Below are 141,721 nucleotides of genomic sequence, written 5' to 3' on the forward strand. Positions count from 1 at the left end.
CTATGAAAACTTCAGCTCCCTATAAACACAGAGATCACTGAAGGACAATTTCTGCCTTTTGGGACCAAAGGAGGGGGAAAACTACAGCTTAGCACTTATACTACAATAGAGAGTTCATTGCCCTGTTCCTGTAGCAGGAACACAGGCTGAGCAAATCTTAGTGTAGAAAAGTAACTGCTAACCTTTCCATTTGCACAGCCACTACTTTGCCCATCTGCAGCTCCTACTTACCTAGATGCTGTGTGGGGAGGGGGGTTCATGCAGAACTGAAGGGCAGAACTGGGCCCTAAGTACTCCCCTTCCCCCCCAAACATTTTGCATCCTGGTTTTCCTTCAAGCAGCCAAGTTACATATGTTGGAGCTCCAAGCCCAGCTCACTCCAAGCTGAGCCAGGCTGATCCCCATGGAACAGTTCAGGATCACACTCGATTGGGATCCCTGAGTGAGCTCCGACGGGGTGAAACCACTTGACATTTCTCAGTTCAAATATGAAGACATAATTTATTCAGCTCCCCCTTCACCCTCAGCCTGACTCCCATTGCCTGACACTCTCCTGAGGAACACTGAATCAAAGCCCCTTAATCCCGGTTTCTCTACCTTTGGTTTTGTTTTTCAATCTCTCTCTGTCACACACACCAAATTTCTGCCTCTTGTTAATTTACCTTTTGCGCTGTGTTGCCTCCAGAAGCAGTAACTGGCCAGGGGAATGAGAACAGCCAGGAGAGCCAGGATCACACCCAGAGCCACCAGCCAGGGATTGACTCGTGGGAAAAACAGCTCTGGAAGAGAAAGTGCCATTGACTTGGGTACAAACATGCGCAGAATGAAGGCAGGACACTGTGACAATGGTGACTCTGACTAGTTAAAAGAATCTCTTGGTGAGATGTGGCTCTTTTGTGCTTTATTATTCAGCTAATGAAAGTCCGAGCTTTAGACTGGTTACTGAACATGGTTAATTAATCGGGGGGGGGAGGGGTTGTAGGTAGGGTGCAGCTCTACTATGCTACACCTGTGATGTGTTATTCCATATTATTTATGAAAATATGCTTATGAATATGACATAACTGAGATATACTTTATGCAAGATGGCTCATGTGAGATGTCATTGGAAAGGTTATGATTTACGGAATGTGATTATCCAATTTGTGTGCCTGTATCATTTCTGTATCTGAAGTTGGGAATATTAACTATGTATCTGTATTTCAACTATGCTACTTTGGGTGCCTCCCACTGCTAACACTTCAGGTACGATAATGAAAAAGCCCGACAATGCTGATGACCCATCAGCAAGAGTCAATGGACTGTAAAAGAGCTTAATCTTCCTGTGAACCTGTGGGTCAGCCTGTGAAGAATGGCTACAGGGGCCCTACAGAGGCATGTGACCATGTCACCTGATACTGGAACCCATCTTGAATTCTGCACTTTTCCACGAGAAGCTGGGGGCGGGGGGGGGGTGTCAAACTAGGAAACAAAGAACTCCCGCCCTATGCAAATCCTATTTAAGGGGGGGGAGTGAGGTAATCTAGGTCCTCAGTTCTCCCCTGTGATGACTGCTGGAAACAACTAAGACCGAACAGGGGGAAAGAACTGGACCCAGGCTGGAAGGGCGTCTGGCCAGTGAAGAAGATTATTAGAACCACATTTAGGGTGAGAACTTACATGTAACCAGTTTCTTTAGTATATTAAGATTAGTTTGCGTGTTTGATTTCATTTGATTAGTAATCTGCTTTGTTCTGGTTGTTATCCCTTTTACCACGGAAAATCTGCCTTTTATAGTTGATAAAATTTGTTTTGTTTATTATTAAACTCGGTTTCTGTAATTTCTAACTGGGGGAAGCAAGAAGTGTGCACACCTCTCTCCACATTGAGGGAGGGGACGAATTTCATAATATATCTTTGGGTCTGCACTCCAAGGGAGGTGGACATCTGAGTACTGAAGCAAGTCCCTTAAACTGAGTCTTCCCAGCACTGATCTGGAGGTTTTAAGAGCCTGGCTTAGCAAGACAGGTTAAAGGGGGCCCGTGCTAGCAGAACAGGTAGACTCAGTTTTATCTCAGCACATCAGGTGGCTTCCCAAGGGGACCAACCCATCAGAACACCTATTTCCCACTGGCATAAATTCAAGCAGTCCCTAGGCTCTCTAACTGACCCCAAGGCTGCAACCAATGCAGACTGATGTTCAAAATTAGAGAATTGTAACCAGTTTCCTGACACACACACCCTCCCCCCGACTCTACTGTGCTCACTGAGGCTCAGCCACATGAGAGGATCTGACTCAAAATATTTTAATGAAGGATTTTAATAAAATCAAAACTTGAGCCTGGTGAGTCAAAGTAAATATTTCTTCCAGAGTCCTCTTCTCTGGGTCCTGGAGCAATGGCTGACCTCAGGGTACTTCCTAAGTGATTAGTGTGGTGTATTGAAAACTATAAAAATCACCAGCTGTCACTTTAAATCTTGAGAGATTTCCTTGTCCTGCTTGCAGGCTAGGGGTCTCTGTAGGGTGCATCCTATGCATTCAGCTTGCAAAGAGCCAGCATAGAGGAAAGTGAGTTGAGTTCTATCTTTTTACCTTAGGGAGCAGCCTGCTTTGTCACTCTCTGTATTTAGCTGTTGTGTGTTAAGAGTTCTGGGTTCTCAGAAATAAAGCAGTGTTACATTGCAGCCTTACAGGAAGAGTATTTACGTTTTGTTTCTAACTCTCTGTGTGTGCTGTCAACATAACAATCACGTAATACTGAGGCTAATTAGCAGTGCAGCACTTTGAGATCTCAAGTGAATAATGCTTGACAAATGCAACATCCTTACTATTATAGTGATGAAATATTCATTCTGTATTAACCAAGTTATTTGGTAGATAATAATACATAAAAATCTGAACTTTTTGTCTAAAAATTAAGATGCTCTTAGACAAGATTTTGTTTCTGCATATATTGAAGATGGTTAATTAATGGGAAAGGGTGTGTTGGGGGTAGGGTGGAGCTCTGCTATGCTACACCTATTCCCCCATTGGCATAAGGTCAAGCATTCCCTGGGCTTCTCTAATTGATCCCAAAGCTGTGGCCAGTGCAGACTGACCCTCAAAATCAGAGAGTTGTGACCAGTTTCCTGATACCCCCAGTTTGCCTAAGCTCAGAGTGGCTCAGCTACTTGAGAGAGTCTGGCCCAAAATATGTTAATGAAGGATTTTAATAAAAACAAAACTCAAGTCTGGAAATTCAAAGTAAAAAGTCCTCCAGATTCCTGCTGCCTGCACCTAGAGCAATGGATGACTAGAGTGCCCTTGTTAAGTGTTTACTGTGGTATATTGAAAACTATATAACAATTACAAGCTGCCACTTTAAATCCTGAGGGGTTTCTTAGTGCTGTTTGCAGGCTAGGGGGCTCTGTAGGGAGCATGTAATCTGAGGCCTTGGCAGTCAGTCTTCAAAGAGCCAGCCTACAGCAAGGAAGGCAAAGATCTGCCTTAGGGAGCAGCCTGCTTTCTCTCTCTCTGTATTTGGCTGCTGTGTGTTAGAGTGCTGGATTCTTAGCAATAAAGCAGGGTTACATTGCAGCCTTTCAGGATGAGTATTTATATTTTGTTTCCAACTCTCCACGTGTATGCCATGAATATACGAATCAAGTAATACTGGACATACAATAAGCTGGTCAGCAGTGCAGCACTTTGAGATCTCAAATGAATAGTGCTTTACAAATGCAACCATCTTATTATTATAGAGATGAAATAGTCATTCCTATTAACAAAGTTATCTGATAATTTTTAGAAAAAAAATCAGATTTTATGTATTATTAAGCTGCTCTTAGGTCAAATTTTGCTTCTGAATATTTTGGCTCTGATCCTTTATTGCCAGCACTCCCAAAGCTCCTGTCGACTTGGTTATGCAGGGAAGGAAGGATCAGGCCCACTGTGTGATTGTGAAATGAAAAACCAAAACATACATTCACAGGGCGAGCCGGGTTACCCTAGCTGTGGAGCTCTGTGTTTATGGCCTTTTGTGCAACTGATTACAAGTTACAGCCTGATCCTCAGTTCTGACATGGGCAAAACTCTCATTTAAGGTGATGGGATTTTTGCCAGAGTCTGAAGTGCAGGATGGCGCCCACAGTGCAGCTGTTACACTGATGTGGTAGTTTCAGATATAATCGGAGTAGCGATGCTCAGCCCATATCCAGGGCTTGCTTGTGCTAGTCAGGAAAAATGACTTCATTAGCCAGATTTTCATAAGTACTCAGCACTCACAGCTCTCACTGAGAACAAAGGAGAATTCCCTCCCCCCACTGCACTGAGAACTATGATGGTCACAGCACACACAGAAGTTAGACACAAACATAAATACTCTTGCTGGAAGGTTGCAGCGTAACATGACTTTATGTCTTAGAATCCAGAACCTTAAGACACAAGAACCACAACAGAGGTGGGGGGGGGGGGGGAGGGCTGCTCCCTAAGGCAGTGGGCACAAATCACCCCAGCTTGCTTTATGTTGCCTTGTCTATATAGGAACAGTTAGTGCAACTATAAATCCACCTTGCACTAGCCTGCTGTGCACTAACTGGCTGTGTGCACTCTGCAGACATGCACTAAAAGTTCCCTGGTGCACGTTGCTCTGTTCTGGTTTCAAAGCAGAGTAGATTGAAGCGCACTATGGAATTGTTAGTGCATGTAGCAGGGTCCACACAGATAGATAGTGCGCAGCAAGCTAGTGAGAGGCAGATTTACACCCCACCTTGCCATGAACTAGCTGTTCCTGTAGACAAGTCCTGATTCTGCTCACACGCTTTCCTACAGAGCCCTCTAGCCTGCAAACAGGACCTGGAAACTCCCACTCTTAGGCTTGGTCTACACTGGGGGGGTAGGGGGAGGAGAGAATCGATCTAAGTTACGCAACTTCAGCTACGTGAATAACGTAGCTGAAGTCGACGTACTTAGATCGAACTACCATGGTGTCTTCACCGCGCTGAGTCAACTGCTGCTGCTCCCCCGTCGACTCTGCCTGCACCTCTCGTGGCACAGAAGTATAGGAGTCTATGGGAGAACACTTGGGGATCGATTTATCGCGTCTAGACTAGACGCGATAAATCGATCCTCGCTGGATCGATCGCTGCCCGCCAATCCAGCGGGTAGTGAAGACATACCCTTAAAGTGATAGCTTGCAATTCCAACACAGTCCTCACTATACCACAACAACAAAGGAGCATTCCCTCCCGCAGCCCCACTGGGAAGGATGATGATTGCTGGGTCCTGAGCTGTTATGAAAAACTGGCCAATGGCACCTCAGCCTGCAAGGTGCTAAACACCCTCCACTCCTACTGGAGTCGACGGGTACGTCTACACTGTAATTAGTACCTGCAGCTGGCCCGTGCCAACTGACTCAGCCCCACTCAGCTCAGACTAAGCGCCTGTTTAATTGCAGTGGAGACTTTCCGGCTCAGGCTGAAGCTCAGGCTCTGGGATCTTTCTACCTTGCAGGGACCTAGAGCCTGGTCTCCAGGCCAAGCCCAAACATCTATACCAAAATGTAACAGTACCTTAGCCCGAGTCAGCTGGCACAGGCCAACCACAGGTTTTGAATTGCAGTGTAGATATATTCAAAGAGAACTGAGGTTGCTCAGGACTTTCCAAGAAGTGCTCAGCATCTTGAAGGTCCAGGCCAATGAACCGGAGACACAATGATGAATACTCTCTGCCCATGTCTGCAGCGTCTCAGTCTATCCATGTGCGGTACGGACGGGCACTGACCTGCTATGGAAATTGCTGACTCTCTCTCCTGGTTGAGTCGGGGGTTCCTGACACAGCAGGACACTTTCTGGTTGGACTCTTCTGTTATAACAATGGCAATCTCTGTTTGAAACAGGCCATTGGCCTCTTGGGATATTTTTTCAGAGTCTGATGGTAAGAGCTGCCCCTGGAGATCTCTCCACTGAGCCTTGGGCTCTGGGTACCATCCGGCTGATCGACACACAACCCAGATCCCTCTGTCCTTCACAGAGATGGCAGGAGCAGAGCCCAAACCTACAGAAGAAATAAATGAACCTGTGATAATCCTACAGAGTCCAGTAATGAGACAAAAGTTTTATTACACCGTTTTCAAAAGCCGTTTCCCATTAAATTAATAATCAAATGTGAGTCCACAAGTGCGGCTGATCAGTTAATCTGGTCAGATTCTTATTTAATATACAGCAAGTAAAGTTAATGTTAATGTCAGGGCTTTTCCATGCACAAATTTGCTCCACTTTAGCTAAAATTATTGAGTTAATCTAAGAGCAAATCCCTGTGTGGACACTCTGAAATCAGAAAGGAATTGACTCAAGATGAATCAGTATAAGCCATTTCCAAACTCATTTAAGAGTGTCCACACAGATGTTTGCACTTGTGCATTGAAATCAGTGCACATGTATGTGTAGACAAGCCTTACGTTAATTCAAAAATAAAAAAACTTATTATAGGGGAGTTCGGGTTGCTTTGGCAGTGCCCTGTACCCTTCAGGAATGCAGAAGTGGGTAGCAGAAAAAGGACAGTTACCTGTTCCGTAACTGGCATTCTTTGAGATGTGTTGCTCGGGTGTATTCTATCATAGGTGTGCGTGCTCACCATGTGCACTGGTGCCGGAAGTTTTTCCCTTAGCAGTACCCTTATGGGGGGAGCACCGCTGCGACCCCTGGAGTGGCGCCTCTATAACACGGTATAAGGGGAGCTACGTACTCCCCCCCCCCCCCCCCCGCCCTCAGTTCCTTCTTGCTGAACAACTCCGACAGAGGGGAAGGAGGGCGGGATGTGGAATACACCTGAGCAACACATCTCGAAGAATGCCAGTTACGGAACAGGTAACTGTCCTTTCTTCTTTGAGTGATTGCTCATGTTTATTCCACAGTAGGTGACTCCAAGCTATATCTGTTGGAGGTGGGTAGGAGTTTACGAGTTGCCGGGACACAGTACCGCCCTGCCGAACCCAGCGTCATCCCTGGTTTGGGAGACGATCGCATAATGTGAAGTAAACGTGTGGGCTGAGGCCCAAGTGGCAGCCCTGCAGATGTCTTGGATAGGGACATGGGCTACATAGGCAGTCAACGAGGCCTGAGCCCTCATTGAGTGCGCCCTGACGATCGGGTGCAGGGGAACCCCTGTCAGATCATAGCACGTGCGTATGCACAAGTTGATCCAGCAAGAAAGGCGCTAGGTGGAAGTAGGTTGCCCCTTCATACACTCGGCCGAGGCAACGAAAAGTTGCGAGGATTTCTGGAACGGCTTGGTCCGATCCAGATAGAAAGCAAGCGCTCTACGCACATCGAGCATGTGAAGGCAGCGTTCCTCGTTGGAGGAATAGTGCTTAGGACAGAGCACGGGAAGAAAGATGTCCTGTTCCATATGGAAGGCAGAGACCACCTTCGGGAGGAACGCCAGATGTGGGCGAAGCTGGACTTTATCCCTGTGGAAGACCCTATATGGGGGTTCCGAGGTCAAGGCCCTGAGCTCTGAGACACGTCGGGCCGATGTGATTGCTACAAGGAATGCTACCTTCCATGAGAGGTGAAACCAGGAACACATGGCCAGGGGTTCAAAGGGAGATCCCGTGAGGTGGGACAACACCAGGTTTAGGTCCCAGTGCGGTACGGGGGATCTGGCATACGGGAATGAACGGTCAAGGTCTCGCAGGAAGCGGGAGGTCATAGTATGGGAAAAGACCGCGTGTCCTTGCACCGGCAGGTGGAAGGCCGATATGGCTGCCAAGTGTACCCTGACAGAGACGGGTGCCAGCCCTTGGGTCCTAAGGGACAGGAAGTACTCAACGATGAGCTGGAGCGATGCGGACAATGGGGAGGCTCCCTGCTCCCCTGCCCACCTGGAGAATCTGGACCACTTTGCCAGGTACGTCCGGCATGTGGATGGTTTCCTACTTTCAAGCAGGACCCGCCTGACTTCCTCCGAACACCTCCCCTCCTCCTCATCTAGCCACTGAGCAACCATGCTGTCAGGTGGAGCACGGTGAGATTGGGATGGAGGAGGCGGCCCCTGTCCTGGGAGAGGAGGTCTGGGCAAAGCGGCAACCTCCTTGGGGGGGCGCTAAGAGGTGCAGGATGGTCCTGTACCAGTGTTGGCAGGCCCATGCTGGGGATATAAGGATGACACACATCTTGTCTGTCTTTACTTTTTGCGGGACTTTGCCGATGAGGGGAAACGGTGGGAAAGCATAGAAAAGCTGGCCCGACCACTGCAGAAGGAAGGCATCCGAGATCGTGCCCCTTTCCACTCCCCCCCGGAGCAGAACTGGGGGCAATGCCGGTTCTGGCGGGTTGCGAACAGGTCTACATGGGGAATTCCCCACTCTCGGAAGAGCTGGTGAGTGACCTCCGAGTGGAGCGACCACTCGTACTGGGGGGAGAAAATCCTGCTGAGGCGATCAGCTCGCGCATTGCGGATGCCTGGCAGGTGAAAAACCCTCAGGGAGATATCATGGGCTATACAGAACTCCCATAGGCTCAGGGCTTCCTGGCAGAGGGCCGAGTAATGTGTTCCACCTTGCCTGTTGATGTAGTACATCGCAGCGGTGCTGTCCGTGAGGACTCTGACCACCTTGCCGTGAAGGTGTGTGCTGAAAGCAACACACACCAACCGTATCGCCCTGAGCTCCCTGACATTTATATGGAGGGACAAATCTGAGGTCAACCACCTTCCCTGGATTTGCATGTTCCCTGTGTGAGCTCCCCAGCCCAAGTCCGACGCATCGGACACCAGTCTAATGACGGGGTCACCTCCCGAAAAGGAACCCCGTGCAGCATATTGTTCGGGGAAGATCACCATTCTAGGGAGGCAAGTATCAGGGATGGGACCATGAGAACCTTGTCTAGCCCGTCCCGGGCCTGGGAGACTAGCCAGAGTTGGAGGGGCCTCATTCGGAGCCTGGCATGGCAGACCACATAAGTGCATGCTGCCATGTGTCCCAGGATCCAAAGGCATGCCCTCGCTGTTGTCACCGGGAAAACCGTGACCGAGGTGATGAGATCTCTTAGGGCCTCGAGCCTGCCCACTCGGAGAGATGCTGTGGCCCTGGAGGAGTCCAGCAGTGCCCCAATGAACTCTATGCACTGCACCGGAACTAACGTAGACTTGGTCTCATTCACCACTAGGCCGAGATTGGCTCATGTGGACTGGAGCAGCTCCACATGGGCCCTTACCTGGGCCCGAGAGTTGCCCTTGAGAAGCCAATCGTCCAGGTATGGAAAAATCTGTACCCCCTCCCGTCTGAGGTAGGCAGCCACCACTGACATGCACTTTGTGAACACCCTGGGCGCTGTGGATAGGGCAAACGGAAGGACCATGAACTGGTAGTGGTCTAGCCCCACTAGGAAGCGCCTGTATCCCTTGAAAATATGAATGTGAAAATACGCGTCCTGAAGGTCCAGGCCCGCATACCAATTCCCGGGGTCCAGGGAGGGGATAAGAGAGGCTAGGGACACCATGCGGAACTTGGAGCAGACCAGAACGTGGTTGAGATCCCGCAGGTCCAGGATGAACCTGAGACCCCCTTTTGCCTTTGGGATCAGGAAATATCAGGAGTAGAAGCCCCTTCCCTGGAATTCTATTGGTACTCTTTCCACCGCCCCCAGGTGCAATAGTCGTTCCACCTCCTGCCCTAGGAGGTGGGCATGCTCCGGGTCCCCCGGGGCCTATCAGGGAGGGGGGGTGGTTGGGCGGGGGTGAGATGAACTGCAACATGTAGCCCCTGGAAATGGTGTTGAGGACCCATTGGTCCGATGTTATACGGGACCATGCCATGTGAAAGGCAGACAATCACTTGCAGAACACCAATTTTATTAATAGGGGGGTCTCCCTGGCAACTGCCCTGGTGCACCCCTGCAAATAGTCAAAACCACCTCTTTCCCTGCCTCTTGCCCTTAAAGGGCCCGGGCTGCGGGGCACAGCGGGACTGATGCTGAGACCGGCGCTTCTGATCTCTCGGCCTCTTATACGGGGGCTCGTATCTGCTCTGCGCAGGTAGAGCCGACGTTTGCGGCTTGTCCTTGTCCTTAGCCGGAGGGACGTAGAGGCCCAGGGTTTGCAGGGAGGTACGGGAATCTTTCATCCTGTGCAGTCTGACATCCGTCTGATCTGCAAACAGTGCTTTCCCATCAAACGGCAGGTCCTGCATGAGGGACTGGGCCTCTGTCGAGGAGGAGCCACAACGCCCTGCGCATAGATATCGCGGAAGCCATCAAACGGGCTGCCGTATTGGCCGCATCCGATGCTGCCTGAAGGGTCGCTTTGGCCACCGCCACCTCTTCATCCACTAGAGCCTTAAAGTTTTTTCTGTCCGACTCCGGGACGAGTGGTTCGAAGTTTGGCAGGGACTCCCAAAGGTTAAAGTCATATCGGCTCAGCAAGGTCTGAGGGTTGGCCACCCTGAACTGGAAACTTGCAGAGGAATAAACTTTCCTACCAAAGGAGTCCAGTCTCCTGGCATCTTTGTTCTTGGGGGTGGGTGCGGGCTGGCCCTGTCGTTCCCGGTGGTTTACCAATTCCACCACCAGAGAGTTAGGTGCCGGGTGGGAATAGAGGTATTCGTGGTCTTTGGCCGGCACAAAGTACTTCCTCTCAGCCTTTTTGGAAATTGGGTCTAAGGAGGTGGGAGTTTGCCACAAGGTATTGGAAATGTTGGCTACTCCCTGGTGGAGGGGTAGGGCCACGCGGCCCGGTGCCGAGGAGGACAGCACATTAAAGAGTGAGTCGAACGGGCCCTCCATCTCCTCAGCCTGCAGCTTGTGGAAGTAGAGCAAGAACTGACAGGGATTTGAAGGGGATTTCAATGCAAACAGTCTCTGTGAGCAAGAGTCAGGCTAGCTGTTAGCCTAATAACGCAAGATTTGTAGAAGCGAGGATTGTGAGAGGTGACTGGAAAAGAACTGTGTGAGAAGTTGTTGCGACCGTGTGTAAATAAATATGGAATGTAGACAAGAGTCTAAAAAGATGTGAAAAACAAGATATCAGAATGACCTATGTATAAACAAAATGCAGCTGTTGCTCATTATTGTATGTAACAAAAGGTATAAATGCTTGCTGTAATTGTTTACCTGTAGAGAGACCTATTTAGCTCTCTCCCTCCATGCAATTGCTAGAGATAATAAAGTATCTGATTTGCTGCACCCAACCTAAGAGTGAGAACTCTGATTTTCTCCGACAAGCTGGAGCTTGGACGCCAACCGCTTTAGCAGGTCTTGATGCGCCTTGAAATCCTCCTGTGGGATAGATGGCAGCGGTGCCGTTATGGCGTCATCCGGTGCTGGAGAGAAGGCTGACCTGGCGCCGTGGGCCTCAGGCGGTACTGGGGGATCGACCCCCAGGTCGGAGTCCGGGCGTGGAGCAGTTGACTCATGCCCTGCCGACTTGTCCTTCGGCAGGGATGGGGAGGCCGATGGAGCCTGGGACGCCCCGGCCACCGAGCGAGTTCCCATCTGGGCGGGCATCAGCGGCCACGGTCCCCATTGGCACCCCTGCCACCGGGCCCCTTGCCACTGTCCAAGATGGGGGCCTGGTGGTGCTAGCTGGTCCGGCTGAGCAGCGCAACCCGGTGATGGGCGGCTGGGTGCCGAGGCTGAGGTCACCGTCGAGCGCACGGTCCCATAGGAGCGGCGGGAGCGACGGTGCCTGCGACGCCGTCTTCCGCGGGACCGGGACCTCGACGTCAAGGACCGGTACCCATCAGAAGTGCTGCTCCGGTAGTCGCCTCGGCACCTGAAGCTACGGTGCTCCGGCGCTGGTGAATTGCGAGAAGAGTCCCGTGTGCGCCGTCTGGCAGAGCGGGAACTTGAGCGGGAGCGTCGACATCAATGGTGTAGAGACCGGCTACGGAAACTGTGACGCGAGGAGGAGCATCTCCAGCGCCTGTCACGGAGCCTGCGCCCGCTACCACGCAGCATGGAAGAACCTCGAGACTCCTGTCCGGGTGGCGAACTGGTTAGCCTGGCTGGCGTTAGGGTGACCAGATGTCCCGATTTTATAGGGACAGTCCTGACTTTAGGGTCTTTTTCTTGTATAGGCTCCTATTACCCCCAACCCCAGTCCCGATTTTTCACATTTGCTGTCTGGTCACCCTAGCTGGTGTTGAGGGCGGGCGCAAGCTATGAGATGACCGGCCACTGCGTGTCGAACGAGGCAGGGAGCAGTCCTCGGAGTGGGAACTGTGCTGCACTGGGGAGGTCTGATGAAAACCCAGCGGCGGCTTGCCGTGGGACTGAGGGCCCATCACCGGCGGCGCCCCAGGTACCGGCAAGCTCAGATGTCTCGTGCGGCCTGTAGAGCCTCTGGTGTCAATGGCATCCTGACTGCAGGAGACGCGTGTGCGGACGATGCTGGACTGCTCCGCTCAGCATGAGTCGGAGGCTTTGGGCCTGCGGGGGGAGATCTAGGGCTGCCCAATGCGGGACCAGCCTCTCCCCTTTCCTTCTCTCGGTGCCGCTGCGAGGTGGAGGACTTCCCCTGCTTCTTGGAGGGAGAGCGGTGCCGGCTGGTGGAGGGGACTTTGCTGTGTACCGATGATGCGGTGCCGGGCGCCGAGTCTGCTCGGCGTGCCGGAGTTGGGGCCAGCGCCAATTCCATAAGGAGAGCGCGAAGCCTGATGTCCCTCTCCTTCTTAGTCCGCTGCTTGAATGACCTGCAGATCTTGCAGCGTTCACTCACGTGAGTTTCACTCAAGCAGCGGAGACACTCAGCATGCGGATCACTCCTTGGCATGGAACGGCGACAGGAGTCGCACGACTTAAAGCTTGGGGCACGGGGCATGCCCAAGCCCACTTTAACAACTAAAAACTACTTCTACGAACTATTAACACTAGCTAATGGTACTACAAAGTCAACTGGAAAGGCTGCAGCAGAGCTGGAGCAAGAAGTTCCGACTACCTTCACTGGCAGCAAGAAGGAACCAAGGGTGGGGGGAGTGCGCAGCTCCCCTTATAGCGCGTTATAGAGGAGCTACTCCAGGGGTCGCAGCTGTGCTCCCCCCGTACGGGTACTGCTAAGTGAAAAACTTCCGGCACCGGTGCACATGGCGAGTACGCAGACGTACTGTGGAATACACCTGAGCAATCACTCGAAGAAGAACTGGTACTTCCATAGGTGCTGGAACTGGGGGTGCTGCTACACCCCATGGCTTGAAGTGTTTTCCATCATATACAGTGTTCACAGTTTGGTTCAAAGGATCTCAGCACCCCCACTATACAAATTGTTCCAGCGACCCTGGGTACCTCTGAAAGCCAGGAAATACACTCAGCAAAGCAACAAGGAGTCTGGTGGCACCTTAAAGACTAACAGATTTATTTGGGCATAAGCTTTCGTGGGTAAAAACCTCACTTCTTCAGATGAATGAAAGCAGAAACACAAACACTAGATAACAATGAAGTGCAGGGTTAAGGTCATGCCTCCCACACCAGATCACACGTGGGTTTTTTATTACTGATGAGCTAAACTGAAATAAAAAAATCGAAACAAGAGTCTTGTACCATAACCAAAGGTGTGAATTCAAACTGATTTCATTATTGCGGGGTCAGTCTGTGTGCAGACAGGCCCTTAGGGTATTTGGAAATTTCACGCAGAGAGAAACAACCAACAAGGAGAGACAGAGGGACGGGTGCCTGGAGCCTCCCGCTTGGATTCTTGCCCAGAAGAGCACAGGCCCAGGAGTCCTCTCCCAGAAGGGACGTGACTCACAAGGTTTTGGTCTGACAGACTCATGGGAAATGCCCAAGAGCTACAGACAAGAACTGAGGTTAATGGGCCTACGGTGAAAATTATATGTAACCTCCCCCGAGTGCCTTTGCTCCTGTTCCTTTTAAACAGTAGTAGCCAATATTGGTTTTGTTCCTGCCAGAAGAGTGGAGCCGCTGTCCCCTGACTCCATCTAGCTGGGACTAGTAGATAAACAAAGGAAAAGTTTTTGAGCCCTTGCAGCATGCTCGGTAGGGCATCTCCAAGGGTGGGGCCAATTCCACTCCCAGGTATAAAGAAAAAAGGCGCCAAACTCTGCAGTTAGGGCTGGTCTACACTAGCAGCACTACAACGGCACAGCTGCGCTGATGCAGCTGCACCACTGTAGTGCATCAGGTGAAGACACTCTATGCCAATAGGAGAGAGCTCTCCCGTCCACATAACTCCACCTCCATGAGAGGCTGTAGCTATGTCAGCAGGAGAAGCTCTCCCACTGATATGGTGCTGTCTTACACCGACATAAGTGCTGGGGTACTTATGTCACTCAGGGGTGTGGGTTATTCACCCCCATAAGTTACACCAAAGTAAGTGATAGTGTAGACAAGCCCGTAGTTCAGCCAGATCCAGAGGGCGACAGCCACACCACAGGGGAGGTGAAGATCTTTGCCCTGAGCCTTGATATACTCAGGCCTACTTTTACTCATTGCAGCAAGAAGATAACCACAAGGAGGATACCAGCCTATTCAAAGAGCTGGGTGCTTGCTGCTGGTTCAGCTCAGGGCGGGGTGGTCACATTAATGCCAAATCTGCAGTGTATGTTTTAAATTCAGAGGGTGTGTGGCCTGTGAACCATTTGGCACTGAAGAAATCTATATGTTTGATACTAATTTTGTTGCTGCTGTTTGCGAAGTATTTGCTGTGTGGATGTCATGATAAGATTGTTTTCAGATTTGAGGAGTCTCAGTTAACCCTCAGCTTGTCCTCTTATGAACCTAAAGACTGTTTTAGTTTGAGCAGCTTTATTACACTGTGGAGTCTTTATTCCAAACAACTCAGGGGACGGGCACCCACGACTGTCCAAATGTGCATATTTATCTCATGTTTTTATCCATGGGTGGGAGTTCTACTGTCAAACCAGACTGAACCCGCTAACTTTTCCTGCAGTTATAACAACATGTAATTATAGTGGGTACTTGTGTAACCAAAGTTTGGTAACTTTACAAAAGGGAATGATCTTGTTGGGGTTATAAAGTGAACTCTGTGTAATACCCAGTCTTGGCCTATATTCAGTGCACTACTCCTGCACCCCAATCTGAGTCTATGCCGATTATGTGATATGTATGTATCTCTTCACCCTTGCAACCGATAACTGTAATCCCTCATAACCCAAGCCCAGATGTACAGTACTTTCCCTCTTAACTCATGTATATTTAATTTTAAACATTCACTTTAATACAATTTTTAATTCTGGTGTGTGCGTTTACGACAGAGGATTTCAAACAGGTGCCCCTGGGGCTGGGATAACTCATGCCTGCTGACAGTGGGGCCGGGGGGGGGGGGGGCAGAGTGAGGGCAGCTGGCTCCAGCAGTGTTACTAAGCATGCTCAGTACAAGCCAGGCAGCAAATCTGAGTGAGTACATGACCCCGCATACTCCCCTGACGCATCACCTGTGCCCTGGGTTGGAAGGGAGTTACCGTACTGTGCTCCAGTATGCGCCTGTTCCTGGCTGAAGCCGCTCCGCAGAGCAGACTCCATCTTGACCACAGGGACTCTATAGTTACATATTAGCTCCCAACAAATACAGTAACTCCTCACTTAAAGTCGTCCCGGTTAACGTTGTTTTGTTATGTTGCTGATCAACTAGGGAATGTGCTCATTTAAAGTTGTGCAATGCTCCCTTCTAATGTCATTTGGCCGCTGCCTGCTTTGTCCACTGCTTGCAGGAAGAGCAGCCCGTTGCAGGTAGCTGATGGGGGGGGGGAGGGGCTTAGAACCAGGGTGGACCAGCAGCCCCCCTATCAGCTCCCCACTCCCCTAAGTTCCCTGTGCTGCAGCCGCACAGCAGGCTAGCAATCGGCAGTTCAGCTGTCCCTCCCCCCACTGCCATGTGCTGCTTCTGCCCTCTACCTTGGAGCTGCTCCCAGAGACTCTTGCTTGCTGTGCAGGGGGGACCGGGGGGGGGGGGGGGGGCTAATGTCAGGGTGTCCCCCTCCCCCTACTCCTGCACCCCGCTTACCCCTTCTCCATATAGATCAGGGAGGGAGAGAGACAGAGCGTTTGGGGCAGCAGCTGCTATCTCAACTTCCTGATCCACTTAAAAAGACAATGCACTTAAGAGTGGGTCAGCTTACTTAAAGGGGCAGTGTGCATCTCTCTCTCTCCCACACACAAGGTGTGTGTCTCTCTGTCTGCTATGCTGTCTCCCCTCCTGTGTTCCTGCTGCCTTGTGTGAGAGGCTACATTAACAACAATGTGTTAACCCTTGAGGGCTCCGCCGAGTGCTAGTTCATCATTCAGCTCTCTTCCACCCTCTGCCTTCATCACCTCAACCAAGCTTCACAATCATCATAGCTGTGAACAGTATTAAATTGTTTGTTTAAAATGTATATTGTGTGTATATCTATATAATATATAGGTTTTTTTTGTCTGGTGAAAATTTTTTTTCCTGGAACCTAACCCCCCCATTTACATTAATTCTTATGGGGAAATTGGATTTGCTTAACATCGTTTTGCTTAAAGTAGCATTTTTCAGGAACATAACTACAAGGTTAAGCGAGGAGTTACTGTACTCGTTAATGCAGAATAACGGTTGCCCAGCAGAGCCTTGTGCCTTTCCCAAATGCAGAGAACAGTTAACTTAAATTTCTGAAACCCAAGAGATGCAAAGTAATGGCACACAGCACCCCAGCTCTGCAACCTTAACTCTGCCTCCTGGCTAGCAATAGGCACTGGGAATGGTGCAGTGAGGGTGGTGCCATAATAAACAGGCATGAGAGAGGGCTATGAGAAGGTGCCATTGCTTGTGTTTCTTGGATTTGTTTTCCAGCATCTCTCTGCCTTCCCTGTGTTCGGAGTCACCGTAGTGACTGGTAGAGGGATTAATTTGAGCAGGCTGGCAGATCTGTCACTGCAATGTGGGGAGAGGGATCACTTTTGCCTCATTTCAGTGCTAAGTGTTGTAGGCTGTGTCAGTAGACATGCACAGAGGTGCCTTATTGCCATGGGGATTGTCAGCAGTCTGGTGTTTGCTGCACCTGACCTAAACCTCATGTCATGGTTACAGAACTAGCTACACCTGTTCCCTTCTGGTCTGTCTGGCAGCACCTTCAGACATCAGGCCTCCTGCCTTCCCCTGTCCTGGGGGGAATTCCTCAACGCTCCCACTCTTAGACAAGATGCAGGGCTACTGGACCCTGTGCATTGAGCACTGTTACCCTGTGGGTGCCAGACACCAGCCAAAATCAATCCCAACTGGTGGCATCAGAGGATCAGCCATTGTTTGGCCCCAGGTGTGCACAAAAAAGTTGTAGTAATCACAACATGTTAATATAATCTGGCTTTTCAGGGGTGTTTGTGTATCTCATTAACCCCTGGCTCTAATGACCTCAAATATAGCTCACTAACCCCACCCCAGAGTCCAATGAGTCATAGAAATTTTCAAGAGAATCCAAGTGTGTGTGTGGATTTTTGAACACTCAGGAAAAAAACAGTTGTTAAACAGTAAACTAGAATCAACCTTAACCAGAGTAGAGCTATCCCCCACCATAATGAGAAAAATCAAGAGTCCTCTCACAATGAACCCTGTGACTCCACTTATTACCCTGTTGAAGACATCAAAGTATCAGAACAAGTCACTGACCTGCCACCTGCAGTTCCAAAAAAGCATCTTTAGAAGAGACACTGGACTGAAAAACACATTTGTACTGCCCATCGTCTGAGGGTCGGATATCACGTATTCTCAGGGAAACACTCCCATTCTTGATGTCACCTTTCAAGAGCTCAGTTCTTCCTTGATATTCCGGCATCTGATGTCCATACTGATCCTGCCCATCACGGTACAGGTGCACGACTACAGCGAACTCGGATCGGAACCATCTCAGCTCCATGTTCTCAGCGCTCATCCTGGGGGAGAGGTGGCAGGGCAAGATGGCCTCCCCACCTAGGGGAGCAGTAATTGGACGGTCAGGTCCAGTCACTGTAAACTGTGCTGTGAAATGTGCAAAGAAAAATTGAAGTTAAATTGGCAAGGGGCTGGTAGTGGCATTAACTCAGCAGTAAGACACACAGTAAGAGAGCCCCCTGCATTAAAAGTGAACACTACATACCCAGGCAGTGCCCTAGACATGTCTGAGTGCAGAGAGTCACAGGCTTGGGGTAACTGCACCTCTGACCCACTCTGTGGTCTGCTCAAGGAACGTCCCCTTAGATCTTAGGCCTCCAGCTGTCACCTCTCCCTGGGCAGGGACCCACGTCCTTCTCCCTCCACACTGGGGTTTTAGGCTTCCAGCCCCCTTCAATTAACTGGTTTTCCCAGCATGCCTAACCAAAGACCAGCACCTGTGCTTTGCTTTCACTCCCAGGGCTCTGAACAGTGTGTGCCAGTGGCTACCAGTAACCAAACAGCTCTTCCAAAGCAGAGAACATTGAAGGATAAAAGCCTGACAGAAAACTTACAATAAACCAATTGAAGGTCTGAACATGTTACAAATGAGAAGCCTTTGGTATATGGAACAAACTGTTAGGGTCCAAAATCTTCCAAAACTTTCTCTAAGGGTTTGTTCTTTTGGTTAACAAGTCACGTCAGTTTGTAGCCCAAGATCCCAGGCCTTTGACCAGTTTAAATTGAGGGTTTATACCAAAATTTTTTGTTCTCTTGGGCTTCTGGGACCTGCCCTGAACTAGTTTAAGCAACTTTCCCTGGGGGTGGTACTTCTCTGGAGGTGTTATCTGTCCCAGAAGTAATTACCCCAGATGGTTTGTAGATACTGGAGGAGATGGGGTAACCCTCCCCCATGGAGTAGATTACAATCCAGAGCCCACAAAGATACGTATAGCACAGGGGTTCTCAAACTTCATTGCAACACAACCCGCTTCTGACAACAAAAATTATTACACGATCCCAGGACGGGGGAACCAAATTCTGAGCCCGAGCCCACCATCCTGGCTTGGCGGGGGGAAAGCAAAAGCCCAAGAGCTTCAGCTCCTGTCAGAGGGGCCTGTAACCAGAGCCCCGCCACTTAGGGCTGAAGCCATTGGGCTTTGGCTTTAGCCTCAGGCAGTGGGGCTCGAGCTTTGGCTTTGGACCCAGGTGATGGGGCTCAGGGTTTGGCCCTTATTGGTGGGGCTCGGGCTTTGGCCCTCAGCAAGTCTAATGCCAGCCCTGGCGACCCATTAAAACAGGGTCGTGACCAACTTTAGGGTCCCAACCCACAGTTTGAGAACCGCTGATATAGCACATATAGATACTATTTATAAAAGGGATACAAAGACACACAGAATATTCATAGTCCCCAAAATACCATGTGTGGTTGCAATATCTGTCACACAGAGTACACAAGTAAATGTTATACATTGTCCATATTTTCTCTGAATAGGGCTCTGACTTCTCATGGGCACCTTGGGTATAATGGATATTGGGCGGGGGAGGGTCTGGTTCACTGATACATAAGGATCTTTCATGATGCTGAAGAGCAGGGGCCTCTGCAAACTAGTTTAGGGATGGTGTGAGGGTCTGTAAGGTGTAAAGATATGAAAATAGCTCATCACTATGCAGGCAAAGTTAGAGGTCAGATAACGGAGAGAGGGGAGGAGGCAGATAGAAAAGAGCAGGGGCAGAGAACCAGCCGTTGTGGAACTGCACAGAAAGGGGGCATCTCAGGGCAGAGACTCAGCATCAGGAGAGACAGAGTTGGTTAAATTAGCAGGATGGAAACCACAGCAGGAGGGAACCAAAATGCCGGAGTAGCTGTGCAGGTAGTCACGGGGGTGGAGTGGGTCACTATAAGGCCTTCACCAATGGCACAGAATAAAGAAGACAGCAAAGATCCTCACTGAGACATGAGGTTTACCTCTCAGCCTTAGTCAGATGTCCCCAATGCAGTACGAATGGCTTGTGTGTTTTCAATTCATAACCAGAGAGTTGGGGATTCATGATTCTTTGGGGCTGAAGAGTCTGATCTGTGTAGTGTAAAGGAATTGGGTAGTGTCCCTTTAAATAGTTTGTGAGCCCCATAGTGATGCTCACCATGTTCTATGTCTTAGAAGCCTCCAGTCAGAGCAGCAGTATGTGTGTAGCTAGGCCTGACAAGATTGCATATAAGTAGCAAACATGGTTACTAGGGATCCAGCTGTGCCCTGTGGTTTCTCCACATTGCTGGTTGTAGGCAGGTTGAGCAGATGTGGTTTACAAGACAAGGCAGTGATGTGGGATGTACAGTGATGACCAGCAACAGCAGCAAACCCAGCGAGGAGGCCAGAGCTCCTACCTGACTCCAGCCTGTGAACCTGTAGAGCGAGGCAGAGAGCGACGTAGCCGGGCAGAGCAGAGCTGACTGTGGAGCCAGGGGAGAACAAGGGAATCTTCCCTGTCATCGTAGCTTAGTCTGGGGAACAGGAGAAATAACAAACCAGATGGCGAGTGAGTGTGATGCAGTGACAGGACAGTGCCATGTGGCAGTGCAGAGGCTGTGACAAGCCTCACTGCTGCCTACCATGCACCAGAAGGGAAAGGATTTCCCCCCAGTCCTCCTCTGCCCTGGCTCTGAGCAGGGTTAGATGTCACTGTGCCAGCAACCGGTCCATACCATGCTCACACCATGGCTGGCACCCATGGAGCTGTCTGGTCTTATTGAGATTTTAATACACTTTCAATAGCAGGGATGGTCCCTCACTACTGGTGTGTATGGTGCCTGGCACAATCAGGTACCCCTCTTGCTTGGGGCATTTAGAGATTCCTGTAGAATGGGACATATTAAGGAAAACAAGTCAGTGCAGGCAGGGCCATTGACTGTGCTATGAATGGCCACTGATTGCTGTGGGGAAAAGTGGCTCCATCTCCCAACCACACCTGTCCCGGCTGAGGGCCCTCTGGGGATCTCCCAAAGAGCAGATCAGTCCCTGGCCCTGATGATTTTGCATGTCAGTGACCCACTCTCATTGCCTTCAGCATTGGTGCAATGTCAGGAATGAATTCTGAGCAGGGTCACCAAGTCTCTGTGCCCCCGGGATCTGTAACATTTAAACCACCCTAAGGATCCGTCTCCATTGCAGCTGGGAGTGAGCTTCCCAGTGGGGAAGACAGACATGTGCTGGCTCTGCTGGAACTAGCACACTGAACACAGCAGTGTAGCTTTGGTAGCCCAGGCAGCAGCTCGGGTTACGTGCTAGGATCACTGTTGGCATGTACTTGGGCAGCTAGCTGGAACGGCTACCCATGCTACACTGCTGTTTTTATTGCACTATCTTGAGCATAAAGAACTAGGAGTATTTGTGGCATAAGCTTTTGTGGGCTAAACCCCACTTCATCAGATTCATGCAGTGGAAAATACAGTAGGAAGCATGCATACATCCACTGCATGCATCTGATGAAGTGGGCTTTAGCCCACGAAAGCTTATGCTCAAATGTATTTGTTAGTCTCTAAGGTGCTACAATTACTCCTGTTCTTCTTGCTGATGCAGACTAACACGGCTACCATTCTGAAATCTATCTTGAGCATGTGTCTGTCTGTTTATGGTGGGAATTGCACCACCCAGCTGCAGTGTAGATGTACCCTTAGAGACAAAGAGCTTTAGGCTCGCGCTGCACTGAGCCATGCAACCCCTGCCAGGCTGTGCGGTGGTGTAAAATCCTGCCAGGAACCAGAAGGTGCCTGTAACTTCCCCTACAGCCACCAGGGCCAGTGTTGCCCACAGAGCGGCCAACATTGGACTGGAAGGGAATGTGACCAGGACTCCAGGTCACTGACTCATGGACTTCCCTACTAACCGTGCTGCCCCCCCCCCACACACACACACACTCCCCCTGGCAGAGCTCTGGGAGGAGGTGAAGCACTCCCTGCCCTGGCAGGCACCCATAGGGTGGGCGGCAATGGTAACAGCACCTGCCTTCAGGGCAATGGCCCTGCAGACCCAGGTGGAGCTGGGAGGGATTCACTGAATGTGGACCAAGGGTTTTCTCTTCACCCCCTGCCTCTGGAACTTCAGTTTAGGGAGTTAATAGCAAAGTGGGGGGGGGGGAGAGAAACACAAATACACACACACCTGTCACAAAGGGAGCCCAGCTCTGTGCCAGCCTCCCAGTCTGTGTTCAGATGCAGAGAAATTTCTGAATTTGCAGGGACATTCCCACAGCCAGGTTTACATTCAGAGTCAGGAGGTGCCGGTTTCTCCTGAGAATCCCTTCAGTGAGGCCCATTGGTGCTAACAGCCCATCTGAAGGGACCTCAGCACCGCGTGTCCGGAGATCTCAGACCGAGCTGTGCAGCTGGGGAGCCAGAGCCTGGAACTCCCCTCCCTGCTGAATCTGGGAAAGAAGATTTGAACCAGAAAGTCTGGAAAGTTCCACAAAATTCTACAAAGTTCTAGAACATTCTAGGAGGTTAATGACAAATGAGCCATATAAGGAAATCCTGAAACATTTTACTTCAAACATTCGATTTTTCCTTTTATCGCTAACAACAAAAACAGCCCCCGAGCCCAGCGCCCCCCAGCCTGGCACCCCAGGTAATCGCCTCGGTTACGTGCCCCTAAATCCGGCCCTGGTCCCCATGTCACTCACCGAGGCTGCAGCACCAGTTACATTTGTTACATTTGTAGCTGAACTGAGGGGGCCGAGCCCCCTCCCCGCCTGGGCCTTCACTGCGCTTCAAAACTGAAAGTACCAGAGTAGCGGGAAGTTGAAGTCACGGTCCATGTCCCGGGCTGGGGGCGGAGCAAATTCCTCTTAAAGTAACAGCCCCCCCGCAGGGCCCGGAGCTGGGGGGAGGGGTCTGGGAGGGGCAGTTTGCCGGGGGAGCCAGTGTAGGGGTGTCAATGCCCCCCCCCGCTGCTGTTCCTGCTCCCCGGGGATCGCTGGGTTCAGTAATTCCCCCGCCCAGCACCGCCCGCCACAGCTCGGTCCGGCTGGGGACATAAAGCAGCAGCAGCAAAAAGCACCAGCCAGTTCTCACCCCACCCCCGCTTCCGTAGGTGAAGGCAGAATGAGGCAGAACAATGAAGAGTCTTTGTGGCACTTTAAAGACTAAGACGTTTAGTGATGAAGTGGGTTTTAGCTCATGCCCAAATACATGTTAGTCTCTGAGTCTAGGTGCCACAGGGACTCCCCCTTGTTTTTGCTGATGCAGAGTAACAGGGCTTCCCCTCTGAAACCCGGCAGAATGAGGACGGTGGAGGAGGGAGGGATGCTGGGGGGAGTTGAAATCCGGAGTGACTGAGTGGGAACCGGGGCGGGAAGCAACAGCTGATCAATGGGGGGATCAGAACGGACTGACTGGGACTCAGGCACTGCCCGGCTGTAGCTGGCTCGGCTCCTGCAGGCGCTCAGGGGAGGGGAGCAGACCGGGGCGGGGGCGGGCAGCAGCTCTGGGACTCGCAGACCCCCCGGGAGCAGAGCTGGGGCGAGGAGGGGCCGTTGGTGCAGAGTCACTTTCCTGCCCGGCCCCCGCCCTTCCCCCGGGTCTCTCCCCTCAGCCGCAGGCTCCGGAGCTGGTGTCTGCAGAGCCCGGGGCTGGCTCCCGCCCCCGGAGAAATCCCCGTCCCCCCGGAGTGCAATGACCAGGTCTGAGTGCCGGTGAAAGCTCCGGGGGGCTCAGGGCTGGGGCTAGAGGAGGACCCTGCGGGGAAGCGGCGGGTCCCGTCACTGTTACGCTGGAACCAGCAGCCCGGAGAGGAGGGGTCCGTGGGGCTCCCTGGGCTGGATTCTTGTGAATCACCTGAGTTCCCCTCCCCCAGCCCCGCTCCTTCCAAAACAGGGAACAGGAGCAGGCGGGGGAGCAGAGCCCAGATCTGGTGCCCTGTCCCTGCTGCTCCGCACAGATGCTCCCACCCACCGAAGTCCCTTAGGTGCCTGTTTCTGCCGCTAGCCATGTGCACTGTTGCCTCCCACTAGGCACCCCCATGCCTATCTCCTGCCCAATCCCTAGCACGAACCATGAACCTGGGGAATACAGGTGCTCCTCTGCTTATCTCACTTGCAGGGTCTGATCCAGCAGGTCTGCTCAGAGGACAAGCATCAGTTACAGTCTCAGACAAAGTCTGTCCAGAGGAGGTTTTTACTCACGAAAGCTTATGCCCAAATAAACCTGTTAGTCTTTAAGGTGCCACCAGACTCCTTGTTGTTTTTGTAGATACAGACTAACACGGCTACCCCCTGATACTTGGCCAGAGGAGGATGTGCCATCCCGATAGTTAGAGCACTCACCTGCAGTATGAAGAGACCCACGTTCACTTCCCCTCTGTGTGAGGGAGAGAAAGGACTTGAACTGGGGTCTCCCACACCTCTTAGGGGAGCTCTCTAATAATTTGTTCTAGTGTGTTTCCAGGTACTGAAGTTAGACTGAGTGGTCTATAATTCCCTGGGTCGTTTCTATTCCCCTTTTTAAAGATAGGTACAATGTGCCTATCTCCAGTCCTCTGGGACCTCACCTGTCCTCCATGAGGTCTCAAAAATAATTATGAACAGTTCTGAGATTACTTCAGGGAGTTCTTTATGTGCCCTAGGGTGAATTTCATCAGGCTCTGACAACTCCAACACATCTAACTTGTCAAAATATACTTTAACCTGTTCTTTCCCTATTTTCACTGGCATTCCTTCCCCCTTGCAGTTAATATTAATTGTGTGGAGTATCTGGTCACAATTTTAGTGAATACTGAACTAAAATAGACATTAAACATCTCAGTGTCTGTGGCCAGGATATGAGTGATCATGCCTGGTGGTCAGAGCAAGAGTCATTGATGCCAGACCCAGGGATTAGAGCTGATGTCAGAGGTCAGGAATTGGAGCCGAGGGCCAGAACCGGGTTACTTGGAATGAGGCAAGAGAAGGGCAAATTTTGGGCCGAGTTAGGAGCAGGGCTAGAACAAGGCAGGAACAAAACTGGTGCAGGAGCTGTCACAGCCCAGCCATGGGATAATGGCTTGAGCTGCCACTGAACCACTGTTGCTGGTGGACTTAAGAGCTGGTCTGCTGACTCTTCCAAGGAAATCAGGCAGTGTAGCCAATCAGGCAGCTTACTACAGGCCAGCTGAACTGGTTAGGTTGGCAAGAGACTGGCAGGCCCTGATTCCTGACAGTAGACCCTGACCCGATGGCAACTCATAGGGGCCTCATGGCCCCGTTTCTTGGGGTACTTCCCATGCAGCTCTCGCAATAGATCCTGGGTATGTATGTTCTCTGCTGGGTCCCATGACCACATGTCTGGACTGTAGACTTTCCAGTCCACCAGGTACTGGAGCCTTCCTCTAATTTGCCAAGAGTTGTGGATTCAGTGGACCAAGTACTCCTCCTGTCCCTGGACTGTTATGGGTGGTGGAGGTGAGTTAGAGCAGTTAGGGTCTGGTTCTTGGTCTGGAGTTTTCAAAGTGAGATGTGAAAGACGGGGTGGATCTTCAGGGACTCAGGCACCGTAACTGGAAAGGCAGTGGGTTTAACCATTCTGTAATCTTGAAGGGGCCCAGGTATTGGTAGTCTAGTTTGATGGATGGGAAACTCTATTTAAGGTTGAGGGCAGAGAGCCACATCTTGTCCCCTATGGCCAGACTAGGAAGAGCCTGACAGTCTTGGTCTGAATGGTGTTTATAGGCATCTTTGGAGGACTGCAAATGTTCCTTGAGCTCCTGCTGCACCCAGTGTAACTAGGAAGTTAAATTTGCAGGAACTGATACTGGGGAACTCACAGGAAAGTCCGGGTGGCAGCAGGGGTGAAAGCCATGGCTTGTAAGAAACGGGCTATGTTGGGTTGAGGTGTGGCTTGGATTGTTATATGCAAACTCAGCATAGCACAGCAGGGGGTGCCATTCATCCTGGTGGTAACTCAAAAGGCAGCAAAACTACTGCTCCAAGATTTGATTGACCCTCTCTGTTTGCACATTAGTCTGGTGGAAATAGGTGGATGAGGTGAGGAACTCGATGCCAAGGAGTCTAGAAATATACACCAGATTTGGGAGATGCACTGGGGGCATGGTCCAATATAATGCCTATTGTTAACCCATGTGTCAAGGCTGCTTCCCCACTCTGAACTTTAGGGTACAAATGTGGGGGCCTGCATGAAAACTTCTAAGCTTAACTACCAGCTTAGGTCTGGTCCGCTGCCACCATCCCAAAGCTAATTCCCTTCCCTGGGTAGCCTTGAGAGACCTTCACCAATTCCCTGGTGAATACAGATCCAAACCCCTTGGATCTTAAAACAAGGAGAAATTAACCATTCCCCTCCTTCCTCCCACCAACTCCTGGTGGATCAAGATCCAAACCCCTTGGATCTTAAAACAAGGAGAAATTAACCATTCCCCTCCTTCCTCCCACCAATTCCTGGTGGATCAAGATCCAAACCCCTTGGATCTTAAAACAAGGAGAAATTAACCATTCCCCTCCTTCCTCCCACCAACTCCTGGTGGATCAAGATCCAAACCCCTTGGATCTTAAAACAAGGAGAAATTAACCATTCCCCTCCTTCCTCCCACCAACTCCTGGTGGATCAAGATCCAAACCCCTTGGATCTTAAAACAAGGAAAAATCAATCAGGTTCTTAAAAAGAAGGCTTTTAATTAAAGAAAAAAAGGTAAAAATCATCTCTGTAAAATCAGTATGGAAAATAACTTTACAGGGTAATCAAACTTAAAGAGCTCAGAGGACCTCCCTCTAGCCTCAGGTTCAAAGTATAGCAAACAAAGATAAACACTCTAGTAAAAGGTACATTTACAAGTTGAGAAAACAAAGGAAAACTAACACGCCTTGCCTGGCTATTTACTTACAAGTTTGAAATATGAGAGACTTGTTTAGAAAGATGTGGAGAACCTGGATTGATGTCTGGTCCCTCTCAGTCCCAAGAGCGAACGACTTCCCAAACAAAGAACACAAACAAAAGCCTTCCTCCCCCCCCCCCCCCAAATTTGAAAGTATCTTGTCCCCTTATTGGTCCTTTGGGTCAGATGTCAGCCAGGTTACCTGAGCTTCTTAACCCTTTACAGGGAAAAGGATTTTGGAGTCTCTGGCCAGGAGGGATTTTATAGTACTGTACACAGGACAGCTGTTACCGTTCCCTTTATAGTTATGACACCATGGTTAGCAGAAGACATTTTTCAGGAAGAGCCATGCCATCTCCTGTGCAGTAGGAACAATACCAAATGGGATGAAGTGCACCTGCTTTGTTAGGAGGTCAACAACAACCAGGATTCCCGAGTTTTCCCTGAGAGCATGGCAGTTCTATGACTAAGTCCATTTATATAATAGACCAAGGCTACAGAGGTCTTGAATTGACCAAAATGGCCCTGAAGCAGTGAATTGTGGCATAGTTTCAATTCCTGAAGCCTCGGCTGTTGCTGGAACTTGAATACAACCCTTGTCATAGAGGAGGCCATTCTATAGTCAGAATTTAGAACTTGGTCAGGTACCCACATCAGTCAGGATCTGGTGGGTTTGGGTAGCAAACGGATCATTGGAGAACCTGGGGTGGATGGAGGATATCACTCAGACTGCTGTCTATTGTCCCGTTGACAAAGTTGGAAACCTTGAGCATGGTGGTAGAGGGTTTGTTGCCAGGTTCATGATAGTCATTTTTTTTTCCAGGAAAAGGCATCCACCTTCCCATTTATTGTCTTTGGGCAATAGGTTACCACAAAATTGAAGCAATCAAAGAAGAGGGACGAGTGGATCTAGTATTGGTTAAGGCAGCTAGCAGTCCATAGGCTCTTCAAGTTCTTGTGCTCTATCAGGACTTGGACCAGGAATTGGATTCCTCCTAGAAGAAGCACCACCCTCAAAAGCTGCCTTGATAGTCAGTGACTCCTTGTCACAAATATTGTAATTTTTCCCCACTAGGGTTAGCTTCTGAGAATAGAAAGTGCAGGGGTGTACTTGGTTGTGGGTGCCCACATGTTAAGATAATACTGTACCTATGGCAAAGTTTGAGGTTTAGAACTCAATTGTAAAACGTTTGGTGGGATGTGGTTGAATCAGTACGGGTAATGAGGTGAATGCCTTCTTCAGTCGATCAAAGGCCAAATAAGCCTCAGTGGACAAGCGAACTGGACCCCCTTTTTCAGGAGCACCAGTATGGGTGCAACCAGGTGGAAGAATCCTTTAATAAACCTCATGTAGAAATTGGTGAACTCCAGAAATCGCTGCACTCGATGTACATCCTTGGGTGAGACCCAGTCGGATATTGCAGCCACCTTACGTGGTTCCATGGTGAATCCCTCAGGCAAGTCAAAACATCCCAAGAATTCCACTGTGTCCTTATCAAACTTGCATTTCTTAAGCTTCATGTAGAGGTGGTGTTGGTGGAGTGTCTCCAAGACAGTGCATACATGATGATTGTGGAGGTCCTGACTTTTAGAGAAAATAAGGATGTTGTCCATGTAAATGACTACAAATTGGTCCAGCCTGTCTGTAAAGATGTCATTTTTGAAATGGTGGAAGTTTGCTGGGGCGTTGCACAATACAAACAGCATGATCAAATGTTCAAAGTGGCTATACCAGATATGAAAGGCGGACTTCCATTTGTTTCCTTCCCAGATCCTCACCAAGCTATAAAATTCATAGAGGTCCAACTTTGTGAAGACTTCGGCAGAGCAGAGTCTTTCAAACAGTTCATTAATTAGCAGTAAGGGGCAGGGGCGGCTCTATGTATTTTGCTGCCCCAAGCACAGGAGTCTGCGGGAGGTCCTCTGATAATGCGGATTCGGCGACATGCCTGCGTGAGGTCCGCCAGTCCTGCGCCTTCGGCGTACCCGCCGCCGAACTGCTGCCGAAGCAGTGGGACCAGCAGACCTCCCTCCCACAGGCAAGCCGCCAAAGGTTGCCTGACTGCCGCCCTCATGGCGACCGCCCTCCCCGCAGCTTGCTGCCCCAGGCATGTGCTTGGAGTGCTGGTGCCTGGAGCCGCCCCTGGTAAGGGGTACTGGTTTCAGATTATAAACTTGTTCAGAGCTTGGTATTCCACAGAAGGATGGAGGGAGCTGACTTTCTTTGAAACAAAGAAGATCGGGGCCTCCACTGGGGACATGCAGGGACAAATGAACTCCTTCTGCAGGATTTCCTCAAGATAGCTCCAGAGTGCCTGTAGTTTGGGTTTGGAGAGGGAGTCAATGCACCTGTAGGGAACCTCTGCTCTAAGCTGGTGGTTGATGAGGCAGTCATAGCTCTGATTAGGCAGTCGGGTGTCAGTTTTCTTTTTGTCAGACACTTCGGCATAGTGTTGATATTTAACAAGATCCTCTCTTCACATCTCTGAATTCTTTAGAGGACCAAGTAAACCACAAAGGGTGGCTGGTCCCAGGTTGGCTCTTGGGAAACAGGTTTGTTGGCAAGATAGGTCAAAGGGTCAAAGGATACCATCCCTGACTGCCAGCATCTGCGTGGGTTGTGGACAGGAAGCCAGGGAGTGGCAAGGACAACTGATAGATGTGGTGAATGAATTATCCCAAACTGGAGGAATAACTTAGTACCCAGCACCAGGGTTAAAGCCCCTGCATTACTTTCAGCTGTAGATCCCTTGTTGGTGCTGTCTTCTCTCAGCTCAAATATGACGGGTTTGTGACAAAGACCCCCTGGGGATGCAGGTCCTCTGATGCTGGCAGGCACATCTGCAGTATACTGTGACTATGCATCCAATCTTATCTGGGATCTCCACCAGTCCATCAAAATTGTTACCTGGAATGTTGCAACTCTTCACAGGCATGGTCATCAGATCGCAGTCTCATGCGAAATGAACGGTCTTGGCATATCAATCGCAGGCCTAACAGAAACAAGGCTGATAGACCACGGACATCACGAGTTGGAAGATTCTTTATTTCTGTATTCTGGTGGCCCCAACTACTTACATGGGATAGCACTACTACTGCGAGGTGAGGCCAAGTTCTCCTTGATAATCTGGACACCTGTGTTGTTACCTCTCAACTCTGTGTTCTTGGGAAACCAGGGTGCCGTACCCAGCCTGTCTGACTCACAAAAGACCTTCCCCTCCACCCCCAGCCTCTGCTTGAACCAAATCTGCATCAGAAGAAAGACTTACAAAAAGCAATGAAAAGGCAGTTGGAGAGACATCTAAACCCCAGGAATAAGGATGACAGGATTAAGGAAACTCCCCTAGCCTCATTTGCGCCGAAGATGGGAGAAGGAGGCATCTCCAGTAGCATACAGAATAGAGAACAGAGATTCCAAGGCAAGAACCACACAGAACTCTGGGACCAGAAAAGCAGGGAAGCACAGCGTGATGGGGGAATCTCTGCTCCAGAGGTTAATGAACCCACGCCTGCACACATCCAGCTCAGTAGTTATCAGACCAATTCTAGTAATAAATCCTTTATTGGTATCCAAAATAGTGAAGCTACCTAATTGCATTGTGAGCTTCCTCCAAGGAACACTGCCCAAAGCCAGGAATGATCAGCTCCCATGGTCTAGCCTGAACAAAACAACTTTGGTATTCTCCCTTGTTTACACATAAACAAATCTAGTGTTCTCTCTTGAATCATTGTGGTTTCTCTACAAAAACCCCTACCTATGCTCAAGTAAGTGTTCTGATGCCTGGATCCAAAATCTGTATCAGTTCCATTGGGACTTCATCTTCTCCTGACTGATCATGCTGGGGGCTCTGCCTGTCTCCAGCACTCCAGACCCTCAGCTACCACCATCATCTGGGAGCCCCCGATTGATTCAAGTTTAATGGAGTGGTGAGAACCCATCTCTCTCTCTCTCTAGGTATAGACTTCTGACCCTGACTTGTGTGATCAGGTATAGTTTTATAAACCTGACATTTATGATCAAATTTAAGTTAAATTTAATATAACTGTTTTATTTGTTTGGCTCCCCTATGGTTATTACCTGACAATAAATAACTTTCATGATTAAGCTGGTTGCTTCTCTCTCTCTCTCTCTCTCGCCCTCATGGGTGTTTTTTGGTTTCTTTATTCGCTCTGCAGCAACGCTCCTCGTACCTAAGCTAAGAGATTCCTGCAGAGCCCTAAAACCCTGTGGGGTCTGCTCATCAAGTGGGTTACTACCAGAACAATTGTAACGTGAAAGTGGGGATAGTGACATGCTGAACCTGGGACATTTGAGGGTGGCAGCTTGGAAGTGCTGCTTGACCCAGCCTACTGAGTCCAGGGACATATAAGGGGTCATCTTGGGAGTGCTGATTAACCCGATCCTCTCAGACGCACTCTGTAACTGTGTGTGTGTCTATTCATCTGATTCTGGGGCTGGAAGAACTGAGCCCTGGGGAACCTAGGTCCTGCAGGATAGCTCTATTGGGAGGTAACTTGTAGAAGGGAGAAGTAGAGCTCTGTATGAGAACACAAGTGACATAAGCAGTACATTGATAGAAGTACAGAACACCTCCCCCCCAGAAGAGTAACCCTAATAAATGAGCATACCCCAAAGTAACGGGCAAAGCTGGTAACAGTGTCTTCTTGTTTACTTATTGCATAACTTAAACATCAGCACAGTTACCTCATTGTCATAGTAGTCTATGCACCGACAGAGGAATCTGTTGGTGGAAATTATCTTTAACTCAATCATCAATTGGAATCTCTAGTATGCACAGTTCCTCCACATGATAATCTCGTGATCCTGGGCGACCTAAATGCAGTTACTGGCTCCCTGCAAACTGGGTTTGAACAGGTCATTGTTCAATATGGTTCAGGCATATTCAATTAATACTTTTGCTGCTTGTTCACATTCTGCACCTCCCAGAATCTTTCCATTCTTGGGTCATGGTTCAAGCAGCAACACATACACCAGATGTCATGGATCTCTCATGATGGCATTACTCAGAAGGAGTTGGACCACATCATCACACATGACAGTCAACTCTTCGCCTCCTGTAGAGTATATCTTGGTGCGGAATGTACGGCGAACACAGATCACCACTTAGTGGTTGCCCGTATGGTGTTGACACTCCAATGAGCAGGTAAGGCTTCTTCAACTATGAAGTAGTTTGACATTGACGCACTTCATGTGCCAGGTTTAGCCAAAAGGTTTTGTATCGTCATCAGCAATAGATTATTGGCTCTAGCCAACCTGCCTGAGGACATGGAGGTTGCCTGGTCCTTTTCACTTCTACTCTCAACCAACCCACTGAGCAGATGATTGGCTATAGGAACCCAGCACGCTGACTATGGCTATCGGAGGAGGCCTTCCAAATAATTAAATTGAAAGCTGCAGCCACCAGCGTGCTGATAAGATAATCAGCTGAAGCGAAAATGTAACACCCTAACAGTCCACGATTGCAAGGCATATTATAACCAAGAGGCAGATGATGTTGAATTTGGCTTAGCCAGGGGTGACTCAAAGACAGCATTCCATGTGATCCGCAACCTCAGCGATCAAGAGGTCGTCACTACAAACAGCATCCTGAACGACAGCCAAGGCCATCCATGTAAATCAGATGATGACGGGGGGGAACATTATCATAGTGCCGTGAACCAAGCTACAGCTGCTGCTTGCTCAGAGCTGGACGATCTGGCAGCCACTGCAGTTCTGGACCCAGACATTTGTACTGATGCACCAACATTGGATGAAGTGAAGCACGCCATCTGCAACCTGAAAACGGACATCTGGCCGGTGCTGATGGCATCCCCCCAGAGCTGCTAAAATGTGCTATTGACCCTCTGTGATAAATGAGGGGGGGTAGCTCCCTTTTATGGACACCCAGCCAGTCAGTAGCTATAGAATCCTCCTTAACAGCTGTACCCTAATTGCCTTATCTGTAAAGGATTAAGAGAAGCTTAACCTGAGTTGGCACCTGACCAGGGGAACCAATAGGGAGTTTGTACCCGTTCAAATTGGAAAAACTGCTGGGTGTGTGTGGGTGGGTGGGAGGGATTGTTTGTCTCTCGGGCTGGAGAGAGGGGAAGTCAGCAACAAGCTGTAAGCTTTAAGCCAGGTATGGGAAATCATCAGCATCATACCTAGAAACTCCTCATTTGGAACCCCAGATATGTAAGTAGCACAGGAAAAGTTAAGACAGATGCAATTAGGAACCGTTTTGGTTTGTGGATTCCTCTGTGCTAACCCCAGGTGCTTTTGTTTTGCTTGTAACCTTTAAGCTGAACCCCAAGAAAGTTATTTTTGGTGTTTAATCCCTAAAGCCTGAGTTTTCAGATGTTTCTTTTTTAATAAAATTTACCTTTTTTTAAAGAATCCTTTGATTCCAAAGTCCTTCGAAAAGGGGTTGGTCTGTGCTCACGTTGCTAAGGCAGCTGGTTGGTATTTTATTCTTGAGCCTCCCCAGGAAAGGGGGTATAGAGGTTTGGGGGGATATTTTGAGGGGATACGGATTCCAAGTGACCCTTCCCTGAATATTTGTGTAAGTCACTTGGTGGTGGTAGCAAAATCTGTCCAAGGCAGAATATTGTGCATTTCAAGAGTTTTAACCTAAGGTGGTAGAAGATAAGCTTAGGGGGTCTTTTAGAGTTCAGATTTGGGGGGGGGTATATCCCGACACCCTCCAACTCACACATGGAGGTGCTCCATCAGATTTGAATCAGCATCTGCCATGAGTCGTTTACAACAAAGATGGAACCAACATCATCTCAGCATGACAACCAAGTTCAGGATGTATTTAAGCTGCATCCTCCCCATATTGTTGTACGGCTGTGAAACATGGACACTACGCCGCTCAGACTGGGGAAAGCTGGAGGCTTTCCACACCAAATGCCAACATCGTATACTGGGCATAAAGTAGAATGACTTCATGTATAATGAAGATTTTTACGGTTGCTCTGGTCTACAGACTACTGGGGCCATTGTCTGCAGATGGCACCTTACACTTTTCAGACATGTCGCAAGAATGCCACAAGACCTTCCGGGAAACTCCGTTATCTGGGTGGCTTGAAATATCCTGGATAAAATTCCATCAACTGAGGGGTGGAGGCAGCCCAAAGGCAGCCCCCCATTACATTGGTTCATCAAGTCTGTTCCCATGTTGGATTCTCAGGCCATCAAGCCCTTCCAGCTGCACAGGAATGGACCAAATGGGGAACGATCATGAGGACCAACTGTTTGGCTAAGCATTGAAGAAGAAACTGGAGGACTTCTTGGTGGCCTTGAAGAGTAGTTACTTCTAAGGGAGCCATCTGGTAGGGGACCAATCCTGACAAAAGGAGTGATCCATCTGTGGACTCGACTAACTCAGGGAGTCGTTGCACTGGGAGGGGATCTTGTGCAGTTTAGACAAACTCCAGATCCATGAAATTGCCTGAGGCACCCGAGTCGACCAGCACCTCTAGGTTGATATTGGACATCACACGGTGCTGGAGCTGAAGAGGGAGTTGGAGATGTATTGAACACTGATTTCCCTCAACAAGGAATTGGCTGACAAGTGTTGGTGGGGGCTGCTGGGGAGAGGGGAAGGATGCCAGGAGGGCAGAGGGTATGAGGAGAGGGGTGGGTTTTGTAGGCCAGAGGTGGGGTGAGTGGAAGGGCAGATGCCAGGAAGGCAGAAGGGGGTGAAAGGACTGGTGGATGCTACAAGAACAGAGGTTGCTGGGGGAGGGGCAGGTGTCGTGGGCCAGAGGCAGGGTGAGCAAAGGGATACGTGTACAGAAGTGCAGAGGGGGGTGAGGGGTGGAGCAGGTGCTAGGGGCAGAGGGGAGGAGATGAGGGGTGGGAACCCAGAGGCAGAGGGAAGGGGAGGAGAGGGAGGGGTGGTAAGAAGGCTGGGGATGGTAAGGTGAAGGGCAATTTCTGGGTTGCTTTGGGGAAGAGGGGGTGAGGTGAGGGGTGGGCACCAAGAGGTCAAAGGGGGGGTGGGGAGGGGCAGGTGCCAGGAGCATGGGGGGAGAGGGCGAGGGGATAGGCAGGCGTCAGGGGACAGAGGCTGTGCAAGGGGAGGGGCATGTGCCAGGAGGGCAGAGTGGGGTGAGGAGACAGGCAGGCACTGGCTTTGTCTTGCATTGTCTGTGCTGGGGTTGCTGAGGCCATGGCAGCCAGACTCTCTGCATTTCTGTTCTCTTCCCTTGCTCCGCTCTGTGCGGGCTTGTGCTGGCAGCGGGAGGTGTCTGCTGCGGGTATCAGCTATTCTCACTCCCAGGAATGAAGACTGAGGAGGTGCCAGGAGTGGGAGGAGGAGAAACAAGAAGGAAAGAGAGAGTGGGAAATGAATGGGAGATCGTCAAGGAGGAGGAGTGGAAAAGCAGAGAAGGACCAGAGGAGAGGGGCTGGGAGCACAAACAGACTGAGTGAGCAGCCTCTGAGTATCCTTATTTGTTATGCTCTGTAGAGCTTGTTAGAGGCTTGCTGAGAAAAATCACCCAGCATCCCCTGCACCGGACAGTGTTCCCCTGCACACCCCACAGTCCCGCCGGGACACAGACAGAATGGAGGCACGTCCTCCTCCTCAATTAGGGTTACCATTCGTCCGGATTCCCCCGGACATGTCCGGCTTTTTTCAGTTAAAAATAGCGTCCGGGGGGAATTTGTCAATGTCCGGATTTCCCCCCATGCAGAGCACGCACGGCTTACAGGGCAGCCAGCCGGATCGTGCCACTCGCATGGGGCTCTGGCAGCCTGAGCCCCTCCTCCACTACCCCCTCCTCTCTCCTGCAATTTGACACCACTCCCCTCCTCTCTCTCCCCCTCCCTCCCTGCATTGGCAGATCACGGCCTCCGGCAGTCTGGAGCTCCGACCCTGCTCCCCTCCCCTGCTGTCGAGCGCGCCGCTCTGCAGCACAGTAAGGGGGCCAGGGGGTCAGAGAAGCGGCAGGGAGGTTTGGGGGGGGTAGTCAAGAGACAGGGAGCAGGGGGGAGGGTTGGATGGGTCAGGAGTTCGGGGGGTGCTGTCTGGGGGTGGGGGGTGTAAGGTTTTGGGCAGAGTACAGGTGGGGGGGGTCTCAGGAGGGGGCAGTCAGGGGACAAGGAGCGGGGGGGTGTTTGGGAGTTCTGGGGGGGGCTGTCAGGTGGCAGGGGTGGGGAGAGGGATCGGAGCAGTCAGGGGACAGGGAGCAGAGGGGTTTAGATGGGTCAGGAGTTCTGGGGGGGGGGCTGTCAGGGGGTGGGGGTGTGGATAAGGGTTGGGGCAGTCAGGGGACAGGTAGGGGGGTAGGGTCCTAGGGGGCCAGTTAGGATGTGGGGGAAGGTCTCAGGAGGGGGCAGTCAGGGGACAAGGAGCAGGGAGGCTTAGGTAGGGGGTGGAGTCCTGTGGGGCAGTTAGGGGCAGAGGTCCCAGGAGGGGGCAGTCAGGGGACAAGGCGTGGGGGGGAGGGTTGAGGGTTCTGAGGGGGCAGGAAGTGGGAGGGAGTGGAAGGGGCAGGGGCGGGGCTAGGGCAGGACAGGGGCGGGGCTCCTCCCGTCCTCTTTTTTGATTGTTGAAATATGGTAACCCTAGTTTAGATGGGTTGGGAGTTCTGGGGGTGGGGAGTGGTTGGATGGGGCGTGGGAGTCCCAGGGGTCTGTCTGGGGGTGGGGGTGTGGATAAGGGTTGGGGCAGTCAGGGGACAAGAGGCAAGGAGGCTTAGATAGGGAGTGGAGTCCTGGGGGGCAGTTAGGGGCAGGGGTCCCAGGAGGGGGCAGTCAGGGGACAAGGAACGGGGGGAGGGTTGGGGGTTCTGGGGGGCGGGAAGTGGGAGGGGCAGGGGCGGGGCTAGGGTGGGGCTCCTCCCGTCCTCTTTTTTGCTTGTTGAAATATGGTAACCCTAGATTTTTCCTTTTATTGCTAACAAAAACAGCCCCACGAGCCCCGCGCCCCCCCAGCCTGGCACCTCAGGTAATCGCCTCGGTTAGGTGCCCCTAAATCCGGCCCTGGTCCCCATGTCACTTACCGAGGCTGCAGCACCAGTTCCGCACATGGGGTCACGAAGCTGGAGGGTTTGAGACTCAACCTGTCATCGTTATTTTTGTTACATTTGTAGCTGAATTGACAGGGCCGAGCCCCACGCCTGGGCCTTCCACATGCTTCAAAACTGAAAGTACAGAAGTAAGAGGAAGTGAACGTAACGGTCTGGTCCGTGTCCCTGGCTGGTTGGGGCGGAGCAAATTCCTCTTAAAGTACCAGTCCCCCCCCCTCCAGGGCCCGGAGCTGGCAGAGGTGTACCTGGTAGGGGCAGTTCCCCAGGTGAGCCAGTGTAGGGGTGTCAATGCCCCCCAGCTGCTGTTCCTGCTCCCCAGGGATCGCTGGGTTCTGCCCAGCACCGCCCGCCACAGCTCTGTCCGGCTGAGGTGTGACGTTATTGACATAAACTGGGACCATATAGATCATTGTTGCAACCAAGGTCCTGTAGTGGCACCCAAATCTTGTATAAAGGGGGTCAAATGGGGTGTCTAGGACAAGGTTATGGTTTACTGGTTATGATTATGCTGTCTATATGTATGTATCAGTTTTGTAGTCGAAGTTATGAATATTGGCTCTATACTGTCTGTATGGCAAACTTATGCTATGCTTCTGGGTGACATCCCAGACAAGCTGAGATTAGCTCTGCCTAGCCTGCTTGATGGCCCATTAAGGACCATCAGCTATACAATGGACCTATTGAGAGAAGGCAGATACGCCTTGTAACTCAGCAAAGTATGCAGGGACTGGCCCATGTGACTCCAGACTCCATGTTGCTGTAACTTTCCACAGTAAGAACAAAGAGGTATTCTTACACCTGGAAAAGACTATATAAGGCTGATGCCTCATCTCCATCTTGTCTTCAATCCTGCTTCTTACCTCTGGAGGGACTTTGCTACAAACTGAAGCTCTGAACAAAGGACTGAGGACCCATCCCAGCGGGGGATGTATTCCAGAGACTTGATTTGAACCTGCAGTTTATTCTATCGCTGCTGCAAGCCTGAACCAAGAACTTTGCCATTACTGTATGTAATTGATTCCATTTAACCAATTCTAACTCTCATCTCTATCTTTTTCCTTTTATGAATAAACCTTTAGATTTTAGATTCTAAAGGATTGGCAGTAGCGTGATTTGTGGGTAAGGTCTGACTTGTACATTGACCTGGGTCTGGGGCTTGGTCCTTTGGGATCGGGAGAACCGTTTTCTTTTACTGGGGTATTGGTATTTATAACCATTTGTCCCCATAACGTGTGGCACTGGTGGTAATACTGGGTAACTGGAGTGTCTAAGGAGATTGCTTGTGAGACTTGCGGTTAGCCAGTGGGGTGAGATCGAAGTCTTAGTCTGGCTGGTTTGGTTTGCCTTAGAGGTGGAAAAACCCCAGCCTTGGGCTGTAACTGCCCTATTTGAGCAATTTGTCCTGAGTTGGCACTCTCAGTTGGGTTCCGCCAGAACCGCATCGTCACATGAGGAAAAAAAGCAGCAGCAGCAAAAAGCACCAGCCAGTTCTCACCCACCCCCCCGACCCCCACTGCCCTGCCCTGGGTGGAGGCAGAATGAGGAAGGGGGGGGATGCTGTAGGGGGAGGGGATCTGAAATCCGGAGTGACTGAGTGGGGATGGGTGGGAAGCAACAGCTGATCAATGGGGAGGGGAGGAGAGATCAGAACGGACTGAATGTGACTCGGGAACTGCCCGGCTGTAGCTGGCTCCGCACCTGCAGGCGCTCAGGAGAGCAGAGCCGGGGGGGGGTCAGGGAGGGCAGCAGCTCTGGGACTCGCAGACCACTGCCCCCCCCTCCCCAGGCGCAGAGCTGGGACAAGCAGGGGCCCTTGGTGCAGAGTCACTTTCCTGCCTGGCCCCGGCCCTTTCCTCTGGGTCTCTCCCTGCAGGTTTGGATAATTTTTGGTGGTGCCCAGAATGGGTCCAAGACCCCGCCCCCTCCTCCTGCCTAAGGCTCTGGGAGGGACTTTGGGTGCGGGAGGGGGTTCGGGCTCTGGGAGGGACTTTGGGTGCGGGAGGGGGTTCGGGCTCTGGGAGGGATTTTAGGTGCAGGCTCTGGGATGGGGCAGGGGGTTAGGGTGCAGGAGGAGTCAGTGGGTCGGCGCTTAAATCGGGCAGCGCCAGCTCCTGAAAGCGACCCGCACACCCCTCTGGCAGCGGCTCGGTGCTCAGGGTGGGGGCAACGTGGCGCCCCCCCAAGGCCGCAGGGATGTGCCGGCCGCTTCCCAGAGAAGCACAGAGCAGGCAGGCAGGAAGCCACGTTAGGCTGTGTCTACCCTGCCACTTTCAACTCTAAAACTTTAGTCGTTCAGGGGAGTGAAAAAACACACCCCTGAGCGACAAAAGTTTTAGCGCTGAAAAGCGCCAGTATAGGCAGCGCTTTATCACCAGGAGCCGCACTCCCAGTGATAACCATTCCGGGTGGTTATTTTTTATCTCCAGGAGAGCTCTGTAACATGGGCAGTCCCACTGTGCTGCCGGTGGTGGTGGCAGCGGCAGCTGGGGGCCCCCAGGCCCTTTAAAGTCACCCTGGGGCAGCAGGAGGGGCTGGGAGGCATGCAGAGATGGCAGGTGGAGCCGGAGGAGACATTGGTGGAGCCAGGCCCACGGGCCCGGAATATTCATGAGCCCGGGCACCACGGGCCCATACAACTCGCCGCCCCTGCTCCCCTCAGCTGCAGGCTCAGGAGCTGGTATCAGCAGAGCCTGGGGCTGGTTCCAGCCACCCGAGAAAGTCCCCCCACCCCCGACCTCAGAGGGAGTTTTAATGGCCAAATCTGAATTTCAGTAACGTCTCTGGGGGGCTCAAGGCTGGTGCTGAAGGCAGCTCCTGGGGGGAGGCAGCAGGGTCCCGTCACTGCTGTAATCAGCAGGAAGCCAGAGAGGAAGAGTCCCCGGGCATTGAGCCAAAGGGCTGGATCCTTGTGAATCACATGAGTTCTCCTCCCCCCAGCCCCGCTCCTTCCAAAACAGGGAACAGGAGCAGGTGGGGGAACATCGCCCAGATCAGGTGCCGTGTCCCTGCTGCTCAGCACAGATGCTCCCAGCCACCGACACCCCCTGCAACTCCCCAACTCCCCAGCCACTTCCCCAGCAGTCCTTAGTCACAGCCATAGGCGCCAACTTTCTCTGGTGCCGGTAGGTGCCCACGCCCCCTGGCCCCGCTCTGACTCCACCCTTTCCCCACCCCGGCTCCGCCCCCATTCCAACCCCATCCCCAAAGTCCTTGCCCTAACTCTACCCCCTCCCTGCCCCTATTGGATCCCTTCCCCAAGTCCCTGCCCCGGCCCCACCTCTTTCCCCAGCGCGCTGCATTCCCCCTCCTGCCCCATGAATCAGCTGGTTCGCGGTGCAAGCATTGTGAGGGAGGAGAAGCAGGACGCCACGGCACGCTCACAGAGGAGGTGGAGGTAAGCTGGAGCAGGGGAGGTGAGAGGGTAGAGGAGCTGCCGATGGGTGCTCAGCACCCACCAACTTTTTTCTGTGGGTGCTCCAGCCCCAGAGCACCCATGGAGTTGGTGCCTATGGTCACAGCAGCACCCCCTGAGACCAACGTGATGTGTGAAATGGGAGGGTTTGCAGGATCAGGCCCTTGTTGTCGCTCTCGTGTATTATTGCTCCATATTTCATACAGGGCAAGGCAGGATTCATGACAGGGAGTCTGAGCGAGAGAGAAGGGGGAACTCCAGCACTGGAGCACAGGTTGAGAAGGGGCTGAGCTCCAGGCAGGTGAAGCTGGTCATCCTGTCAGGAACTGCTTCCCATCCGAATCTGCTACTAGTAGCAAAAACCTAAACTCACTTGGAGTCTAAGTTTCAGAGTAGCAGCCGTGTTAGTCTGTATCCGCAAAAAGAACAGGAGTACTTGTGGCACCATAGAGACTAACAAATTTATTTGAGCATAAGCTTTCATGGGCTACAGCCCTCTTCATCGGAGGCATAGAATGGAACATATATTGAGGAGATATATATACACATACAGAGAGCATGAAAAGGTGGGAGTTGTCTTACCACCTCTGAGAGGCCAATTAAGTAAGAGAAAAAACTTTTGAAGTGATAATCAAGCTAGCCCAGTACAGACAGTTTGATAAGAAGTGTGAGAATACTTACATGGGGAAATAGATTCAATGTTTGTAATGGCAATTTTGCAACAGAAAAGCTTCAAAAACAGACTCCAACGAGAAACTACTGAAATTGAATTGATTTGCAAACTAGATACAATCAACTTAGGCTTGAATAGAGACTGGAAATGGCTGCGCCATTACACACATTGAATCTATTTCCCCATGTTAAGTATCCTCACACCTTCTTGTCAAACTGTCTGATATGGGCTCTTGATTATCACTACAAGTTTTTTCTCTCCTGCTGATAATTGCTCATCTTAATTAATTAGCCTCTTAGAGTTGGTAGGGCAAGTCCCACCTTTTCATGTTCTCTGTATGTGTATATATCTCCTTACTATATGTTCCATTCACTGCATCCGAAGAAGTGGGTTGTAGCCTATGAAAGCTTATGCTCAAATAAATTTGTTAGTCTCTAAGGTGCCACAAGTTCTCCTGTTCTTTTTGCGGATACAGACTAACACGGCTGCTACTCTGAAAGCTGCGCGAAGAGCAGCACTTCCCTCAGCTGAGCTGCAACGTCTATTAACCACATTGAAACTGCTGCAACACTGACCTGGATAACTAACTGCATCCGCAGCAGCGTCTCTGCACAGCACGGCTCCCCCACCACAGCTGAATTCCCTCTCTTTGTCCCCAATGGCGGCTTCCCAGACTGCCCCAGGCCGCCTCAGTCTGTCCCCACATCCCCTCCTGCAGTTGCAATGGGCAAGTGGCCTGAGAGGTCTCTGTGTATCCCACACCATGTACCCTGCAGCCCCTGGTGCGAGCTCCCCACACACCCGCTGCCCTCGGCCATTGGGCCCCAGCCCTCACCTGCAGTCCCTGGTCTCTCTGCTGGGACTGACAAACAAGGAGGAAATGGGTGCAGGCCTTGCCGGGTGTGGTTGTGTTACAGGGTCACCTGCCCCACTAGGGCCCAGGCTGAGATCCCAGCACATCCCACAGGCCCCTGAGCTGCCATCAGCTGGACTTTCAGCCTCGGTCCCTGTGGTGGTGGGGGAGGCACTGGGTTACTGTTGGGGTGCCGCTGGGGGAGGGAGATTTACCTGCTTACAGACAATTTTAACCGCATTATATCCAAATTTGTTTTATATCCGGTGGCGTTATATCAAGGTAGCGGTGCAGTTCTGGTCTGACCAAAATATTGTCTGATTCCCCCCCCATCATTTCCCACAACTGTGAAAATTTAAATTGGAATGAAATGCTTAAAACCCAGATTGTTGTGCAACTGTGAAAGTTTAAATCAATAAATATAAAAATTGCTTAAAATAAACATTATCTGTCAAAATTAGATTATAAAAAAAATTCTGCCAAGCCTGACTATCACTCCTTAGACACACAGCTCCTGCTCCTCCAGGCTTATCCTCACAGGGGGCTGCCTCAGTGACCCTCCACCACCAGCACAGGGGCTGATTGCAGGACCAGAGCCCTAGTGGTACATTTTTTTACCAAAGCCTCCAGGGCTAAAATTGGTTGGGTTTTTCCTGCTCAGCAAACAGCATGAGTCATTTTCAGGAAAGGAAACACCCCCTTATTGCTGCAGGCGGGGCATAGTGTGAACTCAGGAAATTGAAACTAACCCTGTTACACTGCCCAGAGGGAGCCATGGCTGCAGAGAACCCCGTGGAAAGTCTCCAGGAGGAAGCTACATGTCCCGTCTGTCTGGAGTATTTCACAGAACCTGTCACTCTGGAGTGTGGGCACAATTTCTGCCGAGCCTGCATCAGCCAGTGCTGGGAGGGATCCGATACAGCCGCCTCCTGCCCTCAGTGCAGAGAAACTGTGCACCAGAGAAACCTCAGGCCCAACAGGCAGCTGGCAAACATGGTAGAAATCGCCAAACGGCTGAGTTTACAGGCAGCAAAGGGAGCAGGAGGGGAAGGGGTGTGTGGGGATCACCAGGAGGCTCTGAAACTGTTCTGTGAAGAGGATCAAACCCCCATCTGTGTGATCTGCAGAGAGTCCCGGGCTCACCGGGCTCACACGGTGGTTCCCATACAGGAAGCTGCCCAGGAGTACAAGGTACCGAGTTGCTGTCCAGTCTAATGGGTAATAACTCTGGATGTTAATTACGGCTTAATGGTGTAACTGTGTCATTCAGCTGTGTGTAGCCTTCATTGCATGAAAGCTGATAGGGGAGTTACAAGCTGTGGCTGGTATTACTGGTTGTATCCCAGTGTTTATTGTTGTTTGCATCCCCTACAGACCCCAGATGAAATCTGACCTCGATTGTGGGGGGGCCTTGCACAAAATCCAGTGAGGGCCAATCCCTGCCCCGAGCCATTTACAGTCTAATTGGACATGACAGACAAAGGGTGGGAGGGGAAACTGAGGGGCAGTGACTTGTCCAAGGTGACTCAGCAGATCAGTGGCAGAGCTGGATATAAAAACCTGGTTTTCCAAGGCCCAGTTCAGTGCCCCAACCACTAGGCTACTCTGCCCCTTTCAGCAGCACTGAGCAGAGATGAAGTGCAGACAATAGGAGGAAAAGACTCCTTGATACAGGTCCTAGGCCCAGCAGGGAGATGAGGTTTCCCACTGGGATTGTGAATTCCTGTGTTGCTTCATGAGGGGTTAAACTCAGATGCTGCTGGCCTGCACTAGAGGAGATCACTGGGCTGAACACTGTGTGGGACCCCGAGCACCTTGAGTCCACACCCACAAGGGCTCCAGACAGCGCAGCTCCATGCCACATGCCACTGGGATTAGACTTATCTTCAGCAAAACTAACCCCATGGCAGTGTGGACCTGTGTCAGTCTGACCTGTTCTAGGGTGTTCATGGGCAAGGACCAGCCAACGCGGTTCCATTAGTCCCACAAGGCAGCCTTTTGAAATCTGCCAGAATCCACTGCTTCTGGGGTCTTTGCTAGGGACTTTAGGGTAGCTACCCAGAGGCCATTGCCACAGAAAGGGGCTAGGACAGCACTAGGGCTTACCCCAGCTGTTCCTAACACAGATCAACACATCTAATGGGGTTTGCCCTAGGCCTTGAATTAGTGTCCAACCAGTCTAATCCCCAGGGGTACAGGGCTGAAAGTCAATGGAGTTGGATTCCTTTGAGCATCCCAGCCTATATGGCTGCCCTGGAGGCTTCTGGGATTGATATGACTGTTTCTGAAATCTGCTCAAAAACAGCTTTATAAATTCACCACCATGTGACACCAGTTTCCTGCCGGTTTAAATTGATGGGGAAAGTGGACGTAATAACTCAACTCTGAATATAAAACACTCCCAGTTTCCATAAATAAGGTTTCATTTCCTTGGTGTCTCTGATGTCCTACCTCTAGAAAGACCCACTGTTGTACACAGAATTGTTGTAACTGTGTTGGTCCCGGGCTATTAGAGAGACAAGGGAGGTGAAGTAATATCTGCTCATGGCCGGCTTCTGTGGGTGAACGACAAGCTTTCAAGCTTACACTGAGCTCTTCTTTAGGCCTAGGAAAGAGTATGTTCCCCAGAGCTGAGTTGTGTGTAACTCTCTAACCAACAGGAGCTGGGCCAGCAGAAGATGTTGCCTTACCCACCTGACCTAGTCTATCTAGGAAGACTGGCTGTTATCTTGACTTTTGGGTGGAAAAACACCTCAACCACCCGCTACAACCCTCAAAATAAACCCACCAAATCATTTCTGTTTGTCAGGAAAAAATACAAGCCCATTTGAAGACTCTGAAGGAAGAGAGAGAAAAGCTGCTGGGATTTAAAGTGACTGGAGAGAAGAGAAGCCAGGAGTATCTGGTAGGTGCCTATTGTTCTTTGCCTGCTGGGACATGGAGGTGGGAGGGATGTTTATTGGTAGATTTGTGTGTGTTTCTCCATGATCATGGGATACTGTGTGTGTGTGTGTGTGTGTGTACAGGTGTGCATATCACAAATGTTCTCTCCCTGGAGAAGGACAACAGCATCTTCTGCAGGATCTACGATGCATTTTAATTAATGAGTGAATTACTACCCCTGGTGGCTTTCACAACATTTCTCCCAAACTGCACTGATTATATCCCAGTAGACATGGAGACAGCCCTTTCAGAGAGACTGGGGCCAAATGGGAAGCTGTAAGAAAATCCTCTCCCTTGTGATCGCAATGTATAGTCAAGTGTCAGGATGTGAAGAATGTTGGGTTTTGAACTTCAATCCACAGAGACTGTCATTACAACCCAACCACTCTCCAGAGCCAGCAGGGGAGGGGCTAGTGGAACTCCGACGCACCAGAGGATCTGCCTACGAAGCTCCTGATTGGAGCAGACATTCGGATGCATGAATTACGCCAGCAGGAGTCACGGGAAGTTGTCCAAACAACTGAGTGAACTCCCGATCTGCTGCTGGACTGGACCCTGATTCTGGCTTGGCCCTGGCGTTGTCCCTGACTCAGGTTTGACCTGCAGTACTGCTCTCTGACTCCAGCTTGACCCTTCGCTTGGCTGCCTGACTCACACTCCAGTCCTGACCCCCCCCCCCCCCCCCCCGTGCAATTCCAGACACTGATTCTGGATCAACCTTTGGCATGACTCCTGAGCTCGATTGTAGCCCCAACCCTTGGTGAGATCCTGACTGACTCCAGCTCTGACTTTGGCCGTAGTTCCCAATTTCCAACTGCAGCTCTGAGCACTAGGCCTGATGGCTCATGTCCTGGTCTCTACACAGATGTGTTAGAGATTGTAAAGAAACTCTCTCTTGTAAGACTGTATGAAAGGTCATCAGGCTCCATCCATGTTCCTGACCAGCCCTTTCCTTATTTCTTATAGAAACAGACAGAAACCGAGAGACAGAAGATTGTGTCTGAATTTCAGCAACTGCGGCAGTTCCTGGAGGAACAAGAGCGACTCCTGCTGGCCCAGCTGGAAAAGCTGGACGAGGAGATTGTGAAGATACAGAATGAAAATGTCAGTAAACTCTCAGAGGAGATTTCCCATCTCAGTGAGCTGATCAGTGAGCTGGAGGGGAAGTGTCAGAAGCCAGCAAGTGAATTCCTGCAGGTGAGACTGAGCTAGAAACTTCCCAAATCCCAACACAGGGACAGGAGATCTCAGTGTAACTCAATGTGTGCTGACATGTGAATGACGATTGTTCTTAGCAGACTCATAGACTCATAGACTTTAAGGTCAGAAGGGACCATTATGATCATCTGGTCTGACCCCCTGCATGCTGCAGGCCATAAAACCGTCCCTACCCCTTCCCTGGACTCTGCTGTTGAAGTCCCCAATCCTGTTTTTAGTGACTTCAGTCGGCAGAGACCCTCCTGCTAGTGATCCCTGCCCCATGCTGCGGAGGAAGGCGAAAAACCTCCAGAGGCTCAGCCAATCTGCCGTGGAGGAAAATTCCTTCCCGACCCCAAATATGGCGATCAGTAAGACCCCGAGCATATAGGCAAGAGTCTCTAGCCTGACCCCTGTTAGCCATTACACTATTTACCTACCATTGCTTGGTTTTCCTTGACTACTATGTTTTACCATTAAACCATTCCCTCCATAAACTTATCTAACTTAATCTTAAAACCAGACAGGTCCGTCGCCCCCACCGTTTCCCTCGGAAGGCCGTTCCAATATTTCACCCCTCTGACGGTCAGAAACCTTCGTCTAATTTCAAGCCTGAACTTCCCCACGGCCAGTTTATATCCATTCGTTCTCGTATCCACATTAGTACTAAGCTGGAATAATTCTTCTCCCTCCCTTGTATTAATCCCTCTAATATATTTAAAGATAGCAATCATATCCCCCCTCAGCCTTCGCTTTGTCAGACTAAACAACCCAAGCTCCTCTAGTCTCCTTTCATATGACAGGTTTTCCATTCCTTTGATCATCCTAGTGGCCCTTCTCTGCACCCGTTCCAGTTTGAGTTCATCTTTTTTAAACATGGGAGACCAGAACTGCACGCAGTACTCCAAATGACGTCTCACCAGCACCTTGTACAACGGAATCAGGACCTCCTTATCCCTACTAGATATACCTCGCCTAATGCATCCCAAGGCAGCATTGGCTTTTTTCACCGCCACGTCACATTGTCGACTCATAGTCATCCTGCGGTCTACAAGGACCCCTAGCCCAGCAGAAGAGTCTGTCCTATCTCGGGGCCTCTCCTTTTGTCCCTCCAGACCCATGAATGTGATACAGTTCTGCGGTGACCTAGAATCCTACTTTCGACGTCTCCGACTCAAAGAATATTTCCAACATACCTCTGAACAGCATACTAACCCACAGAATCCTCCCTACCAGCACTACAAAAAAAAGGATTCAGCATGGACTCCTCCGGACGGTCGAAACAACAGACTGGATTTCTACATAGATTGCTTCCGTCGACGTGCAAAGGCTGAAATTGTGGAAAAGCAACATCACTTGCCACATAACCTCAGCCATGCTGAACACAACGCCATCTACAGCCTCAGAAACAACCCTGACATCATAATCAAAAAGGCTGACAAAGGAGGTGCTGTCGTCATCATGAATAAATTGGAATATGACCAGGAGGCTGCTAGACAGCTCTCTAACACCACATTCTACAGGCCATTATCCTCTGATCCCACTGAGGATTACCTAAAGAAACTACACCATCTGCTAAAAAAACTCCCTGACAAAGCACAGGAACAAATCCGTACAGACACATGCCTAGAACCCCGACCAGGGGTATTCTATTTGCTACCCAAGATCCATAAACCTGGATATCCTGGACGCCCCATCATCTCAGGGTACGTCTACACTACGAAATTAGTTTGAATTTATAGAAGCCGGTTTTATTGAAATCGGTTGTATACAGCCGATTGTGTGTGTCCACACAATAAAATGCTCTAGGTGCTCTAGTCGGCGGACCGCGTCCACAGTACAAGGCTAGCGTCGACTTCCAGAGCATTGCACTATGGGTAGCTATCCCACAGCTATCCCACAGTTCCCGCAGTCTCCGCCGCCCCTTTGAATTCTGGGTTGAGATCCCAATGCCCGGATGATGCAAAACAGTGTCGCGGGCGGTTCTGGGTACATGTCGTCAGGCCCCTCCCTCCCCCGTCACAGCAACGGCAGACAATAGATTCGCGCCTCTTTACCTGGGTTACCTGAGTTACCTGTGCAGACAACATGGAGCCCGCTCAGCTGAGCTCACCGTCACCATATGTCCTCTGGGTGTCGGCAGACGTGGGACTGCATTGCTGCACAGCAGCAGCTGCTAACTGCCTTTTGGCGGTAGACGGTGCAGTAGACTGGTAGCCTTCATCGGCGATCTGGGTGCTGGCAGCCGTGGGGCTTGCCTTTTGGCAGTAAATGGTGTATTACGACTATTAGCCGTCCTATTACAAGTCGGGTCATCGCACATTAGCAGAGTCTTCCCCGAGCAGCCGATTGTGCAATAGGCCTGAAGACCATCGTCATACGCCGCCCCGTATTTGCTGCCAAGCACCCAGAAAGATGCCGAGGGCTATCAGTCACGCTGCACCGTCGTCTTAAGATGTAAAAAATAGATTTGCTCTGTATTCATTTGCTTCCCCCTCCCTCCGTCAAATCAACGGCCTGCTAAGCCCAGGGTTTTCAGTTTAATCTTTGGGGGGAACATTCTGTGTGACAGTTGTTTGTGTTTCTCCCTGATGCACAGCCACCGTTCTTGATTTTAATTCCCTGTGCCTGTACGCCATGTCGTCACTCGGCCCCCCTCCCTCCTTCCCCTAGTCCGTCAGATACTACGTTTGCGCCACAGCTCAGAGAGCCGAGAAGCGGTTCGCGCCTTTTCTTTGAATTCTGGGTTGAGATTCCAATGCCCGGATGATGCAAAACAGTGTCGCGGGCGGTTCTGGGTACATGTCGTCAGGCCCCTCCCCCCTCGTCACAGCAACGCAGACAATAGATTCGCGCCTTTTTACCTGGGTTACCTGTGCAGACAACATATCACGGCAAGCATGGAGCCCGCTCAGCTCAGCTGAGCTCACCGTCACCATATGTCCTCTGGGTGCTGGCAGACGTGGGACTGCATTGCTACACAGCAGCAGCTGCTAACTGCCTTTTGGCGGTAGACGGTGTAGCATGAGTGATAGCCATGGGGCTGGCAGCCGTAGGGCTGCATTGCACCAGCCCCTTGCCAGGCGATGGTATATTATGACTGGTATCCGTCGTCATCGTATTGGTGTGGCTGTCAATCATGGCCACCTGGGCAGACATGCTACTGTTTCGATGATGATGGCTACCAGTCGTAATATACTATTTTCTGCCAATTGCCCAGTATTGTCTGCTAAGCACCCAGAAGAGGCCGAGGGCGATGCTGGGTGCTGGCGGACGTGGGGCTGGCAGACGTGGGGCTGCATTGCTACACAGCAGCAGCCCCTTGCCTTTTGGCAGATGATGGTATTTTATGATTGGTAACCGTCATCGTCGTACTGGTATGGCTGTCACTCATGCTGCACCGTCGGCTGCCACCTTAAGATGTAAAAAATAGATTTGTTCTGTATTCATATGCTTCCCCTTCCTCCGTGAAATCAATGGCCTGCTAAGCCCAGGGTTTTCATTTTAATCTTTGGGGGGACCATTCTGTGTGACAGTTGTTTGTGTTTCTCCCTGTTCCTGTACCTGTACGCCATGTCGTCACTCGGCCCTCCCTCCCTCCCGCCCTCCCTCCTTCTCCTGGTCCATCAGATACTACTTTCGCGCCTTTTTTCTGACCAGGCGCCATAGCTAGCACTGGGATCATGGAGCCCGCTCAGATCACCGCGGCAATTATGAGCACTATGAACACCACGCGCATTGTCCTGGAGTATATGCAGAGCCAGGACATGCCAAGGCGAAACCCGGACCAGGCGAGGAGGCGATTGCAGCGCGGCGACGAGAGTGATGAGGAAATTGACATGGACATAGACCTCTCACAAGGCACAGGCACCAGCAATGTGGAAATCATGGTGTCACTGGGGCAGGTTGATGCCGTGGAACGCCGATTCTGGGCCCGGGAAACAAGCACAGACTGGTGGGACCGCATCGTGCTGCAGGTATGGGACGATTCCCAGTGGCTGCGAAACTTTCGCATGCGTAAGGGCACTTTCATGGAACTTTGTGACTTGCTGTCCCCTGCCCTGAAACGCCAGGATACCAAGATGAGAGCAGCCCTCACAGTTGAGAAGCGAGTGGCGATAGCCCTGTGGAAGCTTGCAACGCCAGACAGCTACCGGTCAGTCGGGAATCAATTTGGAGTGGGCAAATCTACAGTGGGGGCTGCTGTGATCCAATTTGCCAGGGCAATGAAAGACCTGGTGATAGCAAGGGTAGTGACTCTGGGCAACGTGCAGTCAATAGTGGATGGTTTTGCTGAAATGGGATTCCCAAACTGTGGCGGGGCCATAGACGGAACCCATATCCCTATCTTGTCACCGGAGCACCAAGCCACCGACTACATAAACCGCAAGGGGTACTTTTCAATGCTGCTGCAAGCCCTGGTGGATCACAAGGGACGTTTCACCAACATCAACGTGGGATGGCCGGGAAAGGTACATGATGCTCGCGTCTTCAGGAACTCTGCTCTGTTTCGAAAGCTGGAGGAAGGGACTTTCTTCCCGGACCAGAAAGTGACCATTGGGGATGTTGAAATGCCTATCGTGATCCTTGGGGACCCAGCCTACCCCTTAATGCCATGGCTCATGAAGCCGTACACAGGCAGCCTGGACAGGAGTCAGGACCTGTTCAACTACAGGCTGAGCAAGTGCCGAATGGTGGTGGAATGTGCATTTGGACGTTTAAAAGCGCGCTGGCGCAGCTTACTGACTCGCTCAGACCTCAGCGAAAAGAATATCCCCATTGTTATTGCTACTTGCTGTGCGCTCCACAATATCTGTGAGAGTAAGGGGGAGACCTTTATGGCGGGGTGGGAGGTTGAGGCAACTCGCCTGGCCGCTGATTACGCGCAGCCAGACACCAGGGCGGTTAGAGGAGCACAGCAGGGCGCGGTGCGCATCAGAGAAGCTTTGAAAACGAGTTTTGTGACTGGCCAGGCTACTGTGTGAAACTTCTGTTTGTTTCTCCTTGATGAACCCTCCAAACCCCCCCCACCGACCCGGTTCACTCTACTTCCCTGTAAACCAACCACCCCACCCTCCCCTCCCGCTTGCAGAGGCAATAAAGTCATTGTTTTTTAACATTCATGCATTCTTTATTAGTTCCTTACAGAGGTAGGGGGATAATTGCCAAGGTAGCCTGGGATGAGTGGGGGAGGAGGGATGGAAAAGGACACACTGCATTTTAAAACTTTAACTCTTATTGAAGGCCAGCCTTCTGATGCTTGGGCGATCATCTGGGGTGGAGTGACTGGGTGGACGGAGGCCCCCCCACCGTGTTCTTGGGCGTCTGGGTGAGGAGGCTATGGAACTTGGGGAGGAGGGCTGTTGGTTACACAGGGGCTGTAGCGGCGGTCTCTGCTCCTGCTGCCTTTCCTGCAACTCAACCATACGCTCGAGCATATCAGTTTGATGCTCCAGCAGACGGAGCATTGCCTCTTGCCGTCTGTCTGCAAGCTGACGCCACCTATCGTCTTCAGCCCGCCACTTGCTCTGTTCTTCCCGCGATTCAGCCCGCCACCTCTCCTCTCGTTCATATTGGGCTTTTCTCATCTCCGTCATTGACTGCCTCCACGCATTCTGCTGTGCTCTATCAGCCTGGGCGGACATCTGCAGCTCCGTGAACATCTCGTCCCTCGTCCTACGTTTTCTCTTTCTAATGTTCACGAGCCTCTGCGAAGGAGAAACATTTGCAGCTGGCGGAGGAGAAGGGAGAGGTGGTTAAAAAAGACACATTTTAGAGAACAATGGGTACACTCTTTCATTACAAGGTCGCATATTTCGGCTTGCAGGCAGCCATCGTAGGCCACAGTGTTTTGGCTTTTTTAACCTTCTTAACATGCGGGAAAGGTTGCAAACAGCAGCGCATTTCCCATATCAAGGATGAATTGGGTTGTCCATTTAAAATGGGGTTTCAATGTAAAAGGAGTGGCTGCGGTTTCCCGGTTAACATGCGGCACAAACACAAGTAAACCCCCCCCACACACACACACACACGATTCTCTGGGATGATCACTTCACCCCTCCCCCCACCGCGTGGTTAACAGCGGGGAACATTTCTGGTCAGAAGAGCAGGAACGGGCGCCTCTGAATGTCCCCTTAATAAAATCACCCCATTTCAACCAGGAGAGCTTTCTGGAGATGTCCCTGGAGGATTTCCGCTCCATCCCCATACACGTTAACAGACTTTTCCAGTAGATGTACTGGCCGCGATTGCCAGGGCAAAGTAATCATTAAACACGCTTGCTTTTTTTTTGTAATGTTTACAAATAGTTACAAAGTTACACTCACCAGAGGTCTCCTGTGTGCCCTGAGGGTCTTGGGTGAGTTCGGGGGTTACTGGTTCCAGGTCCAGGGTCACAAACATATCCTGGCTGTTGGGGAAACCGGTTTCTCCGCTTCCTTGCTGCTGTGAGCTACCTACAGTACCTCCATCGTCATCTTCCTCGTTCCCCGAACCGTCTTCCCTGTGTGTTTCTCCAGTGAGAGAGTCATAGCACACGGTTGGGGTAGTGGTGGCTGCACCCCCTAGGATCGCATGCAGCTCCGCGTAGTAGCGGCAAGTTTGCGGCTCTGCCCCGGACCTTCCGTTTGCTTCTCTGGCTTTGTGGTAAGCTTGCCGTAGCTCCTTAATTTTCACGCGGCACTGCTGTGTGTCCCTGTTATGGCCTCGGTCCTTCATGGCCTTGGAGATCTTTTCTAATACTTTTCCATTTCTTTTACTGCTACGGAGTTCAGCTATCACTGCTTCATCTCCCCATATGGCGAGCAGATCTCGTACCTCCCGTTCGGTCCATGCTGGAGCTCTTTTGCGATCCTGGGAGGACTCCATCACGGTTACCTGTGCTGATGAGCTCTGCGGGGTCACCTGTGCTCTCCACGCTGGGCAAACAGGAAATGAAATTCAAACCTTCGCGGGTCTTTTCCTGTCTACTTGGTCAGTGCATCTGAGTTGAGAGTGCTGTCCAGAGCGGTCACAATGAAGCACTGTGGGATAGCTCCCGGAGGCCAATAACGTCGAATTCCGTCCACACTACCCCAATTCCGACCCGCAAAGACCGGTTTTATCGCTAATCCCCTCGTCAGAGGTGGTGTAAAGAAACCGGTTTAAAGGACCCTTTAAGTCGAAAGAAAGGGCTTCGTTGTGTGGACGTGTCCAGGCTTAATTCGGTTTAACGCCGCTAAAGTCGACCTAAACCCGTAGTGTAGACCAGGCCTTAGGCATTGGCACCCTAACATCAGGCTTGTCTGGTTATGTAGACTCTGTCCTCAGACCCTACGCTACCAGCACTCCCAGCTATCTTCGAGACACCACTGACTTCCTGAGGAAACTACAATCCATCGGTGATCTTCCAGAAAACACCATCCTGGCCACTATGGACGTAGAAGCCCTCTACACCAATATTCCACACAAAGATGGACTACAAGCTATCAGGAACAGTATCCCTGATAATGTCACAGCTAACCTGGTGGCTGAACTTTGTGATTTTGTCCTCACCCACAACTATTTCACATTTGGGGACAATATATACCTTCAAGTCAGCGGCACTGCTATGGGTACCCGCATGGCCCCACAATATGCCAACATTTTTATGGCTGACTTAGAACAACGCTTCCTTAGCTCTCGTCCCCTAACGCCCCTACTCTACTTGCGCTACATTGATGACATCTTCATCATCTGGACCCATGGAAAAGAAGCCCTTGAGGAATTTCACCATGATTTCAATAATTTCCATCCCACCATCAACCTCAGCCTAGATCAATCCACACAAGCGGTCCATTTCCTGGACACTACTGTGCTAATAAGCGATGGTCACATCAATACCACCCTATACCGGAAACCTACTGACCGCTACAATTACCTACATGCCTCCAGCTTCCATCCAGGACACACCACACGATCCATTGTCTACAGCCAAGCTCTAAGATATAACCGCATTTGCTCCAATCCCTCGGATAGAGACAAGCACCTACAAGATCTCTATCAAGCATTCTTAAAACTACAATACCCACCTGCTGAAGTGAAAAAACAGATTGACAGAGCCAGACGAGTACCCAGAAGTCACCTCCTACAAGACAGGCCCAACAAAGAAAATAACAGAACACCACTAGCTGTCACCTTCAGCCCCCAACTAAAACCTCTCCAGCGCATCATCAGAGATCTACAACCTATCCTGAAAGATGATCCTTTACTCTCACAGATCTTGGGAGACAGACCTGTCCTCGCTTACAGACAACCCCCCAACCTAAAGCAAATACTCACCAGCAACCACACATCACTGAACAAAACCACTAACCCAGGAACCTATCCTTGTAACAAACCCCGATGCCAACTCTGTCCACATATCTATTCAAGTGACATCATCATAGGACCTAATCACATCAGCCATACCATCAGGGGCTCGTTCACCTGCACATCTACCAATGTGATATATGCCATCATGTGCCAACAATGCCCCTCTGCCATGTACATTGGCCAAACCGGACAGTCTCTACGCAAAAGAATTAATGGACACAAATCTGACATCAGGAATCAAAATACTCAAAAACCAGTGGGAGAGCACTTTAACCTGTCTGGTCATTCAGTGACAGACCTGCGGGTGGCTATATTACAACAGAAAAACTTCAAAAACAGACTCCAAAGAGAGACTGCTGAGCTAGAATTGATATGCAAACTAGACACAATCAACTCCGGTTTGAATAAGGACTGGGAATGGCTGAGCCATTACAAACATTGACTCTATCTCCCCTTGTAAGTATTCTCACACTTATTATCAAACTGTCTGTACTGGACTAGCTTGATTATCACTTCAAAAGTTTTTTTTCTCTTAATTAATTGGCCTCTCAGAGTTGGTAAGACAACTCCCACCTGTTTATGCTCTCTGTATGTGTGTATATATATCTCCTCAATATATGTTCCATTCTATATGCATCCGAAGAAGTGGGCTGTAGTCCACGAAAGCTTATGCTCTAATAAATTTGTTAGTCTCTAAGGTGCCACAATTACTCCTGTTCTTCTTTTTAAGGACCCCTAGGTCCTTCTCCTTTTCTGTTACTTCTAACCAATGCGTCCCCATCTTGTAACTAAAATTGTTATTAGTCATCCCCAAATGCATCACCTTACACTTTTCACTATTAAATTTCATCCTATTTTTGATACTCCAATTCACAAGCTCATTCAAGTCTCCCTGCAGGAGATCCCTATCCTCCTCCGAATTTACAACGCCTCCCACCTTTGTATCATCCGCAAACTTTATCAGCCCACTCCTGCAATCGGTTCCGAGGTCAGTTATAAATAGATTAAATAAAATGGGTCCCAAAACCGAACCTTGAGGCACTCCACTAGTAACCTCCCTCCAACCCGACAGTTCACCCTTTAATACGACCTGCTGCATTCTCCCCATTAACCAATTCCTTATCCACCTCTGGATTTTCATATCGATCCCCATGTTTTTCAGTTTAACCAATAATTCCTCATGGGGTACAGTATCAAACGCTTTACTGAAATCCAGGTATATTAGGTCCACTGCATTTCCCTTATCTAATAAATCCGTTACTTTCTCAAAGAAGGAGATCAGATTTGTTTGGTACGATCTGCCCTTCGTAAAACCATGTTGTAATTTATCGCAATTGCCATTAACCTCCAGGTCCTCAACTAGTTTCTCTTTCAGAATTTTCTCTAACACCTTGCACACTACAGATGTTAAACTAACAGGCCTGTAGTTACCCGGATCACTTTTTTTCCTTTTCTTGAAAATAGGAACCACATTAGCTATTCTCCAGTCTAACGGGACCACCCCCGAGTTTACAGATTCATTAAATATTATCGCTAATGGGCCTGCTATTTCCCGCGCCAATTCCTTCAATATTCTCGGATGAAGATCGTCCGGTCCTCCGGACTTAGCCCCATTAAGGTGTTCAAGTTTTGTTTCTACCTCGGATACGGTAATCCCCCATCCTGAATGCCCCTCTGTAGTGGTGCTAGTATCCCTAATACCTTCATTGGCCTCATTAAACACCGATGCAAAATATTCATTGAGATATTGCGCCATGCCTAGATTGTCTTTAATCTCCTCTCCGGCAATAGTCTTCAGTGGTCCCACTTCTTCTTTCTTTGTTTTCTTCCTATTTATGTGGCTGTAAAACCTCTTACTATTGCTTTTAATTCCCCTCGCTAGGTCCAACTCTACACGGCCTTTGGCCTTTCTCACTCTATCTCTACATTCTCTGACTTCACTAAGGTAAGTTTCCTTACTGATCCCTCCCCTCTTCCACTCTTTGTACGCTTTCTGTTTTTTCCTAATCGCCCCTTTGAGTCGGTCGCTCATCCAGCTCGGTCTAAATCTCTTGTTTAGTAATCTTTTTCCCTTTTTTGGGATACAGACCTCCGACAGCTCATGCAGCTTTAACTTAACAGACTCACAGACACATTGATATTAGAGATGGAAAAGCCCCATTAGCTCAGTGAAACCATGGCCCTGGGGCCAGGACAGGGCTGATTTTCCCTGTATTTGCAAAATCTCTTTCCTGGAATCCCAAGTCAGGTGGTGCTGAGATTTTTTTTTAATCTCTCTCTCCTCTCTCCTCTAGGATGTCAGAAGCACCTTGAGTAGGTACGTGGCTCTCTCTTACTCCCACACATACTTGGCAATGCTGGGATAGAGCATGGAGATGATGTTAGCACTGCATCTCCACAGCAACATGTGTGGGGAAGGTCACATTTTGGATACATATCTCTCAGATAAACTTAATCCTGAGGTTCTCACCCTGGAATTATCCATTCAATGGGAAGGACTGACCTCAAGTGTTTCCTAGAGATGTCACATCCCTGGGGGGCTGGCGGCCTCAGGATTGTGGGGATGGAATATGGGCCTGTCACTGCTGGGGCCCTGGTTACCATTCAGCCCAGGGCAGCAGTGGGCAAGAGTCTTTCCCACCAGAGTCTTTCCCAGCCTGAGGGTTGTTAGGAGACCTGTGAGGAATGAGCTGGAGAGAGGGGGGTTGGTGTCTCAGTCTAGTCCCTAGTGGACAGATTTCTACCTCCGTTTTCATAGGAACCTCCTGTCCCTCAGAGCATGGAGGCCAAGGAGTGAATTGGCCATGGAGACTCAATTCCCCTTCTGTCCCCAGAGATGATCTCACCAGATCAGAGTTGAACAATATTAATGAATCCTTTGAAGGGAGGGTTGTGCAGCCATGGGCTGTTTTGCATCTGCTCTGAGACTGGGAGAAGTCGAGGAATTCGAACTCCAGGCCCATTTGAGCAGCAACTCACTAGCCAGAATTTATAATGAGTCACACAATGAAATAGAATCTCATGAATTTTTTTCTCTCTAGGTGTGAGAAGGGGAAGTTCCAGCAGCCAAAGGAGATTTCTCCTGAACTGGAAGAGCAAGTCAGCGATTTCTCCCAGAAAACTATTGTGCTATCGGAGACTCTGAGGAAGTTCAAAGGTACCTAAAATGGATCTAGGAATAGAAATTGGGATGAGCCTCTGAGACTGTGGGAAGAGAATGGTGCTGGTCAATTGGTTCACACTTAGATGATGCTTCTAGTTAATTGTTGGGTGAGAAGGCCAGACACTTGGGTCCATGACACTCAGATTGATTAATTCAAACATGCCTTTCATTTACAATTACAAAGTAAGAAATGACTCAGACTTTAATGTCAGAAGGGACCATCATGATCCATCTACTCTGACCTCCTGCACATTGCAGGCCACAGAACCTCCCCACCCACTCCTGCAATTTACCCCTAAACTCTGTCTGAATTGCTGACGTCCTCAAATACTGATTTACAGACTTCAAGTTACAGAGTCCACCATTTATTGGAGTTTAACATCTGTAAATGATACATGCCCCATATGGCAGAGGAAGGCAAAAACAAACAAACAGGGTCTCTGTCAATTTGATTTGCTGGAAAATTCCTTCCCTATTCCAAATATGGTGGTCAGTTGGACATTGAGCATTTCAGCAAGACCCAACAGCCAGGCCCCTGGGAAAGATTTCTCTCTAACTCAGAGCCCTCCCCGTCTACTGCCACATCACTAGCCATTGGGATATTTGCTACTAGCCATCGCATATAGAAAGAAGTGCTGGCCAGTTCCCTTCTCCTGGGGCATAGGCGGGTCATGGGGGATTTCTCCTATGATGCTCTGATTACCCCTTACAATGTCTGACATATTATACATGTCCAAATTGCATATTTACTAGTTCTTTTCCAATCACCTTTGAGTGATATGAATATTAAGTATCTTATATAGGTCATACAGTACACATGCATGAACATTTCCTTAGCAGGGCTCTTTTTGATCAAGCTATTTTCATGTTCTTGTTCTCATCTCTGATTGGTTTATTACCACTGATTATGCACACGTCACTTTGACCTTTGTCTCCACATGGGGTATTGGACTTTGCTAACTTCTCTGTGGCTGGATGCACAGCCCCCCTCAGCCCAGCTCCAGCCCTTCAGTGCCTCCCCCCTCTGCACAGCCCCCCTCAGCCCAGCTCCAGTCCCTCAGTGCCACCCCACTGCACAGCCCCCCTCAGCCTAGCTCCAGCCCTTCAGTGTCTTTCCCCCACCTCACAGCGCCCCTCAGCCTAGCTCCAGCCCCTCATTGCTACCCCTCCCTCAGCTGCACAGCCCCCCTCAGCCTAGCTCCCCAGAAGCAGCAGGGATGAGGGACTATGGGAAGCCACTTCAGGGAGCCACCAGAGGTGAGTCCGCCCTCCCCCCCAAGAATTTGTTCCACCCTGCTCACAACAGACCCCCGTCCACAGCCAGAGCTTGTCCCTATGTCCTGGTCAGGAGGCAGAGGCGGTTCCCACCCACCCTGGGATAACCCCTGCCCAGAGAGGGGTGCCCTGGTCACAGTGAGGGGATGGATGGGAAACCCTGCTCCACTGAGAGACACCCCCCCCTGCTTCCCACATTCCGTGACATGATGGGGGATCTCCTATTTAAGGGACACAGACAGGGGAGAGACATGGGGTAAGCGGTGTAGAGGAGGGACTAACACATATATATATATATACACACACACACACACACACACACACACTCATCTTCCCGTAAGACATATTATTTAAACAAGAAAAATAAAAAAGTAGTGACAACAATGGACTGAAATATGGTTTTAGGATAAATATTTATTTCAATGCCCCCATCCTACAAAAAAAATATTGACTGGCAGTGAGGTACATTCAAAAACACTGAAGTGAGTTGAATTTATTATTATGATTGTTTATTATTTATTAACTAGCTAGCTCGGTTATGGTTTTTTCAGTGTGGAAAATTGTGCGTTATTTTGCGGGTTGAATGATGACTGAATGACATAACCCACCCACCCCCCAATGTCCGTCACTAACTCCGGTAATTTTGTCAAGTGTCCATCGCACAATATGATGCTGCCTACCCCTGGCGAAAGGGACCAAAGTGAATAAAGTTATTTTTATGACAAACTCTTTGTATGACCTGGGTCTAGGTTTTGACAAAAGGCAGTAAGTGAATGAGACAAACCAACTGGAGTTTGAAGGGTGGGAGGGGATGATGAGGGGAGAAGTAAATCTCCCTTACAGATTGTGTCCTGCAATGGTTGTGAGACTGCAAGGATGTCGGTTCCATTGCTGAGAGATGCCTGAATCAGAGAGGAAAGAGAAGGTTTTAGTTAATTTACACTTGATCTGAGCTCAGAGGAGCTGAGAATGCCTAGTGTGTCTCTGTGCCTCTCGGTCTCTTTCTGTCATGATGAAAACACAGTTCTGTGCGTTCAGAGTGGGAACGCTGTTATAAATATGAAAGTCTGAAATCTTGGCTCTTTTCTCCTTTCCCCTGCCAGACACTCTACCATCTGCACTGGAGACAAACAGAGGGGAACCCCTAGGAGCACACAGACAGGGTGAGATTGCAGCTGGAGATTGTCTTTAAATTATGAGAAAATTCCAGTGAAAACATCTTCATGGGATAGTAACTAAAGTTACCAACCAAATCAACAGTGGCCATGACACACACAGCCCTAAACATAACCCATTAAACAGCGAGGAGATCCAGGGACACTGGAACATGGGGGACAAGCCAACCCACTTTTTAACATGGGCATAGTTTGCGGGCAGGGGGCCATGTTGGAGCCCCAAACTGGAAGCCTTGGGCAGGTTTGGAGCGTCGCAGGCAGTGGCTGTGCTTCGTGGAAGGGCAGCTGATCAGCTCCCCCTTTTTAGTGCAGCTTCTTCCCAGTGCTGGCCCCTCTCAGTGGCCCCACCCCTGCTTCTCTTTCCCCTGGACCCTCCATCTGCCCTGGGTGGTGCACACCGGAGAGTGGGGACATGGGAAGGTGGAGGGTCAGGGGCTCTCCAGAATGGCCAAGGCTCCCAGCCTGGCCAGGGGCAGGGCCTCGGCGGGAAGATGAAGAGTGGGGCAGGGCCACAGAGAGGACAGGGCCACAGGTGGTGCGACCTAGTACCCCCCTCCCAACTTCTACCAAGGTGCCAGAACAGCTGGGGACATCCCAAGCTGACATTACACAAATAGTCCTGACACCAACCTCAGTGCTGAGTTCATGCCCAGGCTGCTGAACAGAAACTCTCCCTGAGCAGCACCTGAACAGAGCTCCCTGCCCCGAGGGCTGACACATCTCTCTGCTTTACCCAGTGCAGGGGGTCTCCCCATCGCTCTTCTCCAACATCCTGCCTTTCTGTGGGCAGGGCTGGGCTCTCCCACTGGAGCTGCTCCCTGCTTCCTGGATTGGGGAGATGCTCTTCCTGTGATGCTGGCAGCTCCTCCATTCTCTCTGGGCTGGGAATGAGGCTACCCCACCCAATGCCACCTCCTACTCTCTGGTATTAAGTGGCTCTTCCCCAATGCTGCACCTTCCTGTCTGTTCCCAGCCCTGGGAGTGGAGACTGCATTAGAGGAGAGTCATTCCCTCTGGGCTTCAAAACTGTACCTGCTTCCTCTGCTCCCTCCTCACTAAAGCCTTTCTTGGTGTGTTTCTCCTGCTGGGAATGGAGCAGAACCAACAGGGGTAGCTGGGAGCTGAAGCTTATGCAAGCAAATGGGAAACTAATGGAGTGGGTCTCCTTACAGAGACTGAGGAACTGCAGTGACATCCCTGCTCAGTCTCAGGGGCCGAGGACAGAGGCAGCTCCCTGGGATCCAGGCCTGTTCCAGCCAGGATGGGGCTGCTGGGGAGTGTGAGAAATGGTCGCAGCCTCCCCCAGGGCCGAGCTCTGCCCCTAACGCTCTGATTCTCTCTCCCCAGTGAATGTGACTCTGGATCCAGACACGGCTCATCCTCAACTCGTCCTGTCTGAGGATGGGAAACGTGTGAGATGGGGAGACAAACGGCAGCAACTGCCCAACAACCCTGAGAGATTTGACACTGATCTCTGTGTGCTGGGCTGTGGGGGATTCACCTCGGGGAGACATTGCTGGGAGGTGGAGGTGGGGAGTGGGCAATACTGGGCTGTGGGTGTGGCCAGAGAGTCTGTGAGGAGGAAGGGACAGATCAGCCATAGCCCTGAGTGGGGGATCTGGGCTGTGCGGCAGTGCGGGGATCAGTTCTGGGTTCTCACCTCCCCTGTGACCCCCCTGCCCCTGAGCCGGGTCCCCAGCAGGATCCGGGTTTGTCTGGACTGTGACCGGGGGCAGGTGACATTTATCGATGCTGGTGACGAGGCCCCAATCTTCACTTTCCCGCCGGGCTCCGTCCCTGGGGAGAGAATCCGACCCTGGTTCTGGGTGTGGGTAGGATCCCAGCTCAGCCTGTGTCCCTGAGACACGCAGCAGAAGGGGGAACTGGAAATCAGCCTCTCTAGCCTCATGGACCCCAGACTCTACCCAGCCCATCTACCCAGCCCCTGGCTCCTCATCTCTATGACCTGTGGAAGCCCCTCCCCTTCCCTTCCTGCAGCCCCAGGGGTTCCTCCCACCCCCCAAATCCCTGGGGCTGCAGGAGGAGCAGAGGGGCCCTGAGGGGCAGGGGTGGGGGCTGGGCAGGGGGCAGGTAGAGGTGGGGGTGGCAGGGACCCAGCGTGAATCAATCAGGGTTTGGGGGGTTGCGGAGAAGCAGCAGCAGGGAGCGGTTTGTACAGATCATAGAATATCAGGGTTGGAAGGGACCTCAGGATGTCCTCTAGTCAAACCCCCTGCTCAAAGCAGGACCAATTCCCAACTAAATCATTCCAGCCAGGGCTTTGTCAAGCCGGGCCTTGAAAACCTCCAAGGAAGGAGACTCCACCACCTCCGTAGGTAACCCATTCCAGTGCTTCACCACCTGTGGGTGGTGGGATTAGATCTCATGGGGTCTCTCAGCTAGAGCTCCTGCAGAAGGAGCCAAAGTCACTTCAGGACAACTGGTAACACTGTAATGGTCACACACAGCGGGGGCGGGGGGGAGAGAATGGGTAAGGGGAGCAGATTGATGGAAAAACCATTATATAACCTTAAAAAAATCATCATTGGGTCAGTCTCATGAGTTTTTTTAAACTTGTGAGGGTGGCAGCACTGGGAGAGGCAGGGCGGGTTTGACCAGAGAGAATTAGAAGAAGCAAGAAGGCAAATGTGAATGAAAATAAAACAAGAATAAAGGGAGAGTCCAGGGGAAATGGTGGAAAATAGAACTGAGAAGAGTGACAGGAAAATATCCCTGGCAGGGAACCCAGGGGCAGCAAGAGGGGAAGGGATAAAATTAGGGGAAAGAATGGAGCAGCCATGGGGGATGATCTGTGACAGGGAGGAGAGGAGAGTGGGAGAGACACAGGAAAATAAACAGGGATCAGAAGTGAGGGTTAGAAACATGAATAGAAAAGGACAGTATGAAAGGAAAGGGAACTGAGAGATTTATTACATGTTACTGAAAGTGAGACTGTAACTCATGAATTCCCTATATCAATTCCTGGCCATTGGTGCTATTTTAGAGACATTAAGAAAACTGTTCTCAGTAGCTGGGGAATCTCCTTTCCATGCTGTGGTTATTAAGGCTCCTTCTCAGCTCCGTTTACTTACCACCTTTAGTTACTTACTGTAAATAAAACATTACAAACAATTCTTCTTGTTTGCTTCACTTTTATGTCCCAGCTGCAGTTGTCCGGGGCAGAGCCGTGGGATTTGCTTCCTGACTTGGTTGTGTCTCCCAGCCTCCACAGGGAATATTGCGCCTCTAGGAGGAGAGTTTGGGGTTTACTGTGATGTCACTATCCAGCCTGTGCTCTGTCTCTGTCCTGTACTGGGCTGGCTCCAGGTTTTCTGCCGCCCCAAGTGGTGGGGAAAAAAAAATCCGGTCGGCGGCACTTCGGCGGCAGCTCAATCGCGCCGCTCCATTCTTCGGCAGCAGTTCGACGGCGGGTCCTTCACTCCCTCTCTTCCTCTTCGATGGCAACTCAAAGAGGAAGAGAGGGACTGAGGGACCCGCCGCCAAATTCCCGCCGAAGACCTGGACGTGCCTCACCAATAGCGGACGGAGAGCCGCCCCTTGGTATTGGCCGCCCCAAACACCTGCTTCCTTACCTGGTGCCTGGAGCCGGCCCTGGTCCTGTACACACCCATGTCAATCAGGAATTGCTCAGCTGTGCTCTGCGGCGAGGGGACTGGTTACACAGGGTGCAGTCCGTGAAGGGACTTAGGTGTTGCAATGCTGAGGGTCACAAGGCCTATTTTTAGGCAACCAGAAAATCATATTCTGCAATGCTGAGTTAGGGGCCTAAACTCCCTAGACATGCCTGGGCAACACAGGCACCTTACAGTGTGATTCACAAAAGCCAGCTCACTAGGCGGGGAGCCATGTAAACTAGCCAATAGAAGATGCTGACAAGGGGGGATGGGGGATGGGGCTGCCCCACCCAGTGCCACCTCCTCCTCCAGGCACCTAAGGTGTTTCTTGCTGGAATGAGGTAGGCACCTGCCTTGCTTCTCACAAAATGTGAGTGTGGGGGTGGGGAGAAGGTGGAGGTGGTTCATGTGATATCACCTGTCTTGTAACTTTTACCCCCATGGTTAGAGCACTCAGCTGGCATGTGGGAGACCCAGGTTTGACTCCACTGTCTAGAGTAGTTCAGGAATGTGAGTACCAAGCTCAGGGCAAACAGTTACGAACCAGGGTACAAACCCCACACTAGGTATCAAATGTGAACCTCTCAAGCACAGTAACAGCCTGAACATGAAGTTACAGACAATCCCCTTGGATACTCTGGTCTATCTTGCTGCTTTTCTGCCTCCTCCCTGCCGCATCTCCCTGTGCTGGAGCTGCCATATTCCCAGCAGCAGAATCGGGGCAGCTCCTGGCCACAGGTGTCTCTGGTTAAAGCCAACAGCTGCTCTATCATGGCCAGAGAGAATGGTGGAAGACATGAAACAGGTGACAACCTCTCCCCAGCCCAGGATGAACCATTAATAGAAACCTTCCCACCCCAAGGCAAAGGCAGCAGGAGGTCGCAGCCCTGGAGGGAGAGACTCTTATCTAGTCTAAATAATAAGACGGGTGAACTAGAGTGCCTCGTGATAAAGGAGGATATTGATATAATAGTCATCACAGAAACCTGGTGGACTGAGGACAATCAATGGGACACAATCATTCCGGGGTACAAAATATATCGGAAGGACAGAACAGGTTGTGCAGGAGGGGAGTGGCACTATATGTGAAAGAAAATGTAGAATCAAATGAAATAAAAATCTTAAGTAAATCCACATGTTCTATAGAATCTCTATGGATAGTAATTTCATGCTCTAATAAGAATATAACATTAGGGATCTATTATCAACCACCTGACCAGGACAGTGATAGTGATGATGAAATGCTAAGGGAAATTAGAGAGGCTATCAAAATTAAGAACTCAATAATAGTGGGGGATTTCAATTATCCCCATATTGACTGGGAACATGTCACCTCAGGACGAAACGCAGAGACAAAATTTCTCAATACTTTAAATGACTGCTTCTTGGAGCAGCTGGTACGGGAACCCACAAGGGGAGAGGCAACTCTAGATTTAGTCCTGAGTGGGGTGCAGGAGCTGGTCCAAGAGGTAACTATAACAGGACCGCTTGGAAATAGTGACCATAATATAACAACATTTAACATCCCTGTGGTGGGAAGAACATCTCAACAGCCCAACACTGTGGCATTTATTTTCAAAAAGGGGAACTATGCAAAAATGAGGGGTTTAGTTAAACAGAAATTAAAAGGTACAGTGACTAAAGTGAAATCCCTGCAAGCTGCATGGGTGCTTTTTAAAGACACCATAATAGAGGCCCAACTTAAATGTATACCCCAAATTAAGAAACACAGTAAAAGAACTAAAAAAGAGCCACTGTGGCTTGACAACCGTTTAAAAGAAGCAGTGAGAGATAAAAAGACTTCCTTTAAAAAGTGGAAGCCAAATCCTAGTGAGGTAAATAGAAAGGAGCATAAACACTGCCAAATTCAGTGTAAAAATGTAATGAGAAAAGCCAAAGAGGAGTTTGAAGAACGGCTAGCCAAAAACTCAAAAGGTAATAACAAAATGTTTTTTAAGGACATCAGAAGCAGGAAGCCTGCTAAACAACCAGTGGGCCCCCTCGATGATCGAGATACAAAAGGAGCGCTTAAAGACGATAAAGTCATTGCGGAGAAACTAAATGGATTCTTTGCTTCAGTCTTCATGGCTGAGGATGTTAGGGAGATTCCCAAACCTGAGCCAGCTTTTGTAGGTGACAAATCTGAGGAACTGTCACAGATTGAAGTGTCACTAGAAGAGGTTTTGGAATTAATTGATAAACTTAACAGTAACAAGTCACCGGGACCAGATGGCATTCACCCAAGAGTTCTGAAAAAACTGAAATGTGAAGTTGCGGAACTATTAATTAGGGATTGTAACCTATCCTTTAAATCAGCTTCTGTACCCAACGACTGGAAGATAGCTAATGTAACGCCAATATTTAAAAAGGGTTCTAGAGGTGATCCCAGCAATTACAGACCGGTAAGTCTAATGTCAGTACTGGGCAAATTAGTTGAAACAATAGTAAAGAATAAAATTGTCCGACACATAGAAGAACATAAATTGTTGGGCAAAAGTCAACATGGTTTCTGTAAAGGGAAATCGTGTCTTACTAATCTATTAGAGTTCTTTGAAGGGGTCAACAAACATGTGGACAAGGGGGATCCAATGGACATAGTGTACTTAGATTTCCAGAAAACCTTTGACAGGGTCCCTCACCGAAGGCTCTTACGTAAATTAAGTTGTCATGGGATAAAAGGGAAGCTCCTTTCATGGATTGAGAACTGGTTAAAAGACAGGGAACAAAGGATAGGAATAAATGGTAAATTCTCAGAATGGAGAGGGGTAACTAGTGGTGTTCCCCAAGGGTCAGTCCTAGGACCAATCCTATTCAACTTATTCATAAATGATCTGGAGAAAGGGGTAAACAGTGAGGTGGCAAAGTTTGCAAATGATACTAAACTGCTCACGATAGTTAAGACCAAAGCAGACTGTGAAGAACTTCAAAAAGATCTCACAAAACTAAGTGATTGGGCAGCAAAATGGCAAATGAAATTTCATGTGGATAAATGTAAAGTAATGCACATTGGAAAAAATAACCCCAACTATACATACAATATGATAGGGGCTAATTTAGCTACAACCAATCAGGAAAAAGATCTTGGAGTCATCGTGGATAGTTCTCTGAAGATGTCCACGCAGTGTGCAGAGACAGTCAAAAAAGCAAACAGGATGTTAGGAATCATTATAAAGGGGATAGAGAATAATAAGAAGAATATATTATTGCCCTTATATAAATCGATGGTACGCCCACATCTTGAATACTGCATACAGATGTGGTCTCCTCATCTCAAAAAATATATACTGGCACTAGAAAAGTTTCAGAGAAGGGCAACCAAAATGATTAGGGCTTTGGAATGGGTCCCATATGAGGAGAGATTAAAGAGGCTAGGACTTTTCAGCTTGGAAAAGAGGAGACTAAGGGGGGATATGATAGAGGTGTATAAAATCATGAGTGATGTGGAGAAAGTAGATAAGGAAAAGTTATTTACTTATTCCCATAATACAAGAACTAGGGGTCACCACATGAAATTAATAGGCAGCAGGTTTAAAAACAAATAGAAGGAAGTTCTTCTTCACACAGCGCACAGTCAACTTGTGGAACTCCTTACCTCAGGAGGTTGTGAATGCTAGGACTATAACAGCGTTTAAAAGAGAACTGGATAAATTTATGGAGGTTAAGTCCATTAATGGCTATTAGCCAGGATGGGTAAGGAATGGTGTCCCTAGACTCTGTTTGTCAGAGGGTGGAGATGGATGGCAGGAGAGAGATCACTTGATCATTGCCTGTTAGGTTCACTCCCTCTGGGGCACCTGGCATTGGCCACTGTCAGTAGACAGGATACTGGTCTAGATGGACCTTTGGTCTGACCCAGTATGGCTGTTCTTATGTTCATATGTTCTTATCCAGACACAGGGAGAAGCATCCAGGAAAGAGCCCCCCTCAGCCCAATGCAAAGGGATGTGGCAGCCCTGAGGGGGAGACCTCTCCATTCACGTCTCCAGAACCCACCTGGTCAGAGTTAAGGGTGTTTGGATGCTGGTCCCTGAGAAGGTTTCTCTTTACTGGTGTGTGTGGGTGTGTGTGTGTGTGTATCCCAGACCTGGTTAGGTGCCACCGGACTGCAGTAAGGGGAACCCAAGCATCTGAGCCCCAGGATCCCCAGATAATTCAAGCCTCTGGGACTGGAACAGAGCCCATCCACTGCTCCAGTCTTGGGGTCCCTAGGCACATTCTTTGGGGACTCTCCCCCTATCTGAGGTGTGAAACCCGCTGCCTAACCCCCGGTGTAGAGCTGACCCTCCAGACTACTGCACGCTTAAACACACCATTGTGGTGACGACACAGGAAAGGAAACAGAACGCCAGGTTTGTTGGTAGCCAGAGAGCTTCACAAGCCTCTTGCAAAAAGCCTCCCAGGAAAACTTTCCTGGGGTTTTTATTTCTCTCCTTACTTTGTTTACAACACTTCTTAGTGGTTACATTCTTGCGCATAGAAAAGCCAGGCAGTATACATGCACATAAGATAACGAACCCATCTCTTGAGCGCGTGAACACCAGCTGCGAGGGTACAATCAAATCAGCCAAATAAGTTTCCCAAACACAAACGCTGGATTGAAGGTCACTCCTGCCTCGTAGCCATGGGAGCAGTTTGCCGCGCCTGTGGGCTAGCGATTCGGGAGCTATGCATCCCTACATCCCCCCCTGTTTTATTTTATAGATGCAGTGTTTAAACAAAACACTCTCGCAGGGTAGCATACACAATGCCACTAGATTGGGTATACATTAAACAAAGCAGCAAAGTAAAACATCAAACATCAAAACTAGGACCCCATACTATAAAAGGGTCTTCATCCACTCTAAGGGTGGCTATAACTAAATATAATCCCACCAAGGAGGAAAAACGTCTTGGCGGATGGCTTAAGCATAACATTTTAGCATATCAATTTGCTATTACATACGGTTACTATTATCAGTAAGCTTAAAACAACACATTTCTTTCACTGTCTCACACCCCAGATGTTGCTGGGTGGTTTGCAGACAGGAACAAGGCAGGTACTTAACAGACCTTGCATGTCTTGTAATATGGTGTCATTAACATACACATAGCTGTCATTAACTTGAAAAAGTAAGCGTCCTGTCAGGTGTAATCCCAGGAGCACTGACTAAAATTAACTGGGCATACCAGGTAGTCTAATTTCCCAGATGTTTTGGTGAATTACTCAATCCCACTTGCATCCTCCCCATGGACCCGGCAGGATTCGGTATGTAGAAGGCCACACCCCCTCAACCGGTCCATATGCTTGGAAGGAGCATTGAGAACGTTTGCACTTTTACCCAGAAAGTCTCTAAGTATGTCTCCATGGCCGCAGATCAGATGGTACTCCTGATGTGTCTGTAAGGGCAGTGGGCCAAGCCTGAACATGCTAGATCCCACTGCAATGCCTTCCCAGCCTCAGTGATATTCAATACCATCTCTGTCAGCAACTTCTGGGTCATTGTCTGTATTTGGATGTGTTACAGGGGTAATAGTGTAATAAAGGAGATGGCAGGGGCAATGGCAACAAGGTGCCTTTGGTACTTATCATTTAAAATCCAATTAGGGAAGGCAATACATACTGAAGGACTTATTCAAAACACAGGGCGCAGCCTGTAGAATAAACCCCAAAATCCAATCAATACCACGTTCCCAAGCATGGGTCCCACAAGTTTCTTTTTTTCCAGGTTATAATTTTTTGTTTCTTCACCAGGGTCAGTTCTTAATGTCTCTTGTAGTCAGGAATTCCTGGACTTTGTGGTTTCAAGGAAGCAAGTGTTCCTTCTTCTCTTTTCCTGAAACAGTGTGGTTTAGCATCATACAGGGGAGAGGTTACTAGCACATCACCCTGTAATGGTTTTGCTTCTTCTAGAAAAATCTAGAGGCACAGTAGGTCTGTCAGTGGACAAGGGAGAGGTTACTAGCACTTCACCTTGTCTTTTTTTCCTTTTTCCTGCTGTCCAGACGGCACAGCAGAACTAGAAGGAGAAATAGGCTTATCATTAGTCAAAAGGTCCTCCCGAGGTGGAGGGGTCTTTTTGCAGTGAAAAGCATGGGTCCAGGCAGTCAGTCCTTGGCACTTCACAGCGGTGTTGGTGGTTAACAGGACTTGGAAAGGGCCTTTCCAGCATGGAGCCAAAGCAGTCTTTCGTTGATGGACTTTACATAGACTCAGTCTCCTGGTTTCAATGAATGGCAGGGGTGCTAGGATCTTTGGATAACACTTTTCTACCTGTGAGAAAAGAAACCTAACACATTTCATTAATGCCTGGCAGTGTTTTGCAAATCTCATAGTTGCTCGGGCACATTTAACCCCCCCTTGTCTTGGGGGTCAGCCAAGTTTTGGCTGTGGCCTTGGATGAGCCTGCAAGCTGTATTTTCCTCTCAGTTAACTCATTCTGTGCTTTTTCCTCTTCTCCCTTTCTCGGCTTCTTTTAACCTACAAAGGAAACCTTCACTCTTCCAGTAAAATAACTTTATTACAGAGCTTTGGAGCAACAAACCGGGACAAGCACACCCACTTTTGAGGAGTGCACTCGGTACAACCTCAGGTGTCTAATTGCTTTCCTCCCTCCCCAGCCCTCTGGCTAGAAATCTGAGGTAGCCAGAAGGATCCCATGGGCAATATGGGGAGTGGGTTAACCTTCCATGTCCTTGCTTCCAAAGACTGCTGGTATGCAACTCTTAACAACAATTTTTGCCATAAAACACAAAAATATCCCTATTGTGCCAGTAAATGCATGGTACATTGAATGCTGTTCAGCTGGCGTCCGTTTTCTCTGATGATCTGAAAAACAAAAGAACAGAGGTCTACCCCTTTTGGGCAGTCAGTCATTGCTTAAAATGTTTCCTTGTATTTGTTCATAGGCAGCCTAGATTTCAGTGGCTTCTACCTTATTAGTTAGAAACTTGCATTAATACAAATGCTTTCTGGCTTGCTTCCAAATCCAAAGCTATCCACAGCTTAAAGATTTTTACTTAAAAGGGACACAATTAACTATCCCAGTCTTTTGATTGCCTTTTACTTCTAACTCCTGCTTTCAAACACACAGTGATCTGAATAAGACAACACAACCTATATTGGTAGGTTTGCATTTCCTTTACCTCTGCTACAATATACACTGCACATATTCTGGGGAAAAGCGGCCACTGCGCAAGGCTCGTCAGTGAGCCAACGGAGGGGGAGGGCCGTACGCCTAATCATCAATATGGATGGTGGCAGTTAAAGCAGTTCCCCTGAGGCTTCTGCCCCTTGTGCAGGGCAGCTGCCAGCAGGGCCATCTGATGGGTTTGAGTGCCTACATCAGCACACGCCTGCAGCAACTCCGCCAGGGTCGAAGGACTTCGAGAACTCGCTCGCAGCGGGGACCCTGCGAAACGCGCGACGGGCACACTGGCCAATGATTGGAAAAGCTACCTGGGGCGTGCCCACCGCCTGCTCGGGGATGCTCGAGAACTGCCCTGTGCCATATAACTGCTCAGCGAGATAAGCCCCCCCACCTTGTGCTGCTGCCGCAAGCGCCTCTCGCTGGTACTCGCTATCCCACACAACGTATTGCGCGGGAGACAGCACCATGCGACACATGTCTTTCCAATCTTGGGGGAGCAAGTGATAACCATTTGACACACCTTTCAAGATCCCCCGGAGCTCGTGCAGAACCGAGTAGGGGAGAGCCTCCCAGTCCACTACTCGGCCCCCGTTTCCATTATCCCGCCTAGAGACGGGGAACGCCTCGAACCCACACTTGGATTCCTTGTCGGTCAAGAGACCGGCCTCGAGCACCGGCTGCACCGCCGCGGCGACAGCGCCCCCCCGCCCGACCGGTAGGCATGGGGGCGCCGTCACGGGCGGCGGCGCAGGGGGGGTCAGCTGCGGGCAGGAGGGGGGTGGCCCATCACCTGGGGGCAAAGGGGAAACCGGCTTAAGGCCGTCGGGGCCGAACCCCTCCAGCGCCTCCTTACAACGCTGCCAGAGCAGCAGGTGCTGAACTGGGGCACGGGGTTCACTATACAAGGTGATCCCAATCCGTATCCAATCAAAAAGCTGTAATGACCCGCAGTCCGGATACCAGGGGCACTGGCGATCTATTTCCCTTAGAAGGCCCTCAATATGAGCGACCGAGACAACGACACATGATCGCTGCCTTATAATCTTTTGTAACTCTCTTGCGTGCTCCTTCTGGGCACTGGAAAGTTTCCCCCCCATACTCACGAATAAGGGGCGGCAAACAGCCGCGGGCGCGCTCGGCGTATCCAGCCGGTGAGTAGAGGGGTATCACGTCGGGGTCACCAGCTGTGGTGACGACACAGGAAAGGAAACAGAACGCCAGGTTTGTTGGTAGCCAGAGAGCTTCACAAGCCTCTTGCAAAAAGCCTCCCAGGAAAACTTTCCTGGGGTTTTTATTTCTCTCCTTACTTTGTTTACAACACTTCTTAGTGGTTACATTCTTGCGCATAGAAAAGCCAGGCAGTATACATGCACATAAGATAACGAACCCATCTCTTGAGCGCGTGAACACCAGCTGCGAGGGTACAATCAAATCAGCCAAATAAGTTTCCCAAACACAAACGCTGGATTGAAGGTCACTCCTGCCTCGTAGCCATGGGAGCAGTTTGCCGCGCCTGTGGGCTAGCGATTCGGGAGCTATGCATCCCTACACACCATCTCCCAGAATTCCACGCCAAGGTGAGAGCCTTCTGGTTTCAGCAGAATTCCCTCCGGAGGCACACAGTAGTTGTAATGCATTTGGCTATGTCTACACTAGACAGCAAAGCACTGCCTGTGTGGTCACCCGTGAGCGCTGGGAAGGGACATCTCCCAGGACTCCTGGTAAACCAGATCGACGCTCAGAGCCTGTCTACACTAGTGCTTTACAGTGCTCAAACTTGCTATGCTCGGGGTGTGTGCATAGGCGTGCGCACAGGGTGTGCCGGGTGTGGCCAGGCACACTCTAATGCAGGAGTGGACAAACTATGGCCTGGATCGGGCCCCTCAGTGCTTTGGATCTGGCCCACAGGACTTGCCCCCCGTGGTGCCGCAGGCCCCGCGCCACTCTCAGAAGCGGCTGGCACCATGTCGCCCCTCCCCCAGGGGCTGCACAGGGATGTGGTGAGCGGCACGGAGTGGGGCCAGGGCAGGCAGCCAGGGAGCGCGCCGATGCCACCCCGAGCCGCTTTAGGTAAGCGGCGCCGGGCCGGAGCCCGAACCGCTCCTGCACCCCACCCCCCATCTCTCTGCCCTGAGCCCCCTGCCTGCACTTTGCACACCTCCTGCACCCCAACCCCCTGCCCTGAGCCCCCTGATACACTCCACACCCCAACCCCCTGCGCTGAGCCCCCTGATACACTCCACACCCCTCCTCTGCCCCAATCCATTGCCCTGAGCCCGTTCCTGCACATCGCATCCCCTCCCATACCCCGCACTCCCTCCCGCACCCCCCCTGCCCCAGCCCTGCATACAATTTCCCCACTCCGATGTGGCCCTCAGCCCAAAAAGTTTGCCCACCCCTGCCCTAATGTTTCAAAAAAAAAAAAGTGGCTTTGCGTTTTAATTTAATTGCATGATAGGCTCTTTTAGTTTTAAAGTATGGATTGTTGTATTATGCAATAAGCGCCGAATTGCGTAATATAGATGTTGTAGAAATGTATAGAAAGCCCGCGTTCGCTCGCAGCCAGGGCCAGCTCCAGGCACCAGCTCAGCAAGCAGGTGCTTGGAGCGGCCAACGGAGAGGGGCGGCACGTCCGACTCTTCGGCGGCAATTCGGTGGTGGGTCCCTCATTCCCTCTGGGAGCGAAGGACCAGCTGCCGAATTGCTGCTGAAGACTGAAGTGGCGGCGGTAGAGCCGCTGCAGATCACGATCGCGGCCTTTTTTTTTTTTTTTTTGCTGCTTGGGGTGGCAAAATCCCTGGAGCCGGCCCTGCTCGCAGCATGCGTCCCCACTACTGCGGCGCCGCATTAACATTGGTCCTCCCCTCCCCCTCCGACTACTATTCTAGAAAATTCTTTGACCTATATAAGCGGCCGTGTCAGGCGTGCCCAGCGTAGTGTCTACAGTGTTTGTAATCTTTGTCGCGCATACTCTACTGAAATAGCATAACAAGCCCATGGCTTTACGTTTTAATTCAATCGTATGATACCCCCTTTTAATTTTAAAATATGGATCGGTTCACTGTTAAGATAAGAAAAGGAGCAGACAAACTGAATTATAATGAATGTGCCGATAGTAGTGCAAATACCTCAGACTCCTCGGTTAAGAACTTACATGAAGATAAAGCCGCCACCAGTTCCAGTGCGTGCAATGAACTGGGTAACGACCAGCAGAAACGGACTTTGTCTCTTAGTTCAGGTCAGTGTAGTTCCTATTCAAAGCCATTAAACATTCCATCTGATGACCCGGTCTGTGATATTCCAAAAAATAGATTAGAACGCCGGTCTCGATTATCTAGAGGTCCTTATCAGCCTAGATTGAGCATGTTTCCTAGAAGTAAAATAGGGAATAAACAAAAAAGTTTTCAGTCCGATTGCTATGAAAAGTACAGGTGGTTAGAATATAGCCCATCAAAGGACGCAGCATTTTGCTTTTACTGCCGTTTCTTCTCCTCTAATGATGCAGCAAACAAAGGTCACACTGATCCAGCATTGATTGATCAGGGATTCAGAAACTGGCATAGGGCTAACGAATGTTTTAAAAACCACCAACTGTCAAAATCTCATGTGTTGAGCTGTTCTTCATGGTCATGTTTTAATGAAGGGAAACCTATTGATGTATTGTTGGATGAGGGCAAGCAGGCTTATCTGTCTAAACAAGAAGAACGGTGTGTCACGGAGTATTGGGGGACTCAGGGCCCTGCACCCCCGGCTTTCTGCGATTTACCATGACTCTCAGCCAGCCAGTAAAGCAGAAGGTTTATTTGGATGACAGGAATACAGTCCAAGACAGGTCTTGCAGGCACAGACAACAGGACCCCCTCAGTTAAGTCCAGCTTGGGGTCCCAGGGCATTCCAGCCCACCCCCCTTCGGGGGGTCAGAGCCATCTCTGTCTCCCAGCCATCTCTCCAGCTCGCTTCCAGCACTCCCCCTTCAGCGACCCCTCCCACAGCCTTTGTTCAGTTTCCCGGGCTCAGGAGTCACCTGGCCTTCAACCCCTTCCTGGGTTCTCATGTTACACACTCAGGTATGCGCCCTCGGGCAGATCCCATCCTCCAATGCAGACTATCCCCTGTCAGCATTCACAGACCACAGTGAGAACAGGCCCAGTTCGTCACATCTCTCCCCCCTTCGAGACCGAACTGAGCAGGGTCACTTTAGCCAGTGACCCGGGGAAGTTCGAACCTACCCCCGTTCCCATGGATGCCCCCGCATCCCTCCCATTCCTTGGTGAGAATTACACCAGGCCCCTCCAGTTTCACGCCCCCCCTTAGGTCGGGGGTGCTTGATGGCACTCGCAGTTCGCATGTGGGAAGGTTTATGCGGCCTGTGCCCTTTTCCCACCCCCATACCTCTGGGGCTCCAACTGGGCTGTGGTCTTCTCCCAGCGCTCCAGTCTGGAGGTCTGTGCGTTGGGCTCTCTTGGTTTAGAGCCGCCCTTTTTACCTTGGCCACCCTCCGGAAAGGCTCCTCTATGCTGGGCAAGGGTCCTAAAGCTGTTTTCCCCTTGTCCCAGGCCTTCCTCCCCCTCTGACAGGGGTCACAGGATCCGCAGTACTGTCGGACAGTAACAAAGACCCCAGGCCAGTAAAAGCTCCGTAGCAGCCTCTGCTGGGTACGCCAGGTTCCCTGGTGCCCTGAGAGGGGAATGTCATGGGCCCGGCACAGCAGCTGGCGGCGATACTTCTGGGGTACCACCAGCTGCCTCCTGATCCCCCCTGACTCCATTTTCCCTGGGGGAGCCCATTCTCGGTACAGGAACCCCTTCTCCCACAGGAACCTTTTCCGGCCACCTCGTCCCATGGTCTGTACCGCATTGAGGTCGGCCAGGTCCCTTATCTTCCGCAAGGAGGGATCTTTCTGCACCTCGGCCTGGAACTCAGCAGCTGGGACAGGGATGGCCACCTGCTCTCTCTCGCCCGCTGGGTCCGAAGCTGCAGCCTCCCTGAGCCGTGTCCCTGGGCGTTCCCTCCCCACCAGGTTAGGGTCCTGCGCCTCAGGCAAGGCACCGCCCCCAAGGCCAGGGCGCAGTGCCCCTTGCCGGCTCTGACCGCGGGTCACAACTAAGGCGGTCTGGGGGCTGCTTGGCCAGTCCTCTAGGTCCCCCCCCATCAACACCTCAGTGGGCAAATGGTGGTGCACTCCCACGTCCTTGGGGCCCTCCTTGGCCCCCCATTTCAGGTGTACCCTCGCTACGGGAACCTTGAATGAGGTCCCGCCCACCCCGGTCAGGGTCAGGAAGGTGTTGGGCACCACCCAATCTGGGGCCACCACCTCGGGCCGGGCCAGTGTCACCTCTGCGCCCGTGTCCCAGTATCCATAAACTTTCTTCCCATCCACCTCCAGGGGAACAAGGCACTCGCTCCGCAGGGACAGCCCCGCGCCAACCCTGTAAACGGAGAACTTTGAATCCGGAGCATCTGGCCCCCCAGAGAAGCTGGCCGGGGCCCTTCTCTCTCTTGAGCAGTTGATAAGCTGCCCGCCCCTCTTGCGTGGGAAGCCTGCCCCTCGTCCGTCTGGGCCTCTACCAAGTTAACCCGGTGCGGGTTCGGTCTGCTCAGTCTGTCCTTGAGCTTGGGGCACTGGGCCCGAACGTGGCCTCTTCGGCCGCAGTAATAGCAGCTCAGGTCCCGTGGGTCCCCTCGAGCCGGTCGGTTGTCCCTGACGCTGGGCATTCCCCGTGGGAGGGGATTCCCCATATTCCCCCTTTGGGAGGTCCCAGGGTGACTCTCTCTCTGCATCGCGGCGGGCCTGTTCCTTTGGGGCTCCTCCCTGCCACCCCCTGACCGGCTCTTTACAAACTCATCAGCCAGCTGCCCGGCGTGTCGCGGGTTCTCTGGCTTTCTGTCCACCAACCACAGCCTCAGGTCGGATGGGCACCGCTCATACAGTTGCTCCAGTACCAGCAGTTTAATCAGGTCCTCCTTCGTCTGGGCCCCACCAGCCCACTTGCTGGCGTATCTTTCCATGCGGACGGCTAGTTGCAGATATGAGATCTTAGGGGTTTTATCTTGACTCCGGAACCTTTCCCGGTACATCTCAGGAGTCAGCCCAAACTCACGTAGCAGGGCCTTTTTGAATAGTTCGTAGTCCCCTTTCTCTGCCTCTCCCAGTTGGCGGTACAATGCCACGGCTTTGGGGTCCAGTAAGGGGGTAAGGACCCGGAGTCTGTCCACGGGATCAACCCGGTGCAGCTCGCAGGCCGTCTCAAAGGCCTCCAGGAAGTCATCCATGTCCTCCCCCTCCTTGTATGGGGCCATGATGCACTTATCAAAGCTCCGTGCAGTCCTGGGTCCCCCCTCACTCACCGCAGCCGGGGGTTCGCTGCCCTTCAATCTCGCCAGTTCCAGGTCATGCTGACGCTGTCTCTCATTCTCCTGTCTCTGTCTCTCTTCATGCTGTCTCTGTCTCTCATTCTCCTCCCGTTCATGCTGTCTTTGTCTCTCTTTCTCCTCCCGTTCACGCTGATGCTGTCTCTCTTTCTCCTCCCGTTCATGCTGTCTCTGTCGTTCACGATCCTCCAGCTCTCTCAGTTTTAGCTTTTTCTCCCATTCCAGCCAATTCCGCTCCACGGATGCCGAACGTCGCCGGGAGGATCCTCTGCTGGCCGGCGGGCTTCGCCGGGGGGATCCCCTGCTGGCCGGGGGGGTCACGGCGCCGTCGGTATTTGCTGGGCTCCTCCCCACCCTTCCCCTAGGCATAGGAAGGAGGGGTCTCGGGAAGCCCTCAGCAGCCGGCTGACCACTCCCAGCTGGGACAGACACTGGTGCCTGCGCTGCATTTGCCAGGCTGCTTCCCTGAGACACAGGGATCAGTTCATTCGCGCGATCTTCCGCCTCCAGCTGGGCAATGAGCTGTTCTTTGGTGAGCCTCCCAATGCGCAGCCGCCTCTGCTTGCACAGCTCCACCAGGTCGCTCTTAAGCCGCTTGGCATACATCTTCCTGCTGGCCACTCACCGGCCTGTGTGCTCACAGCTCCCCACAGTTCCCAGGGGGACCCCTAGTGTGCCAGCCCTTCTCGAGGTCACCGCCTCTCTGCCAGGGTCGAGCTGCAGACTCCTCCGCCCCTGGGACCACTCGCTGCGATCCCCCCGGGGGACCCTGTTACTGCAAAAGTCCTTCTCGCTGGTCACACACTCCCAGGGGTAATAACCGTCTCTCTCCCACTCTTCAGCAGGCCTGGTCCCCGTCAATCCCCCTTCGTTTTACTGCTCCCCAGTCACTTACTGCAGGAAGCGCCGTCCACGGGGTGCAGTAGATCCCACCGCTGCCACCAGTTGTCATGGAGTATTGGGGGACTCAGGGCCCTGCACCCCCGGCTTTCTGCGATTTACCATGACTCTCAGCCAGCCAGTAAAGCAGAAGGTTTATTTGGATGACAGGAATACAGTCCAAGACAGGTCTTGCAGGCACAGACAACAGGACCCCCTCAGTTAAGTCCAGCTTGGGGTCCCAGAGCATTCCAGCCCACCCCCCTTCGGGGGGTCAGAGCCATCTCTGTCTCCCAGCCATCTCTCCAGCTCGCTTCCAGCACTCCCCCTTCAGCGACCCCTCCCACAGCCTTTGTTCAGTTTCCCGGGCTCAGGAGTCACCTGGCCTTCAACCCCTTCCTGGGTTCTCATGTTACACACTCAGGTATGCGCCCTCGGGCAGATCCCATCCTCCAATGCAGACTATCCCCTGTCAGCATTCACAGACCACAGTGAGAACAGGCCCAGTTCGTCACACGGTGCCATAACCGAAGTGTAATGGAGCGACTGATTGACATTGTTCTGTGTTTGGCGAAAGGTGGGAGACCATTCAGGGGTCACAATGAAAAAGCTGACAGTTTTGAGAAAGGTTTATTTCTAAATCTTGTCAATATGCTCCAAAAACATGATCCCGTAATGGCAAAGCATGTGCAACAATCGCCTCGAAACGCTACCTATCTGAGTAATCACATCCAAAATTATTTAATTGTGGCCTTGCACAATGTTGTGCAACAAAAGATTGTGTCTTCACTAAATGGAAAAATGATCTCAATAATTGCTGATGACACTACTGACTGTGGACACCATGAACAGATGTCCATTGTGGTGCGGTATTTTGACAATGAAAAACATAGTCCAGTTGAACATTTTGTGTCTGTTCAGAGACTAACAACAGTTGATGCTCAGTCTATTTTTGACCAGTTAATTGATGTCCTTGGCATTCTTAAAATTGACTGGTCATCAGTGATGTCTGTGTGTTTTCATGGCGCATCTACTATGTCTGGATGTACTGCGGGAGTTCAAATGAAATGTAAAGAAAGAAACAGTGAAATACTCTATGTACACTGCTATGCGCATTGTTTGAACTTTGTCCTAGTAGATGCATGCACTTCAAGTAAACAAAACAGAACTGTCTTTGATTTTTTTGGTGTTATTCAGACTCTTTATGCCTTCATGGAAGGGAGTCCTGTCTGACATACAGTAATGGAGAAGATTTCACAAGAAGTAGGATCCCAGTTGAAGACTTTGAAGTCACTATCAAACACAAGATGGGCATGCAGAGCAGAAGCAGTGGCTGCTGTAAAACAAAACTACTCCATCATTTTACAAGCTTTACAAGAGATTATCGAAACAACTTGCCTTGCTGATGCTAAAATAAAAGCCAGAGGCCTTAGCCATGAACTAAATTCATTCAGGTTCATCTTTGCCCTTCACATGCTGCCCCTATTCTCCAGATGGTGGTAAAAGTGAGTAAGGCTCTTCAAGCTCCAGATCTCAACTTACTTACTGCAATGACAGAGGTGAAAAGCTTGCGTAACTCTTTGGCTGCAATGAGAAGTGGCCCAGAATATTTTCAATCTATTTTGAATGACAGTGTGAAAATGTGTGTAGAGACTGATCTCTCAATTCCCCCAATTAAGAAGAGAAAAATGTCCACTCGTATTGATGACGCGTTTGAGTTCCAGCATCACTTTGATACAAAAGAGGAGCAGGAGAGAATAACTTCATTTTACCCACTCCTAGACTCAGTGATTACTGGCATTGACCAGCGATTTGAGCAGGAGACTTGTAAAATTGTGACTGCAATGGGAAAACTGCTGAGCTTAGACATTGGCAGGGATGATATGAGAATCATTGCCAACAAATTTAAAGTGTCCTTGGATGAGTTGGAAGCTGAAGTTGGATTGCTTCGGGGTTATGACGGATCTGTTCCTAAAGGTAGCACTACGAACACCGCCAGAGAGTGGCTTGATTGGCTAAAGGAATCAGATCGGACTTCCATGTTCCAGGCCTTTTACAAATCTATTCAATGCTTTGCAGTCTTACCTGTTACAAGCTGTTCATGTGAAAGAGCCTTTTCGAAACTAGCACATGTAAAAAACAAACTAAGAAGTACAATGTCCCAACAGCGCCTCGACTCACTCATGATTTTGTACATTGAACAAGAATTCGATTAGTCAGTTAATTACAATGATGTGATTGAGGAATTTAAGTCCATAACACCTGGTGAGCGATGTCTCATTCTCTAGGACAGGAAGATCAAGAAACCTTAATCTGTTTTGGTCAATTTGGGTTAGCTCATTATCTGGTTAAAGATAAAGATCATGAAAATTGACTGTATCTTTGTATACGCCTGGTTGTCACTACAGCAAAAATTTGGTATTTTGTGTCTCATTTTTAAGTAAAGTTTAGTTGTTAATTTAAAAAAAATTAAGTTTAGTTAAGTTTTAGTTTATTTAGTTTGTTTGATGAATAAAAATAATGTCCTTTATGACTGAGTATTCAATAAATGTTCACCTTAAAAAAATTAATAAATAAAATTCCTTGGGTGCACACCCTAATGACATGTGCTGTGCAGGCCTATGGGTGTGGGTGTGTGATTTTTCACACCCCTGAGCAAGCAAGTTACTATGCTGTGAATTGCCAGTGTAGACAAGCCATTTCACACACAGAGAGACTCTTTGCACAAGTCCAACACACTATTGCTCTTTCATTTAGCCATTTGCTGTCTGGGCTTTAATCCCCTCCCCATATCGATAGAGCATCTAAGAAGATAACGGCAAATCCAGAAACCAGGACATTGACATCTAGCAACTAGCAACTAACAACTCAGAGGGCTTTCCCCACTTCTACATAGGGAAGCTGAGCACTATTCCCCAGCTCAGTAAAGAACTGGCGAGGTGGGAGGTGGGGGATAAGAACTGGCTGCTGGAAGGAGTCGGGGCTCTGACCTCCCGCTGCTCCCTGTGCACAGAGCAGAACTGTCCCTTGCTCCCCTTGGCTGCCCTGCCCCGACCTGTGGCTGCCAAGCTTGTGATCGCACGGCCCAAGCTCTGAGCCCAGCTGTGCGAACCCAGTGTCCAGCCCAGGTGCTGGGGGCAGGCGGCTGCTGCTGACAGGGTGGACTCACTCCCGCAAGCTCCGGAAGCCGAGGCCATGAGAATGGAATGAAACCCCCCAGCACCGCACAGGCCACCAGACGTGGGGAGGTGGCAGGGGGCGCGTCTGACACCAGGTCTGTGGCACCCAGGTCCCTGCCACTGCCGCACGGTCCTAGCACTCTCGGGAGCACTCCTGCTCCAACCAGGGTCACTGGGCCTGATCCTGCGGGGAGGGGAGACTGCTAAGCGCCCTGGGCTCCCTCCAGCTGACACTGCTGGGCCCGATCTTGGAAGGACTGAGCACCCTCTGGTCCAGTTGATGCAGCTGGGCCTGAACCTGTGGGGGAGGGGGCTGAGACCCCTCTGCTCCCACTGGGCTTGATCGTGGGGGTGGGGAACAAGCACCTCTGGCACCATGGCAGCTAGGTTCCATGGGCAGGGGCCAGCTCCAGAGGTTATCATTAGCTGACACTGGGCTTCTTCGGGGCAGAGCTAAGAGTGCATCATGGGTGCAGCTCAGAGCTCTGCTCCTTTTTTCTGGAGCCTAAGGCCTAGTCTTCACTTACCGGAGGGTCCGGCGGCACGCCATCAATGTTCTGGGATCGATTTATCGCGTCTGGTTAAGACGCGATAAATTAGGGTTACCATATTTTGTGCCTCCAAATGGAGGACACTCCACGGCCCACGGCCCCGCCCACACCCCCGCCCACACCCCGCCCAACCCCGCCCCCTCCCCAAAGTCTCCGCCCCCTCCCCTGCTTCCCGCGAATATTTGATTCGCGGGAAGCCTGAAGCAGGTAAGGGGGGTGTGGGGGGAGGAGGCGCGGCCCAGGCTGGCCCCCCGGCGTTTCCAGCCTGGGTCGGCTCGGGCCCTGGGGTGCCGGCCCCGGCCGACCACCCCCGGCCCGCCCAGCACTGCCGGCCCCCGGCGGCCCGGCGCACCCCCCGGCTCCTGGCCCCGGCTCCCCGCCGGCCCGGCCGACCCGGCTCCCCGCCGGCCCGGCTCCCCGTGGGCCCGGCTGACCAGGCTCCCCGCGGGCCCGGCTGACCAGGCTCCCCGCCGGCCCGGCTGACCGGCTCCCCGCCGGCCCGGCTGACCTCCCGATTTTCCCAGACATGCCCGGCTTTTGGGGATTTCCCCCCGGCCGGGGATTTGAGACCCCAAAAGCCGGACATGTCTGGGAAAATCCGGACGTATGGTAACCCTAGATAAATCGATCCCGGATCGATCCCGGAAGTGCTCACAGTCGGCGCCGGTACTCCAGCTCGCCGAGAGGAGTACACGGCATCGACGGGGGGAGCCTTCCTGCCGCGTCTGGACCGCGGTAAGTTCGGACTAAGGTACTTCGAATTCAGCTACGTTATTAACGTAGCTGAATTTGCGTACCTTAGTCCGATTTGGGGACTTAGTGGGGACCAGGCCTAAGTGTTTGCAGTAGCAGTCCCCTAAGTGCCTGTTTCTGCCTCTAGTCATGTGTGCTGCTGCCACCCACTAGGAACCCACATGCCTATCTCCTGCCCACTCCAAATGCAAGACCTGGTAGTAATGGGAGACTTTAGCTACCCAGATACCTGTTGGAAAAGCAATACGGCAAAACACAAAAGGTTCCAGTAAGTTTTTGAAGTGTATCAGGGACAACCTTTTGTTTCAGAAGGTGGAGGAAGTAACCAGGGGAAAAGCCATTTTAGACGTGATTCTGACTAATGGGGTGGAAGGAATTGGTTGTGAATCTGAAGGTTGAAGCCAATTTGGGTGAAAGTGACCATGAAATGATAGATTTCATGATTCTAAGGAAAGGAAGGAGTGAGAGTAGCAGAATAAGGAAAATGGACTTCGAAGGCAGACGTCAACAAACTCAGAGAACTGGCAGCTAAGGTCCCATGGGGAGAAAATCTACAGGAAAAAGGAGTTCAGGAGAGCTGGCAGTTTGTCAAAGAGACACTAATAAAGGTGCAACAGCAAGCTATCCTGATGCCAAGGAAAGAGAGGAAGAACAGTAAGAGGCCAATATGGCTCCATCAGGAGCTTTTTAATGACCTGAAAACCAATAGTGAATCCTACAAAAAGTGGAAACATGGACAAGTTTCTAAGAACGAGTACAGGAGACTAGCAGAAGCACATAGGGACAAAATGAGAAAGTCAGAAAATTAGCTAGGCACAAAAAAGGCAGTAAGAAGAGAGTCTATAAATATGCTACGAGCAAGAGAACGATGAAGGAAAGTGCAGGCCCTCTACTTAGCAAAGAAGGAGAGCTAATAACAGACAACCTCAAGACGGCTGGGTCAGGAATCAGGGCCTGCAGCAGAGCCAGTCTCTGGGAACCTCATGTGTGCAGCTGGCCTGTACTAGGCTGTGTGATTGGCTACAGCACCTGATTGGTCAGCAGAGCAGCTCTTGAACCCAGCAGCAAGCTGCTGCTCAGACCATTGTTCAGAGCTATGCTAAGGCCTGTACCTGCCTTGTTCCCGTGCTCTGTCGCTTGTCTTGGCCCCGGCCTTGTCCCTGATTTGCCTCATTCTGGTTAACCCAATTCTGACCCTTGACTCAGATTCCTGACATCTGACATCAGCTCTGACCCCTGGCTCTGGCATCAAGCCTCTGACTCCTGCTCTGACCACTAGGCATGATCACCCATGTCCCAGTCACTGACACTGAGGTGTTTAATGCCTATTTTGCTTCAGTCTTCACTAAAAAGGTTCATTGTGACCAGATACTCAACACAATTAATATTAACAGCAAGGAGGGGAGGCACACCAGCCAAAATAGAGAAAGAACAGGTTAAAGAATAGTTAGATAAGGTAGATGTATTCAAGTTGGTGGTGCCTGATGAAATTCACCTGAGGGCACTTAAGGAACTGGCTGAAGCAATCTCAGAACTGTTAATGATTATCTCTGAGAACTCATGGAGGAGGGATGAGGACCCAGGACTGGAGAAGGGCAAACATTGAACCTATCTTAAAAAAGTGGAACAAAGAAGACCCAGGGAATTATAGACCAGCCAGCCTAACTTCAGTTGCTGGAACATATCTTTCGAGCACTCTCCTATGAGGTGTGGGAGACCCCAGTTCAAGTCCTTTCTCTCCCTCGGAGGGAGGGGAAGTGAGTCTGGGTCCCTTCACATTGCAGGTGAGCGCTCTAATCCTTGGGCTGAAAGTGACGAGAGGCAGGCACTCCTCCTCTGGCCAGATTCTGAATGGGACCTGAACTGATGGTCTGCCTCTGAGCAGACCTGTTGAATTGGGCCCGGAAGGTAAGATAAGCAGAGGGGCACCTATTTTCCCTGGGTTCTTGGTTCGTCCTAGGGATTGGGCAGGAGATAGGTATGTGGGTATCTAGTGGGTGGCAGCAGTGCCTTAAAATGGTTTAAGATAAAAGGGGAAAAAATAGAGGCTATGTCATGAGAGGGGGTCTACTATAGACCACCACATCAGGAGGAGGAGGTAGATGAGGCATTTCTAGAACAAATAACAGAAATATCCAGATTGAGGGAGCCCCACATCAGGGCCCAGCAGTTCCAGCCCTCACCAGAGGGGAGGAGACCCACATTCCAATTCCTGCCCCATATCACACAGGGAGATTGAACCTGGGGCTCCCAGCTGAGGGCCCAGCCACTGAGCTAAAGGCTAGAAGGGAAGCAGTGGCACCTTTTTCTGTTAATTGAAACTATTCCGCAGACTCGACGTGGATTCAGGAATAATTTAAATCAACCTGAAATATAATTTTTTGGCAAATAAACTATTTCTCCAAAACATTTTGCCCAGCTCCTCTTCAAACCTGTTTGAGCATCTTAGGAGCCCAAATCCCAGTGATTTGCAGTGAGTGACTGGAAAATGCCCAGAAATGCACAGGTGGAGGGGCCTGGGCTCCCTGGCCCAGCTCCGGATTTCAGCTTGGCCTGGGGGCAGGGTTTCAGGGGGAGGGGAGGGGCCAGGGCTTTGTGGCCCTCCGCTTTTAGGCAGAGTCTGTCACCCTGCTCATCATGTGTCTCCGGCTAATGACTGTGCCAGCCACCTCCCTCACTCTCATTAACCAGCCCTTGGTCAGAGATGGGAACTTTCACACCAAGGCTCTGGAGACACTTTGTATGTCTCTACACAGCCCACAGCAGCGAGTCTCAGAACCAGGTTAACAGGGGCTCTCAGTCTAGCACTGAAAATAGCCGTGTAGATGTCCGGGCTCAGGCTGGAGCTCGGGCACTGGAGCCTGGGGAGCAGGTGGGATTCCCCAGACACAATGTCTACACAGCTGTTTCTAATGCTATAGCGCAAACCCCATGAGCCCATGTCTGGCGCCCTGGCTCTGAGACTCACTGCTGTGGCCTGTGTAGACGAAACCTTCATGCTTAAAACATGAGACTTTTCACAAAGCCAGAAACTCGATTTTCTCCCCGTGCCAAGCCAGATTGGCCATAAATGTTCAGGGTAGAGCTGCCAATTAATTGCAGTTAATGCCTGCAATTAACTGAAAACAAAATTAATGCATTAATTTTTAAAGGAGTTAATTGCATACTTGTGGGCAGGTTGGGAGGCTGAAGAAGGCCCAGCCTGCAACTCCGTAGGCAGCGGGACCCAGAGCAGAGCTTGGGGGGGGGGGGGGGGGTTTGAAGCCTCAGCTCACAGCTCCGCAGGAACCCCACACCCGCACCCTGAGAGAGGCTGAAGCTCTGAGGCCCGAGCCCTGAGGTTATATTTGAAAATATAGAACCCCCCCAAAAATGTAAATAAATGGTATTCTAATATTGTTTAATAGTGTGATTAAAACTGCAATTAATCACGGTTAATTTTTTAAATCGCTTGACAGCTTAGTCCAGAGTTTTCTCCCCAGGCTGGGGAGCGCTAAGGGGCCGTTGTAAGGGGGAAGCAGTTTAATGTCACACAGAGATGGGGGATGATCAGGGTTAACATGGGAAGTGTATCCTGGCTTTAGCTCTGGAGTCACAACCAGTCTCCATAATAACAAGCCCCTGTGATGGAGTGGGAATTGTCATAATATTTTTTGAATACTGTGTGTGCCTCAGTTTCCCCTATATAGAGAAGGGTTAAAAAGGTGGTGGGGAAAAGGGTATTTTCTTTACAGGAGAATCCAGCTGGGGCTGAAGCCTACCTGACTGGGGCCTGGGTCCAGAGAATAGCCCAGCGATTTGTTACCTGGCAACTCACGGCCCTGGCCAGGGCAGGAAACCTGCCTGTTCTGACCAGTTGGAGAACAAAGAACTGTGCTGGGATGCCTACCTGTGGGACAGAGAGAGATACACGCAGTTGGACTGGGTCTCAGGGTCTGAGAGCCCTGGGCTCTGGTCTGACCCAGATGGACTGAGCTGTAACTTTGTTTTCTGTGCTAACCTAAGGACTTTCTATGCTGTGTTCCAGACAACTAATAAACCCTCCTGTTTTACACTGCTGGCCAGGAGTCACTCTGGTCTATGGAAGGTGGAGCTGCATTGCTCCCTTGGGTCTGTAAGTTCTTCTCAGGGGTCCGATTCATGTGGACTCACGGCCCCAAAGTCCGGTTCTAGGAGGTGATGAAGCCAATGGGCTTACCCCAGAGAGAGAGTGTGAGGCCAGAGGGGGTTCACATTCTGATGGGGTTCCTCCCAAGGGGACTGTACCAGAGCTGTTCAAGAGCTGTGGATCTGTGACACCCCCCGGCTCCTCCCCTGGGATCTAGCCGCCCCGGCTTTGCCAGCAGAGTGTGAGATCCCTCCATGGAGATCTCTGGCCTGTGGCGCTGACACGCTGCCCTGTGAGTCTGCAGGGCTCATGCGCTGCTCAAACAGCTGCTCCAGGCTGACGCTGCCCAGCTGCTCCCCACAGAGTTGACAGGTTCCAGAGGCCCCGACAGGAAAAGGTTTCTCTGGGACCCGGAGCTCTGACAGTGTTTCTGCTCCTGGGTCTGGCTCTCCCTGCCCCTGAGGAGCTGACAGGCTGCACCCGCTGGGAGAGCCGGGTCTGCCCCTCCCAGTGCACGCAGGGACATTGTGTCCGCGACCCCTTCCCCCCATTTCTGGGATGGGGAACAGCAGCCCCAGGGCCCCTCCCTTCACCCTCTGAACTGTCAGAGCCGGGACAGGAGCATTGTGGGATAGCGCTGGGGACTATGTGCACTGCTGGGATTATTATGCCAGTGATCTCAGTGCAGACTGGCTCGGTGCTGGGCCCCACAGCAATCAGCCTTGCTGCAGTCCAGTTTGACCCACATGGTGGCTGACACGTCTCTGCGCTGTTGAGACCATGTGTGGGTGGGTGGATGTGGGGTGAGACAGGCCAGATTTCCCTGCTGCAGACAAGCAGGGTGAGGAGGCCAGGGGCCCTGTAGAGCCTGCTCTAGTCATGAGAGCCCCAGGCCGTGTTCCCCAGGAAAGCTGCCCTGGGTTAACTCAAATTGCTCTAAAATTGATGTAGAGACCCCTGTGCAAACCCCTGTGTGACTCTCCTAGCTCTGTGTGGACGGGGCTGGTCGGGTTTAGCTTCATGGTGGTCAGGAACCGACCTGAGCTGAACCGAGCTCAGCCGCGAGTCTGGGCACAAACTGGAACCCGTCTAACCGACCTGCTCCTGGCAATTCCCTCAAACAAGGCAGAGGGGACGGGCTCAGGGAGGATCGGGACTCGTTTCTCCAGGGCTCGGCTGGAGTCATGCTGCTGCTCTCACCTCTCCTTGTGCTGTGACTGCACAGGGATGGGCCCTACGGTCTGTTGTTATTTCTCCTACTCCCCCAATGGGGGTTTATTTCCGCCCCCCCCAGCTGTGCCATCTCCCAGCTCTGGGGCACTGGGCATGGTGCCAGGAAGGGCTGCAGGGAGCGAATCTCTCCCTGGTAAGGGAGTTGGAGTCACCAATACAAGATCAACTTCAGTTACCTGCGAATCCTCAGGCTCTTCTGAGTCCTGGAACAACTGGCAGAGAGAGAGCGCGGAGAGTTCACACAGCAGAGTCACCCGGAGCGGGGATCAGGTACGTACACGAGCCCCTCCCCACAGCACCCAGCTCTGCACCGTCTCACAACAGACCAGGGTTCAACAGGCTCCGACTCCCCCTCGTCTTTTCTGTCCCACGTTCACCTGCTGGGTTTCTCTTCAGTGAAGATCACATCACACCCGCCCAGCCCAGGGGCTGCTCCACACAGGGGAACAGGCTCCCAGCAGCTGTTGTTCCCTGCCCTAGAACAGCCACCAGGATTCTCACCTCTCTCTGCAACCAGCCCCTCTGGAAGGAAAGAGAGAAAAACCCATCACTGGCGTGGTGTAACCATGGCTAGAAGTCACAGCTCTGTCAGACGATGCAATAGGGACCATGGGGACTAAGGGCAAGGAGCCAGCTTCTCATAGGCATTTCAGCACCTGAAGATTCAGAGAAACCCCCAGCAGCACCCCTTACCCAGGAATCCCATCACAGTCTGCTGGAGATTGTTCTGTCAAGGGAAATCCCAGATTCTCTTTTCCAGCTCCGAGGGAAGCTGTCGGGTTCTGGACACGGAGACGTCGCCTCCTCGTCCCTGCAGAGACACGAGTGTGTTTATTCCTCTCCCTCCTCGGCCCTACGTTCCCATCCCAAAGCCAGAAAGGGGAGCTGGTGGGAGCTGAGGCCACAGGCAGAGCTAACAGGGCTGTGACCTCTGCTGCCCAGGGAATTTAGCGTCTGCACAACCTGCCGGGGCCCAGCCTGGGGACTGGTGGCCTCTCTCCATCCAGAGAGAAAACACAGCCTGGGCAGTGCCAACCCCACCTCCCCTCACACCTGGCCAGGCCCATGTGCCCCACCAAGACCTGGAGGGGCCCCTCTCAGGGTGAGAGAGGTGTCCATTCTCCAGGCCCAGCCTCTCCTCAGCTTCTCCTCTCAGCTCCAAGGGGCCTGGTCACTCCCCATGGGGTGGGGGTTCTGGGATGTGGACACTGTCACACTAGGGCCTGGGCTGGGACACTGGGCTCTTTCCCCATAGGCCCCTGAGCCGCCTTCACACAGGACAGGCTTTGGGCCATGACAGAGCTGAGGCCAAGTTGACAGGCCTGCAGCCCCATTAATGATCCCCTGAGCCAGCCTGAACCCAGGGAGGGGTTTCCAGCCCAGTCCTGTGGGGCAATCCCCTCCCCAGGGTGGGTCACCCAGCCACAGCGGCTGCAGCCCCAGGGTGATGGGCACGGAGGCGGGCTGGATCCAGAAGGTGAGACTGTAACCAAAAGTCAGGGCGCTGGAGGCTGTGTTCGTAGCCTGGTCTGTGAGCCTCTTCCAAGCACGACGTGGCGTGAGGGGCAGACGGAGCCCGGACGTACCTGCTCACGGCACTTCTGACACCTTAGAGGGGAATGAGAGACAGAGCAGAGAGTCAGTGCCCATGGTGCAGCCCGGCCCCCTCTCCTAGATGGGTCACTCAGCTCTCCCATCCCCAGCCCCATAGGCTGCTCCCCCAGGGGGGTGGAGGCACTAAAGAGAGGGAGGGGTGGCTGGCCCCCTGAACTGAGTCCCAGGGCTAGAATAGCCTTTCTCCAGCCTCCCCCGGCTCCCCACCGGCCCCAGCTCCAATATCTTTGCAGCCCCGGGGCCCTTGACCCTGCAGACACACTGGGCCGTGCTCTCTGCACTGAATTACCCTGTGAGCCCCCAATGGCTATGGGGCCATCCCCTCCGTGCTCTGGGCATGTCTGACACAGTCTCACCTGCAGCAATTCAGGCACCAGCTGCTGACACTTCCCCTCCAGCTCCGTGATCAGGGCGCTGAGCCGGGAAATCTCCTCGCACAGGCAGGTGGCATTTTCCTCCCTCCTCCTCCCAATCTCCTCGTCCAGCTCTCCCAACCGGGCCAGCAGGAGGCTCTTGTTCAGCCAGGAACTGGCGCAGCCGCTCGCACTCGAACACCACCAGCTGCCTCTCCACTTCCGTCTGTCTCTGGGGTGCACAGAGAGACAGCGACAGGGCAGAGCAGGGACATGGGGTGAGTGGGGGTCATGGGAAATGACACAAAGTCTGGTCCAGGCTGCACAGAGCGTTTCATTTGATATCTTTGCCAGTAGAACTGTGTGCGCACTAGGGCTTTTGCTAGTATAAAAATGTCACCAAAAATCACCAACCCCCTCCCCCACCCGAATCCCTATAACTGCACCAGCAACAGATTTAAGTGTAGCTCAGGCCTTGGCAAATGGTGCTGCCCAAACCACCCAATGACATCGCTGGAAACGTCTGACATTCAAACTCTGGGATCAGCACAAATCTCCCCCTGCTTCACCCTGACCCCTGCCACATCTGTGCATGTTCAGCAGTGTTACTGGCCTCTCCCCCTGCCCCCAGTGCTAGAGAGACAGAGCCAGAGGCTGCTCCCAGCTCCCCTCGTGTGAACCCATTGACTTCACTGGGTGGCAGCCCAGCAGGCTCTCAAGTGCCAGGCACTTCAGGTGTCCCTTCCCGCACTGCCGCTGCTCCTGCCCTCTGCCTTGGAGTTGCTCTCGGGAGCCTCCTGCTTGCTGTGCAGAGGGGGGGAGGGGAGGTGGGCACTGATGTCAGGGTGTCCCCCCACCCCTACCCCTGTACCCCAGCTCCCCAGAGTGGGGTGGGGGATCACAAGACAGGGCTCAGGACAGAGGGAGCTTGCTGGCAGCTGCTGTTGTGTCTGAACATGCGGATCTACTTAAAAGGGCAGTGTACTTAAGTGGGGTCAGTGTATTTAAAGGGGCAATGTGCATCTCTCTCTCTCACAGTGTGTGTCTCTGTCACATACACACACACACAGTCTTTCACACTCACCTCCCAACACAAACTTGTATTATTGTTGTTGTTATTTCTTGATACTTCTTTCAAAGTGTATTATTTTAGTTTTTTGACCAATCTATGCATTTCATAATTTTTATCTTATGCTTAAATTAAATTCTTTGAGTAGTGAATTCTAAAATGCCCAACCTGTCCTGGCTGGACTAATTATCCCTACGGTAACTTTTTAAAAACATATATTATATCTAGGTTTTTGGTTTCTACTGGAGGCGCACATCCGCACATGACCTCAATATGGGGCACATAACAATATTCATTCCGTTCATGGATGGGAAAAATTGTAGGGAACATTGACCCTAACCCCACTGACGTCAGTGTTGTCACTCTTGATTTACACCAGGTATCTCAGAGCAGAGTCTGCCCCGCACTGTTGAAAATGACCCTGAACTGTCGTCCTGCATCGACCCTGGAAACCCTTTAACCTTCTGAATGACCCAGACACCAACCAGCGCAGAGACCCCCCCGCTGCTGTCGATGACGCCCCGTGCAAACCTGCTGGGCAGGGCAGGGGCACCTACCAGGAGCATCTCACTCTCCCTGTCCCCCTTGGATTTCAGTCCTAGGGGTTCTTCTCTCTCCTCCCGCAGACGGCTCAGGATTCGTGCCTGCAAACTGAGACAATAGCTCTGGGGGCTGCTTTGGGTGCCTGGGTTTGTGCCCAGCCATAGTGTCCTCACTGAGCAGAGTGAGGCTGTGGGAGCAGGTCCCCCTTCTCCAACCCACTGAAGTGACCCAGCTCCAAGGTAACTGCAGGCAAAGGTCCTGGGCCTGTCCCAGTCCCTTCTCTGCACCATCATCTCCAGGAACGTGGGTGTTTGCCTGTCACAGGTCTGGTGTTTTTGAACAGCTTTGGAATAGTCCCTGGGAGGACCCCTTTAGTGTGGCAGCCCCCTTAGGGTCACAGTCTTTCACTTGGCTTCTCCATCTCCTGGGTCCGAACCTAAGAGCCTTCAGCACCTTGCCTCATGCTGTGAGCTGCCTTTGGTGAGTCCAGCTAGGTGGGACACCTGAGGCAGACCTGTACCCCCAAAGGGAGCCATGCACCCCACTTCCTTACTCTTACGCTGTAAAAGCAGAAGGGTTTGTTAGATGTCTGGAACACAGCGCAGACAGTGCTTAGTTAACACAGACAAGGGAAAGGTACAGCATGGTCCAGCTGGGTCAGTCCCAAAGCCCTCTGACCCCTCTGTAATCCCAGCCCAGAAGCTTCTCTCCTGCCCCCAGCAGCCCACATTTAACAACCCCACCTGGTCCCACGCCAGTCTTTTGTCCGCCAGCTGGTCACACCTGGCTTTCTTCCTAAGCAGGGTGGGACCATCCATGGTCATTTGTTGTTTGGTGCCAATTGTCCAGGCAATTGGAGTGACCATTGTCTTCTGGGACTCTCCATGGGCATGGGGCCCCAGGCAGCTAGGAGTCGGTCAGGGCTGTATCTCTGGGTTTCTGCAAGAAGTAAACACCCTTTGCCCCCCCCTCCCCTCCCCAGGCCAGAAAGCTGCAGCCTGGCTTGTGGGGGGTGGGGAGGGGCAGCAGCCTGCTCCCTGCCCAGGCTCAGCTTCTGGGCACAGGAGCCCCCTCTGATCATGCCAGAGGGAACAGGGGAGGCTCTGGCTCACATGGCCACTGTCCCCAGAAGCTGAGCTTGGGCGGGGGGCAGCCTGGTGCTGTTCTCCCAGTCAGCCTAGAGCAGTGGTTCTCAAACTTTTGTTCTGGTGACCCCTTTCACACAGCAAGCCTCTGTGTGCGACCCCCTTATACATTAAAAACACTGTTTTTATATTTAATACTACTATAAATGCTGGAGGTGAAGCAGGCTTTGGGGTGGAGGCTGAAAGGTCATGACCCCCCCATATAATAACCTCGCAACGCTCTGGGGGTCACGACCCTCACTTTGAAAACTCCTGGCCAGATGCTGCGCTGCACCGGGCAGTGTGGCTGGAAGAGGCTCTGGCCCTGCCTCTTCCTCTCCCCTCCTGGCCCGGTGTAGTGCAGAAAACTGCTCAGACCTCATTCCTTTCGTTGAGATGGTCACTTAAAATGTCAATTACTTCAGTTCATCAAGTGGCACAGCTAATTCTGTCTATGAAATAGCCGCAGAGTTTTCTCCTTGCTTCTCCTCGCACTATTTAAAAGAAATCTTTGTGTTCCCAACACATCAATGTGCTTCTTTCTGCAATCTTTGCCAAGATGGAAAGCAAAGTAACGCTGTAACTGGATACATTGGAGTTCTTTCACGGGTTGTGTAGGGAGATTAGCGTCTTCTCCTAAAGAAACAGCTCCAGTCCTGCTGAGCTGGAAGGATCTGTCCCAGCAGACTCAAGCAATCGGGTGTCCCAAGTGATCTGAATCCGGGAAGGATATTGAAGAGAGATATTGTTCTTCCTGCTTTTCTGGGGACTACAGTAAATTGAATGGCCAAAGAAACTAAGGAACAAAGGCAGAGACAGCACAGCTGCTTCTGGCACCGGGAACCCACCGGGCTCTGTCTGCTGCTGGCTTGTGCGCTGCAAGGGGGCTGCTGAGCTTAGCTCTCCTGAGGGGTGTGGGGAAGGGTCCTGCCTCGGTGGAAGAAATAACGCAGCCCTCCCTAGACAGCTTCGGCAGAGCATTGCAGAGAACGGCCATGGCTCTGGGTGTCTTGGGCCGCCTGAATGCAGGAGTCTGCTGGCCTGGCCTGGACCCCTCCCGCGCCGCAGGGCTGCGGCTGTTTCTTTAAGAGAAAACGCTAATCTGGTCACGTGACCGCCTGTGTGACTTTACTTTCGCTTTCCAGCTCGGGCAGCGCTGGGGGAGGAGAGCCCGGTTCTCTGTCTGGATACAAAGTTTCCTTTTCCAAAGGGCGAGGAAAAGCTGAGAAAACTGCAGCGATTTGATAGCCAGGGAATTAGCCCTAGAATGTGATCAACTGAAATAGTCACAATGTAAATCATCGCAACAAAACGTCTGGGGTTTGATCACCCCCTAGAGATTGTAAAACTTCACAGAAGGACCAGTCAGGTAGATTAATTTTGCTTCAAAATGTCTCCTTATATCCCCGTATATATACCGCTTATTGCTTCGTCAGATTGTAAATAACACAAAGATTAAATAACCCTGTGAGATTTGTTTTACTCGTTATGGAAACACTACATTACAAGGACATTCACAATGATTTACATTCCAGCGCTTTTCAGATTATTGTCCTAGCCGTGTCACTCGAGATTTGTGCGGCAGGTTGAATTAATCATTTGTTACTTTTTGCGGGAATGTTGTATTCAAGAACACTGGGCCCGATCTTGTTCTCAGAGACGTCCCAGGGAGATTTGTAACAAATAACTTCCTGTATTGAGAATATTGGAAGAGATTTACAGTGCCACTTCCAGCGGTTCTGTCTTTCTGCCTGTTAACGTTACAGTTTTCTACCTCTGACTGTGGGGCTGAATCCTTTTGTTTCTGATACTTTCAAGGGGAAAAGGGAAAATTATTTCCACAATCAATCAAAAGAGAAAATTGCATCCTGTTCTCCTTCTGAAATGAGAGGGAATTAAGCATGTGCCTAAAGCAGATCATGAGCTCAAGTGCACTTCTGAATAGGGATTTCCTGACATAATTTAAAAAAAAGGCATATTTATACATTGGTTGACAGATCATCTCCTACTGTGTGAACAGTCACCGGAGGGGAGATTTCCTGAGGAAATCTATGGGACTAAAGGTAGTAAAAAATTAATTTTAAAACACATTTACAACAATAATTCATTTTTGTTTTGTTTAATATTTTATAGACGTTTTCATTGTTAATCAAATATTTTTGAAACAAAATGATTGAAAAAAGAAAATAATTCTTATTCTTCTTTTAGCAAGAGGGGGTCAATACAATGTTTTGATTTGATTAGAATTCCTATTTTGAATCAATTTGAAATATATATTCTCGTTTAGCATCATTTCATTGAAAAATTAGAAACATTCCAATAATAGGAAAATTAATTTTTAATGTTTTTTTCTAAAAGTCATTTGCTAATGAAAAAATTATTTTGTTTAAACACTGGGAGCTGCGGGCAGCCATGTAAATAAACAAATTGGCGGCCCGCCAGTGGATTACCCTGATGGGCCACGTGTGGTCCGCAAGTTCCACACCACTGGTCTAACCTGCTCTTAAAAATCTCCAGTGATGGAGATTCCACAATCTCCCTAGGCAATTTATTCCAGTGCTTAACCACCCTGGCAGTTAGGAAGTTTTTCCTAACATCCAGCCTAAACAACTCTTGCTGCAATTTAAGCCCATTGCTTCTTGGACAATTCTTCTCCCTCCTCCTTGTAACAACCTTTTATGTTCTTGAAAACTGTTATCATGTCCCCTCTCAGGCTTCTTTTTTCCAGACTAAACAAACCCAATTTTTACCATCTTCCTCATAGGTCATGTTTTCTAGACCTTTAATCATTTTTGTTGCTCTTCTCTGGACTTTCTCCTATTTGTCCACATCCTTCCTGAAATGTGGCACCAAGAACTGGACACAATACTCCAGTTGAGGCCTAATCAGCGTGGAGTAGAGTGGAAGAATTACTTCCTTTGTCTTGCTTACAACACTCCTGCTAATACATCCCAGAATGATGTTTGCTTTTTTTGGAATGGTGTTATACTGTTGACTCATATTTAGCTTGTGATCCACAATGACCCCCAGATCCCTTTCCTCAGTACTTCTTCCTAGGCAGTCATTTCCCATTTTGTATGCGTACAACTGATTGTTCCTTCCTAAATGGAGTACTTTGCTTTTGTCATTATTGAATTTCATCCTATTTACTTCAGACCATTTCTCCAGTTTGTCCAGATCATATTGAATTTTAATCCTATCCTCCAAAGCACTTGCAACCCCTCCCAGCTTGGTATCATCTGCAAGCTTTATAAGTGTACTCTGTATGCCATTATCTAAATCATTGATGAAGGTATTGAACAGAACTGGACCCAGAACTGATTCCTGTGGGACCCCACTCGTTATGCCGTTCCAGCATAACTGTGAACCACTGATAACTACTCTCTGGGAATGGCTTTCTAACCAGTTTGCACTCACCTTATAGTAGCTCCATCTAGGTTGCATTTCCCTAGTTTGTTTATGAGAAGGTCATGGGAGATGGTATCAAAAGCTTTACTAAAATCAAGATATACCACGTTGACCACTTCCCCCCTATTCACAAGGCTTGTTACTCTGTCAAAGAAAGCTATCAGGTTGGTTTGACATGATTTGTTTTTGACAAATCCATGCTGACTGTTACTTACTACCTTACTATCTTCTAGATGTTTGCAAACTGATTGCTTAATTATTTGCTCCATTATCTTAACTGATACAGAAGTTAAGCTGACTGGTCTGTAATTCCCCAGGTTGTCCTTATTTCCCTTTTTACAGATTGGCACTACATTTCCCCTTTTCCAGTCTTCTGGAATCTCTCCTGTCTTCCATGACTTTTTAGAGATAATTGCTAATGGCTCAGATATCTCTTCAGTCAGCTCCTTGAGTATTCTAGGATGCATTTCATCAGGTCCTAGTGACTTGAAGACATCTAATTTGTCTAAGTAATTTTTAACTTGTTCTTTTTCTATTTTTGTCTCTAATCCTACCTCATTTTCGCTGGCATTCACTATGTTAGACGTCCAGTCACCACCAACCTTCTTGGTGAAAACCGAAACAAAGAAGTCATTAAGCACCTCTGCCATTTTCACATTTTCTGTAATTGTTCCCCCCCACCCCATTGAGTAATTGGCCTATCCTGTGCTTGGTCTTCCTCTTGCTTCTAATCTATTTGTGGAATGTCTTCTTGTTATCCTTGATGTCTCTAGCTACTTTGATCTCGTTTTGTGCTTTGGCCTTCCTAATTTTGTCCCTTCATTCTTGTGTTATTTGTTTATATTCATCCTTTGTAATTTAACCTAGTTTCCACTTTTTGTAGGACTCTTTTTTTTAATTTTTTAAATCATTGAAGATCTCCTGTTTAGGCCAGGGTGGTCTCTTGCCATACATCTTATCTTTCCTATGCAGTGGTATAGTTTGCTCTTGTGCCCTTAATAATGTCTCTTTGAAAAATTGCTAATTGTCTTCAATTGTTTTTCCCCTTAGACTGGCTTCCCATGGCATCTTACCTACCAACTCCCTGAGTTTGCTAAAGTCTGCCTTCTTGAAATCCATTATCTTTATTTTGTTGTTCTCCCTCCTACCATTCCTTAGAATTATGAACTCTATCATTTCATGATCACTTCCACCCAAGCTGCCTTCCACTTCCAAATTCTCAACCAGTTCCTCTCCATTTGTCAAAATCAAATCTAAAACAGCCTCTCCCCTAGTAGCTTTCTCCACATCTGAAATAAAAAAATTGTCTCCAATGCATTCCAAGAACTTGTTGGATAATCTGTGCCTTGTTGTGTTATTTTTCCAACAGATGTCTGAGTAGTTGAAGTCCCCTATCACCACCAAGTCCTGTGCTTTGGATGATTTTGTTAGTTGTTTTAATAAAAGCCTCATCCACCTATTCTTCTTCATGGTTAGGTGGTCTGTAGTAGACCCCTACCATGACATGACCCTTGTTTTTTACCTCTTTTATCCTTAACCAGAGACTTTCGACAACTCTGTCTCCTATTTCCATCTCAACCTCAGTCAAAGTGTATACATTTTTAATATATAAAGTAACACTTCCTCCCTTTTTTCCCTGCCTGTCCTTCCTGAGCAAGCTGTTCCCTTCTATACCAATATTCCAGTCATGCGTATTATCCCACTAAGTCTCTGTGATGCCATCATAGTTGTGTTTATTTACTAGCATTTCAAGTTTTTCCTGCTTATTCTCCATTCTTCTTGCATTAGTATACAGACATCTAAAACACTGATTTGATTTCCCCCCATTAGTTCTGTCTTATCTCTCCCTTATCCCTGCTATGACAGCCCATGCTTCCCCCAAATACCGACCCTTCTCCCCGGTCTCCATGTTTTTGACTTACCTGTGGGCTTTGGTCACCTGCCTCCTTTGAACCTAGTTTAAAAACCCCCTCACTAAGTTTGCCAGTCTGTATCCAGATATGCTCTTCCCCTTCCTTGATAGGTGAACCCCATCTCTGTTTAGCAGTCCTTCTTCCTAGAACAGCATCCTATGGTCAAGGAAGTCAAAGCCCTCCTGGTGTCACCATCTTCTCAGCCAGGCATTCACCTCCAAGATGCATCTGTCTCTGCCTGGGCCCCTACCCTTGACCAGAAGGATCTAAGAGAACACCACCTGCGCTCCCAACTTCATCACCCTTACTCCAAGAGCCCTGTAGTCACTTCTGATCTGCTGAGGGTCATACCTCGCAGTATCATTAGTGCCTGCCTTGGGTAGTAGTCAGAGGGCCATATGGTAAGGTCTTGGAAATGGGCCCCTGGCAGGCACCATACCTCCCGGATGCCATGTCAGGGCGATAGATGGATGCCTTCATCCCCCTCAGAAAAGAGTTACCAACCACCACTACCCTACATTTCCTCCTGTGAGTGGTAGCTGTGATCCTCCCAGCCTTGGGGGTACATGGCTTCCCCTCCTCCACCTGGGTGATTCCTCATTGCTCGTTGCCAGGGCAGCATATCGGTTTTCTATCTCCATGGTGTGTGGGTTGGGAGTAGCGGTGGAGAACTGCCTGCTGCCAGAAGTAACCAGCATCCAGTGTCCTCCCTGTATCAGAGCCATATCCTCCTCCCCCGGTGGTGTGACAGCAGTCCTCTGTAGCTGGATAGCTTCCTCAGCCTTGGGTGTCTCCATATGAATACTCTCGAGGAATTCCTTGTGGGTTCAGATGTTCCTCAGCCTGGTCACCTCCTCCTGTACCTCTCCCACCTGCTTCCTAAGAGATTCCACCAGCAGGCACCTCTCACACTGGATGGTCCCCCCAGCCTGGCTTTCTGTGGCCTTGGCTACACTTGGCCATTTACAGCGCTGCGAGCAAGTGTACAGTGCTGCAGGTGCTGATTACACTGGCGCTTTACAGCGCTGCACTCGGGGGGGGGGGGGGTGTTTTCACACCCCTGAGCGCAGCACGTTGCAGCGCTGTACAGCGCCAGTGTAGCCAAGGCCTGTGAGTGGGAAATGCAGCCCACAGTCTCTGCAAATCCACACAAGGATCTAGGTAGAGGCATCCATGGTTAGGTGTGTGTCTGGATACAGGCGCAGGTGAAGGAGACAGGAGGAGTGTTGGCACTGGCAATGTCGCTCTTCCTAACCATAGCAATTATATTATGTCTCCCTTCCAGAAACTCCCTCTCAAACTCCCCTGTTCACTAGCTCCCCTGGGTCGCTTAGCCTCTGGCTTTTAAAGCCTTCTCTCCTAGGTCAGCCCTACCCCCTCGTTAATCACACAGGGAGAGGGTGATCACAGTGTTGACTGAGGCTGATCAAAGATGATCAAGGATGATCCAGGGAACAAAGGCTCAAACAATCCCCAGACACACAATCCTAACTGACCCAGTAACCTGTGAGAAAGAAAAACTCAAACAGCCAAACAAACTTACTCACCCCAAAGTTAGTATTCACACCTTGTTCGTTTAGCAGGGGGATCTCCTTCTCCCCCTCTCAAAATTCCCTGGCTTTTAAGGCGATTAATGTCTCCCATGCAGGCACCCATGAGGCTCCCTCACCCCACTGTGGTTATGACACATGACAACTTTAACCAGCTCATCAAAAGATTTGGCACTGGGCTTTTCCAGGGCCACCAAACTATAGGTTTTTGCTCTACAAATGCTCAATAAAATGGCGTGTTTCTTTTTATCATCCTCTATATCATTTGTGATGAAGTACTAAGAGAGTCTGTCTCTGAGTACTGAATCCAGTCCTCCTGCTATACGTTATACTCCTTCATTTTTTCCATATGCAACCATTTTTTCTTTACAATAAAAAAAAAAAGGTTTTCACTTACTCATGCAGTGTGTAGAACTTGCTGCCTGTTGTTTTCATTTTATCTTCATCACCTATGTAGGATTCAGAATCATAGAAAAGTAGAGCTGGAAGAGGTCTCAAGAAGTCATCAAGTCCAGCCCCCTTATGCTGACACAGGACCAAGTAAATCTAGACTGTCCCTGACGGGTTCGTCCAGCCTGGTCTTAAAAAACCCTCCACTGACAGAGATTCCACAATCTCCCTTGGAAGCCTGTTCCAGAGTTTAACTATCCTTACAGTTAGAAAGCATTTCCTAATATCAAACCTCAATCACCCTTGCTGCAGATTACACCCATTACTCCTTGTCCTGCCTTCAGTGGACATGGAGACCCAAAAGAGATTAGAACTGGAAAAGGGGATCTTTTATTCTGGTACACGTTCACAGTGACAACTAACCTAGCCTCCATCTTGAGAAACTTCTTCACATGCCCCACAACTCCCTGGAGCGCCCTTAAGGCGTCTCACAGTAAATAGCTACCTCACATTGGCCACCCGGAGGTAATAAGCATAACAAATATGCCTCCAACATTATAAAATCAGAAATCAAGGGGAAAATCTCTTGCATTCCTTGCCCCCTTCACATCACCTACAGCACAGCTGATAACGTGCTCCAACGTTCTGTAAGGCTTCCACTTCTATCGCTGAGGCCCCAGTGCTGCAGCACAGTTAAACAAAGGTTTAACAAGTGCTGAAGTCCCGTTGAAGACACGTTTCCATCAGCCATAAAGAAAGTGTATTCAATCGTTTTATTGAAAATGTAAACTTTTATATGCTGGGCTGTATATTTATCTCATTTAACACGGATTCATTTTAGCTTCAGGCTCTGCACCTCACATCTCTGTTGAGGGTCACCAGGATGGAGGGATCCGAGTGGTGTGTCAGTCGGCCGGATGGTACCCGGAGCCCGAGGTGCTGTGGAGAAATCTCAAAGAGCAGCCTTTGTCTTCATCAACTAAAACCAAATCTGAAGAGGAACATGGTCTCTTTGAAATAAAAAATTCTATCATTATAACAGAAAATTCAAACAAGAATTTGTCCTGTGCTATAAGGAACACCCACCTGAACCAAGAAAAAGAATCAATAACATTTTATATATCAGGTCAGTTACCACCCAAACCACACACTGTAATATCCAAAAGGAAGAAATCAGATTGTTAAATAATAACAAAAGTTAAAATATTTCCTCACAAAAAGCTACATTAAGATAAAGTTTAGGTTGAGAGCAAACTTTAGGATAAAATGCATTCCAGGGATATTGTTATTATCTCAGAAACAAGCATTTTAAACCCAGTAGATTCAGGGTTAAGGTTAAATTTAAAAGAAATCCAAACATGTTAATGCATGGAAGTGCCCTGTAGTAACACTATATATGTATATTATTGTGATTCAAACATGATGGTTAGTGTTTGTAGTCCCATATTACATTAAACGAATATTTAAGGTCACATTCAATTTTCATTCTCATACAGTCACCACAGGACAGTGGTAAGGTATATTGGGGGCCCTACTGATTGGTTGGACTTTCTGCCGCCTAGTAGACTGGTGAATCAAGGTCCAGGCTTCTTGCCCCAGTGAATATGCAGAGGGAGATGTGATCTGCTGTGATCTCTTCAACACAGAGGAAATTTGTTGAATCTCTGCTCATGGCAGGTCAGAAGCAAGGCAGGGCCATGAAAATCTGCAGCCCCGGGAACAGTCATTTGAGTGTCACTCACTAAAAGCTCCACGTTTTAATATGAAGTTTGATTTCTCACCCTTTAGCAAACTTCACAGGGAAAGGGGTTGCCATAGCAACAAAACCCTGTGGGCCTGATCCAAAGCCCGTTAAAGACATCAATAGGATTTGGACAAGTTCCTATGCCAGGAATTCCTGTGCTGAAGTGAAGAGTATTTGGATATTTATCTGCTCTCCCTTAATTATTGATTTCCTCTCTTAAAGCCTCAGGTTTTCTTTTACTATGAAATTCCCTGGTGTAACAAAAGTTTAAATTTTACTTATGTGCAAGGTTTCTGTTGGGAAATGTAATGATTAACTATAATTTCTCTTCCTACATGTTTTAACTGTTGTATTAATTTCATAAAAAGAAGGAAGCACTTTTCCCTGAATTGGCTCCTGGGTTGGGTGATGGGGTCAGAAGCCCTGGTTATCCAACAACATTAAGAATGTGTGTAAAGGCAAGCAGAATTAAAATATAAATAAACCCACCACTAATTTTTATTTATATATATATATATATATATATATATATATATATATATATATATATATATATATATTCACACACATAGCCGTGTGTGCACACATATTGATATTTCTTTTTTTAAGTATCAGAACAATGTGTTATTCCCTAACCCCGTTCTCAGAAATCATGGAGCCACTTTGGCTGAAACTTTTCAAAAAAAAATTCAGCCTGAGGCAGACAACAAGCATGGGAATTTTCTCTCCAAATGGTAAAGTTTGGCAAAGTAATGAGCAAATGAAAAGCAGGCCCTATAATGGGAAGTGTCGAACAACTTTAATAACAAGTGATGTAACTAGCTCCACCTAGAGAGAGGGAGGAGGGGATGAGGTGTAGGGTGGTAGTACTTTTGATAGTATTTAATACATCATTTGGTGCTACCAAAAGAGTGTGAGCAGAACCTCTCTTTAAAATTAATTTCTGCCAGTTTTTATATTGCCTGGAGGAAATTTTTCCACACGTATTTCACACAAATCCTGATATGATGCATTTTCCTACAATAAAAGTGTACTGTTTGTTACTACTATTTTCAAACTAATGTGGGCTTTGTGTTTCAGATTCTTTTTTCCCAAGAGTATCTCCCTGGATGGTGGGTTGGAGTGTGACTTTGGTGATTTTGTTGGTGTTCATCGTCCTTACTCTTTTTCTGTTCAAATTAAAAGGTAAATCTCCAAAGGGGAAAATACAGTGTAATCAGAATGAGGTTTTCTCCTTAGAAAAGACAGTTTTAGACTTTTTTACATGAGAAAGTTACACCAGTTTAAGGTGTGAATTTAAATTGATTTTTAAAGCCAGAGCAAGCTCCTATGTGGAAACGTCAGTTTAAGAAGAGCTTACTTCAGTTTAGTTTAAAACTGTTCTTTTCATCTTAATATAAGCCTAAAACTAGGTTTGCACTAGTTTAACTAGATTTTCAGTGGGGCCTGAGGGAGTTAGGGTCTCAACTCCCATTGGAATTCAATATGCTTTGGCTCTTAACTCCCCTAGGCTCCTATGAAAATCCCTGCCTTATGGGGTTTTTGATTGCCTGTGTGCTGTTTGTGACCATCTCTGTTCTAGGACAGGTCTATGTGTGTAAATAATCAAATTACACTTAGAAGGTACCCAGCCTCTGTGTCACGGATTTCTCTTCCACTGGGAACCCAAAGTGCAAGTCCCTGGAGAGCTGCAATGGCTTGGTAGACGGGCAACATTATTATTACTTGAGGACTCATAATGAAAAGATCCTTTTAAATCTGGAGTCACTGAAAAAGGCTCTAAATAATTGTATTTATGTTTTCTTTTTTTAGGGAAACATCTCAACACTATCCGTAAGTTCCATTTTTGCTCCTGGTAGAACCGATGTTATGTTATGAAAGATTTTTGAATGACTATGACCATGTCAACTTGAAAATCATAAGCAATACAACCAATACTAATCGCATAACTTGTTATGTCGGTAATGGGTAGGAAGCCAGTACTGTACACGTATCTTGAGTGAGGCATTTTCTTTCTGTTTATTATTTAGGTAAACTTCAAACAGAGCTGGTAAGGGCGTTTTTTTGTTTTGATTTTTTTCTCACACTGATGCAACCTTTTCTGTGATAATGAATCCTATTGATACTGCATTTGTCTGGCTTAATTCTCATCCCCATCTATGTGTTTGCTTCCAGAGTGGAGGAGATCCCTGGGTGATGCAGGTAATTAAAAATCATATTTAATCAATGGGGGGATCATGTTCCCTTTCGCTGTGCAAATAAACAAGGAGAAAACTATAATATTTCCCAGGTGGAAGAAGGGAGGGTGCTGAGTTTCAAAGGAGGGAGAGGAATGGACCATCCTCGTATGTCGTCCTTACACCTTGCTCCCATAACTCTGGAAACGTCCCTGCTCCGAGTGACTGAGCAGTTATTGTTTCTTAGAATCCCCGCCTAGTGTCAGGTAGAGGAACAAGAGTGCTGACCAGACACACGAGTTCAAACCAAGGAGTCCCTGTGATCAGTGTTCAGCTTGTGCTTCTTTTCTCTTCTCTCCATCCACAGTGATCTCCCCTTTCTGCTCTCTCTGTCAGATCCGAGCTTCCTGCTGTTTTTAACCATCTTATCCACGTTCTCCTCCATGCATTCATTTATATCAAACCCTCTTTCTTCTCTCTCCACCTCTAACTCTCCTCTCTTGTAGAAGCCCCTTGCTCATAAATACAAATCTTTATGTTAGAAATGAAATCTAGAGTGATAATTCTCTTGGTCTGGCCCTGATGACTAGCTACAGAATTTTAATTGGGGAATCTTTGAATCATGTCATTATCGACAGATCTCAGATATGTGGCAGGATGGAGCAGGTGTCAGGGTGGCATCAACAAGAGACATCCAAGCGCCAGGACTTTAAATACAAGAGAGGGAGGGCACATCAGAGAAAAGATAGTTGTGACCATGTGAGTGATGTGAGGGGAAATCAACTAGGGCTTCCCTGATTCCAGGGTCTCTAATCCCCACTCTGGGGATAGATGGGTGCATGAGGGGAAAGATTATGAGTCTCAGAACTGGGTCAGTAAATCTTTATGCTCTGTCACTGACCTGTCTCTGACTGGGGAGTGAAACTCAGGAGTGAATGCTGAGATCTCAGAGCTGCTCCCCATTCAGAGCCAGGTAAATCCTGGAGGAATATTTCCTGGTTCACTCTCCCGCTGGGACAGATTCTGTCACTGGTATAATGAAACACTCCCCCAAGGTGGAGCTGTGCCCCTAACGCTCTGATTCTCTCCCCCCCCAGCGAATGTGACTCTGGATCCAGACACGGCTCATCCAGAACTTGTCCTGTCTGAGGATCGGAAAAGTGTGAGATGGGCAGACACACGGCAGGATCTGCCCGACAACAATCCTGAGAGATTTGACACTGAGCACTGTGTGCTGGGCTGTGAGGGGTTCACCTCAGGGAGACATTACTGGGAGGTGGAGGTGGGAGTTGGGCTACTCTGGGCTGTGGGGGTGGCCAGAGAGTCTGTGAGGAGGAAGGGAGGGATCAGCCTTAGCCCTGAGGAGGGGATCTGGGCTGTGGATCAGAGGCAGGGCCAGTACCAGGCTCTCACCACCCCTGTGACCCCCCTGCTCCTGAGCCGGGCCCCCATCAGGATCCGGGTTTGTCTGGACTGTGAACGGGGGCAGGTGACATTTATCGATGCTGGTGACGAGGCCCCGATCTTCACTTTCCCGCCGGGCTCTGTCCCTGGGGAGAGAATCCGCCCTTGGCTCTGGCTGGGGATGGAAAGCCGGCTCAAACTGTGTCCCTGAGGGACGGGAGGTATAGCCCACTGGGGACCCTGAAATCAGCCTCTCTAGTCTCCCACACCCCAGTCTCTATGATCTTGGCATCATCCAGTCCACCCAGACCTATGGCCTCTTAATTCGATGTCCCCTGGAAACTCCTCCCCCCTCCCTCCCTGCAGCACAGAGATTTATAAAACGTCACTGAAGGTGAGACTGTCACTCATTCATTTCATATGTTACTTCCTTGACTTTGTTGCCATTTCAGTGTCATTAAAAAAAACTGTTCCCAAAACCCGTGGGTCTGTTTTCCATTGGGGTGGGTATTGAAGCTGTTTCTTGGCTCCTTTTCGCTCTGACAGGTGTTCACGGTAAATAAAGCATAAAAGACAATTCTGATTTGTCCCTTTATAGTTTTCCAGCTGCAATTGTTGGGGGGCAGAGTCGTGGGATTTGCTTCCCTACTTGGTTGTGGTGGACAGAACCAATGTTCCCTCTAATTTTTGACAGACCGTGTGCGCAAAAAAATTCTTCTGTGCAAATTGTTTGCTTCTGTGCAAATTTTTGTGCGTGCGGTGTTTCGCCATGTGTGCAGGGTTTAAGATCTGGGCGCAGGGTTTAAGACGCACACAGCTTAGAGGGAACAGCAGACAGAACCCAGAGGAATTGTGATGAATTTCCAGGAGCAACTTTCTTTTCTTTGTACTCTCAACCTCACATGACAACAAAAATATCACCCTTTTGACTGATTTATGGCTGAAAAGAAAAGTTTCCCAATAAAGCTTCACCAAATTTCCTGTTATGTGTCATTAAGTGCCAGTGTCTTTAATACAATTAAGTTAATTTGTGATGATTCAGTAAAGTAGAACCCATCCTATATTTCTTTATCAAACTACACTTGTTGTGTCCTTATAACCAAGAACATGAAGAGCCCAACAGAACATTGCAATCAACAGTGGACACTGACAGTACATTGCCTGCAAATAATATTTCTAAAGAAAATAAAGAAAAATAAACTAAAAAATGGAGATTATAGAAGAGATTTCTATCTATAGGAAGATAGCATTTGAGGTTGGGGACTGTGTTTTGTTAATTGATGTGAGAGAAAGAAAGGAAAGGCTCTCCCCACTGCCAGTTTATCTAGGGCTGTGGTGTATTTACAGACACGTACAGTCTTTAAATTGAGCTTGGACGTCTCTTTAAAAACACGCCCTAGCTCAACCAGCAGATATGGGCTGGATACAGGGCTCCCTGGCTGTGACGCACTGTTACACAGGAGGCCCCTTGAAATGATCTGAGCGCTCCCTTCAGAGACCTCCACAAAAAGTCAAACCACTGGGCCCCTCTAGCCCGGTTTCCCGCATCCCGCTACGGCCATCCTGGAGCAGACCCCGGGTGTTCAACAGACTGTGTGAAGAGTGGGGGTTAAAGTTCCCCTCGTTTCCCCCTAACCCCATCAGCTACGGGCTTGTCCCCTGACATAGCACAGTTCAGACCCCTTATATTCTCCCCTCTGGTATAACAGGATCCTCGCCTTAGCTATATAAATGCCTGGTCTTGCTTTGAATTCTGTGGTGATCTTGGCCTCACTGAGCTCTGGTGGCGGTGAGTCCTACGGGGATCCCACCTCCACACCACCCCAAGAACACCAGACCACCAGGGTTGGGATAAAGCTGTTTTCTGCCTAAAAGGTCCAGCTCTCAGCATGAGGCCGTCTGCTGGCCCTGTTCCTGAACTGTAGATGGTAGAGATAGGTCCCTTTTGCTGGGAGCCTGGATTCCTGGGTTCTATCCCAGCTCTGGGAGGGGAGGGGCCTAGTGGGATAGAGCGGCGGGGGGGCTGGGAGCCAGGACTCCTGGGTTCTCTCCCTGGCTCTGGGAGGGGAGGGGCAGGAGAGTGGGAGGGGCTGGGAGCCAGGATTCCTGGGTTCTATCCGAGCTCTTTACAGACATTGATTCTATCTCCCCTTGTAAGTATGCTCACACTTCTTATCAAACTGTCTGTACTGGGCTATCTTGATTATCACTTCAAAAGTTTTTTTTTTTCCCCTCTTAATTAATTGGCCTCTCAGAGTTGGTAAGACAACTCCCACCTGTTTATGCTCTCTGTATGTGTGTATATATATCCCCTCAATATATGTTCCATTCTATATGCATCCGAAGAAGTGGGCAGTAGCCCACGAAAGCTTATGCTCTAATAAATTTGTTAGTCTCTAAGGTGCCACAAGTACTCCTGTTCTTCTTTATCCGAGCTCTGTCACTTACTCACCGTTATCGCCTCTCCGGTGGGTATTTTCATAGGCTGCCCTTGCTCCGACCGAGCCGTGTTATCACCCCTTGGGATGCTGCTTCACCAGCCCCCGGCGCTGCGCCCCCTCCCTCGCTCTCATTGGCTGGCTGGGCTTCCATGGGCAGCACCCTGTGAAAGCGAAAGGAAAACTAGAAGCCTCGGGGAGGGGCGGGGTACCAGGCTCAGGCTCGCAGGCAGCTTGTCCCTCCTTCCCCAGGGCGGGGGGGAGAGCGGCCGCAGCCCCTTCCCCAGGAGAATGGCCCTGACACTGGGGCTCTGGTTCTGCCTGCTGGGGGCGGCGGGAGCTGCAGGTGAGTGGGGCTGGGACAGGACAGAGGGACGCGGGGGGCGGGGAGGGGGGATCTGTTGTGCTCCCGGCCACACACAGGGGAGTTTGATCAGGGCTCTGCTGGGAGGCTGTCCCGTACTGCGGCTCCAGTACTGCTGAGAGCTGGCGGGTAACGTGCACCCAAACCCGGGAGAGACAAAGCAGGCTGCCCCCTGGGTCAGCGCTCAGCCCACCGTGTTTGGGGCTGCTCTGTCCACACTGACTGCTGCTCCCACACGGCCCCACAGCCCCTCTGGCTCTTACCCTGCAACCCCAACCGCCCTCAACACACCACAGAGCTGGGCTCGGAGCCAGGACTCCTGGGTTCTCCTGGCTCTGGGAGGGGAGTGGGCTCTAGCAGGGGGGTGGGGATGGGGACTGTGAGTCTGGACTTCTGGGTTCTATCCCAGCTCTGGGAGTGGGGTCTGGTGGGTTGGGGGCCTGGTGGGTAGGGGTGGGGAGTTGGGAGCCAGGACTCCTGGATTCTCTTGCTAACTGTGAGGCTCTCCCACATGGGAAGCATCAGGGGTTATGGGTCCTGCTCTCTGGAGCCCAGAGGGTGGGCTGGGGCTCAGACTAACCCACGTCCTCTTGTCCAGGTCCAGTGGCGCAGCACAGCTGAGACATCCTGTTCACGGGGGTGCAGGGGTCCAAGGGGATCCCCAAATTCTTTGTGCTCGGGCAGGTGGATGGTCTGGGGGTGGCCTATTACGACAGCACCACCCTGGAACTGATCCCCACCCGGGACTGGATGCGCCGGGCTGTAGAGCCCGGCTATTTCCGGAGCAAGACGCAGGAGCTGCTGGGGTACAAGGAGGGGTTCCAGCGCATCATGGGCCAGCTGTTGGAGCGCTACAACCAGACGGGCGGTGAGGGACCCCGGTGACTCCTGAGGGGCCCCCAATCCAGCTCGACTGGCCCCTGGGTGGGGGAGGGCTGTCTAGGGGTCTGACCCTCAGCCCGAGGCGGAGGGGGTTCTCGCTCCCCAGATGAGCTGTGGGTACAAAGGGCTTTGCAAGGGGAAGGCGATGGGGAGGGCGGTAACAAAACAACCCCCCTACAGCACGGCCCATGCAGAGCGGGAATGGGAAAGGCCCCACTCCCAGAGAGCTGGTGAGTTACAGTGGGGGGCTAAAGCTCCCTGATGGGGAAAGGCAGGGAGACCGAGCGAGGGGCTGGAGCGACTAGGATCCAAGGCGGGGGGGGGGGTATCGAGGGGGAAGGTGAAGGGGGCGATGCTGAGGAGACCGGAGGGAAGGAAGCAGCAGGCGGGGCAGAGGGGGACCAGGGCAGATGGAGAGGACCACAGCGAGGGCAGGGCATGTGGGTGCCGGGGGCTGCGGGGCGAGTGGGTGAGGGGAAGTGGATCTGAAGGAGGAGAGAGCGGGTGCTGGGAGGGTGAGCCGGGGGAACACAAAGCTGAAGGGTGTGGGGGTTGTGAAAGCAGAGACACAGCTCGGGGGAGAAGGTTACCAAGGGTCTTGGAGCAGGGGCCAGGGGGCAGAGGAGCTTGGACTGGATACAGTGAGGTCCAGGAGACCCAGGGGGACGAGCCATGTTGGGAAGAGGATTTTGGCAGAGGTCTTGGACGTGTGGGGCAGGGAGAGGGCAGAGGGTTTAGCCTGAGGGAGACTATGGGGGGCTAATGGGAGAGGTGGCATAGAGAGGCTGGTGGGGCTGTCAGTGCTGCCCTGGTAATATCCTGTGACAGATAGTTCTGCAGACCCCCGAGCACTTCTTCATCCACAATCACCGTGTGACGCTGCCTCTCTCCCTTCCCCGGCAGGGGTGCACACGCTGCAGCTGCGGGTGGGCTGCTCCCTGCGGGACGACTCCCCCCAAGCCGGGGTGCTGCAATATGCCTACGACAGCCAGGACTTCATTGGCTTTGACGGGCAGCGGGGGCTGTGGGTGGCAGCCGTGCAGCCAGCCGTGCTGTCCAAGCGGCGCTGGGAGGCCGACCGGCCCTGGTGCCAGTTCCTGCAGCACTACCTGCAGCAGGAGTGTGTGAAGACGCTGAGGAGCCTCGTCCGGCACGGCAGGGAGACCCTGGGGCGCCAGCGTGAGTGGGAGCAGCCGGCAGCATTGGGGGTTGGGGGTGGGAGGAGGGGACCGGGGGCCCCCAAACAGCCAGGTCTGTCCCGGGGGGACCCAGCTGGGCAGGGGAACCTGAGCACAGTCAGCTGGCAGGAACATACCTGGCCTCGGAGATGGGATTGGTGCGGAAAAATGCTCCCACACTCACTAACGTCTTCTCTCCGCCCAGTGCCCCCCGAGGTCTCGGTTTCCTGTAGAGATGCCCCCGACGGCTCCGTCACCCTCTCCTGCCACGCCAGGGGCTTTTACCCACGTCCCATCCACGTCTCCTGGGTGCGGGACGAAGAAGACATCCTGGCAGAGACAGACTCCAGCGGGATCCTGCCCAACGCCGACAGCACCTATTACACGCAGGCGTCCCTGGAGATCTCCCTGCAGTAGGACGGGCACCACTACGCCTGCCGGGTGGAGCACACCAGCCTGCCGGAGCCCACACTCATCTGGGGTAAGGGGGGGGGTCTGTCCCCATGCGCCCTCCTAACTACATTTCCACGCGCCAGCCTCCCTCCGTTCCCACCCCCCCTCAGTAACCATCTCCTGTCTCCATCCCCACAGTCCCCAGTAAGAAGGGCCTCCTGCCCCCTGGGGTCCTGGTCCCCCTTGTTCTAGCCATGCTGGCTGGGGCCGGTGCCGCGGTAGCCGGTGTTATCATGTGGAGGAGAACTTGCCCAGGTAAAGGGATGGAGGAAGATCCCTGGGGGCAGGGCTGGGGGGGCAGAGCCCAGGGAGGGGGCAGGGCTGGGGGGCAGAGGGAGGGGGCAGCGAGAGAAGCATGGGGGGGCAGGGTTTTGTCTGAGCAGAGCGCAGTGCGGGCGGGTGGGCGGGGGCTCCTGGGCTCTCTTTGGGGGCACTGAAGGTTGGTCTGGCCTGGAGAGATGGGGCCAGGATCATTGGGGCGGGGGCTGCCTCCATCTGGGTGAGGTCAGGGGTTGGAGTCACTGGGGGTCTCTATCTGGATGAGTTGGGAGTAGGGGGTAACAGGGCGGTTCCCATCTGGGTGAGGCGGGGGGCTGGGGTCACTGGGGGTCTCTATCTAGATGAGTTGGGAGGAGGGGGTTACTGGGAGGTTCCCATCTGGGTATGGGAGGGGGTTGGGGTCATTGGGGGTCTCTATCTGGATGAGTTGGGAGGAAGGGGTCACCAGGGGGTTCCCATCTGGGTGAGGCCCCAGGGCAGCAGGGGGGTCTGATGGGGGGTCGCTCCCAGGTCAAACACCCCCCATTCCCCTGCAATGACTCGCTCCCTCTCTCTGTCCAGGCCCCGTCGGACCCAGATACACCCCAACAGCCTGTGAGTAAATTCCAGGGTAGCGGCCCTGATCCCCTGTGCCATGGAGGGGAGCGGGGATCCCGTGGGGGAGGGGCAGTGGGTGAACATGGCACTGATTCCCCCAAGGAGGGGGGTTCCTGTGGGGGGATCCCAGCCCTGACCCCCCCACCCCATACACTGATGCCACCTCTGGACTGGTCCCTTCTGTCTCCCCAGCAGCGGCTGCAGAGGATGCTGGTCCCAGCGCCACGTCGTGACGGGAGGGGCCCTGTCCCCACGGAGACCCCAGCATGGGACCCCAGTGCTCAGCATAGAACGACCCTGCCCCAACTACGCACCCTGGCAACCCTGAGATCCCGACCCCCCCGCCCCGATCCTCCCGCCCGGGGCGCCGGGCTCTGCGCCCATCGTGCTCGTGTCTGACAGTCACGGAGACTTGGGGGCATTGTGAGCAATTTGTGACGGGGCATTGGGGGCTGTGTTACAGGGATTTGGGGGTGCCAGGGGCTGTGTTACAGGGATTTGGGGGTGCCAGGGGCTGTGTGTGACAGGGATTTGGGGCTGCCAGGGGCTGTGTTACAGGGATTTGGGAGTGTTGGGGGCTATGTGTTACAGGGATTTGGGGGTGTCGGTGGCTGTTACAGAGATTTGGACTCAAACACCCTGAGGTTTCTGTTCCTGAGTCCCCGGCTCTCGCAGGTTTTTGTGTCTCATCTCCCTGCCCAGCCACCGTGGGGCCCTTTCTCAGGCTGATGCCCTGCCTGGGCTTTGCCCCGGTGTCCTGCCCTGAGATCCCAGCTGTGCTTGCCCTGCACCCGCTCACGGAGCTAATTCACTCCCTGACTTCACGGAGCAGTTTTGCACAGATGGTGCTCGGGTTTGTCTTTTACTGTTTAATACACCGGTCCCTAAAGGCCCTGGCGGAGATCATGGGCCCGTTGTGCTGGGCGCTGCCCAGACCCCAACCAAGATCAGGGCCCCGTCATGCCGGGCACTGCCCAGACCTGCAGTGAGAGACAGACCCTGCCCCGAACAGCTCACCAGATAAACAGCGCAGACAGTTTAAGGCCCCGTCCCTCGTGTCCCAGACCCCTGTGCTCTGGTTCAGCATTGCTCTGAGCTGCAGGGCCTGGTTCCCCTCTCACGCAGCCAAGCCTCTCCCGGCCTAGCCCCCCTCTCCCCAGTGCCGTCCCTTCCGATTCACCCTGGGGGCAGCTAGGGGGGAATCAGCCCCCAAACCCTCGTCCCAGTCAGAGGTGGGCTCTGGCTCTGCTCCCTGCTGGCGTCCACCTCCCCTGGATCGCTCCAGCCCCGCTTCGTCAGGGTGGATGCGCACGGCGCGTCCCGCCCCACTGCCTGGTGAACTCAGGGACCAGACACAGCCACTGCTGATAACGGTCACGTGTGGGTGCGGAGCGGCTCTTGCCGCTGGGGAGTGCAGCCAGCTGCAGCGCCCTCTCGCTGGGCCGGTCCCAGAGAGCGCTGGGGTCACATTACTGTAGGACATAACATAAAGAGACGGGGGTTCCCGGCTGTAGCTGGTACCGGTTACTGGTTGCAGTGTAAGATGAACCAAGGCCTCGGCGTGCTCCCAGCGCGGTGAGTCACGTCGATAACCTGCTGTCCCGACAGCAGCTGTAACTGTCGGTCTTTCCCGGTGCGCGTTAACTCCGTGTGCTGAGCAGTCCGTGCCCCGGTCCCTCGCTGTGCTGCTCTGATCATGTCCCCTGACACCGAGCGCTGCCGCCCGCGGGCTCCTCCCTTCCACCAGCCGACGCTGGGCTGGGAAAAGCGCTGACCTCCCCCTGCATGTCCGTCTCCTGTCCTGGGACCAGCCGCAGCAACGGCGCATCGACTGTGGGGAAAACCCTCTTCGCCTTCATAGACCCCCTGAGACGCAGCTGCCCCTTTGCCGCCCCCTGCAGGTGGGGCAGGGCAATGGCTGTGCCAGGTCAGACTCAGGGACCCGTCTACCCCGATGTCCCCCCACCTGCCCTGCTCCCCTGGAACAGACCATGGGCCCATCCAGTCTGATACACCCCCCCACACCTCCACTCCCCAGACATACACTGGACAATGGGTCCGTCTAGTTCAGTATCCCCCTCCCTGCTGCCCCGGGTCAGACCCATGGGCCCATCTACCCTGGTATCCCTCACCCCTGCAGCCCCAATAGCCAGGCCTGTGTAGTTGGATCTCCCCCTCTTTGCTGCCCCACAGCCATCAGCTGAATTTACAGCAGGGATAAATAGGGTGCATAGCTCAGGGAACGGGCCCAGGGGTCCCTGTGAGTGGGTAACACACTAGGGGTAGGCGTGGGTCTATGCCATGGGGCTGAGGGCCTGAGATTGCTGCATGGGCCATGCTGGGCAGTTGGGGAGTGCTCTCTCTCCAGCCCAGCCGCTCCTATAGGCACACCCCACAGTGGGTCATGTGGGCCGTTGGCAGGGAGGGGGCAGGTGACCAGACAGCAAGTGTGAAAATTCAGGCTGGGGGGCAGGGTGATAGGGTCAGACAAAGCCCTGAATTGTGGGCCTGGCCCTATAAACTTGGGCTATTTGGTCCCCCCGGCGGGGGTCATGGGGTCACGCTCCTTCCACCTTCGTGACCGGCTCCAACCGTCCCCCTGCCCAAGGGTGATTTCTCAGAAACCAGCCAAGATCCCGGCGGGGCGGCATGTGCCTGGCAGGGGGCGTCGGAGCCTTATGCAGTGAGCTGCGTCTTGGTGCCAGCTCCAGCCCAGGCAATGAGGGACTTTCCAGTGACTCAGCCCAGCAGCCAGAGAGCAGCTGTGTAACCGGGCACATGGCAGCGCAGCGTGTGCGGGACAAAGGCCTCGCCAAGGATTTGGGCACCGCCCATGGAGCTGGGTAGCTAGAGCCCTCCCAGCCTTCCTCGAGAACCGGGGCCTGGGAGCCAGGACACCTGGGTTCTCTCCCAGCTCTGGGAGGGGAGTGGGGCTGGTGGGTTAGAGCAGGGGGGCGGGGAGCCAGGACTCCTGGGTTCTATCCCAGCTCTTTGCCTCCTTGATCTCCCCTCTGTCCAGGCTGGGAATCCATGTGTGTCCCAGCCCCTGCCCCACTGTTCTCAGCGTTGCCATCAGGTTTTTGTTGTAATGAGGGGCACAGCTGACATGTGGGTTGCCCCACACTCCGTAAGGATGTTCCCTGGTCTGAGCTGAGCCCTGATGCTGGCATGAAATGGGACTTTCCAGCCGACCCCACCCAGCCCCACACACGCCTGGATCTCATTCACACACACACACACCAGGGCACATTCCTGGCTCTCCCCTGTGTATCAGCCAGCGTGGAGCTGAGGTTACCCCACGGCTCACTCAGACCTGCCAACGGCAGCTGCAGCATCTGCCCAGCTCCTTAAACAGCCGGGGGATAGGGACCTCCGAATGCAGGCAAAGCCCCTCACCCACCACCCCCACGGCTGTTCCCAGGGGACAGGCCTCCCTGGTTTGTGCCCCAGTCGAGGGCTGCTGTGCCCACGCCCCACAGGGAGTGGCTGAGCTGCGCTACCATGGGGCACACAGTCCGGGCTGGTGGGTATATGGCTATGGCTCAGGAGAGCTGGGTTTGGTTCCTGCCTGGGCCAATCATTGAATCTGTCTGGCTGAGAGAAACTCAGTGGGAAGGGAGTGCCTAAGCCCCTTGGGCACCTCTGAAAATTCAAGCCTCTGGGCCTCATGTCCCTCTCTGTAAAATGGGATAATAATCCTTCCTTTGTCTGGCTACCCCAGTTACACTCAGGGCAGCTTCCCTCCCCCCCCCCCCCCGCCCAGCATTGGGCTCAGGCTCTCTGCAGACCCAGGCAGCATCACTGCATCACTCACACACAGGGCAGCTTCCCCTTCTCATAGCAATTGGCTCAGGCTCTCTGTACACTCAGGCATCATTGGTCACACTCAGGGCAACTCTTCCCTCTTGGAGCGATGGATTCAGGCTCTCTGCAGACTCAGACAGTGTCACTGAGTCAGTCACACTCAGGACAGCTCCTCCCCGCCCAGCGACAGGGTCAGGTTCTCTGCATATTCAGGCAGTGTCACTGCATCAGTGACGCTCGAGTCATGTTCTCAGTGCGTCTGTACAACCAGCAAGGCTGGACACTGGCGGCTTTACTCACAGCCAGCTCAGAGTGCAGGGCCAGGGCCTGAGGCACAGACCTTCAGCACCAGCACTGGGATCCGGCCCTGTGCGGGGTCACAGCTGGGCTGGAAGGAGGGCCAGGTGCAGAGACAGGAATCTGCTTGTGCCATGATAACACAGGGCAGGGCTAGCGCAGCCAAGGTCCTGGGGACCACGTGATGGCTGGGATGGAGACGCCGACGGGCCTGTTGGTGGGGGGAGAGCTGTTTCCCTGACACTCCCCCACCCCAATGCCATGACACTGACAGCCGAATAATTCACAGCCCAGAGTGGGGATCTCCAGTGAAAATCCCGCAGTGGGAGAAGGGCACAGCCTGAGCAGGCGGATTGTTGTGGCAGGGGAGGCATCGCAAAACCAAGCTGGCTCTGTTCACAGGGGGCTGCTATGGCCTCTGCCCATCTGGCCCCGCCTCCACCCAGAGGTGCTGGGTGCACAGTCAGCACGGGGGGTCCCAGCCTGGGGAGCTTTGTCCCCAGTGCACAGAGGGGAAAGGGAGCTGACTCGATGGTCACACACGGACTCAGCAGCAAACCTGGGGATAGACCCCAGGAGTCTTGGCTCCCAGCCCTCCCACTCTGACCCACTAGACTCCACACTGTACCTGCTGACACAAATCACATGGTCACAAACCTCCCATCCCCCCATGGCCCTGTTCCTGCCTCAGTACCTGCTTTCAGGCCGTGCTGCAGCCTGCCCTGCATCTCCCAGCCGTCCCGCCATTCCCAGTGTCAGGGGTCTCTGTCCGGACCCCCAGGCGAGACAGGGGAACTTAGTGTCTCTGGTCCCCGCCCAGCCATCGCATAGGGCCTGGTTCACGCACCGTTGCCCTGCTGCTGGCCGGGGCAGAGTGGTGGGAAATGCTGTCTGGGGGAGTGCCGATGCCCAGGCTGTAGAGGTACCACTGGCAGTACAAGGTGCCCGGTCGGGGGACCCAGGCCTATGGGGATAGGGAGCCATTGGCCTGGGTCACCCTGGTACCCCTTGCCAGCAGCGCCTGCCCCTGGGTGGGCCAACACGGAAGGAGGGGGGAACTGCCCCAGCAGCATCTCAGTGCGAAGCAGCAACATTCTCCCTTGGATTGTAAGACTCAGCTGCTGGATGGGACCTGCCATCTGGGCTCAGACCCTGAACTCCCCTCAGCCCAGCCCAGCCACACACAGCGCCCTGGAGGCTTTTGGGTCTACAGTGCCTCCTCCGCAAGGCTACAGGAGCCTTTCTGGAAATGTGGCACAGGAACAGGATGGTCTGTGGTTAAGCTACAGGCCTGGGGCTCAGGACTCCTGGGTTCACTGCCTGACTCTGCCACAGACACTGTGTGCAACCTTGGGCAGGTCACTGAACCGCTCAGTGCCTCAGTTTCCCCACCTGTGCCTACAGCACTCGACTCAATGGGGGGTCTGTGCAGTGCCTGGCACGACAGGGCCCTGATCTAGGTCAGGGTCTGAGCAGCGGCCAGTGCGACGGGGCCCTGATCTCAGTCAGGATCTGTGCAGACCTGCCCAGCACTACAGGGCCACAGTCCTGGGTTCCAGGTAACATAAGAACATAACATAATATAAGAGCGGCCATAATGGGTCAGACCAAAGGTCCATCTAGCCCAATATCCTGTCTGCCGACAATGGACAGTGCCAGGTGCCCATTCCCTGGCAAACAGAGGCTAGGGACACCATCTCTGCCCAGCCTGCAGACTCTCAGTGGTAGCTGGCACTGCCCATGCCGGGAGCAGGAGACTAGGGGGCGGCAGTTGCCAGGTTGGGTATTTTCCACACAGCAGCGGGAACAGCCAGGTGCTGTCCATGGCACACGGACACCTCGGCCTAGCCGGGGGAGACGGCTGGGGGCGTAGGGACTCCTGGGAAATAATGGCCTGTCCTGTCAGGAACCAGGTGAATCTGAAACATGGGACAAGTCACGTCAGTCGCCAACCCGCCTGTTGTTATTGCCATAAAGGGGAAAGCTCTGCTCACCCTGGACAGGCGGCGTGTTACTGTTAGCGATGGGGAAGGGATCTGACTCCGGTATCTGAGGGGGCGATTGACGAGTGTGGGGTTTGAACCGCCCCTGAGGTCCCCCCAGCTCAGGCAAAGTCTCGGGGCAACAATTCTCCTTCCAAACCCGGGGAAAGGGGCTGGGGTTAAAAGCTGCGGGGTTGTCTGTCCGTAGCAGTGCATTGGAGGGAAAAGGGCAATACCGGAGGGGATTTTAGCTCAGAGCACGGCCAGCTCCAAATCATTCCCATTAAGGGGAGTCAGGGCCTGGTTTAGCTGTGATGGCTTCTCTAGGGAGAACCAGCCCCACTTAGCCAGCTGTCAGTGATCAAGGCTCAGCTCCAAAAAGGATTTCAATGGAAGTGAGGAGCCTAAATCCCCTTGTGGAGCTGGGCCTGACTCTGGCAGCTAATTAGCTAATGAGCCACTAGCCCTGAGATCAGGCTCCTAAAGGTGAGTAGGAGAGAACAGGCCTAGGAAACAGAGCAGGAGCATTCCAGAGAAAGGAGATGAGGGTATCTCCCATCCTGCCTGGAGCTGTGTGCAGCTGGGAGAGGTGCTGCAGTGGGCTGGTGAGGGCCTGGTTCCAGGGAGGCAATGGAGGGTGTCCATGCCCTGGGGGTGAAGGGCCTGGCCGTGGGGCTAAGACACTCACATGGAGTCTGCTCCATGCCAAGGGGCTGGGGGAAGGGTGGCCTCGGGTCTGTTGCACTTTCCATTAACTATTCAAACCCCGGCAGTGGGGGGGGGACTGTTCAATACATAAAAGCCTCTGTCATTGTACTGCTGACCCAGCTGGGGCAGGGGCCACTTGCAGAGCTGCACCTGGCGGCCAGGGGGGTGTGTAGATGGCAGGTGCCCCTTACACCCTCCAAAAGTCAGAGCATTGGTCAAAAATCATGAGACTTTGAATAACAGAAGTGGGGAGTTTATTTGCCTTCTGGGTTTGGAACCTCTGGCTTAGGGTTACCATTCGTCCGGATTTACCCGGACATGTCCTCCTTTTTGTGCTAAAAATAGGGTTACCATTCGTCCGGATTTACCCGGACATGTCCTCCTTTTTGTGCTAAAAATAGCGTCCGGGGGGAATTTGTAAAGCACTCAAAATGTCCAGGATTTCCCCCCTCCCCCGGCAGAGCAGAGCGAGCAGCTGGGAGGGCTGCAGGAAAGTCCCGGGCTGGACTCTGGCGCAGCTGTAGAGGAGCCGGATCCGCCCTGCATTCTGAGCCAGGGGCAGCTCTCCCCTGCAGCCCGGTCCGGCAGCACTGTGCAGGGCCAGGGACCGGGTTTTGTTGTGCTGGGGAGCGCAGCCACGTGTCCGGCTCGGCTCGCACAGAGCCCAACACCCTGTTCTTAGCAGCAGGGTAAGGGGGCCAGGGGGCAGGAGAAGGGGCAGGGAGGTTCTGGAGGGGGCAGTCAAGAAACGGGGGGGGGCTTTTGGGGGGGAGTGGAGAAAGTTTTGGGCAGTCAGGGTACAGGTAGGGGGTAGGGTCCTGGGGGGCAGTTGGGGGGGTCTTAGGAGGGGGCAGTTAGGTAGGGTTACCATATTTCCACAAACAAAAAAGAGGACACTGGGGGGGGGAAGCCCTGCCCTAGCCCCGCCCCATCCACTCCCTCCCACTTCCCACCCCCTGACTGCTCCCCTCAGAACCCCAACCCCCCCTGCTTCTTGTCCCCTGCTGAGAACCCCCTACCCTAACTGCCCCACCCCAGGACCCTACCTGTCCCCTGACTGCCCTGACCCTTATCCACTCGCATGGGTGGCAGGGTTGTAGAAATTTTGGTGGTGCCCAGAACCCCCCACCCCACCTGCCTAAGGCTCTGGGAGGGGGGTTGGGTGGGGGGAGGAGGTCTGGGGTGCAGGTCCTGGGCTGGGGATTAGGGTGCAGGAGGGGTGCAGGTTCTGGGATAGAGTTTGGGTGCTGGGTGCAGGCTCCGGGCTGGGACAGGGGGTGGGTGTGCAGGAGGGGGTGAGGGGTGCAGGCTCTGGGATGGAGTTTGGGGGTGAGAGGCGGTGCAAAGGGAGGGGGTGCAGGCTTTAGGAGGAAGTTTGAGGGCAGGAGGGGGTGTGTGGGAAGAGGGAGGGGGATTGGGAGGGAGTTTGGGGATAGGAGGGGATGCAGGGGTGAGGGCTGTGGGTCTGGGGATGAGGGGTTCATGATGCAGGAGGGGGCTCAGGGATGGAGCAGAGGATTAGGGTGTGTGGGGATGAAGGCTGGGGGGTTTGGGGTGTTGTAGAGGCTCAGGGCTAGGGTGGAAGGGCAGAGTAAGGGCAGCCTGTCTTCCCATTAGTGGATGGGGGCACTAGGACCCGGGGACAGCAGACAGCAGTTGTCTGCGTGTACTGCCAGAGCCAGCACACACAGACAAGGGAGAGGCAGACAGGGATGGGGGGACCCACCGAGGGGGGGATGCACGGAGGGGGGGTGGCAGGTGGAGGCTGGGGACCCATCCAACACTCCCCCACTCCCTGACTGCCCCCCCCCCCACTCCTCTTACCATTCTGGCTCCACGTGGGTCGGTTTGTGTGTTACACAGGACTACAGAGAGGGAGGGGGGAGCAGGGGAGGGCTCTGGCTGCTGGAGGCCAATGGGAGTGGGTCAATCGGCCTAGCCACCCAATCAGCAGCCACACTCTGCATGGAAGGGAGGGAGGGAGGCGAGGGAGAAAAAAACCCCGGACATTTTAACCTTGTTACCAATTCCTCCCGGACGGCTATTTAGAGACGCAAAAGCCGGACGTGTCCGGGGAAATACGGACAGATGGTAACCCTAAACTATTAGCAAATACCTCAGTGCTTATACACATACAGTCTCACACACACACACACACACACACCAAAATGTTCTGCAGCTGCTGGATAGTTACCGGTCCTGATTGTAGTTTGAGTTCGCAGCGTGGGATCGTAGCTCGTGACAGCTAACTGGCCAGGAAAGCTGAGCACGAGGAGGAGCCGGGTCTCTGTCGGGCGCGCACCGATGCTCCTTGATGTTGATAGCAGAACGTTACCCAAAATCTCTCATCAGGGCCGGCTTTAGCAAGAGCGGGGCCAGCAAGCCCCGCCCCCAGGAATCGAGCCGTGCCGCAGGGGGGACGGGGGGGGGGAGCCGCGCCGCGGGGGGGATGGGGGGAGACCCGGGACGGGACCCGCGCCGCGGAGGGGACGGGGGGGGAGGGACCCGAGCCGCGCCGCGGAGGAGACGGGGGGGAGGGACCCGAGCCGTGCCGTGGAGGGGACGGGGGGCGGAGGGACCCGAGCTGCGCCACGGAGGGGACGGGAGCGGGGGAGGGACCAGGGACGGGACCCGCACCGCGGGGGGGACGGGACGGGGGGACCCGAGCCGCGCCGCGGGGGGGGGAGCCGCGCCGCGGGGGGGGGGGGGAGAGCCGCTCCGCGGGACGGGACGGGGGGAGCCGCGCCGTGGGACGGGACGGGCCAGAGCCGACCCGAGCCGCGGGGACCGGGCTGGGCCAGAGCCGCTGGGGCCTGCGGGAACGGGCCGCGCCTCCCCGGAGCCCTTCTCTTGCCCCAGACCCCACCCCCACCCCCACCCCAGCTTACCTTGTGCTTCCGGCCGCCCCTGCTTCTTTTCAGACTTCCCGCAGGGGAGGGGGCGGGGCGTTCAGGGGAGGGGAGGAGGGGCCGGGGAAGTGAGCTGGGGGCGGGGTTGATAGCTGCAGTGCGGGGCCCTCTTGGCACGGGGCCCAATTCAGCCGAATCGGCTGAATCGGCCTAAAGCTGGCCCTGTCTCTCATCTCACCCTTCCTTTTTTATAGGAGTTTAGTTTGGATTCAAAGTCTCTAGGTCTCGCTGTGTCACACTGTCTCTGGGTTTGGTGCTTGATCACCCATCAATTGCAGGCGTGACTGTCAGCCTGGGACCTGGCTTTGATCTTCCTTCTGTTGTTTCTTTTTAAGGTGGATGCTTCTTGCTTGAGATAGGGCTGTTGTCTAGTTCTTCAGCCGTTGGTATTTGAACTTTATCTCATCAGGACGGGCTGGTGCTGGAGATTGATTCTATCACCCATACATCCCTCATTCACACATCTTAACTAGACTAATAAAATTACAGCAGGGTTTGCAAAAATGAAGGTTGCAGCAAGCCCTTACAAAATGGAGTAAGCGTTTTAAAATGGGGTTTGAATTACAATATGGCACAGAAGTTACAATGTAGGCAAAATGGCAAGTGTAATATAAAGTTACAATGTAGGCAACAGAAGTTACAATGGTACAGTGGATAACTTAAAAACAATTTCATTCACATTGGTTCTACATTGTCCCCCTTTTGACCCTTCAATCCAGGGGTATTGAATGGGTCACTCTTTATGCAATTGTTTTAAGGCTATATATTGGGAAACAATGTGAGCTTGTGGTTTTAGCTTAAAGTACAGCCTTTTCATCCAGCAGCACATACCACACATTATGATTAACATTAAGCTTATTAGAATAAAGAAAACAACAATTGGATGTAACATAATTGTTAAAGTTGAAGACCAGGAGGGGGACCATCCCTTTAAAATATCATACCAATGGTGCGTCATGATTTGCTCCGCTTTTGCAGATACTCTTAATATTTCAGATCCCTGATGTAAAATAGCCAAACTGCGTGTTTGAACCTGGGTCCGTGTGGCTTCAGTCAGTTGGCTAATTTGTCTATTTTCCTGTATTAGTTTGTATAGATTTGACCAATTGACTCCCAAAGTGAAGTTAAAGTTTAGAATATTACTGGTATCCAGCGTGTTAGTTCCTTTATCCTCATGAGTTGGGAAGTAATAGGTTAGGGTGGGAGTTTTTAACATAGTGATATTACACATACACTGTTTTACAGGCGGTTCTGAGATGTATTTGTCTTGCCATACAAGCCTCTCTAATCCAATGCCACAGGCACAACTTTTTCTATCAAAATACACTTTTGTGGTACCGTTATTTAGTTCATCCCAGTAACAAGTTGCCAAGCTTTTATGTTGTAAGGAGCAGGGCTCTTCTAATTTTGGTAAGGTGGGACATACCCATTGTTGTGCAGTCCACCTGGAACACAAGCCATGGTCTATGATTTCCCCTTGTTCATTTAAATACATTCCCACCAATCGAGGAGCCCAAAGATGTCTGCCCTGAAGAACTGGGAGGGCTATGAAGGGCCACAGAGTAACTTTATATTTGTGTGGTTGGACCCGTATTACTTGTATAGTGATGTGCCCCATGAGGGCTGATGTATACACGTTTGATTCCAGGGCCTTGTACCATCCAGAAACATAAGGGAGGAAAAGGTTATTTTTATGTTTTGTCAGCAGAGGAGTTAAGACTGTCATATCTTTAGCTCGTACCCAGTCCATTTCCCTTTCTGTCAGCATAATAGCTAATATTTGTTGTTCAGAACACCACAATGCTAATGCTGTTTTGTTCGTTATGTCCCTCATGGTGGCATATTGAGCCCAGAATGCCTGATTAACGTGTTTCCAAGTATGCCATTGCAAGTTCATTGTGTCTACCCCAGTTTGCACCAATTCAGCGATCTGGTGCTCTTGTCCCTGGGCAATAGTATGATGCAATGTTTCCACCACACTAGCCTTATTTTTCAGTGCTTCTAGATCTACCGAATTTAGAATTCCGGTCCCTGCTCCTATACCTCTGTAGTGAGTCGGTGTGGCTCCCCTCCTGCCCAGAAGAGGGAGCCCATGTGCAGGCACCAGAGTGGGTGGGACCACCACCGCCTGTCCCCGCCCCCTGGAAGTCAAGGGGCGGGACAGGAAGTATAAAGGCCGGCCGCCAGAGCTCAGTCTGCGGCCAGCCACCACAGGGAGCAGACGTGCGGCCGGGAGCTCCCGGCCAGGAGACCGCCGAAGACCGATGCCTGGACCCTAGCTGGCCTGAGCTACCGCGGGCACGCTACGAGGAGGAGCCGCCGGAGCCCGTCCGCTCCCGTCACTGGGAGAATCCCTGGGAACCCCACCCCACCAACCCTGAGGGTGAGACTGCACCCGAACCCCTCCGCCCCTGCTGCTACCCAGAGAAGCCGCCCGAGGACCGTTGGCCTGACTTCCCGGCAGAGCTACCGGACCTGCCACCGAGCCCTGGCCGAGAGGAGCCCATGCAGATGGACTGGCCCGAGCCTGGTGTGACGAACGAGGTAGGCTCTGAGGGGGATCTCGGAAGTAGCCCGGGGGTAGCCGACCCCAGTCCGGCTGCAACCGAGTGTGAGCCAATGTCAGTGTGTTGCGGTCTGGATACCCCACTGACCAGCAGCGCAGTAACCGCTGCTAGGGCCCCGGGCTGGAACGCAGTGGAGTGGGTGGGCCTGCGTTCCCCCCTGCCACCCCCGCTCACGGGTGGCAGGCTTCCCCCTCACCCAACGCTAGGCTACAGAAAGCCTACGCGTGCCTTACCTGAACTGCTTGCGCTCAGCCCCCTGCAAACAAGGGCCTGAGCTTAACTGTGTTTGCCCCGCCCTGATCCCGGGCCTGGGCTCCTGAACTGCTTGCTCGCTCAGCCGCCTGCAAACAAGGGCCTGAGCTTAACTGTGTTTGCCCCGCCCTGATCCAGGGCCTGGGCTCCTGAACTGCTTGCTCGCTCAGCCCCCTGCAAACAAGAGCCTGAGCTCAAACTGTGTTTGCCCCACCCTGATCCAGGGCCTGGGCTCTGAACTGTTTGCTCGCTCAGCCCCTACAGTCAAGGGCCTGAGCTTTACTGTGTTTGCTCTGCCCCTGCAGTCAAGGGCCTGAGCTTTAACTGTGGTTGCTCCGGCCCTGCACCAAAGAGCCGGAGCTTCGGGACTAACTGACTGCTTGTTCCCACCGTAGTGAGTCGGTGTGGCTCCCCTCCTGCCCGGAAGGGTCGAGCCCCGGCTAGGACCTATTACAACCTCCTAACAAGGTATCTGTTATCCCTCGTCGCTGACGAGGAAGGGGATGTTCTGGTTGTAAGGATTTGAACCATGCTTCAAAGAGGGGGGAGCTATAGTGTGCACATTCTGGCCGACTTAGAGTTAAATTATTTCTGGTCCAGTTTATTGAAAGGTGCAGGGTTACAATTAATGGCGCCACTTGTGCCTCTATGGGAGGCTGCATCTTAAGCAAATGAGGGCAGGGTATTTTTATGGGTTGTGGACCATTTAAAACCAGTACTGTTGTACTTCCTACTAATTTGGTTTCATTTACCCATACTGTTATTGTCCGGGTCTCTAGGGGTCCTGGTTTAAAGGGTGGGAATGTATGGTATCCAGGGAGGACGGAGTGACAATGATGATTGTGGTCCACTATAGGCTGGGTAGGTGAGCTAACCTCAAATATACAATCATGGTCATAAAGTGTGATATTTACCCAGACATGTAATGTAAGTAGTTCAAAGGGTCCATGTAACATATGGTTAGATATTGGTACAATTTGGATCTGGTTTCCAGCGGTAAAATTGAACCACTGGATCCCCCAATGCGCATTGGATATCCCCAAAGTGAATAATTGTGTCAGAAATCCCCAAAATAGTAACATTTTTGCTTCCAGCGGAGTTCTCCTGTAAACGCTTGCGCAGTTTGTGAGAGGGAAATAAAATTGTTGATTAGTTTATAATACCAGTATTCCAGTTGGAGGCAATCAGCTGAAGCCCTCTAGATTCCTTATAAGGGATTCGATGCCAGTGATACCTACAAAGGGATGAAGCACATGCTATTAAGAAAACAGTTTTATCTGGGATACATGGACCCATTTAAGTTTACCATCTTTCTCAATGCGATATACCAGAGGACTGAGACGGTCAACTACGGAATATGGACCCACCCATTTAGATTCTAAGGTGTGATCCTTCTTACCCAATTTTAAATACATTACTTGATCTCCAACTTCCCATAAAGAGGGTTCATTGGTTCTTTGTTTTTGCATTTTCTCATTCATATGTTCAATAGCCTGATTGATTCTGTACTGCAATGTGGTTTTATCCTCTTGTAATTGTTTTAGCCATTGGAAATAATCATTCTGGTTGGCTGTAGGATGATCCTCTGGGTGTACAGTAAAATGTTCAGGTTCAATCATTAACTTCATTGGTTGACCAAAAAGAATTTGGTATGGCTGGATCTTAGTTCTCAGCCTGTCACTACTGCGAATGGCAGCTAAGATTAGAGGTAGTTTCTCAGGCCAGTCCTTACCAGTATGGTTTACTACTTTTCAGAGTACTACTACTTTTTTACTACTTTTTAATTGTGCGATTCATCCTTTCCACCTGGCCAGAGGACTGGGGTCGGTATGGAATGTGGAATTTTGGGGTGATCCCTAGGGCTTGTAACATCATTGTGAAAATTTGTCCCACAAATGCACTTCCATTATCTGAGTCTATGACCTCAGGGGTTCCATATCTGCACACCACTTCAGTGAAGAGCTTTTTAGCTGCAGTTCTAGCACTGTTATCCCTAGTGGGGAATGCTTCCACCCATCCTGAAAATGAATCTATAATAACCAGCAAATATTGGAATCATTCTTTATTTCTAGGCAACTTATCAATAAAATCCATCTGTATTCTGTGCCATGGTCCCAACCGTCTCTGGTGCATCATTGGTTGCCAGTGCGGGGGACGGGCTTTGTCCTTTGCACAGCACACACAATTTTGCACCCACGTTTTTACATCATCCTCCACCCCTTCCCAGTCTGCTACCTGCCTTAGCCTCCTTAAGGTCCCTTCTGTCCCCTCATGCATGAACTGATGTGCCACGCTGATTAGCTCCTGCCGTTCCGTCTTTCCCGGGGTCCGGCTGCAATGATTATTTACATCGCTAGATGGCAGCAGAGTGTCAGACATGCGCTCGCTAGCGCAGTTCTGACTCCTAGTTACAGCCGCCACGTTCTGCTGCCGGGCGAGAGCATCGGCTCGGCTGTTCCACGTGGCTTCAGCACTGAGCTCTCTGCTGTGCGCTTTAACGTGCCGGATTTTTAACTGATTGGGATTTTTTGTCACCCAAGCATGGATCCATTTTTATTTGTCTAGGTACGCTATCTCCTTCCCATCTGCTCCCTGCCAATTATTCCATTGCCAGTCAAACATCCAATACTGTATGCCTTTCACGCAGAAATCACTGTCTGCATAGATATAGATTGGTCTGGGAGAGGTTTCATATAACTTTAACACTTGATATATGGCATGGAGCTCTGCATGTTGTGCTGAGCCATGATTCAAATACCCTTGAATCACTTCCTCCTCTAAGTTTATAGCAGCATACTTAATATACCGTTTCCCTTTAATTACTACCGAGCTGCCATCAGTAAACCAGATATGCTTTTCCTGCCCTACTGTGTCTAAATCCCTTAAGGGGGGTGCCTCCACCAGTGCAATTCTCTGTTCTAAAGTAATTTCGGGACATTCATGCTTAGTCCCTTTTTCAATCAAAGCATGAGTCAATAAATCAGGTTTAGATACTGTTTTGGTAACGACCCCTCTATTGACCAGGATGAGGGTCCATTGAGCCATGCGTGTATTGGAGACCTTACTCCCGATCAATTTGCCAGATAAGATATATTTGAGAGGAGTATGGGTACTTTGAATTGTAATAGGTACTGTGCTCGTGAGAGGTTCAAAGGACTGGATTGCCCAAACGGCTGCTAAACATTCACGCTCACAAGGGTCAAAATTCAGCTCAGCACCTTGAAGTTTTTTAGACTCGTATGCTACAGGCACTAGTTTGCCTTTCTTATTGTTTTGTAAGAGAGGAGCTGCCAATGCAAACTCATTTGCAGCTAGTCTGATAACGAAGGGTTTTGATTCATCAGGGAAGCGTAAAGCCGGGGCTGAGACAGCCTTTCGTTGTAAGGTATTTAAGGCGGACTCTTGTTCTGGTCCCCATTCCCATTGTGTCTTTTTCTTTAATAACTTCCATAAGGGAAGCGTGATCTCTGCATATTTATGGATATGTGGCCGTAGGAAATTGAACCCACCCAGCAGAACTCGCAAAGAGTGCACATCTGTAGGGGCGGGCATATCCAGTAATGCTTTCACCTTGCGCTGATCCACTTGCCTCCCCTCCTTCCCAATCACTAGACCTACGTAAGTGACCTGTGGTTGCACCAATTGTGCTTTTTCTAAGTTTACCTTAAACCCTGTTTCTTGGATTAATGCCAAAACATTTTCAGTAAGTTTTTGTACTTGTTCCCTGGTGTCCCCAAAAATCAGAATATCATCAACATAGGAGAAGACAAATGATCTTTCCTGCTGGCTCAGACAATCCAACATATCTACCACATGTCTGTGTGCAATAGTGGGGGAATCTTGAAAACCCTGTGGTAGTCGGCAAAACGTAAATTGTTGGTGGTTTATGGTGAATGCAAACTTGCATCTGAAGAAGTGAGGTTCTTACCCACGAAAGCTTATGCTCCCAGTACTTTTGTTAGTCTCAAAGGTGCCACAGGACCCTCTGTTGCTTTTTGCAAACCTATCTTGGGACTCTGGGTGTAGGGGTATAGCAAAAAAGCAGTTAGCCAAATCGATCACTGAGAAGTATTTGGAGGTGGCTTGTACTTTCTGTATAACCTGTGTCATGTCTGCTACAATTGGGGCCATGGGTACAGACCCTTTATTAATCCTCCTATAGTCTATAGTTAACCGCCAGGACTTTTCATCTGCCTTTAGAACTGGCCATACGGGAAAGTTAAAAAGAGAGTTAGTTTTTCTAATAACTCCCTGTTGTTCCAAGTCCTGTACAGTCTGTATCAGTTGGACTTCTGCTTCCTTTGGGTAGGGGTATTGTTTTTGAGGGGGTACCAATTCACCTATGATCTTAACACAGGCATTGATCTTTCCACAGTCTGTTTTACTTTGAGTCCAGAGCGTGGGGAATTTTGAGTGCCACTCCTCGGCTTGCTCTGTAGTGACAGCAGCAACGAGTTTACCTCCCCCTTTGGTTACAATGAGATCCTGCTTTTCCTGGTGAGAGCAGTTGGAGGGGATTTCTAATTTCCATAATATGCCTCCAGGTAAATCGATTATTATGTTGTTTTGATACAGCCAATCTGCTCCTAAAATAATTTCGTCAGTCATGTCAGGGGTCTGAATTAAGTTCCCTTTTGTTTTAAACCCTTGTATTGAGAATGGGACCTGTGCCCATTCCCAGCCTGTGCTTGGCTTTCCCTGAAAAGATTTTAAAGTGACTTGCTTTACTCTCTCCCCTGCCTGTGGAGCGGTTTTAATTAAAGAGACAGCAGCCCCAGTATCAATCAAAGCTAGTGCAGGAGCGCGGTTCTCCTGCTGGACATAAATGTGTGGTCTCCCTCCAGAGTCCCAGAACATTTTACCAATGAGCCCCCATTGCTGTGCTCCTGTATTATGTGGGGTGCTCATGTCCAGCAGGCCCCCCTAGTCCCGGTTGCTCAGGGGGGCACTTGTAGCTATGCTAGTTACATGCTCCTGATTCTCTTGTGCTTGTAGGGCTTCTTGGACTAGAGCTCGAGTTGGGGCTTTGTCCCAGTGCTCCCAATTACCTCCCTGTTGCATTACTGCCCGCCAGGCCAATCGGCAGATCGTGAAGTCATAAGTATTCTGTCCCTCACCTTCAGCTCTTTGGAAATTATCATTTCTTTCAGAAGGGCGGGGGTTTGAGCATGAATAATGTCCCCGTGGCTTATGATTTCCCCGTCCGCGGTAGCGACCTCGGGAGCCCCATATTCCCATATTACCACTCTCATTGGAGTAAGTTATTGGCTCAAGTGCGGCCACAAAGGGAGCCCTTTCTTTTTTTATTTGGAGTGCGGGGCCAGAATGAGTGGTGATCTGTTTGATCAGATCCCGGAGCTCAGCCATGCTCGCGGGCTGGTTAGGTGCCCAGACGCTGAGCTTATTGGCATAGTAAGGGAGAAGACTCACAGCACAGTGTGACGAACTGGGACTGTTCTTACTGTGGTCTGTGAATGCTGACAGGGGAGTGTGGCTAGGATAGTCTGCATTGGGGGATGGGAGACTGCCCGAAGGAGAATACCTGAGCATGTAACATGAGAACCCAGGAAGGGGTTGGAGGCCAGGTGACACCTTGGCCCGGGAAACTGAACAAAGGCTGTGGGAGTGGTCGCTGAAGGCAGAGTGTTGGAAGCTGGCTGGTGAGATGGCTGGGAGGCAGAGATGGCTCTGACCTCCCAAGGGAGGCTGGGATGCCCTGGGACCCCAAGATGGACCTAACTGAGGGGGGTCCTGTTGTCTGTGCCTGCAAGACCTGTCTTGGACTGTATTCCTGTCATCCAAATAAACCTTCTGCTTTACTGGCTGGCTGAGAGTCATGGTGAATCGCAGGAAGCCGGGGGTGCAGGGCCCTGAGTTCCCCCACACTCCATGACACACAGTCCCTCAGGGCATCTGTGCCGTATGCTACAGTGTCAGGGTTATTTGCAGGGGCTCCTTGGGCATCTTCAGGGCGGGTGATGCCTGCCATGACCTGCATAAGTCCCCAGCGGGATAGGTACCCTTCGGGGTCTTCATTAGGTTCCTGCATCATGCTAGCCGCCTGTATCATTAGATGTCGGCGACCCATTTGTTCCCCTAGGCTTGCAAACAGGGGTAGGAAGGTATTGTTCTCCCTGTTTTCTCTTATCACCCGATCAATGACTCCCTGTAATTCGGGTGCTGCACAGGCAGTCATGAGGCGTTTAAGCTCAGGGACTGTTAAATCTTCTCTGCCTGCCAATTGCAGCACACGCAGAGTCCATTTTGAAAAATTTTCCCGGTTAAGGGGTCCAAGCATTTTTGCCATTGCTTGGAGATCAGCTGCTGATACGGGGATGGTTGTAGTAGCTGTGCTAGTCCCTGTGTCTGTGTCTGTTCTTGTTACAGTAATTCTGTTAATGGCTGCAACCGGTCCCTGGGGCTCAGGATTGCTGCTCCGTAGCTCTCTTTCCCACACCTCGCTAGATTCCCTCAGGGCATCTTCCCAGTCAGGGACGTCACTCTGGGGATCAAAGTCCCACTCTCCTGCCGTTACTGCTGCTATCTGGCGGTTTGCGAATCCCAGCCTTTGTTTAAGGTGCTGGATAAGGGACTCGCATCCGCTGTGATTAGCGGGGAGAGCTTTACTTTGTTCTATGGTTAACCTCTTTACCATGCCTTGCAATATTTGATTCTCTTTTTCTATTTTTTCCTTTTCCCCAACCTGTTCCTCTAATTTCTTTTCTCTTTGTTTGCCCTCCCTGATTGCCTCCCGGAGAGGGTCTAACTGGCTTTGCACCCCTGTCGCTACCACTTTCCATCTTTCTGCCTCTTTTTCCATATGAGTGAGTTTTTCATGCAGGGAGGCATTCTCCTCCTAGCAGGATGCCAAGCGGGAGTATAAATCCCTGCATGCGTCCTACAAAAGCCAGATTGCTGCTGAATCCCTTTTAGTTGGAGTAGGCTTGTACAGGATTATATACCTTTCCAGCCTATCCTCCAAATCTGAAATAGTACACACATCTCCCAGCCCCGCTTCAGTCCACGGGCTATGTCCAAACCTCTGTAGTACTTATTTAAAGGGTGTGGGCTCTTGGACAAAAGACAGCATTCCCTGTTTTTCTCTAAAGATGTCTTTAGACTGTGTCTTCCTAAACATTTTCCCTAACAAGTGTGCCATAGCCAAGTACAACACAGGAAACCAAGCTGATAAATATCAGAATACTATAACCTCCAATTCCTAAAGGAGTGACTTACAAATAGCAATTTTCCCTTTTTAACTCCTGAAGGAACAACTTAACCCTCTCTGGGCCAGAGGAAGAGACACCAAGTCTCCCTCTGTATTACTCTGTCTGCTACCACTGAGGGTTCATACACCAATTATACAAATCCTTCCCCGGATCAGAGTGAGAAACACTAAGTTCTCCTCTGCAGTCCACTGGCCCAGTGATGCCAGTGCCACACAGCCCTCTGCTGCCCCCTCCAACACCACCCAGCCCCCACCCATTAGCTCGGCGATACCCCTGCCAATCCCATGTCTCTCTCCTCCCTCCAGCTGCCGTATGACGTGTCTCACTCACCACAATCCTCTTCACCACAGCCGCCTTGCAGCAGCGCGGTTCCAGCGTGTCCTGCCCTCTCTCCTGTGCAGCGAGACACGCAGGGTAGATGGCCTGCAGGAACATGAGCTGCTGCCCTTCATCTTGTACCACCAGGAGTTGGGTATAGCGAGAGAGAACCTGTTAGCTAGGGACCTTTCTGCCCCACCCACACCAGCTCCAGGGCTCAGGCCTCAATGGGGGATCGTGGGGACCTGCCTAGTGTCCAAATCCCCCACGACTCCTACACAAGCAGGATCAGGAACTGGGACAGTGCCTGTGGGGGGGAGGAGACCTCGACTGTTGTGGGACAAACACCCCCATCTTGGGGGTCCCACATCATGGATGTAAAAGGGCCCCATTAGGGGTGGTGGATCATCAGGGACAAGATCCTCAGAAGGGGGAAGGGACAGGACAACCTTGGTTCCAGCCCAGGTGGGGAACATTTGTACTTTTTTTTTTTTTTACTGGAGCTGCTCTCTGATGACCTTGAGAGCAGCTTCATCTGTGGCCATGTCCACACATTCCTCCTCCTCTGAATCCCTGGGGGTCCCTGCACCCGGGAGAGAAGGGAACAGGGTGATGCCTGCTGCCACTTGGGGGAAGGACAGGGGTGTGGTGGGGAGAGCAGGATTAAAGATCCCCCTTCCCACCTCAGGCACCCAGGGAAGATTGAGCACCACACCTCCCTCTCAGGGATGCCTCCAGCCCCCAACAGCTTCAGAAGCCTATAGCAGAGAGCCCCCCGCTCCACTGTCCAGGACTCCATAGGAGGTGCCAACTTCCCCAGTCCCAGAGCATCTAGGACCAAAGTGGCAGCAGCTCTTGATACCCCCACCCCCAGTTCCCCTTGCTGAAGGGGCAGCTGTGTGACTGCTGCTGGTGTCAGTGGGGTTCATGTGTCTCAGGCCAGACACCTGGACTGGGGACACCCCCCCCCCCCCACCATATCACTGGGAGAGTATCTGGGCCAAGGATGTTCACATCCCTGTCCTCACCCCTCCCTGACCCCAGCCTGGCTCCTCACCTGGAACAAAGCACCAGCGTCCATTGGCCTCGCTGCTGCCAGAATCCCAGGCGCTGCTGCTGTCCCATGCTGAGCTGCTGGTGCTGGGACAAGGATCTTCCACCTCCTGGCCTGAGGGGGCTGGAAGGTCCTTAGTGGGCGCCGGGCAGGGCGATGCCTCCTGCTGGGAATGAGGGTTGGGCTCCTGGGGCCACTGCTGCCCACACAACAAGCCCCAGAACCACCCTGCCCGGCGCCCCTCCTGGACTGGGTCCTGTCTGCGAAACCGCATCCTGAGGCAGCTCCATCTGGGCCTGGTCGGGGCCTCTCCCAGCTCGGCGCCTGCGCCGGGAGTGGGTTTTGTTTGCCAGAAGGCTGAGCACTTCCGCCTTCTGGCCTGGACGGGAGCTGTTTCCCCGCCAGCAGGGACGGAGGGGTTTCTCTGCCCCTTGGGAAGATGGCAGCTGCTTCCCTCAGGCTCTGGGGCCACCTGCAGAGCCTCCTTCCTGAACATCATCAGGAGCCTGGCCATCCTGGAACCGAGCGGGAGCAGGTGTGAGTCTGGGGTCAAGGCAGCCTTTCACTCATGGGCCTTTTCGGTCCCTCCTCATCCCTGCTCCAACCAGAGCAGCCCCTTCTCCCCCCACAGGAGTGCAGGGAGTGCCAGCTACACACACTGGCAGGAGTTCTTTGCATGATCTGCTCCCAACGTTCCCCCTCGTCACCCCTGCTGCTGCAATATCTAGGAAGTCACATCCTTTTAGAGCAATGGGGTCAGTCCCAAAGACCATCGGTTACTATGGACAAGCAGCCGCCTCCTGTCATCCCAGGCCACACTCCCCCGCCCAGGCTAGAGAAAGAACAGAACCCAGGAGTCCGGACTTCTCCTGGGAAACCATTCCCCACGTCAAAGTCACAAAGACCCTAGGCACAGGAAGACCAGGGCCCTCCTCGTTCCGCATTGATTTCCATGCTCAGCAGCTCACAGGGTCTGGCTCAGCTCAGAGACTCTCAGCCTGGGGAACAGTGTCCCACAAGGGAAGGGCTGGGAGCCCCATTGCTGGAACCTTTCCAAACGCACTGAAGATGGCTCTGGAGAAGCCCCTGCCTGGTCTGAGAGTGAGGGGCTCTTGGGGGCTGTTTGCAAATGAAATCCCCCTTTGGAGATGTTCTCTCCCCATTTCTTCCTCTCCCCTGACAGACAGGGGAAGCCACCGAGGAACCCTAATGCCACTCACTTGCTTTAGGTGATGGAGCGATGGATGGCGGATGTTCAGGGTCAGCAGATGTCCCTCGCTCTCCTCCTCACTCTCCAAGCCCAAGGCAGGCTGGAGAGGGTGGTGACCCGAGGAGTTACCCTGCCCAGCCAGCAGGCAGGGTAATGACACTAGGGCGATCGACTGGCTGTGAAAACAAGAGTCTGTCTTATTGCCAAGGGACGGAGAAACTCAGCCAGCAGCAGCGGGGTGCAGAACACTGCCCTAGTGCGGGAGTGACAGCACCTCCAGGATCCTGACATTTACACACCTTCCTGGAGCCTCCCAACCCCCCTGGGCTGTAGCGATGGGACCCCAACCTTACTGATGGCAAACGGGCCTCAACTACCAGCTCAGGGTCACACCGAGTGTCAGAGCCATGGATGGACCCCTTCACTAACCACTGCTGCACACTCCCTCCCACAGCTGGCAATTGCAACCAGGCCCTCATGTCCGCTCCCCCTGCCTTTGAGAGGGAGTGTCACTCCTGGTTCCATTGCTGCCTATTGATCTGTGGGAATTAGGGCAAGTTGCTCCCCCTCTCTATGGCTCTCGGGGACTCACATCCCTGAATGAGCTTTAAAAAAGACAATGGTTCAAGTTTGGCCCCAACTATTTCTTGTTTCTCTAGACTAGCCATTTTAGCAAAGTTTAGAATTCTTGACGTTCAACACCTGGAAACATCCCTTTCTCCTTCGCAGATGGCTTGAACATCCCTTATCTCCCTCAAGCTCACTGCTGCCTGGAGTTAGAGAATTGACCCTATTCCCATTGGACCTACCCAAGGTGTCACACAGCAAAGCGGTGACAGAGCCAGAAAGAGAAGCCAACAGTCCTGACTCCTGTTCTAACTAACAGACAACAACCCCCCCGGAGGCAGGGATAGAGCCCAGGAAATAAGGTGTGAACAGTTTTATGGAAACCGTTTTCTGTCAGAAAATCCATTCAGACTAAACCATGTTGTTTCTTGAAATCATAACAAGTAGGATGTAAATTCTTTGCAAAAATATTTGTTTGCAAAACAAGAGCATCTCCTGTTTGTCACAGTGCATTAAACTGTCTCGTACACAAAGGGGAGACACTACGATCTAGAAAATTAGATGAGATGCTTCAGTCTGAGCTAAGTAGTTGCTGCTCTTAACAATTTCAAAATAATAAAATACAAAAAAAATTGAATATTATGTCATAATCTGATATGGCTCAATGTGATAGGACATCTCCTATTCTGCACTGCTACTAGTGACACGCTTCAAAGGATCCCCATCATCCACCCAGCGCGAGGTAGGTGGGAGAGGATTGTTATTCATAACTGACAGAAGGCGAAACTAAGGCTGAGAAAGGAGCAGTGACTTGTCTTAGCTGATGCAGCCAGTCAGTAGCAGAGTTGCTCTCAAATGAGCTACAGACCAACAATTGTTCATAGTAATTATTCAGCGAGTATTTTAGAAGAATTGGAATGTTAGAGAGGATCATCAACTGCTCCAAGACAATTAATGGAGAGCAGCATCAACGTTGGTCAAACATATAACTGGTTGTGACTTATTTGCTTGGTCATAAAAGAGAACAACAAAGACCAGAGTTTTCTGCCTGTCAAGGTTGAGACTTTGAGGGGTGGGAGGCTAAGGGTTCTCATCAAATAGTCCAAAGAATACCGCAGGTCACCACCGAGGGGATCACTCTCAGAGCACTATTCCAGTCTCACCTCTCTGTGAGGGCCTACAACAAATCCCCTGCCCCCCGCTGCACACACAGAGCTCCTGGTGGTGGGAGGAGAGCAGAGGAAAAGGACAAAGGAAGGAAGAAGAGAAAGGTAGGAGGGACAGAGGAAAAGGGAAAACAAAAAGGAGAAACCCCAATGTCCCCAGTGATTCTAAGGGACAAAGTCCTACGTTGGGAATACAATGCTCCCACTTCAATCTAGTGTTTTCCATTCCTAGAATTCAGCCGGCACCTGATGGATCAGACTGAACAGGTTCCAAACCTCTCGGCGGCTCTTACCTTCTACACAGGGATGTCTGTTTTCTAGCAAAATCAATAAAAGAAAAGGAGAAAACTCCAAAGAGGGTCCTCCATGCGCTCACGTACGTGAAAGTGAATTCTCTCTCAGTCCTCAAGGAGAGACCTCGATAAGGAGACGTGCTGAAGCAAAGCCACAGGGATCTCCAAGGTTGCCCCTGTCCTGCACCCCTGTCCTGCCTGGCTGATGTCAAGATCTCTCTGTGAGATCATCTCCTCCCCACCACCTTTGTCCAATAGGATGAGGTCCTGCCAAAGGCCCTTGTGATGTCACTGCCACATCCACCCCTCCCCTGAAGTGCTGATGTCCTGCCCCTGTCCAGCCATATTGGATGTTTGAGCTGCTTCCCCTGGATCACCCCACTCAATGACTCATCATTGTGGGGGTGACACCGACTACACAGTACAACACGAGAGGCTCTTCCCCAGGCCGCAATCAGGTTTTCATAAGTTAGTAGACTTTATGGCCAGAAGGAACCATTAGAGCATTTAATCTGATCCCCTGCATATCCTAAGGCCTCCTGTATGTCAGAAGAGCTGGGTTTTTCTTTTACTCAAACATTTTCCAGAAAGACATCTAGTCTTTATTAGAAGAGATCAAGAGATGGAGAAGCCATCATTTCTCTTGGTACTTTGTTCCAATGACGAATCACCCTCTTACAAATCTGGGTCTTATTGTCATTATACTTTTTCTGATTTCTGCTTCCATCCATGGGGTCTTGTCATGCCTGTCTCTGCCAGATAAAAGAGCCCTTTTATACTCAACATTTTCTCTCCATGAAGTCAAGCAACTCACCTCTCATTCTTCTTTTGTACATACTAAACAGATTGAGCTTTTTCAATGTCTCATTATAAGGCATCATCCCCATCACTCAATTATGAATCTTTTCTGTACACTCTCCATTTTTTTTAACATAATATTCAAAATGTGGACACAAGAACTGGATTCAACATTCCAATATCAGTCTCACCAATGCTGTATCACTTCCCTTTCCATACTCACTACTCTATCCATCCAAGAAAGGCTTTAACCTTTTTTACCACAGTTTCACATTGACAGATTATGTTGAGCAGCTTGTCCACTATGGCCCCGAAATCCTTTTCAGGGTCACTGCTTTCCAGCGGACTGTCCCCCATTCTGTAGGGTGCCGCCTGACTCCTTTGTTACTGGAAGTATGGGTTTGCATATGGCTTTATTAAAACCTAATTATTCAGTAAGTATTTTAGAGGAACTAGCCCATTAGAGAGAGAATCAAGAATTACTCAAAGACAATGAATGGAAAAAAGCAGAAAGAGCAATAAATACATGTTTGCTTCTGGCTTATTTCCTTGGTCTTAAAAGAGAGTAACAAGGACCTGAGTCTCCTCCCTCACAATACCCCCATTCTCGCCCAATCAGCATTGAGACTCTGAGAATCAGAAAGCTGAGAGTTGTCACCAGATGTCCCAGGTCACCACCGGAGGGAGTCACTTTTAGAGCACTATTCCAGCCACATGTCTTTGGGAGGGCCTCCCGCAATGAGAGTTGGAGTGCAAAGCCCCTCCTGCCTCACACTCCACATTCACACAGGTCCTGGTGTGAAAGGAGAGCAGGGGAAAAGGACAAAGATGCAAGAGAAAAAGAGAAAGGAGGGAGAAACAGGAAAAGGGAAAACAAAAAGGAGAAACCCCAAATGTCCCCAGTAATTCTAAGGGACAAAATCCTAGGTCGGAAATAAAATGCTGCTCCCACAATCTAGTGTTTTCCTTTCCTAAAAATCAGCCAGCACCTGATGGATCACACTGAACAGGTTCCAAACCTCTTGGAGGCTCTTACCTTCTATACAGGGATGTCTGTTTTCTAGCAAAATCAGTAAAAGAAAAGGAGAAAACTCCAAAGAGGGTCCTCCTTGCACTCACGAACGTGAAAGTGAATTCTCTCTCAGTCCTCAAGGAGAGACGTCAAGAAGGAGACATGCTGAAGCAAAGCCACAGGGATCTCCAAGTTTGCCCCTGTCCTGCACCCCTGTCCTGCCTGGCTGATATCAAGATCTCTCTGTGAGATCATCGCCTCCCCACCACCTTTGTCCAATAGGCTGAGGTCCTGCCAAAGGCCCTTGTGATATCACTGCCACACCCACCCCTGCCCTGCAGTGCTGATGTTCTGCCCCTGCCCAGCCACATTGGACGTTTGAGCTGCTTCCCCTGGATCACCCCACTCAATGACTCTTCATTGTGGGGATGACACCGACTACACAGTAGAACACGAGAGGCCCCCCTCGAACTTGGCTGTCGCCTAGGGCGCCAAGTGGTTGGGGGCGCCAAAAAGCAGTGCCCTGGCTCGGCAGTGAGGAGCCACCTTCTGAAGGACCAGAGAGCCAAAGCATCGGCTTACGGGGGCGGCGAGCTCAAGCCATGGAGGAGCCGGTGCGGTGCAGCGGGGGCAGCATCCCTGCAAAGGCAGCGGCGCCGCCCCCCGCCCCTCCTGCCCAGGCTTCAGCACGGCGCCCCGCCGGGGGCTTCTGCAGGCTGCAGCTGATGCATGCAGACAGCGGCCCCCATGCGCCCCCCAGCTCCCCCCTCGCCATACTCGGGTTCTGCAGCTCCCAGGTGTGTGAGCCGCCACTGCCCCTCCCATAGCAGGCTCAGGGCCCTGAGCCTGCTCCAGGACAATTACTTACTAGGTCCATAGTACAGTGTGTACAAAGAGATGTGAGTGGGGGAAGTCTGTGTGTAGTCCCTGGGAGATGGCCTGAATGGAGACTGGAAAAGGGCAAGTTAGTCATTTTCATCCTCCCTTTGCCTCCTATACTTGCTGCCGTCTGTATGATGCTGATGCTCGATTTAGAGGAAAAGAAGTGGGATATTGGATCTTCTCATTTTGCCCACTCTCCCATCCACTCTATTTAGAATCCCCAAGACTTGATTTTAATAAATCATTTCTATAATAATTCCTCATTTTTTATACTGAGTCATGTTATTAAGTCCTGCCTAACTATAAAGACAATGAAATTCCACATTTTTGGACAATACCAAGTTGCTTCTGTGAGTTGCTGAAAATAAGAGACCCTTTCAAAGTGAATTTTATTTTATTTTCCATATTCCGTTGTGGTATTTTCATTTCTGGAGGGTCTTCCAATAAAAGTGTTTTCCATCTGTGACTGTTTGTTTGTTTGTTTGTTTGTTTGTTTCAAAATGTTCTTCTGATTGTGTAGGATTTGCAGTATGCAGCAAAATCTGGCCAGTCAGATTTCCTGATCTATCATCTTTTTCCTGCTTTGTCCCTAACTTTGCTGTCATTTTCCATATTGGACACGTGAAAGACACATTTATTTCATTTAAAGATAGAACCGGGGTCATCTTAGAGTGCTGGTCGCTATGTATTTTATGTATATTTATTTAATAAAGTATTAAATTTATTTCATGATATAAAGTAATATTCCTTTTGCAGTACATGCAATGGTATGAGTGTTGATTTGAATAAGTGCAGAAATTATCACTCAGAAAACTAGACTCCTTTCTTATTCCAAATTAAGGAACTCATTCCTCTAACTGATAGCCAGAAATAACTGTTTTATGCTGAGAAATGCTGAACTTCTGAATTGTTTATATAAACATTGGGAACAATACTGAGGCCTGGTCCCCACTTAGTCCGGACTTCGGACTAAGGTACGCAAATTCAGCTACGTTAATAACGTAGCTGAATTCGAAGTACCTTAGTCCGGACTTACCGCGGTCCAGACGCGGCCGGAAGTCTCCCCCCGTCGACGCCGCGTACTCCTCTCGGCGACCTGGAGTACCGGCGCCGACTGTGAGCACTTCTGGGATCGATCCGGGATCGATTTATCGTGTCTTAACCAGACGCGATAAATCGATCACAGAACATCGATGGCGTGCCGCCGGACCAGCCGGTAAGTGAAGACTAGGCCTTAGAAATTGATGCTATATACACTCACATCACACACAAAATCAATACAATGGAATTTTACTTTAAGTCTGCAGATCTTTAGAAATTATGAGTAAAAATGATCAGAAGGGGTTTTCAGAAATTGTGAAGAAATCCATCACCCTTTCCCATTTCTTATCCTCTTCTGCCTTTTGATGGATATTGTTTGTCAAGATGAAAATTTTTTAAATGATATCACATTTCAATATTTACTACTAATTACACACAAACAACATAACAAATAAAATAATTATAAATGTTGATCATTGCTGTCAGTTTCACTTCAGGATTACTTATAGCTTGAAGAGCAGATTATTTTTTCCAGCACAGGGAAAGCTGTAGAACTTGCCAGTAGACACTCAGCTTTCTCCATTCAGTACCATAGACTCATAGAATCATAGAATATCAGCGTTGGAAGGGACCTCAGGAGGTCATCTAGTCCAACCCCTTGCTCAAAGCAGGACCAATTCCCAACTAAATCATCCCAGTCAGGGCTTTGTTAAGCCTGACTTTAAAAACCTCTAAGGAAGGAGATTCCACCACCTTCCTAGGCAACCCATTCCAGTGCTTCACCACTCTCCTAGTCAAATAGTTTTTCCTAATATCCAACCTAAACCTCCCCCACTGCAACTTGAGACCATTACTCCTTGTTCTGTCATCAGGTATCACTGAGAACAGTCTAGATCCATCCTCTTTGGAACCCCCTTTCAGATAGTTGAAAGCAGCTATCAAATCCCCCCTCATTCTTCTCTTCTGAAGACTAAACAATCCCAGTTCCCTCAGCCTCTCTTCATAAGTGATGTGCTCCAGCCCCCTAATAATTTTTGTTGCCCTCCACTGGACTCTTTCCAATTTTTCCACCTCCTTCTTGTAGTGTGGGGACCAAAACTGGACACAGTACTCCAGATGAGGCCTCACCAATGTCGAATAGAGGGGAATGATCACGTCCCTCGATCTGCTGGCAACGCCCCTACTTATACAGCCCAAAATGCCGTTAGCCTTCTTGGCAACAAGGGCACACTGTTGACTCATATCCAGCTTCTCGTCCACTGTAACCCCTAGGTCCTTTTCTGTAGCACTGCTTCCTAGCCATTCGGTCCCTAGTCTGTAGCAGTGCATGGGATTCTTCTGTCCTAAGTGCAGGACTCTGCACTTTTCCTTGTTGAACCTCATCAGATTTATTTTGGCCCAATCCTCTAATTTGTCTAGGTCCCTCTGTATCCTATCCCTACCCTCCAGCGTATCTACCACTCCTCCCAGTTTAGTGTCATTTGCAAACTTGCTGAGAGTGCAGTCCACGCCATCCTCCAGATCATTAATGAAGATATTGAAAAAAACCGGTCCCAGAACCGACCCTTGGGGCACTCCGCTTGAAACCGGCTGCCAACTAGACATGGAGCCTTTGATCACTACCCGTTGAGCCTGACGATCTAGCCAGCTTTCTATCCACCTTATAGTCCATTCATCCAGCCCATACTTCTTTAACTTGCTGGCAAGAATTCTGTGGGAGACTGTATCAAAAGCTTTGCTAAAGTCAAGGAAAAAGACATCCACTGCTTTCCCCTCATCCACAGACCCAGTTATCTCCTCATAGAAGGCAATTAGGTTAGTCAGGCATGACTTGCCCTTGGTGAATCCATGCTGACTGTTCCTGATCACTTTCCTCTCCTCTAAGTGCTTCAGAATTGATTCCTTGAGGACCTGCTCCATGATTTTTCCAGGGACTGAGGTGAGGCTGACTGGCCTGTAGTTCCCCGGATCCTCCTTCTTCTCTTTTTTAAAGATGGGCACTACATTAGCCTTTTTCCAGTCATCCAGGACCTCCCCCGATCACCATGAGTTTTCAAAGATAATGGCCAATGGCTCTGCAATCACATCCTCCAACTCCTTTAGCACCCTCAGATGCAGGGCATCCGGCCCCATAGACTTGTGCTCGTCCAGTTTTACTAAATGGTCCCGAACCACTTCTTTCTCCACAGAGGGCTGGTCACCTCCTCCCCATGCTGTGCTGCCCAGTGCAGCGGTCTGGGAGCTGACCTTGTTTGTGAAGACAAAGAGATTTCAAGTAACAAGCCCACCTGTAAACATGTCTAAAATATTACCTCTGTATTAACACAATAAATGGGAACTGAATGTTAAACGTTGTCAAAGTTCAGTCAGATACCCTGGTGTATTAAAATAGCTGTTTCTGTCTGTAGCTAGAGCCGACACCGTGCTAGTACTAATTACCAATCAACGCAGGATAATCCATCCATTGGTGCAGCCTCAGCTTCTCCACCTCCTCCTGCAACCTCTTGAAATTCAAGTTTTGTGTGCTTGACCTATCACGTTTTACCAATATCAACTGGCTCTCTGACAGCATCTCCAGTTTCCGCTGCAAATTTAAG

General features: G+C 51.1%; 4 protein-coding genes across 7 annotated transcripts in view; 2 read left to right on the forward strand and 2 right to left on the reverse strand.

The window, feature by feature from the left end:
• Positions 1-23,698, reverse strand: part of LOC135974854 (butyrophilin subfamily 1 member A1-like) — a 55,604-nt gene extending 31,906 nt beyond the window's left edge. The window contains exons 1-6 of the mRNA XM_065563892.1: positions 22,475-23,698; positions 21,958-22,219; positions 20,184-20,300; positions 17,558-17,905; positions 5,741-6,013; positions 663-779 (exon numbers count right to left, since the gene is read on the reverse strand). Of these exons, the coding sequence (XP_065419964.1) occupies positions 663-779; positions 5,741-6,013; positions 17,558-17,905; positions 20,184-20,289 (844 nt within the window). The 5' untranslated portion in view covers positions 20,290-20,300; positions 21,958-22,219; positions 22,475-23,698. The remainder of the gene's footprint in view (positions 1-662; positions 780-5,740; positions 6,014-17,557; positions 17,906-20,183; positions 20,301-21,957; positions 22,220-22,474) is intronic.
• Positions 23,699-41,260: 17,562 nt separating this feature from the next.
• On the forward strand, positions 41,261-105,421 carry LOC135975008 (zinc finger protein RFP-like). Of its 4 annotated transcripts, none has more exons than XM_065565010.1 (7): positions 41,261-42,825; positions 44,444-44,539; positions 45,544-45,774; positions 56,400-56,422; positions 57,147-57,262; positions 59,647-59,706; positions 61,066-62,850. In XM_065565010.1, the coding sequence occupies exons 1-7, from the start codon at positions 42,409-42,411 to the stop codon at positions 61,578-61,580; spliced, it is 1,458 nt and encodes a 485-aa protein (XP_065421082.1). In that variant the 5' UTR covers positions 41,261-42,408; the 3' UTR covers positions 61,581-62,850. The 4 variants fall into 4 exon arrangements, 2 of the variants coding, with proteins under 2 accessions (XP_065421082.1, XP_065421081.1); XM_065565009.1 differs by lacking the exon at positions 61,066-62,850 and adding an exon at positions 104,538-105,421 and having other exon boundaries at positions 41,290-42,825; XR_010592079.1 differs by lacking the exons at positions 41,261-42,825; positions 44,444-44,539; positions 45,544-45,774; ... (2 more) ...; positions 59,647-59,706; positions 61,066-62,850 and adding exons at positions 93,248-93,627; positions 100,361-100,645; positions 102,344-102,448; ... (2 more) ...; positions 103,439-103,465; positions 104,538-104,646.
• On the reverse strand, positions 51,003-52,641 carry LOC135975025 (uncharacterized). Its single transcript, XM_065565063.1, has 2 exons — positions 52,101-52,641; positions 51,003-51,505 (listed from the first exon to the last, which is right to left on the reverse strand). The coding sequence occupies exons 1-2, from the start codon at positions 52,639-52,641 to the stop codon at positions 51,003-51,005; spliced, it is 1,044 nt and encodes a 347-aa protein (XP_065421135.1).
• A 2,066-nt stretch (positions 105,422-107,487) lies between the features above and the next one.
• On the forward strand, positions 107,488-112,524 carry LOC135975031 (major histocompatibility complex class I-related gene protein-like). The gene is made up of 7 exons (XM_065565088.1): positions 107,488-107,628; positions 108,245-108,514; positions 109,432-109,707; positions 109,912-110,187; positions 110,298-110,414; positions 111,000-111,032; positions 111,228-112,524. The coding sequence occupies exons 2-4, from the start codon at positions 108,397-108,399 to the stop codon at positions 110,121-110,123; spliced, it is 606 nt and encodes a 201-aa protein (XP_065421160.1). The 5' UTR covers positions 107,488-107,628; positions 108,245-108,396; the 3' UTR covers positions 110,124-110,187; positions 110,298-110,414; positions 111,000-111,032; positions 111,228-112,524.
• The last annotated feature ends 29,197 nt before the right edge of the window (positions 112,525-141,721 follow it).

The sequence above is a fragment of the Chrysemys picta genome, chromosome 12 (assembly GCF_011386835.1).
Source record: "Chrysemys picta bellii isolate R12L10 chromosome 12, ASM1138683v2, whole genome shotgun sequence".
In the NCBI taxonomy this organism is placed as follows: Eukaryota; Metazoa; Chordata; order Testudines; family Emydidae; genus Chrysemys; species Chrysemys picta.

What these genes read in the sequence shown, in the direction of transcription:
- LOC135975008 (XM_065565009.1), top strand. Translation starts at nt 42,409, where the DNA reads ATGGCTGCAGAGAACCCCGTGGAAAGTCTCCAGGAGGAAGCTACATGT. An exon ending in GTCAGAAGCACCTTGAGTAG is followed by an intron (nt 56,423 to 57,146) that starts GTACGTGGCTCT and finishes TTTTCTCTCTAG; the next exon opens with GTGTGAGAAGGGGAAGTTCC. An exon ending in GACTCTGAGGAAGTTCAAAG is followed by an intron (nt 57,263 to 59,646) that starts GTACCTAAAATG and finishes TTCCCCTGCCAG; the next exon opens with ACACTCTACCATCTGCACTG.
- LOC135975025 (XM_065565063.1), bottom strand. Translation starts at nt 52,641, where the DNA reads ATGGAGTCCTCCCAGGATCGCAAAAGAGCTCCAGCATGGACCGAACGG. An exon ending in GGGCACACAGGAGACCTCTG is followed by an intron (nt 51,506 to 52,100) that starts GTGAGTGTAACT and finishes CTCCTCCGCCAG; the next exon opens with CTGCAAATGTTTCTCCTTCG.
- LOC135975031 (XM_065565088.1), top strand. Translation starts at nt 108,397, where the DNA reads ATGCGCCGGGCTGTAGAGCCCGGCTATTTCCGGAGCAAGACGCAGGAG. An exon ending in GCGCTACAACCAGACGGGCG is followed by an intron (nt 108,515 to 109,431) that starts GTGAGGGACCCC and finishes CTTCCCCGGCAG; the next exon opens with GGGTGCACACGCTGCAGCTG. An exon ending in GGAGACCCTGGGGCGCCAGC is followed by an intron (nt 109,708 to 109,911) that starts GTGAGTGGGAGC and finishes CTCTCCGCCCAG; the next exon opens with TGCCCCCCGAGGTCTCGGTT.